This window comes from Macrosteles quadrilineatus, unplaced genomic scaffold (assembly GCF_028750875.1).
Source record: "Macrosteles quadrilineatus isolate MER2022 unplaced genomic scaffold, UCM_ALF_1.0 Scaffold_2__2_contigs__length_208266976, whole genome shotgun sequence".
Lineage (NCBI taxonomy): Eukaryota > Metazoa > Arthropoda > Insecta > Hemiptera > Cicadellidae > Macrosteles > Macrosteles quadrilineatus.
Window position 1 is genome coordinate 4,950,022 of NW_026542595.1, and position 144,179 is coordinate 5,094,200.

Here is a 144,179-nt window from a genome sequence, read left to right on the forward strand (position 1 = left end):
TTGTTTATACAAAATTAAACTCCTGGGTTAGGTTTTATCGGGAATACTCCTAGTAAACCTGGTAAAAGTTGGCCTGTGTGAAATTAATTAACGTTGCTGTCTCGGCAACTAAAAAACTAGTTTTAGCTGAGGGAATACCGCATCCTGTAAAATGGCTCGATACAATACGTGCTGCACTGCGATGTGCTCTGGATGGATAGAGCCATGGGTCAGTATTAAAATGTTAAATACAAGAGGGCTGAACTAACTCAATAGCAAGTATATATACCGTTTCCAACATATCCAGGGACGCCATTACAATTGTTTATTCATTTCTGCATGCAGCGTAAAATTATGTTTAATACTTTCATGGATATCAAATACTTTTAGAAAAAATACGCCATTGATAATTAAATATTAAAGGTTTTTATTATTAAATAAAAAAAGCATCACTTGCAAAAATCAAAAAGCATCAAATTCCTCCTTTAGAATGTGTTTTTGGAATAAGACCGCCCCAAGCGCCCAACTGATCCAAGATATTTGCTCATTCGCCTCCTCTCAAGCGTCCCAACACCATCAAGTGCTAATGTCTTGTCGCAATTAGTAGAATTAACAAGAAATGCAAATCGGACAAAGCTCTTGAACGTGGATCTGGAATAAACACAACTGACAGAGCCAAGGCGTGGGTTGGTGTTTGTTTACCATTTTGTTGTAAAGTTAGCTCTGTAGGCAACCACATACAAAGATATTCATTTCAAATTTTTCTAAGTGCCACAAACAATAATTTTGGTAAATTAAGAAAAAACTGAGTAAAACTGTCAAAAATACAGTTTTTATTTTTCTTACAATTTTAAAAGGTGGTTACAATTAAAAAAAACACTTTGTTTTTGCGTTTTAAACACATTACATAAATACCCCCGCCGCAGCAAACCTGCCGACTAAGCGAATTTCCATTTGTCTTAATTGATTTTCAATTAAATATATTTTAATAACATTAGGTTTAACCAGTACCTAGGTTTGCTGCTACAAGGAAACTTATAAAGTGTGTTTTTTTGTAAAATATTGATAGCTTAGTACAAAATAAATAAGTTTGATCAAAATACAAAATATATCCATAAACAAGCAAACTACAACATTTGACAATATTCTCCATAAGAATAACATGGGAATTTTAAATTTACATTTTTTTTAATTTTCTCCGTTACTATTAACCGAACAAAAATACTTTTATATACTAAATTAATTGTTTTTTTAAGCTGTTTAAAAAGGTCTAAAGAGAAATTGGGAAATTTTGTGTTTTGAGGGTCAAAAGTGAGAAAAACAAATTTTACCCCATAAAACCCCCCGTAAAGCCCCGTTCCCATGGTCCGATCATGCTGGTTCGCGAACTCATTCAAGTTTATCCTGCTTTACACCTTTAAACCAAATTTCATCAAAATCGGACAAAAATTACTCAAGTTATCGCGTTCACGGACGTATATATATATATATATATATATATATATATATAAGTCTATATATATATATATATATATACATATATATATATATACATATATAAAAATTTGAACAAATGGTGTTTTTGGCCTCTGGGAACATCTAAATGAAAAAGTAAATCGGTCCCGGGTCTAGGTCTTACCGTGCCACCTACGGTAATAGCTACTTCCCTATAGGGAAATTCGCTAAAAATACAATTACAAAACCAAAGTTTAGACTATATTTGTGAAAAATTATCTAAGTTAAGTCCTAGATCAAAATGTGCTCAAAATGATCTTAGTCCAGATAACCAAGTGCTTTTCGACCTTTAGATAGTATTGTGTGACCGAGTCGTCACTGCACTTAGATCGCTTTGTACTTCACTGCCTCCTGGACTTACTCTGACATTCTGTAGGACGCAGGGCAAACTACAAAGATATCAGAATGGCACATAGATAACTTTGCCGAATGGTTTTTGGAGTGAAAATTAAAAAAAAAATACAAAAACGTCACTTACATAATTTTGAAATGAATATCTTTATAATTATGTGCTCGAGACGTGAGGTCATATTTTTTTTCAACATCTACATTATTTGCCACAGAAGTTTATCGTTGCGAAACAGTTATAAAACTCAACAAACTCTTTCAAGTGAATAAATATTTTGTTAATGGCAAATCAACATAGTTTTCAATACTATATTTTAACCGTTGTTCTCTTGGAATGGTCAGCCCCAAGAGACAGTATTCCAGATTCCTAGTACCATTGTTATAATCTAATCAATGTGAGCATCGTACGTTGTGTTTTACTATTGTATTGTGGTTTTCTAATTGGTTCTAGTTAGAGCCATTAGAAGCGCTGCAATTGCGTGCGACGCATCAGGGGGAAGTAAAGGCCGGTTACAAGCTAATCGTGTGGTAAGGGTGGCCGAAGAGTATACAGCATACTGTAGTGACCCAGTATGGCTTTGTGGTACTAGTTCCACAAATGGTTATCAAATTTTAGAAACCAATGAGTGAAGAATAATTAGCAAGGCAAAATGTTAGTTTTTCCATCCGTAAAGTAGCTCTAGTTATTTATTTGATGTTTCAAAAGTGACATGTCACATTGCGATAGTTTAGCTACCTAATAAGAACTATTAACTTAACCATTCACGCCTTAAAATATTTCTAAAGCTATCAATGTGTTATCATAAAAACATGCCTTTCCGCATCGTACTAAACTTAAATCTTCATGGTAGATTAGATGCTGTAATATTATTTGTCATGCAGTATGAGTGATGTGTTATTTGGTAAACATGCATGACGTATATGTCATTTATGGAGGCTTTTCCTTAATACTGTATAGGGAGACAACCACAGTATCTTATTAGTTAATTATCAGGATTATGTCTTTAAGAAGTTCTTCACGACAGTTTGTTATTCACTGTCTTTAGTGTCGATGATAGTTTTATAAAGGCGTATTCTAGTAAACATCCTAGAATACGCCGACTATTGAAACATCAATACCTTTAACTATTCATGTGATGTTCTTATCTTGTAGTGCTAGGGTACATCAAAAATGTTAATTTTTTCTGCATGCAAGCTCATTTCCCAAAGATCTCGTTCAAAATCTTTAGTCAACATAATAGGATTCCCGTTACATAAAAACTGTGACTGGAGCCATTTTTATTTTCTGTAAAGAATGTAAACAAACGTAGGTACCAACAAAAGTAGCTTGGATAAAAAATCAACAGTAATAAACTCATTGATAGTGTGTTAGTTTGTGTGCAAATATGTTGAGAGATCGGGGTTTCATGTTTAGTGCAATAGAAATAATTAAACCCAAATTAAATTTTAATTTAATTCCTAATCTGTTTTCAATGAAGGAGATCCCTGTTTTATTGCTAATTTGTAATCTTCTTGTGATTACCAATTTATATTATTTAATTATTTAACTCAACTTTGAAGACTTTTCATTTGTGTTTTAGCCTTTTTTATTACAAAACGATGTGTAATTTCTATTTTAAAAGCTTGTAACACATGTTTGCAGGTTTTAACTTATAAGTATACAGTAATAGTTAGAAGGTACTATATTGTAACTAATAATTTAAATAGAAGCAGAGTCTCAAAAGCAGTTTACCAAATGACCCTCTAGCTCCTTTGAACGTCAATAAAATAAATCAAACTATGCGGATTAAAGCTACATTGGTCTTGTTTAAAGCTTAGAAAATAAACCATAAGTACTTAGTATAGATTTTATTCATCATACTAAGAAATCAGAATGCGATTATATTGTTTTATTATTTTCGGTTCAAACTACAATAGATTACCAGAATCATTGTTAAAACTCATCGGTATTATAACGCTTTCAAAGCATAATGTACAGGAATTGTACACATTACTCATACATTACTAACGCGTAAAATCGCTACAGGAAATTCTTAGTAAATAGGCTTTAAATTGTGATTAAAGTCGAAAAAAGTAGACGATCTTTACTAAATAAAATGTAGAAGTATCAAGGGATGAAAGATATTCAGTTTTATTTTTTATTTTACCATATAACAATGACCAGACAGTTTAGGTTGAACTATGTTTAGCTCGATATCTCTTATACGTAGTACCGTGAACATCTCCACAAACGTCACTAACATAAATGTCAAAGTATGAGGAAGTAATTAAACTTTTGTTGACAATCTTCTTTAGTCCCTGATTTGCATTTTGATCATGTAAAAGTAGAGCAAGAAATCAGCAATGTAAATTCTCTTGTCTCTTGGATTTGTCGGCTTACACTTGTAAATGATAGGACACGCTAAAGGATGACGTTTACCTTGTTATGTAAATAGCTGAATTTAAATATCTAAAATATTTGGTTACGAAATTCTCAGCTCCTTGATTTACAGGTTGTAAGTTGTGACTTGAATATTTCATTGTACATTAATTTATAAAGATTTTTAACTTTTATAAATCTTATACTATGTATCTTTAGCTACATGCTCAATTCAACTACGTAGCCTATGTCTATTTTTAATAAAAAAAATAAAAATAAAATCTATCTATAACTTTAACATGGTTATGGAATCTCTAGTTTTAGTTAATTTCCCTATAGGGAAGTAGCTACTGCCGTAGGTGGCACGGTAAGACATAGTCCCAAGACCATATTTTTTCATTTTGATGTCCATCGCGGCCATAAACAATATCCGTTCCAATTTGTATACATAGCATGTATACAATATGTAGGTCTATATGTATGTGTCCGTAAACGCGATAACTCGAGTAATGTTTTCCTATTTGATTAAATTTGGCTTAGAGGTGTAAGTCGAGATAAACTTGAATGAGTTCGTGAACCAGCATGATCAGACTACAGGGGACAGGGGTTTATGGGGTTTAAAAACCACTTTTACCTTACCATAGCAGCAAACCTAAGCACTCATTAAATCTAATGCTATTTAAATGGGGAATAAATACAACTTACATCTTACATTTTATCTTTGTACAAATTTGATTAAAAATTTAATCAGACAAGTTATAACTCACTTAGTCTGCAGGGTTGGGGATATTATATTAGTCAAAGCTAAAAAAAGTCTATAGTTAAAATGTTATCTAATTCACCTTGGTAATCTGAGCAGAGGTCATGTAAAACATAATCATACACAAAATTTAATTTTTCGGAATGAAAAATCCATATAAAGTCAAAGATATACACACAAATAACAAGCAAGGAATGTCATTACTAGTATACAGACGTATTGTAACTTCTGGAAGCAAAATACATCTTTTATTTCGTCTAATTAGGAATCTTTGTTTGACATCAGACATTTGAAGAAATAGCAAACAACCGACACGGCGCCTGAGGGATATTCTAAGACAAAAACTCTCCTTCAAAAGATGTTTCTGTTAAAGTAAAATATAAGAATACAAAGCTTTATGGGACAAAGTTGTTTAAAAGACGTCGAAACATGAAAATCAAGATTCTTTGTGTGTGACCATGCGATAATAATTTTGCTTAACTTCTCATGTTTGAAAACTGTAATTACGACACAATGTGCTATCTGAAGTCTTATTTACACGATCCAAATCACACTTACACACAAAAAAGTCCTTCCTAAAGTTACAATAACATTGCATGAGTGTTGTTTTTTCCAAACCACCGACTTTAACTCACTACGAGACATTAGTTATAAGCTGAACTCTGTTCACTGGCCGCCGAGATACCGGGAGTTACGAGTCCTATTTGGTCACAATCCATTATGGTCACCATAAAATACTTTGTTTAGTAGTTTCTTCACAATATACTTGACCATTGTGTTTCAATAAATAAGCCCCAAACCTGAGGAAACACAATGAAAGTAAAACTAACTTTACTGATCATATTAGCATCTTCTTTACTCATTTGCCATCCTTGGTCATCATACAACTATAGTTTACGTAAAGTTTTAGGCGAAGTAACACAATGCATTACTTATTTATATTTCTAAAAATAGGTTTATATGTTTTTTTCAATTTGACAAATATTTAGTAAAATTTATCGTGATGCCCCTAATGTATATTACAATCTGGTGAAACAATAAGCTTTCTAGCATAATTCAAACCTCGGATATTTACTGTTATTTGAAATCGGGTTTAACCTCGGGACTTGAGCCATTTTTCTAGCCCAGTGGAACAGTTACACACATTTTGGTGAATATCTCTGGTTAAAACTAACCTAGAGTGCTAATCTTTATACCATATCACAGAAAACATACAACTATAAACGGTTGTTTTCTTTGACCATATTGAGGTATAATTAAGGAGCATCACATTAAAGAAGCGCCCACGGTAAAACAATCCCACTTTGGGGAAAATATAAAACTTCTACAGTTTACATCATTTAGTGACACATGAATCTGGGTTAGAAAAATGGCTAAGTCCCGAGGTTAAACCCGATTTCAAACAACAGTAAATATCTGAGGTTTGAATTATGCTAGAAAGCTAATTGTTTCACCAGATTGTAATATACATTAGGAGCATCACGATAAACAGTTTGTTAGACACATCATAATAAATATGAGTATTAACATAGGTAATAGATCTTTATTAAAAGTAAAGACCTGAAACTTAACATACCATTTTATTAACGACTTAATTTACAATGTAGTGTACTTATTTGTAGTTTAGGAACTAAAGCCACAGAAATATCTTGTTATGTGATGTAGCGTTTAAGCTCATTTTATCTTTATTTTATACAATGAGTTTTTACTTAGATTTCCTGAGCTGATATTTTAGATTTTATTTGCATTTACACTGGATTGTTAAGACATTCTTTTTTTATTTGATGTCTTTTGTGCAATAAAGACAAGGGACTTAAAGACATCAATGGGTATTTGTTGTTAGTTATATTTACTAAACCACCATCAGCAAAATATTTCAAATTAGACGTTGCTCTTCTAGACAATCTATAAACAAAAATTTGTTTATAGATTGTTTACCATTGATGTAAAAAACCAGAGGTAATGAAGTGAGTTGATGGAACAATATATGCACAGACTCATTTTATTTGAACTCATAAAAAAATATATACAGTAAAGTTTAATTTAATTCAATAAGTTTTATAATGCAAGCTCGTAAGAGGTGCTACTCTTAAAAGTCTTTAATACAAATAACTACGGAGAAATCTACTCTTCTGAGCTGAGATGTTTAATCTGCCGACGGACGACATATTTCTTTGAGCAATTAGCACCTTTTGTTCAAAGATGGATGAAGTACAAAGCTGGTTTGTCTAGACTCTGGACACTTTTGTTCTTCATTCAACAATTTCTTTCTTGTTTTTCAACAAACTTTCAAAGAAATACCCTTCATATGTTTGCATGCTTTTGATAAATCCGACTGTTGCTTTACACTATAGTTGATAGGAGTATGAGTTGTTTTTATAATTTACAATTAAAATGTAATAATACCGTATGGCTTAGTTTAGTGAAACCTTCCACTGACTGAGATAATTTTTTTTTTATTGTGCTGTAGCAATGAGGACCAACAGCTTAAAGGTGAGCTTCAGGCCAAAAGAGCTCATCTAGACATTATAACTTAGATAAAAGCCGTTGGTGATGCAAGGATTCGAAGGATTCGAACTCGATTCTCTAGAACCAAAGTTTGCACTCAACTACTAGAACTGCCACATTTGTATGATCTAGTCACCAACTATTCATTTCACAAAGAAACTAATGTGTGAGTATAAATATCAAAATTTGAAAATGAATTTAATTGTACTAATAAATAAATATATGAAAACCAATACCATGCCAATACTAAAATATTAATTAACTTTGTCCTCATGAATCCCCACACTATCTATAACTTACATGCACGAAAAATTGCATGTTTTGAGTAATTTTTATGTCAATCCATGTAAAAATAGTAGTGCCACCATCATACTCATATTATGACCCTCATCGCTAAAGTGTTAAGAATATAAGAAAAGGTTTTTTTTATTGATTGAAAATACTTTGTGTAGTTCCGGTGTGTGACTTTTCCCGGTCCTGATCGAGCTTTACAGCGACATCTGCCTCACAACTCAGACTACGAGTTGCCTGCTGGACCTTTTATTATTGGCCTCTAACATACCAGGATTTACGAGTTCGATTTGGTCACAACCAGTGTATGTGAGCTCCGTAAACTCTCTAGTTTAGTGTTTTTCTTTTTTCCCTTTATCTTACTTTTCTGGTGTACTGCGAGTTCATGCACAATAAAACTATTGTCGTAGGCTGTTTAGGTGTACTTGTCATCCAGGCTTATGTTTTTAAATTTCAGTATTTTTTTGTATTTTAATTGACCAACGGACTCATCACCAAGGCAACTAACTTTACTACTCCACACTCACTGATCCTTCCTCCTTTTAATCCTGACTGACGTAGGAATATCCTGTACAGTCTTTTCCTAACAAGAAGTAGCTATTAGTTTTATTAATTTTCAGAATTTAAACATGTACTTTGAAATCCCCATATAAATAATTATGGGAGTCCAATGTATATTTCGATCAAGAAATCGAAAAAAATGGTTATTCCAGGTCATGTCAATATTATGTACTTTAAAGTGTTCTTAAGATCTTCAGACGAGTAAGCTCCGCCAATAAATAAAATTATTATTACTATAACAAAGAGTGGTAAGATGCTGATGACGGTACAAATGAGACATTCCTATGCGCGCCAGAGACCTCGTAACTTATCCTTTACCTCGTCACTGGAGCTCCTTCTACGTCGGGAAAATCCTTATTTAGCTTGTGTTTGTAATATTTAAATGAGTTTAAAAATAGTAGTAACTGAAACACGCTCACACCTATTGGTGGCTTCTATTTGTTGTTATACGAGTAGGATGATGGGTGAGGGTTAAATGATCAAATTGTATTTATGTTACATAAACAGTGTAATGTTTGAGCCACACGCGTTTATAAAATATAACACGACTGTAATAATATTTATTCACCAAAGTTAAGTCCAAAGCTCATCAACAAGCGTTGATTGACTAGCGTAAATATTACCTGAACTAATGACAATTATTTGAAAATTTTCAAACCGATAAGCTGTGGTGATTGTCATATACAAAAATGTAGCCAATATTTGCGTATTGTAGAAAGTTTGGTGTTTCCTTACATTCAAGTAACATCCCTTCACGAAAGTCCCAAGTGTACCGTTTACTAGTATTAAAACTTTCTAGTAAATTAATTCCCAACTAGTGGAACCCCGTCGAAATCAAGGGTTAATCTTGAGGTTTTATGTAAATTCAGCTAACTGCGATAGATAGAGTGAAGTCATTAAAATCTTAGTCAAATGAAGGGAGGATAAGCATAATAATAAGTATGACGATTGTGTTCCCTAAAAAACTTGATTGTTGAATTCGTTTAACACAATATTTCCTACCTTTTTATCGGCTTTATGTTGCCCAAAAGGTTTTTTAGGAGTCGTTATAATTGTTTGTTCATGAGTTTGTTTCATGTCAAAGCCACTTTCACTATCTGGGAGAATGAGTTCATATAATTAGTCTATCATGTTACGGAAAGAGTCAATATTTATTACTAACAACTAATTCCAACTGCTTTAGAAAAATCATTCAGATTGTATCCAGATTTATAAGTAAATCTTCATCTTTAGTCATAAAAATACAGAATTTTATCATCATTTAAATAAGTTTTTTCTGTATTTGATAAAAATATCTGATTCTCCAGATAGCAGTAACATTCTTACTTCAATCTAAGCAATTTTAATTCCTTCTCTTGCCACATCGACCCATGTATTTAATCATCCTGTTCTTACATGATAATTCATTAACTTAGGGGGTAGTTTTGCCTGGCCATATCGACCACATAAAGCATGTTTTTCGTGGATGGAATGAACCATAATTGTAGGAAATTTGATCACAAATCTTGAACATTTGTGGAACCAAATGCATAACCTAGTCCAGCCTTGGTAACAAATTATGCAAATGCGATGAGATGTGATGACACTGTTGTGTTTCCGAATGTGTTGTATGTAGTGAGGTTCAGATGCGTTGTTCGACCTAGCTACATGTGTACATCAAAGTAAAAACCCTGTAGGCCTGCACATTTTTCAAAAAATACCTGAATTGACATTAGTTCACCTACTTCACCAAAACCATAGATGAAACATACTCCGTAGTTAGTCTATTCCAAAACTTGAACACAGCTCTCATCCTCAATGCAAGTTACTCATCTATGACACAATTTTCCACCCGATTATCGAAAACTTTCATACCAATAAATGAATTTGTGGTGTTCTCTCTTGAATTGAAAAATAAATGGTGATTGAAAGTAGGAAAAAAAGGCAAGTGCCAACCTTACAATACATAAGCTAACCCGATAAGGAATAGCTATATGTTCCTTTGAAAATGATATGTCACACTTATTTCATAATTTAACATTTTCTAAGAGCAATAAAGCATAGATTTTTGAACAAAACATTTAAAACGTATCATAAATTCATCATTTTGTTGAAACTATAAAAAACTTACCATGCAGTGGAGAATCATTTTAAAATCATAAATAATAATGTAAACATTTAATTTTGACAGTTTCAGTAGACCTTTGAATACAATTTTAATATTAACAGCTGGTTCATTAAAAGTAGTGTAAAATTATCCATATGATCATAATGTAAACAAAATTGCAGAGTGAACTTTAAAGGCCTCTGGGGCAGAGCCCCAAGGAAATTTACCTCTTTTCTATTTAGAGGGCTCACCTACAGACCAATACCTGTCTTTAGACACCCCTACCAAGTTTCTACACCCAGCCGTTCTCTCAAATTAGCTGTGACAAAAACTCTGTTTTCCTCCATAAGAATAACATGGGATGGGACTTTAAAGGCCACTGGGGCAGAGCCCCGAGGGAATTTACCACGTTTCTCTTTTGATGGCTCATCTACAGACCAAGACCTTTCTTTAGACACCCCTACCGAGTTTCTACGCCCAGCCGTTCTCTCAAAATAGCTATGACAAAGAAAAACAGTTTCAAATTAATATATAGATATTCAGAGCCCACACAACTAAGATTTGTTGTCTCCTTATCTACTTGTTGTTTTTTTATCAAATGTCCAAGAATTAATAGTTTTTGCCTGTGGATACATTTTGAATCTTCTATTAGAGGAAACACTAGTCAATCATTAGATTCATACTATTTGGCAAACAAAACCTTTTACGAGAGAACATAATATTAACATTACAAATAATTTTACGCACTTTTTCAGTAAGCAAAGGGGAAAAACATAACATATCAGTAAGAAAACATAACAAAATACTGTTATATCTTTGACTTGCGTTTTAGAAACCAAAGATACTCGACCGGACACATTTATTTTGGACCAATTGGAATCCATTATGCAACGTGAACTGAGCACTTCTCTTTAAAACAGTTTCTATGATCCTTAGTTACTCGTAATATAGACGGGCTTAAAGATGTAACCTTCTAGAGGTAGTAATACCTAAAATATCTAAAACCAAATAGCATTTTTACTTAAATTATTATTATCTACCACATTATTTCAACAAAATAAACCTACACAATCTTCAGTAAAAAATCTGTAGACTGTTTTTTTTCTCTCTAATTCCTTTGAAGAAATTATTGTTCTGTCAATGATACGCAAAATTATGACACCTATAGTCAATAAGCATTATCAATATTATATTGGTATACGTCTTTGACCCTCTGAAGACATACTCGTACATCTGCGTTGTGTTTGTCCAATTAGCCACGTTTGTCCCGAGCCAGACACGGTGCATCTGCTGGGGGCGGTGAATCTCTCCCCCTTTCTACCTTTGCTTATAAAACATTTGTTGATAAGTCGTCATTTTCCGTCTTAATAGTAATATGACAATATCGTTTTAAAAACGATCTCGAACTGGCAAAACCTCATTTTCGGCCCTAGGTACGAACGCTATTTTTCACCACACTATACTCTATTACGACAATTCACCACAATAATAATACTCACTGGTAGTTAACACAACTACAACTTTATAGCCCAAGAGCCCATGACTGCCAGACCTTCGTCATTTTATAAAAGCTGAAAATTTCTCAGCAAATGCTCCCGGTTCAGTTAAGAATGATCGGCAACTATGACATTTGGATTTTAGTTACTTTGGCAACAAAAAGGTAACAAAGGTCTGAAATTTGCAAAAAACCATCGTTATAGTATAAAGCTTGGTTCTTTCATATTTTCTTCAGAGGAGTGTTAGAAATCATTTCCCCCATTGCCAGACACTTTGTGCGGTTTAAACCCTCTGCCAGACACCCTTAAAAATTAGGTATGACGAAGATTAATTTTCGTCATTTTATAAAAGCTGAAATTGATATATGTTATTTGGGGAGCTATCAAAAGACGTTTTCTCAAAAGCCAGACACTTTCGTTGGTAACTTCATCTAGCTAGACACTTTAAAGTCTGCCATGATTGTTACCTGCAAACAGTGAATTCAGTTCCAGTTTGGAACAGGTTTCTTTGCCAAATGTAAACGGTTACATTACTAATTTCGTCCTCACAGTCTGTTTTTATAATAAACCATATGTTTGATGTAAACATATGTTTTATTTGCATTTAATTGTTTGTTTATTCCTGCAGTGTTTTGAAAATATGTAATTATGTTCTAAAACCTTTGAACGCCTTTGGTTTATTTATTGTGATAATTTGAAATATGTGTTCTTTAGTAACACATTTAATTATTGCGCTAATTTACATCATAGTATAAAGCTGAATTTGATATATGTTACTTGGGAAGCTATAAAGATACACTTCCTCAACAGCCAGACTGTTTCGTTGGTTATTTAATCTAGCCAGACACTTTAAAAGTCTGCTGTAATATAATAGGTAGTTGTGGGCTTAACTGCTACATACGAACAGTGACTTCTGTTACAGTTTGGAATAGGTTTCTGTGTCAAATGTAAACGGTGAAATCACACCTTTTTTCTAATCGTAATTGCTTTCATTTATATCATAGTATAAAAGCTGAATTTGATATATGTTACTTGAAAAGCTATAAAGATCCATTTCCTCAAGAGCCAGACACTTTCGTTGGTTATTTCATCTAGCCAGACACTTTAAATCCTGCTGTAATATGATAGTTAGTTGTGGGCTTAACTGCTATATACGAACAGTGACTTCTGTTACAGTTTGGAATAGGTTTCTGTGAAAAATGTAAACGGTGAAATCACAACTTATTTTTAATCGTAATTGCGTTAATTTATATCATAGTATAAAATCTGAATTTGATATATGTTACTTGTGAAGCTATGAAGAAACATTTCCTCAAGAGCCAGACACTTTCGTTGGTTATTTCATCTAGCCAGACACTTTAAAAGTCTTCTGTAATATAATAGGTAGTTATGGGCTTAACTGATACATACGAACAGTGACCTTTGTTACATAAGTCCTGTATAATCAGGTTTTATTTGTTAATGTTTTTTTTATTTGCCGAAAATGATCAATGTTATCACTATGGAAGTTTTCAAAAATACTAAAACACGAAACCACTTTTATTCATTTGTTAATAAATAACTTTAACAATTTAATAACTTAATCCAAAGTCTTGAGATACAAGAACTTTGTGGAATTAGGGACATAGGGAAGGGCAATTGAAGGAATCATCATTTTCTTCGTAATCGTCATAGAAACTTTAATTATTTTCGACATCTTCATGGTCTTCATTCCAGTCAAAATTTTCAAAGTCGCTTTCTTCTTCAGTGTCTGTAAATATGTAACCTAATTAATACAATAAATAAAAAAAAATGGCAAGAAGTCCCGAGTAACCTATATCAAATTCAGCTTTTATACTATGATATAAGTTAACGCTATTACAATTAAAAATAAGTTGTGATTTCACCGTTTACATTTGGCACAGAAACCTATTCCAAACTGTAACAGAAGTCACTGTTCGTATGTAGCAGTTAAGCCCAATACTACCTATTATATTACAGCAGACTTTTAAAGTGTCTGGCCAGATGAAATAACCAACGAAAGTGACTGGCTCTTGAGGAAATGTCTCTTCGTAGCTTCCCAAGTAACATATATCAAATTCAGCTTTTATACTATGATATAAACTAACGCAATTACGATAAAAAATAAGTTGTGATTTCACTTTTTACATTTGGCACAGAAACCTATTTCAAACTGTAACAGAAGTCACTGTTCGTATGTAGCAGTTAAGCCCACAACTAACTATTATATTACAGCAGGATTTAAAGTGTCTGGCTAGATGAAATAACCAACGAAAGTGTCTGGCTCTTGAGGAAATGTCTCTTCATAGCTTCACAAGTAACATATATCAAATTCAGATTTTATACTATGATATAAATTAACGCAATTACGATTAAAAATAAGTTGTGATTTCACCGTTTACATTTTGCACAGAAACCTATTCCAAACTGTAACAGAAGTCACTGTTCGTATGTAGCAGTTAAGCCCACAACTAACTATCATATTACAGCAGGATTTAAAGTGTCTGGCTAGATGAAATAACCAACGAAAGTGTCTGGCTCTTGAGGAAATGGATCTTTATAGCTTTTCAAGTAACATATATCAAATTCAGCTTTTATACTATGATATAAATGAAAGCAATTACGATTAGAAAAAAGGTGTGATTTCACCGTTTACATTTGACACAGAAACCTATTCCAAACTGTAACAGAAGTCACTGTTCGTATGTAGCAGTTAAGCCCACAACTACCTATTATATTACAGCAGACTTTTAAAGTGTCTGGCTAGATTAAATAACCAACGAAACAGTCTGGCTGTTGAGGAAGTGTATCTTTATAGCTTCCCAAGTAACATATATCAAATTCAGCTTTATACTATTATGTAAATTAGCGCAATAATTAAATGTGTTACTAAAGAACACATATTTCAAATTATCACAATAAATAAACCAAAGGCGTTCAAAGGTTTTAGAACATAATTACATATTTTCAAAACACTGCAGGAATAAACAAACAATTAAATGCAAATAAAACATATGTTTACATCAAACATATGGTTTATTATAAAAACAGACTGTGAGGACGAAATTAGTAATGTAACCGTTTACATTTGGCAAAGAAACCTGTTCCAAACTGGAACTGAATTCACTGTTTGCAGGTAACAATCATGGCAGACTTTAAAGTGTCTAGCTAGATGAAGTTACCAACGAAAGTGTCTGGCTTTTGAGAAAACGTCTTTTGATAGCTCCCCAAATAACATATATCAATTTCAGCTTTTATAAAATGACGAAAATTAATCTTCGTCATACCTAATTTTTAAGGGTGTCTGGCAGAGGGTTTAAACCGCACAAAGTGTCTGGCAATGGGGGAAATGATTTCTAACACTCCTCTGAAGAAAATATGAAAGAACCAAGCTTTATACTATAACGATGGTTTTTTGCAAATTTCAGACCTTTGTTACCTTTTTGTTGCCAAAGTAACTAAAATCCAAATGTCATAGTTGCCGATCATTCTTAACTGAACCGGGAGCATTTGCTGAGAAATTTTCAGCTTTTATAAAATGACGAAGGTCTGGCAGTCATGGGCTCTTGCTCTATTAAGGTTATGTGAAGAAATAATTTAAAGAATCAGCAAAAACAATAATAAATAGTTGCTAGGCAGCGGTGACAATAAAATAATTCTATTGGAATGCTATGGATTCTGATTGTGTATTTGAAGTAAGCGGGCAGCTCATTTTGCGGCCCTAGGGATGTAAAAACCTGCTCGGTCCCCAAATGACGATGACAGCTAAACGTAACTGTCAGCCACCAATTAATGTATGTAAAACAGCTAAAAACATCATAGTGTGGTGAAAAATCCTTTTAGGCTTGGATACAAAAAATATTCAATAATTAATCTCAGATGAAGTGTCACAACCCCTGCTGAGTAACTAAAGAAGCATGTACATGTTTAAAGTTTCTCTTTCACTATTGGTTTGTTATCGAGCTACCCTCTGGGCTAACTAAGTTACCATCTTAAGCTTTTGAGGAATATTTCACTCATTGGTTGCCATTTATTCAAGAATTAAAAGGTTTTTAAAGATTAGCTTGATTAATTATTAAACTATAATTTTATTACCAATACTTAAAATACTTAAGATTCTTAAAATTGTGAACGTTTTCGACGATAAATAGCAACGTTGCTTAAACTGTAACACCAGCACATTTGTATTGGACTGTTATACAATGATCAATACTTACCATTCTATTGATTCATAATTGAACAAAATAATAGGCTTAAAATAATATAAAAATTGACTTATTGCTATTTGCACTGCATAAAAACAATGTATACCGCATTGAAAACAGTAGTCTCCTGGGAGGCCTCAATGTCGTGTAATTTTGTTGAAAAAATCGTTACGAGTACTTATTTTTCTTCAATGCCGCACACAACAGTTTTAGTAATAAGGTTTTATAGTCAAACTAGGGACTACTATATTCAGTTACCGCATCACAAACAATCTACTTACTAATCATAGTCTGGACTTTATTTATAGTCATCAGAACGTTACGATCAATAATTTAAACTCGTATACTATGTACATTATGTTACTGAATGCAAAATTTTGTTACAATTTGGTGCAAGAAAATACCTGTTTGTTGAATTTATTTCAACTAATCAAACAATGTTTAGGAGAATTTTACTAAACCTACAGTTTGTATTATGTTACGCTAATAATATTCACTAGAAATAGTAAGTGTTAATCTTACCTTCAGTGCTTTACATTCGAGAGTTCTTCCAGTAAATTTAACAATATACCATCCCCTTGCGTAACTATTACAAATTTTAATGAGAACTAGGGAAATTTTTTTAGAAATTCAAAGAATACTGATAATGTGTAAAATCTATCCTTGAATCTGTTTTAGGGTTAATATGGCAATCGTATAAGATGCAAAGATATAGATTACTAGAAGCCTATAATCAACTTTTTCCTTTTTTGTTTCAAGTAAATATTAAAGCGATATTTTGTATGAAAACACCTGTAAGCATAATAATACATCGTTCTGAATAGCATTTTAACAATTTAAAATGCTCCGTTTTACGTTTCAGTATTGGTTTCATAGAGAATGGTACTTTGAAAAACCGCTTGTTTTGAAAACACATTTATAAAGATCCACAAGCGATATGGTTTTTGTAATATTTAATTTCATTTCATTCATTATTTAGTATCAAGTTTTTTTTTAATGTTTACTTCTATTCATACACCTAATAATCACTCCTCAGAAAGACTGCCCTAATATTCATTTTCCTAATTTATATAATTTCATAAATATGTTCAATTAATCAATTCATTCCATAGCCTATATTTTTTTTACAGCCCACAACCTAATTATTTATTAAATATGTAAGAGAATTGCAATACATCAAAATTTCTTATAATATCATTTCAAAATTAGTCCTTAAGGAATCAAAATTTAAGAAGCAGTGAAAGTGATCCCATGTGTTCAACAATGAGTGATGTGAACATTGAGATTGAAAGAGAAGGAAGCCATTGAGAAGTTGAAATCGTTAGAAGAAGGAGTCAAAATTTTACTTAAATCAAATTCATTCATCAAGAAGACCAGTTTCAAGTTATATCACAGTAGCCTAAACCTCAAGAGGACTCAACTCAATAATTATCTTCGAAATTAAGTATAACCTTTTCTTTAAACTCTTTTAAATTTTGTACTAATTGGACTTACCTTTTGGACAACACCAAAATTAAATTTTCCATTGTTGAGATTGTGTAAGTTTAACACTTTAATTAGGCCTATTTGGACACTATTAAATTTATTAATTATTAGCATTCCAGCCAGCACGACACCCTACCCTGAGATATATCACATCTAAATTATTTGAACCTTCAAGTTATTATTCAAATTTATCTTTTATTTCAATTTAATTTCAACCCCATACACCATTGTCAATCCTTTCATTGTAACGTCAAGCCTTTTCTCATTGCATGTTAATTGTTCATTTGTTTAAATAAAACACCTTTTGTAATCCATATCTTTGTTAACTTATTAACTTTAAACATTTATAGAGTAGGCCTAGCCTAAATGAATATTGGAAGGTGAGTTTACAAATTGGCGCACCAACGTGTTGGCTTGAATAGCTCATTAACTTTATTGCAATTCTCACCATAACTAGCCTATAAGTTTGTTAGATTTAAGAATTTGCATTGTTAATTTGTCCCGTAATTGCCCCTGTTTCCCAAAATAATCAAGACAACAACATCGCATATTTAATAACCACGCATGACCTAACACATTTTACATTAAAATGTCGGAAAATAAATATAATTTACGGCCTAATCGAAACTACCCGTCTCTGGTAAGAATGTCGAGTTCAAGTGACGACGCCGACGATGACATAAATGACAGAACACACGGCAGCCATTTTGAGCAACGAGCAGAACAACAACAAACCCGAGAAGAAGCCTCAGGTTTCAACGACCACCAACCGTTCACCGGTTCCATTGACTAATCAGACAGCGTTGATCATTCGACTTTAACCGGTTTTGTTCCACCACCCGAACTGCCTCTAGCCGAAACGCCACCGACCAAAAACACAATCGTGCCGTCGTGCCGAATGCAGCCGGACTTAAACGACGTTCCCCGAACCTCGACAAATGTGATGATAGACGATATTGCAGACAGCCGTCGAACAGCTGATATCATTCAAACACAGTCTCAGTCCGTTCATAATGTGAATCACGAGCTCCTTACACATTCCGACACTTCAACTGATGAATTAAACGTCACAAATCCTCCAGTACAGACACCTACAATCGATATGAACATGTTAGTTAACCTTATGACCAACTTGAGTAATAAGTTTGAACAAACCAGTGCTGGATTAAAGTCAGAAATAACTGCTGAATTAAAGTCAGAAATCCGTGAAACTAAATCAGAAATCCAAGAAATAACTGCTGAATTAAAGTCAGAAATCCGTGAAACTAAATCAGAAATTCAAGAAATAACTGCTGAATTAAAATCAGAAATCCGTGAAACTAAATCAGAAATCCAAGAAATAACAAAACTGCAGATTAATCAAACTGAAGCTTAACTAATCCAAACCTTTAACAATGAAATAAACGAAACCTACCAAGAAACCCAAGCTTGTAGAAACGCATTTGAATCACAAATACGTGAAACTAGCGAAAGTCAAATTGAAATAAAGTCAGAAATAAATGCCATAAAATTAACACAAAGTATTTTAACTGAAGAAACAGCTAAATTAAATGATCGGCTAATGTTAAAAATTGAAGACTCTCAAAATCAGTTGAAGCAATTTGTTGTTCACAGCATATCAAAACAACAATCTGATTCCGAAATAGAGGATAACAAATTCCAAGAACAAATAATCTCAACAGTAAAATCACAGTTAGAAGAACATAAATCTAATTTTGAGCAGAAAATAGAAGAAATCACAGTTAAAACACAACTTGACAATGAGCGTAACTCAATCATAAATTTAACTGCCCTACAAAATAAAGTATTGCCTAAAATCACCCTACAAACTAGATTAATTGAAACACAACAGCTCGAAATTCAGACTCTCAACCAAAATTTAATCAAATGTGAGTCTGAAGTAAACAACTTAAAGCAAGCTAACCCAATAAATGGACAAGCAGGTGCGATTCAAGTAATCTGTAGCGGTAATGAGAACAATGATCGTCAACTGCCGAAATTTAATGGACGAAGCGGTAACCCAATGGAATATCTGCGCAAACTTAAGCGATATTACGAGAGAGGGATCGAAAGGAATATGAACTGCAATCAAACTGAATACCTTAAAGCCTATTGGAAACGTCATTTGAAGGACCCGCATCCCGATGGTTGCAACTAATCAGATCAGACATTCTTGATTGGGACCATTTTGCTAAGGAATTTGAGTGCAAATATTGGAGTCAAGCCGTCCAAAGAGGAATAAAAGCCAAGATTGAATCTGAAAAATATCGAGCTAATGGAACCTTGAGCCGTACGGAATATTTAACAGAACGAGTACTTTTATTGCAATCCATCTCCCCTAGTTTAAGTGAAGAGGAGATCGTATCATTATTGGCAGAGCGATTCGATCCAATCATCCAGGACAGTGTTAATGTGCAAAATATCACCACAATAAGAGCCATGGAACGATTTCTACAGAAGGATGACATTCGAGACGGACCGAAGAAAGTTAAGAGCTACAACAACAGTCATCAGAACAGCAGACCGTCTAGCCCTAACATACAGAACCCGCAACGTTACCATGATCGATCTACTAACCAACAAGCTTACGTGCCTAAGATGAACCGCCAGAACTTCAAACACAGCGATAACTATGCACAGAACAACCAACATCATAGGAATCAACAAAATTACCGATTCAACAGAAACAATGGTAATGAGTCCCAACAGTACCAACGGGTGCACCGAGACTACAAACCATATCAGCGTGACCACTACCCAGACCAAAACTACAAATATAATCAGAATCACCCAACCAAGGAACAGAACCAACTATGTGCGATGTATAGGCAAAATTCCAACTCGCCTAATAACCCGAGTACTCCACCCATGGATCCACAACTAAACAGCCACCATTCAAGTTCTCGTGTTTCACGATCTCCACAGAGGTCGGAAAACCACTCGGCGCTGTAGATTACGGCCGAGAAAGAATTATTTTAACTGATTCTTCATTGAATACAGCGCCAAAATACGAAATCCTCGGTCAATCTAGGAATCATATACTTAACCATATTCAGACAAATAATATATTATGTGATAAAAACTTTCTCTTAGAAGATGAATCCGAAACTAATGTCAACAAAAATTACATTCAAATTAATTGCCCAGAAATTAACATAAAATTAAATAACATCAACACAAATGCCTTAATTGATTCAGGTTCATCAGTTACATGTATAGCCGAATCATGGTTTCAAGAAAATAGAATAAATCTACAACCATTTGAAGAACTCCCTGTAAATAATACCGTTATAAAAACTGCTGTAGGAGAAAAGAGTAAGCGTGTTTCCCGAACAATATATGTCCCAACCACAATTAATAAACATACCGTGCTTACTGAATATTTGATAGTGCCAAACTTAATAAAGCCAGTCATCCTTGGAGTCGATGTACTATCCGCCCTTAAAATGGATTTGAATTTTAATACAAATGAAATCAATATGCAAATCAACAATAATAATGTTACAGTGAAGTTTAATTTGCGTCATCATGAAGGACAAATATGTCAAATAGTAGTTAATAATAATAGCCATAGGCAAAATAATAATATAGATGATAATTTTGATAATATGATGTACGATGTGTACCACAATAACGTAATATATAATGAGTATGATAGCACAACACACAACTTCAATGATCAACAAAGTAATTCATCAAAGGACACCACATTAACATTTGAGGAGATTAGTACATCGTTAGCACCAAACACATGTATTACTCAGGAAGAACAAACAATTCTAAGTCAATTATTAAATAATTACAAACACATTTTCTCTGAACAACCAGGCATATGCAATAAATATTCTCACGATTTGCGAGTAGATAATCCGCAACACTTTAAAAGCGCAACTATCCGGTGCCACAACAATATCAAGATGCAGTACAAAAAGAAATTGATAGGATGGAATCCTTAGGAGTAATTGAAAGGAGTAAAAGTACATTTATTAACCCCATAATTCCAGTCATTAAGAAAACTGGAGAAATCAGATTATGTCTTGATGCCCGAAAAGCAAATGAGATTATTATTCCTGATTTTGAATGCAACAGAAGTGTAAATGAGATTCTTGGGAAATGTAAAAATGCAAAGTTCATAAGTAGTATTGATCTTACCGCATCATATTGGCAAAATTTGCCAATATGAATTTTCAGGATAGGAACTTCAGAATAGGAATTTTCAGTAAGTGGTATTTAATACCACTTACTGAAAATTCCAAACAATATACAGCATTTCAATTCAGAGGCAAAACCTACCAATACACTGTAACACCATTTGGTATCTCTACCTCACAAGCCGCCTTGGTTCGAGCACTAGACAATGTATTTGATTCAGAAGCTGAAGATTTTACTGCAATTTATGTAGATAATATCTGTATTATTTCACCAGATTTTGAGTCGCACATAAAACATCTAGAATAGATATTTAAGAAATTAGAAGAAGCCAACATGACAGTTCCATTCAATAAATCAAAGTTTTGCCAAAATTCTGTACTATTTCTAGGGTACACGTTAACAAATGATGGACTCCAAATGGACCAGAGCAAAGTGGAACCCATATTGAATTTCCCTACCCCTAAAAACAGAACTCAACTTAAAGCTTTCCTTGGTAGTATAAATTATTACAACAAGATCATAGATAAATTTTCCGCAACCACCCAACCCTTGATGCGACTAACTTCAAAGAAAAACAAATTTGTTTGGACCAAAGAAGATGGCGTCACCTTTATGAAGATTAAAGAACTGCTTCTAAAAACATTTATTAACCCGATAATTCCAGTCATTAAGAAAACTGGAGAAATCAGATTATGTCTTGATGCCCGAAAAGCAAATGAGATTATTATTCCTGATTTTGAATGCAACAGAAGTGTAAATGAGATTCTTGGGAAATGTAAAAATGCAAAGGTCATAAGTAGTATTGATCTTACCGCAAAAAAAAACTGGCGGAAGAACTGGAAGAACCTTAACACATCCTGACCCATCTAAAGAGTTCTTCTTACAGACTGATGCTTCCGACTATGCAATAGGTGGACATTTATATCAGTTACGAGAAAATGGAGAGAAAGCTGCCATCATGTTTATATCAAGAACACTTCAACCATTCGAACAGAGGTACACAACAACTGAAAAGGAACTCCTTGCCATAATTTATTGTCTACAGAAGTCTCAATATATTATCCTTGGAACAAAATTAACTATTATCACAGACAACCACGCACTTACTTTCTTAAAATCTTGCCGCCTATTAAATAACCGATTAGCCAGATGGATACCCACTATACAAGAATATAACTTTAAAATTGTTCATTGTAAAGGTATAGATAACATTACTGCTGACACACTAAGTCGCCTTTCAATCGACCAATAACACTCTATCTCATATAACAATCCAAAGGAATTAACGATTCACTACATTGAAAACATCCCCGATCAACAACTGAAGAGTGCATTACGAAATCTACCACAACTGCAGAGAGAAGATATTGAACTACAACCTATAATTGAAATACTTGAAGAACAACCAAATTCAGATTTTGCACAAAAATTATCAAATAATTTCCGCATCTATAAAAATACTCTTTATCAAAAGTTATTGCAAGAAACTTTCATATTTCGTAACATGAATCGAATTATAAGGAAATACCTATCTACATGCGATACTTGTCAGAAATGTAAGATCAGCAACCAACCATTGATGGCTACTTTGAAAGGAGTGCTATGTACAGGAAAGAATGAACAACTTGCCGTTGATATCATCGGACCTCTTCCTACCAGTGTGTCAAACGTTAAATATATTCTTATAGTCATCGATATATTCACAAAATTTGTAAAATTATATCCCATGCAAAAAGCTAATACTAAGACAATATTAAACAAGTTATTTACATTGCACTTCCCAAATTATGGATATCCAAAAAGAATCCAGTCAGATAATGGAACCCAATTTAAGAGCGGAGAATATATTCATAAGATGGAACAAAATAATATTGAATTAAACTTTAATCCAGTGTACCATCCATGTTATAATCTTGCCGAAAGACCAATTCGTGAAATAAAGCGATGTTTGCGCACATATTGCTCCAATCAACACAAGAAGTGGGCAAAATATATCCCCGACATTAATGCAGGTCTCAATGAGCTTTACCATGAATCAACCGGATTCACACCCAATGAATTACAATTTAGTCGGGGGGCAAACTGTATTCCGTGGGATTTTTTGTGAAGGGAATGTGTGACTATGTGGAATATCTTTATTATATGTCACATAACGTTGTAGTACCGGGTGTTTACCCTCAAATTGCGGGGTTTGGTTTTTATGACGTCGTAAATCCAAGATGGCCGCCATGTGTGACATCTATTCATTAAATTAATAATAACTCTTTTCAGAGTAAAATAATCGAATTTTAATTTACACCACTGAATTCAGCTCAAAAAATCAAACAATTTGGTGTTTTAAATAATTGCTCTATGACCATTGGTTACCGAGATATTGAAGGCGGAAAACACAGAACATTGTCCCCATGTTATCCTTATGGGGAAAAAATAAAATTGTATATCTAGCTTATTACTCAGCATATCTTAATAATAATTGGTATGTGGCTTCATTTAGTAGAGATCTACTTGATTATGGCCTAAAATCCCCCATTTTTACATTTCCGTGGCAGCAAACCTGCATACTAACTTCCAATGTTATTCTTATGGACAATTTTTTTACTTTGAGAAATGATGATGTGTGGCTCCATTTTAATTATTTATTGAAGCATTTGTAATTCGTTGAGTATACAGGTCTGCTGCTACGGGTAAGTCTGCTATAAACAAATTACAGGTATTAGAAAATAAAATAAATTAGACTATAGTTGTGAGGCATATGTAATTTTGTAGGATTTTGAATTAAGCAATTGTATGATTGTTGGCGATTGATAGGTAATGACATGTAGAACCGTGTACTACCGAGTATTTTGTCTGAAAGTGTGGCCAAGCTGGTGTTTTTGGCCGCCATCTTGGATCCGCCATATTGGATGTTAATAACTTTTTTATACAATGCTAGTGTTATGATACATCATTATGAACTAAATTTTTACGCTGATTTCAATGCAGAAATATGTTTTTAAATATATTTTTTCGTTTGGAAGATATATTCAAATAAAAACTCTCCCCCATACATTTCTTACGGAGGTTTCGTACTTTGAATATTTTTTAAATTATTTTTCTTATATCTCCAGTTCCTATTAACGCTTGCAGTTCGTTCTAGTCTTAAGATATTCAGTGATGTATGAGCTTTCATTTGAGCTATTGATCTTTAAATTCGGTTGAGTTAGAGCGTTAGAGTCGAGCTACGAACCCTAACACAATATTAAATTTAACTTATTACAAATTTGTTTATTTTATTTTATTTATTTATTTGTTAACGGTTGCACCATTTTTACATGAATAATACAATAATCTTACATACGGAAGAAGCAGAAAAAAATCACAGGCCAGTACAAAAGTAGTGAAAAAAAACTGGAAAACAAGACTTCAATACAAGACATAAAAAGATAAATAACAACTATAAATAACAAACTATGAATAACAAACTATAAGTAACAACTATAAATAACAAACTATCTGAACAAGTTGACAAAACGAGATATTCGAAAAACAAAACCAGTATAGGAACAATAACAATGATGCAATGCAATAGCTGAGTGAAACTTCAGTAAAGAGGCAGAACAAACGAAAAACAGATAAAACTTTCAGAAAAATAACAATATGATAAACTCTGTACAAGAACAAGATATAACAATGCAATAACAACAGGATAGACTATATTAACAAAAATAAATAACACTGCAATAAATAGAAAGTTTGGAAATATGCAAAGATTGATGCAGGAGTTCAGCAAAAAAAGAAAAAAAGTTCTGTTGTTATTAAAAGATGTATATCTCGGGTTATTAGTACGTCACTAAGTTCTTCCTGGTCTCAAATTACTTGGTTAATGTTTGATTTTACATTTTATTAATCACTAAATGAAATCTGACTAAGTTATTTTAAAATGAGTCATGAACCATCATTTAACATTAAATTATTTTTATGTCCAAAACTTTCTTTGGTTAAAGACATACAGGGCTAGTCATCAGTGTTACAATTTTTAGACGTGGAACCTTTTAGTCTTATATGCCTCATCACACATAATTTACTTTGTACTTACACCAAACAAATGTTGTAACCCTGATTAGCCCTGTATGTCTTTAATTGCTTTAACCAAAGAAAAATTTCTAAATAAAAATAATTATTAATGTTAAATAATAATATAATATATTATATAAAAATCTAATGGTGTCTGTCTGTATGTGTATTACTAATAGGTGCAAAAACTACTGAACCAACTGGGCTTAAATTTTACAAAAATATAGTTACCATACCAAGGACCATTATAGGACTATTCACACTTCGATACTGACCATGGGCTTTGCCCCTTTGGCTTTAAAAGTTCTGAGGTGAGGATTTTAAAAGTAAATATTGATTGGTCTCTATGGCTGCAATGAGAATACTCACAATGTTTAAATTTGCTTTGACATTTTAATGTAAATAAGAAGAACTGCCAAATTGCATATTTCACATTTTAAGACAGCTGATCCAATGAAATTTAATATAATATTTCATACAATTATGTGGTTGGTTTATTTAATCTAAAAATTTATCAAAGATCATTTATTCAAAAACTATGTCAATGATTATAGAAATAAAAAAATATTCTAAAAGCATTGCTGCATCAACTCAGGCTCTACTTTCGATTTTTAAGGTGTCTTAAGTGTTATGAAAATAATGTTATTGATATATTTTCATGGAAACAGTAAGAAAATTACAATGTATAGATGTTTTATATGAATTTGGAGTCTACTTTAAATAAATTTGAACTGCTTAACATATGTTAGATTAACTTAACATAACTTTCACATCAATTGGTTTTTTATATGTATATTTAGGTATATTTAGTTATTGTGTTTTGCTAAACCTATGCTTAAATTAAACTAAAGAATATCATCAATAACTAATTAATTTAAATACTCTTATTTTATCTTAACATAGCTTTCAGTTCACATTTACTTTATTTGATAAATTTATTATTTGTGTTTTAAAACTTAAATTAAACCAAGGAAAATATCATAAAACTAAGCAGTAGACAGTGTTCTTTTGTTTCTACAATCTATGAAATATCTGTTACTATGTTTACTTAATGGTAAGTGTGAAAATGTAAAGACAATGGACGATGGAACTGATTAAAAGAACTGGTTTGTACGAGTATTAAGTTGTTTGTTGATATTTTTGTAGAGTAGAATCAGAGATGTAATGAAACATATATGTACTGTATTTGCTATTACATTTTTTTGTCCTCTGTCCTTGATGCTTTGATAATCATATTAGTTTTGTCTGCTGTCTTTAAAATGACTAAATTATTTGTTAAAAAATTTTAATAGTACAGATATAGTTTCTTTAATATTTCAAAAGACTATTGATAAGGCACAACAATATTTCTTAAGTTTATAACAGCTGACTTAGTTTTGCTAATGATTTATTGTGGGTGAATAAACTGAAGATGGAAGGATTTGTGATTTAATATGAAGAAGAGTGAAATAAAAAAAATGTTCATTTAAATTTAATAATTAGTATTTTTGCAACTTCAAAATTGAAATTGAAAATGTCAAAAATAACTTAAAAATATATGTAACTAAGGGAGATGAAGGTAAATCATGTATGTGAAAGTTTTATTCAAAGATTTGGTCAGTTTTTCTCATATCAGCCTACACAAGATTTAAAATTAATCAAACCCAAAATGGTGGTATGTTTCTATACAGTTGAGGCCATAACAGTTGAATTTTGTTTCTAAAAGCGTTGGTGGATGTGTAACTATATTATAAGCAACAGATGTAAAGATTAAAATGTTTCTATTTTGTGTCCTCTATCCGTTGCAAAGCACGGGTACAACAGCTAGTGTTAAATAAAGGCCCATGACTCATTTTCAATTAGTCAGATTTCATTTAGTGATTAATAACATTTTAAACCAGACATTTACTGAGTAATTTAAGACTAGAATGAACCTTTTGCCGTATTAACAAACCGAGATATAAATCTTTTAATAAAACTGATTTGGAAAAAGTTAAATTTAATATTGTGTTGTGGTTCATAGCTCAACTCTAACTCGTCCGATTTTAATGATCTATAGCTTAAATAAAAGCCCTTATATCACTGAATACTTTAAGACTATAACGAATTGCAAGCGATAATAAGTCCACCAATCATAGTTTTTATTTGAATATATTTTCCAAACAAAAAAATATATTTAAAAACATATTTCAGCATTGAAATCAGCGTGAAAATTTAGTTCATAATGATGTGTCATTATGAGCATTGTATAAAAAAGTTGTTAACATCCAATATGGCGGATCCAAGATGGCGGCCGAAAACACCAGCTTGGCCACACTTTCAGACAAAATACTCGTTAGTACACGGTTCTACATGTCATTACCTATCAATCGCCAACAATCATACAATTGCTTAATTCAAAATCCTACAAAATTATATGCCTCACAACTATAGTCTAATTTATTTTATTTTCTAATACCTGTAATTTGTTTATAGCAGACCTACCCGTAGCAGCAGACCTGTATACTCAACGAATTACAAATGCTTCAATAAATAATTAAAATGGAGCCACACATCATCATTTCTCAAAGTATGTTCATGAACAAGCATGCAAAAACTTGTCCATAAGAATAACATTGGAAGTTAGTATGCAGGTTTGCTGCCACGGAAATGTAAAAATGGGGGACTTTAGGCCATAATCAAGTAGATCTCTACTAAATGAAGCCACATACCAATTATTATTAAGATATGCTGAGTAATAAGCTAGATATACAATTTTATTTTTCCCCATAAGGATAACATGGGGACAATGTTCTGTGTTTTCCGCCTTCAATATCTCGGTAACCAATTGTCATAGAGCAATGATTTAAAACACCAAATTGTTTGATTTTTTGAGCTGAATTCAATGGTGTAAATTAAAATTCTATTATTTTACTCTGAAAAGAGTTATTATTAATTTAATGAATAGATGTCACACATGGCGGCCATCTTGGATTTACGACATCATAAAAACCAAACCCCGCAATTTGAGGGTAAACACCCGGTACTACACCTTTATGTGACATATAATAAAGAGATTCCACATAGTCACACATTCCCTTCACAAAAAATCCCACGGAAGCTGGATATGTGCAGTTTGCTCCTGGACTAATTTGGTGTTAGAGATCGCCGATTTTGGGAGAAATATTTATCTGAAAATCCATTCAACACCGAAAACCCTATAGAACAAAAGCTTCTGATTGCTAAGCGTAGGTTGGATACCAAAAGACTCAAGAGATCAGCAAGATTAAATCAAAATCGAAAACCTCAAATATTAAAAGTAAATGACAAAGTATTAATAAAAAACACATCCCCTCTCCAGAGCCATCTATGGAGAAACAGCAAAACTTTTCGAAGTTTATGAAGGACCGTTCTTCATCAAGCAAATATTAGGAAAATCCACGTATCATGTAACAAGAGAGAATGAAGATATTTTACTCGGACCATATCACATATCTGCTTTAAAACGATACATAGAACCAATTATAGAAGAGGAGATGTCAAATGGTGAAGAAGATCTCAGCGACATAAACTCTCAAAACATTGTGTAAATAAAATCCTATTCAATCCATATTAATCAAGTGTCATAAATTATACTAGAGGAGATCGTCATGAACCTTAATCACGAGTGCGTGTACCCTTTTCCCCATTTCCTAAGTGAAAACTGTGAAAACATATCCTTAACATTGCTTCCATTGCTATTCCCCTGTGTCAGGTCATGAACTATCTTAACCCTCACTAATTTCCCCATTTATGTTTGTTCCTGTGTTTATGTAAATTTAGATTAAGAAGTTTCTAATCATCATCATCCAAAAATATCAATCATTTATTGTGACCCATAACTAGCTTTAAATATAATTCATACTAAATGATTCATGAATTCCATTTCATATTCGTTCGAAATTTGTCCTTCATTCCATATCATACAAATTTCTGAGGAGATAAATTGTAATATTTCATTTCATTTCATTCATTATTTAGTATTAAGTTTTTTTTTTATGTTAACTTCTATTCATACACCTAATAATCACTCCTCAGAAAGACTGCCCTAATATTCATTTTCCTAATTTATATAATTCCATTAATATGTTCAATTAATCATTAATAATATTCATTCATAGCCTATATTTTTTTACAAAACCCACAACCTAATCATTTATTAAACATGTAAGAGCAATACATACATCAACAATGCACATACATACATACAATGCAATACATCAACATTTCTTATAATATCATTTCAAAATTAGTCCTTAAGGAATCAAAATTTAAGAAGCAGTGAAAGTGATCCCATGTGTTCAACAATGAGTGATGTGAACATTGAAATTTAGAGAGAAGGAAACCATTGAGAAGTTGAAATTGTTAGAAGAAGGACTCAAAATTTTACTTAAATCGAATTCATTCATCAAGAAGACCAGTTTCAAGTTATATCACAGTAGCCTAAACCTCAAGAGGACATAACTCAATCATTATCTTCAAAATTAAGTATAACCTTTTCTTTAAACTCTTTTAAATTTTGTACTAATTGGACTTACCTTTTGGACAACACCAAAATTAGATTTTCCATTGTTGAGATTGTGTAAGTTTAACACTTTAATTAGGCCTATTTGGACACTATAAAATTTATTAATTATCAGCATTCAAGCCAGCACGACACCCTACCCTGAGATATATCACATCTAAATTATTTGAACCTTCAAGTTATTATTCAAATTTATCTTTTATTTCAATTTAATTTCAACCCTATACACCATTGTCAATCCTTTCATTGTAACGTCAAGCCTTTTCTCATTGCATGTTAATTGTTCATTTGTTTAAATAAAACACCTTTTGTAATCCATATCTTTGTTAACTTATTAACTTTAAACATTTATAGAGTAGGCCTAGCCTAAATGAATATTGTAAGGTGAGTTTACATTTTTATGCAATTACTTTTTATAGCCACCCCAAGTAATGCTACAAAACCTATCACTTATTTTTCAAATATTAATTAATTCTACCTTCTGTTCGGAGTTCTCTAACAATTGATGAAAAATTGCCTTGGCATTGATGGACGTCAAACGCAGGCAGAGGTGTAAGGAATGAACAACTAAGACTAAGTAAACCTCGACAACACTCTACACTTTTACACTCAATTAGATCAGGCTTCTCTTTGAATAATTTAATAAACTGTTGAATTACGATGTATTATTCTAAGTCAACAGCATGAATGGAAAATCTTCAAACAAGCCTTTAAAAAAGTTTAGTAAAAAGTCTTCAAACTGTCTTTATTTTTAGCTGGCGCCCGGCAAACATTCTATTCCTCACATACATAATATTTAGAATGTAAAATTAATCAAATTGCATTTCATTGATCACTATTACAAAATTTAATATTTTGTTGCAAAATTTAAAGTCAAATAACTCCTTCAAAGACATTGTTGATATAAAAAAACTTTTATAAATTATGACAAATTTTCCTTTTTATCCAATAGAATTATAGGTTGACAAAAATAGTTCGATAAAAAACATAGCTACAGATCTTTTACAAATGTTTATTTAACGATGTTAAAGAATGTTAAGAATGTTTAAGAATGCTAAACATTTAACACCAGTGTTTGTTTTAACTAGTCAAATTAAAACTGTATAAAACACTGTGACGTGATTCAACACTGTCATTATGTATTCTCATGCTTTAAAACTTTAACTTCACCTGCGTTTTCCATTCGTGTATTTATTAAATGACTTCGTATTTTAATTATATTTTGGTAACTCTGTTACTATCATAGATATCCCTTGAATAAGAATTCTGTGGTTATTAAATCACATTCATTATATCACCTTAAATTCTTCGGCGAATAAATGCAGAATTTAATTTGTATCAAAACAAAGAGTGTTTACATGTTGGTCGAGTATGTGTAACTAATTGATACAGTAGGTTTAACTAAAGTCATTATTAGTATTACACATATATATATATTCTACTTGAGGGATTAAAATGATCTAAAAATTGTTAGAGACTAAGTTTATCTAATTTTAGAGTAAACAATGAAGACTTCTAGATCATATTTGCATAACATACCCTTTCACTTGTATAAAAAACACAAGCTTGAATTCAAATACTAGCACTGCTGTAAGCTAACACGAATAAAGGTTTTTTTTAAATTATAATTTTGAAATGAAATGAAACTGGGAAATTGAAGGATTTACGTTTGTAGAAGTGTTGTAAATTGTGATAAGCAGTTTTCTCACAAATCACAGGCAAGTCAGCAGATAGACGCTTCTCCAGTTATTAAGTCAACAACAAATTACTGGTGATCTTGATTTATAACTGCTTCAGACAGGGTTGCCGGTGACGATATTGCTTAAAATTACATTTGAATTTTCTTTGGCTCTGTCAGCGCAAAGTTTAATTTATTCCCGTTTATAGCTCATGAATTATAATGCTACAAACGTAAATAGTTTTAGCCCGACACCATTTCTGTGAACTCAGATAGACATTCAAGATTTTATGAACTATTATTTGTGAAATATTTTGTTATTATACAAAAGAATAAGTTAATGCTCAAAGGTGAATAAGTCATCCTTAGTAATTTAGCAGTAGGCTACTAATTGTTATACATTCAAATATACTGTAAATCAAGCTCAGTTAAACTAATATAGTATATGATCTAGGGTTGGATCACTTTGGTTATAAGAGGAAAATAACAAAAATCAATTTGGTAATGTTTACAATATTAATTTATAAATACCCCCGCCGCAGCAAACCTGCCGACTAAGCGAATTTCCATTTGCCTGAATTGATTTTCAATTGAATGTATTTAATTAACATTAGGTTTTATGAGTACCTAGGCTTGGTGCTACAGGGAGGGTAAAAAGTGTATTTTTGGTAAAATATGAATAACTTTGTATGAAAGTTTGATTAAAATATATCCATAAACAAGCAAACTACAACATTTTACAATATTCTCCATAAGAATAACATGGGAATTTTAAAATAACACTTTTTGAATTTTCTCCGTAACCAATCACAGCACACTCAATTAGATCATAACACAAAAACACAACAACAACAAAAACACTTGGATATACTGAATTATTTCTTTTTTTAAGCTCTTTAAAAAGGTCCGGAGAGCAATTGGGAAATTTTGTGTTTAGGGGGTAAAAAATTAGAAAAACCAATTTTTACCCCATAAAACCCCCCGTAAAACCCTGTTCCCATGGTCCGATCATGCTGGTTCGCGAACTCATTTAAGTTTATCCCACCTTACACCTTCAAACCAAATTTCATTAAAATCGGACAAAAATTACTCAAGTTATCGTGTTCACGGACACATATATATATAAATCTATATATATATATATCTATAAATATATATATACATATATAAAAATTTGAACGAATGGTGTTTTTGGCCTCTGGGGACATCAAAATGAAAAAGTAAATCGGTCCCGGGCCTAGGTCTTACCATGCCACCTACGGTAATAGCTACTTCCCTATAGGGAAATTCGCTAAAAGTAACAATTGATAGTGCTGTCCATGTTAAAGACTAATACCACACCTTTTTACCATTGAAACAGCTAATGTGTGTTGTTAGATATTTTCACGATATTAACTCTTTCCCATTAGGCCTATAGTTAGTAAAACAAATCGGACTTATCATATATTACGTGACTTGCCTGTATCTATAATTGATTGTAACATTTTTTTACATGATAGGGATATAAGTAATAGTGACTTGAGATAAACCTTGTTTTAATGTTCTTTGTCAATTAATATTTTGTTTTCCACGCGATCGGCCTCCAGGCTTGTCTTGTATTTACCAAGGCTAGAACGCCCTCAAACTCTGGGGTGTTAATGTCTTGTCGCAATTAGTGGAGTTAACAAGAAATGCAAATGAGGAAAAGCTCTTGGAATAAACACGGTTCTTGTGAATACACTGAGAAGAGAGCTTAAGTGGGAAATCGTCTTTGGATGTTTGTGTGATATGGATACACACAATGTATAAACAGAATAAGCGTATCTAAGCTCAATGTATAGTAAACTAGCTCCTCATTAAAATTGGTAATATATTGATACCTTATGGTTATTATTTATAAAATACTAAAGTCTGGTAAGTTTTTAAATAGACGAGTGACAAGTTTAATGAACAAGTCGGATGAAGAACCAGAGATAAGCAATACTACTGCAAATCACATAAAACGGTTTCTTGAAAAATATATAAAAAACTTAAGAGGCTTTAAAAAAACCAACCCAAATCAGAAATCAAGGTCGCGCAAAGTAATCTTCCATAATTTATTACAATGACGATTGGATGGATGGAATATGAAAATTACTCTTTCGAAATAAAACTAATTTCATATCCTTACACCAATGTAAAATTATCCATCCCAAAAGATTTGTAAGTATTGTGTAAAATGTCTGAAACAAGTTTTGTTAACACTTTCCGTTTCTGTTTGCAGCGTGGCTCACTCATTTCCCCGGGGTCTTGTTTTCTTCCTTATTAACATTTTCATTTCTGTGTACTCAAAGATAAACAGCATCTCAGTTACGTTCTTGTTCATACATGAGATTTCTTGTATTAACATGCGTTCTCTGCCGTAGATAAACAGCATCTCAGTTACGTTCATGTTCATACATGAGATTTCTTGTATTAACATGCGTTCTCTGCCGTAGATAAACAGCATCTCAGTTACGTTCTTGTTCATACATGAGATTTCTTGTATTAACATGCGTTCTCTGCCGTAGATAAACAGCATCTCATCTACGTTCTTGTTCATACATGAGATTTCTTGTATTAAAATGCGTTCTCTGCCGTAGATAAACAGCATATCAGTTACGTTCTTGTTCATACATGAGATTTCTTGTATTAACATGCGTTCTCTGCCGTAGATAAACAGCATATCAGTTACGTTCTTGTTCATACATGGGATTTCTTGTATTAACATGCGTTCTCTGCCGTAGATAAACAGCATATCAGTTACTTTCTTGTTCATACATGGGATTTCTTGTATTAACATGCGTTCTCTGCCGTAGATAAACAGCATTTTAGATACGTTCTTGTTCATACATGAGATTTCTTGTATTAACATGCGTTCTCTGCCGTTGATAAACAGCATCTCAGTTACGTTCTTGTTCATACATGAGATTTCTTGTATTAACATGCGTTCTCTGCCGTTGATAAACAGCATCTCAGATACGTTCTTGTTCATACATGAGATTTCTTGTATTTACATGCGTTCTCTGCCGTAGATAAACAGCATCTCAGTTACGTTCTTGTTCATACATGAGATTTCTTGTATTAACATGCGTTCTCTGCCGTAAAAAACAGCATCTCAGTTACGTTCTTGTTCATACATGATATTTCTTGTATTAACATGCGTTCTCTGCCGTAGATAAACAGGAACTTTATAATTAATCAATGTTATTGGTCTATAATCTACCTATCAAAACACAGAAGATGCTACTTTAAATTAGAAGAATCTAAGTTGTCAATTCAGAAATGAGGGTCTTGAGTATAATATTAATCATGGTAATGAACAGGAGTCTTAAAAATTTCAACATATACACAATGTTTTATTATAATCATAACTCTTATTAATGTTATGTTATTAAATTGAACATAATATGGTCGGTGTGGCTAACCGACATAGCATATAATATCCAGGAAATTCATTTAACGGCAACACTTGATGTTACTTTTCGAACTAGAGTTTATAAAGATTAAAAGGACTATGTAAGTAGCTCAGCACTTTTACAAAGAATAGTTAATTAGTTTAGTCAATCAAGTGGGATCAAAGCTTAATCACTTGACGTAGCTCCGATCACTTTTTACCTTTGATCAAGTCTGGTCTGACAAAAGAGAACTTTTATAACCACCCTTGATATTTTTGAAGACATAACGGACACATTTTCTTATGGAGCTCATATTTTACATATATTTTCGACTATATTGTTAAAGTGACTTCATATATGATAAAAGCAAACTATTATTTTCAGTAGAAAAATGTATTCTTTAAACCCAGTATTCCTACACTATCAGATTTTTTTCAAATGAATATCAGAATGCTTCGGTAAATAATTAATCTCTAGGGTTTGGAGCAATGGTGGACAGACTAACAGATGACAAAGGATATTAATGAGGGTTCCTGTATATCAAGAGGCCTTACAGATGTAAACGTTTATAAACAACGCTCTAGAGACTTTGCTGAAGGGATGTTCACTGGAACAAGATAAGTCGTTTACTTTATCCACAAATAAAACACGTCTAATGACGTCATGTATTTGAGTGGTATTATAGAAAAAATAACATGCTTATTGATTTCCTTTTTTAATTATTCTTAATTTTTGTATTAGTCCTAAGTTATCAGTATGTTTCTAGGTTCAAGTATATTTGACTCACACAACTACTATACGTTCTTTTTTTAAGATTTGGTGAGCTGATTCGTATAGATAGCATATCCACTTTAGTATCCAATATTTAATGGTTAGCTTAAATAGCAGTTCATATCATGTCAATCTTAGTAAAGTAATAATCACATCAAATTTCATTGATCGTAGAATGATGCAACTAATACAACAATTAAACAGGCATCATATTATCGCTAGTATACGATAGTATCCATAGTAATTCTCTATATGTAAATAATCGATTTATACCCATCGATATACTATATACAGTACCTACTAAAACTCATACTAAAACAGTTTTAGTCGACTATTAGGTATAATACGCTCCATTGAAATGGAGGTACTTGTTTGGAAAATTCGTAATCAATACATTGCAAACTACCTGTAGCGCACATCTAGCAGTTCATCTTGGTGTAAAATTTCATACGTTTCTGTAAAACTTGTATTCGTTAAATATAACAAAATAAGCTATTTCAAAACACATAGCTTACGAGTGTCATAACAAGTCTCATTACACGATACAGAAACTGATGAGGGAAAAGGATTGTGAATATACCTGATAAGGGTTCAAGTAACGAGGGGAGTTTTGGAGGGAGAAAAGACGATATTGGCGGGAATGAGGCATTCTCATGCGTATCAGACCTCATCATAACTTGTCCCCACCGTCAACTCTAGGTACCCTGTATATAACTACTATAAACAACAGATGTGTAGAGTGAGGCACGAGGTATACTTTCCCAGTGGAACGTTATTAACTAGACTAGATTTCTTTTATTATGAACAAGTGTATTTGACATTTTTGTTTTAAATAGATATTGCAGGATTTAACAAAGTATTGATGTTGTGTCATACAAGGGCTGCCATACTGTGAAGATAGAGGATATCGCACATTCAGGATTAGTCAGGAATAAGTATATTGTCAGAACCACTCCGTCAATAAGAGTTTGAAATCTAAATCTTAAAGGTGTAAATAAGAATGTTTGTACCTCCAACATAGTAGTTTAAAAGATTAAGTATTTAATATAAAACAGCTGTTGTCTATCGGCCAGTTAGCACCCTTAACAAATATAGTAACTAAATACGTTGCTGAAAGAAAGATAATGGAGGAACTACAACAAAACTACATCACTACAAACTATTACCTTAGATAAAACATACTCCCTTAGATTACTAGTAAATCAGGTAAACCTTAAATAATCTCTTAAAATAAAATACTTAAAAAACGTACGAACAACATTTTGAGGAAAGGTTGATGAACAAAAAGTATTAGAGTAAGGTAAGCTAGATAACTCTCCTTGAAGTTAATTATGGTTGACCTAACAATTATACATTGAATACATCACATTATTAATAATAATAATACGTGTATTTAAGGCGATAAAATACATTCTATTACAAACGTCAGACAGCATAGTATTTGTGAAAAAAAACACAATAAAAGTTAGTTATTATTTATATTTTGTCAGGTTGAAAGTATTTTGATAAAATCAAGAGTCTTTTATTTATTTTATAAAAGAAAATTACACATTAAATTCCACAAATGCACATAGCACATAATGAACCATTTGTCGTATGCATATGTGATGTTTTCTCATGTGGAGATAGCCTCATGCAAGGGGCTGATGCATGGTAAGGTGGGTGTATACATCGGTTTCTGTACGACCCACACCTCCCGTATATTCATCCATGTTCCCACGTCAAATGCTTCAAGTGGCAGATTTGAGGCCCTTGCTGACTTTGAATCATACACTTTATATAGCTTAGCTTCTTGCACCACGCGGTACTGCGACGACCGCCTTTGCTGTCTTAAATATGCTTGATCAGCTAAATGTGAAGCTAACCATCGTATTTTAAAATATTTACACCTACAGCTTTCTTCTAATTTTGCAACATGTTGAGTAACTTAATTAACAAGATATGAATTCATAAACATAAATACTTTCGAAAATACGACGCAGCTTTTTAATAGCTTGATATTTACTTTTAAAATTGTCACATATTTATTTACCATAAATTTTTGTGACATATTTTAGTCAATGCATAATTGATTTTAAAATGAACAGTACGTTTTTATCAACCATTAGGTTCCTTTTACATTTTATTAAGCTTACGTTTTAAGCTTATAGGTTAGAGTCCTAAAAATCATATTATCATTCGGCTGTTGATACGATTTTATGTGATGAAGAGGAATAATGGATAAAGATTTTCTCAAACGTTATGTTTACTAATGAAAATGTTGTGGAAAATGTTGTTTTCAAACGTTTTTCTAGAAGTTATAAATTGAAATGGTAATCTGAAAGTCGCAAAGAATAGACCTTTTCGGTTACAGATAACAGGGCAAAATAGGAAATAATACTAAGAACTTTACTGGATTCAGTAAGGAACTCTTACTACTTGGTATTCTTTATTTTGTTTTATTCAGTTCTGAGCTTTATAACTACACGTTATATGTGATGTATCTAGAGAAATGTATTAACATAAAAAAAATAATTTTCGAATAAAATGTCTCAAACACGCAATTAATTATACAATTTTATTCAAAAGTTAATTCCTTTAAAATTTTGTAAATTCTGACTGGATATTAACTGTGACATGTAATATCCTCTGATCCCTTCAGCAAAGTCTCGAGGGCTCCGTATATTACGGTACAACTGTAAGGCCCTTTGATAAACAGGGACCCTCATTACATTATTTGCTGCTAGTATTGCCAAGACCGTCTCGCCGGCTCGCCCTTTATTTATCCTGCTCATAAACACTGTATTATAAGATAATATAATTTACTAGCTGTGTGCCCGTTCTACGCACGGGGATCTTATAGTAGTCAGTTGAAACCTTCTTATATTAAGATTAAGAACAGCAGTTAGTTTGCATATTTGCAGATATGCTGGCAAAACTATTATATAAAAACCTTCACAAATACAGTATCTGATAGTTCAAGCCAAAATAAATGCTTCGCAATTAAATGTCAACCGGATCGTTATGGTCCATATGTCCAATGATTAAACTAAAAAATGTTTTATAGATCCATGAAGCGTAGCCCTAAAGTAGGCCTATAATTGAAAGTTACTTTCCACATCGGTTAACTTAAACGTATTTAAAGTACTACCTCAACGTCCGTAATTTTATTTACAAAGTAGTGAGGCTATATTTAAATCACTAAAGACACTCTCGCCAATCCAGTGAATACATTAAAATGACTTGGATCTTGATAGGTACTCTGGTTTTCACGGAGAAGATTGCGTAAAATGCCATCTTGAGTGTTACTGACAAAGGGAAAGGCAGACAGACAGACAGACAGAAATAGAGATAAGACTCGTTTCTGCTTCTTTAATGTATAAAACGTAAAAATAACCTAAAAGTATATAATTCTGAGCAAAGTACAACAAAACTCTAATTTTATTTATATAGATTACGTATTCTCTAAACAATGATTGGTATAGGCTATCCATTAACATTAGAAGGGAATGTGATAAAAATCACACAATGTTGGGTTTTTGGACGTTTGTAATTTTATTTCTTAAGTAGCCTAGGTAGGCCGTGTATCTTAGGAAAAAGTACCGGCATCAAGGATCGTCGTCAAAAAGGTTGTTATGAATAATTGGCTAGGCGTACGTACCCAAGAGATGGACTATTTGCCTATTGGCTGTATGGTCAAGCGATTGCATCACACGGTGAGTAGGAACTATTGACTATAGTCAATGGTAGGAACAGAAAGTGACACATTGGAAAATCGAGTTTAGCATCATCCGTAAACCTCTGTTACAATCACCTACTGCAGTTGTGATTTATTTACTTTACACTTTACACAACCTCCATTGAAGCGCCGTCACTGAGTGGAAATCTTGTTTCTAAGCTATTGGCGACGATCATTATTAAATTTAAGTTTCCCACCCGTATACAACACTGATTCAAGGTCTTCTTTCTTGTTATCAAAACTCAAGAACAATTTCTTACACTAAAGAATTTCTGGTTCCTGACCTGGATGATACCTAGTCAATTAATTTCATTTACGGTTACACTATTACACTATATTATTGAACTTGCGATTAATTAAATCCGTTATGTAAGAAAAACGTTTTTAATCTCACTTCGTTGAGATTCGCTTTCAAAGCGTTTGAAAATGGTTGCGGTATTTGTAAACAACATTTGTAAACATATAAGTGACAGCTAGAAAAAATAATCTTGATCCGAACAGCAGTTCGTTATTTCATAGATGATTATGTGATAAAAATTTGACGAAAACTTTAAAAATCGCACAAAACTGCATTTTTGAACGTCCGTAATTTTATTTACAAAGTAGTGAGACCATATTTTAATGGCTAAAGACACTCTCACCAATCCAGTAAATACATTAAAACGACTTGGATCTTGATAGGTACTCTCGTTTTCCTGGAGAAGATTGCGTAAATGCCATCTTGAGTGTTGCAGACAGACAGACAGACAGAAATTTAGATGAGACTTGTTTCGGCTTCTTTAATGTATAAAACGTAAAAATAACCAAAAAGTTTATGATTCTGAGCAATGTACAGACAAAACTCTAATTTTATTTATATAGATAAGCTTACCTTTAGGGAGATTATATTGATTCATTGGCAAAATTGATTGTAATCACACATGTAAATAGGCATATAACCTAAAAGTTAAGTAAATACAAGTTGTAACCAACGTTGTAACTACTCGTACAATCCAGAAATGTTTGCACATTCTTATTTATGTCACTATCTGTGTTTATGTAACCGTCACTTCGCACGCTAGTTACACAAATAACTATTACTAAACACATTCATTTAACCTATTTCTTTCGAAGGTTGAACATGTAGAAAGATTAATTTGCTGTGTTTCATAAAAACCATATGGATCGTTTAAAGAACAGAATCCTAAGAAATCGAAATTAAATAAAGCATGCAATTTTAAAGCCAATATTGAGTTTTCACTGTTATTTTAGTAATAGTTCCTATAAACTGATTTGTTGCTTGTTGTAAGACTTTAGAAGTTTCTATTCTTTCCTCAGAGAATTCATGTTGCAAAACATATATAAATAACAAACTTTCCTTGTGGTTGAGCACCTTATTTGTATAAGAAAGAGTATAGTGTGGTGAGATGCTGATGACGGTAAAAATAAGACATTCCTATGCGCGCCAGAGACCTCGTAACTTCTCTTCTTCGTCACAAGAGTCGCAAAAGTTAGGAGGGAGGGATCTTATATACTGCATCACAAAGTATTGAATATTCACAAAAACTGCCAAAGATAATAACTATTTAGATTGTCTTAAATTATTATATTAAAATAGGTACAGTTAAATAATATTATTATCGTTGTATCTTTTATACACACGTTTATATAAACGTTCCAATTAATTTTGCTTGTAAGATTAAAAATTATACAGTTAATTGATATTGTCATTTTGGATAACCATTAGGCCTGCTTGACGGAGTTTGCTAAGGAGCTTTCTACCATATTCATACTTTTCCTTCCCCACACTTAAGATGGTTGTACTACATGATACAAGATGATTTAAAATTAAATTATAATTAGCTGTGTAGTGTTGTAGCAGGTGTATGGTGTATGTATATGTAACTGCTGGTTTAGTTATGTCTCAAGACACCTCACACTATTATTTATGACTATGGATTCATATGAGGCGAAGACGTACCATAGCCTCAAGTCGTGTGACAACTCCATAGATAACAGTTGTAGCCGTGTAGTGTTGTAGCAGGTGTATATGGTGGTTGTGGCTGCTACTTACTGCTGGTTTATAGTTATGTCTCAAGACACCTCACAATATTATTTATGACTATAGATTCGTATGAGGCGAAGACGTACCATAGCCTCAAGTCATGTAACAACTCCACAGTTAACAGTCAGTAGCCGTGTAGTGTTGTAGCAAGTGTACGTGGTGGTTGTGGCTGCTACTGCTGGTTTATAGTTATGTCTCAAGACACCTCACACAAGTCATGTAACAACTCCACAGCTACCATTCAGTAGCCGTGTAGTGTTGTAGCAGGTGTACGTGGTAGTTGTGGCTGCTACTGCTGGTTTATAGTTATGTCTCAAGACACCTCACACAAGTCATGTAACAACTCCACAGCTACCATTCAGTAGCCGTGTAGTGTTGTAGCAGGTGTACGTGGTGGTTGTGGCTGCTACTGCTGGTTTATAGTTATGTCTCAAGACACCTCACACAAGTCATGTAAGAACTCCACAGCTACCATTCAGTAGCCGTGTAGTGTTGTAGCAGGTGTACGTGGTGGTTGTGGCTGCTACTGCTGGTTTATAGTTATGTCTCAAGACACCTCACACAAGTCATGTAACAACTCCACAGCTACCATTCAGTAGCCGTGTAGTGTTGTAGCAGGTGTACGTGGTAGTTGTGGCTGCTACTGCTGGTTTATAGTTATGTCTCAAGACACCTCACACAAGTCATGTAACAACTCCACAGCTACCATTCAGTAGCCGTGTAGTGTTGTAGCAGGTGTACGTGGTGGTTGTGGCTGCTACTGCTGGTTTATAGTTATGTCTCAAGACACCTCACACAAGTCATGTAACAACTCCACAGCTACCATTCAGTAGCCGTGTAGTGTTGTAGCAGGTGTACGTGGTAGTTATGGCTGCTACTGCTGGTTTATAGTTATGTCTCAAGACACCTCACACAAGTCATGTAACAACTCCACAGCTACCATTCAGTAGCCGTGTAGTGTTGTAGCAGGTGTACGTGGTGGTTGTGGCTGCTACTGCTGGTTTATAGTTATGTCTCAAGACACCTCACACAAGTCATGTAACAACTCCACAGCTACCATTCAGTAGCCGTGTAGTGTTGTAGCAGGTGTACGTGGTAGTTGTGGCTGCTACTGCTGGTTTATAGTTATGTCTCAAGACACCTCACACAAGTCATGTAACAACTCCACAGCTACCATTCAGTAGCCGTGTAGTGTTGTAGCAGGTGTACGTGGTGGTTGTGGCTGCTACTGCTGGTTTATAGTTATGTCTCAAGACACCTGGCACTGATGGTAAAGACTATTGATTTGCACGTAGCTATGATGTACGTACAGTGTGTAGCTAAGTAATGAGTCAATGTGATGGGTAATGTAGTTGTGTAAATAAGAAGTGGATTATGGATAACTATGATTTATTAAGAAATTTGGCAATGGCGACTATGCCTGGATAATAAAATTAATTGGTATAATACAGGGAATATTAAAAAGTTATCTGTACTACTGAACAAGACAAAATCATGCGTTTATATCGGACGTAGTTTCTTTCTTAGAAAAAGTTATTATGAATTTATGTTTTCACAATGTTTGACGTGTTCTTGGTCATTATTAAACCTTCCATTTAAATCCCCTTAAGCTACAATAAGTTCAAACTTCAGCGAAAATATAAAAAACAGTTGATAATCACTGTGGACTGAGCCGCGGTCATGCAAGAAGCACCCTCTCTAACGGTTATTGCAGAAATCATACGGTTTTTAACACGTTTAATGCCGCTTCTTTTTCTCATCAACGACTATTTAACTGTTAATACTCTGTAATCCCTTTGGTAATGGGCTGACGCTGAGTAAGTCTGATTATTTTCATGAAGGCATTTTGCTTACCTCCAAAGTTCAACTTTTATCATGTCTGTATTATCTTGATAAAGCGAGGGATTTAGGTTGGGCCATTACTGGTTATGGTCTCTATGAAACCAGGGACTCTTATGACGTAAAATGCAAACATTTCTTAACACATTTGTATATTTTATTTATTTAAAACCAGATTAAAAATAGTCGAGCATGCAAAACCATATTTATACCAAGTAATGTGCGTCTCATAAACAAGGTTACGTTTGAACCTTACTAAACTATTTGTGGTAGTTTACACGGTCTGTTCCTTCATGCATCTTTTTTATGAGATGGTATAAACTATCTCAACAATCATAAGATTGTCTTGACAAAAATATACTAAATATTTGTTACCAAAGTGCATTGTTTGGAAATATACACCAGGTTTCTTCAGAGTAATGCAAACCCAAATAAAGAATCGAGTACCTGTAAAACATTCAAAATTCCATTAATTCTAAGAGCAATTTCTGTTATTTATATTTTAATTAGAAAACGCAACTCTTTCTTCAAAATTAATCAAATTCACAAGAGTATAATTCAATACCGCTACTTGTGTGTTGCCATAGATCAAACATATAGTCTATGGCGATGCATAGTAATAAGCATAGTAACTACAATACATTGTGCAGCTTAGAATAATAGATTTTACATCGAATTTGAGTTTTCGTAAAGAGTTGCTGGTTATGATCTTTTTCTTACAATACAATGTTAATTAAATAAAAAACTACAAGATCTGGGTGTACGAACGAGGATGTAACTACAGTTGTTTATCTTGGAGCACACAGAAATGAAAGTGTTAATAAGGAAGAAAGCAACGCCCCTGGGAAATGAACAGGCACTGTGTGAACATATTTGGAAGTTTACATTTGAAGGGATGTAAACCATGTCTAAAGTATGATCAAAATTAATTTACAGCATAGCTAACAAAACAGGCTGTGCATAATTAGTTATATAACATTGTAAGAGGCTGGAGAAATTGTATATGTTGTCAATAAAAAAACTTATTATATTATTTAGTAGTATAGTAGTTATGGTAATTAATAAGTTACTTTTAGTTATTTAATAATAAGTAATTTAAAATGTATTTTTAATGCTATATAAAATATACGTCGCTCATACAAGATTTAAGAGTATCGCTCAATTTCTCATAATGATTGATCGACGCCAGTTGGCCTTGCCTCAGATTAGGTTTATCATCTAAGTATACATATAGTTTTCATGAATTTTAGAGTGCTGCAAAAATATTATACGAATGAGAAGTATCATTATAGTTGGAGTCGAGCATATTACAAAGTTTGTTCGCCTTTTACACTAAGATAAAGTCAAGGCGATCAATATCAGGCTTTATGGATTGAATGCCTTCAGCGCGTTTCTTTAAGTAGTATATTCTGACTACTTTTATTCACCTAAAACTTAGAATATACTTGAAATCAGCTTAGTTCAAGCAAATACTAGTTTTTATTCACACCACCCATTTAGATCGATTTATATCAGTGCGATTTATAGTCAGAGGACGTTTATTTTCGAAAATTCGATCAGTGAATGAATCATTGACGATTTACTAAATGAACTACGCAGTTTAAGCTAGGTAAGTAAACAGCCGAAAATTCGCAGCGCACTCCCTAAGACTTGAACGCCTGTGTCTTGATATTCTAGATCCGTGTTTATTCCAGGAGCTTTGTCTGATTAGCATTTCTTGTTAACTTCGCTAATTGCTACAAGACATTACCAGGGTAAGTCGTGAGGCCACTCGGGGTTCGGCAAATAAGTAAACAGGACAGATCCAGCCAATGAATTCACCGCAGTTGTATGAATACCTATACAATAATAACACGTGGAACCTGTTTATAAAAGACTGATTTTCAAGGTGACAATTCATTTGGAATATAATAATTTATTGATTATAGTAGAAAACTTATAACTATTAGTCTGCAGTCCGTATATCCTGTACAGTGTTCATAATCACAATAGGTGTGCAGGGCCGAGCGGGATTTGTACAAGAAGCACGCCTTTTATCGGTTATAACAGAAATCATAGAGTGTTTAACGCGTTGAATTATCTGCACGCATTTTAATTATGGCTTTCAATTCATTTATTTATCTTTTAACGATGCTAAGAATTGAAATTAGCCATTTCATATTGTAGCTTCATGGCATAGTTCTAAAGTAACTTATGGAATTATTCTATATTTAACATAATTAGATTTTTACGAATTTATATAACGTTTTTAATGCCATCCGAAAATCTATATAGTTTTTAATTATTTTTTAGTTATTTATATTGTTGCAAGTAGATATATTGTAATTATTTAAAGTAATAGCCTATAAGAAGATTTTATCCACTATGTTTTGTGGTACTTTCCTGTTAAAGGGAACATTCATTATTATCGATGATTTTTTTCGATATATCGATATTTTTGTTTTACGACCAGATCCATTACAAATTGACAACAACAACTAACTGATCTAGTTTAGACTAAAATAGTCTATATGGATTAAGAAATGAAACTGTTTTAAGCTAACCTAACATAACCAACCGAACCTGCTGTACCATTTAAAACTTCCGTTTGGGTTTGATAATAGAAAAGGCAAGTTAAACACGGAATTTTTAAATTTTACAGCAAGTTTGGTTAGTTATGTTAGGTTTTTTTTTTTTTTGAACAGTTTCATATACTGTACAATATTTATCGTAGTTGTCAGCTGATATGTTTCAATTTGTTAATATCGATATATCGAAAAAAATCATCGATAATAATGAATGTTCCCTTTAACAGGAAAGTTCCGTTTTTGATAAGTACTTAGCATATAAGTGGTGTGAAATACAACTACCGTAAAACTGTTTTACGAACAGGTTTTTAATGCAGAAAACAGTATTAATTTAAGGATCGCATAAGACAACTTTTATAAACAGTGGGCAAAGAAGGGGGAGAAAACGCTTACAACGTTCTGGACAAAGGGGAAACTGGCGTTGATAAGCCTTTACAATCTCCTGGGAGTATAATTCTACATTAAGTTGTCCATTGTAAAAAGAGGTGTTATATTTCACCATGATGATGATAAATATTAAAATTTGTTTATACATATTTAAAAACAATATGAAAAGTTTGAAATTCAAAAAATATTGATGCGGGTACTTAGTAGTTCTTCTTTTAACGGCGTACTGTGCCTTGTATGTAATTAATACTAAATAGAATGGTAAAAAAGCGAATAGTATCAAATTTCCTATACAAAACTTGTTTATGGTAAATCATTCCATAGGCTGAAATTTAACGTAATAAGATATCTATCAGTACATTATAAAATACAATGATCTCTGTTACATTCCTTTTTCAGCCATTCTACTAACCTATTTTTTTATATTGAACTGTCCTTGTAAAGTTTACGATCCATTGGAGTGACTAAACTAAAAAGGTATTTTCCTGTAAGGCTTTGCACCCTTACTGATTAATGTATTTCCAAAGCTCGCTTTCCTACTGATGCTGACCAACTTCCTCGTTATTTAACAACTAACTGATCCTTCAGTTGAGTGTTTGATTTCTCATCGTGTTTATGTGTTAACTTACGACCTTAATTTTAGGAATCCTGAACACAAGATTTTAATCTGAAGGCCTATCACTATAGCCGACACAAATATAACCGGTGAACAGGTAAATTTAACCATTTATGTTCCACAAGTGATCCTTTGCCACCATGGAATTATTATTTGCATAGAAACAATACAAGAAATACTCTATATAAATTTAAAATAATACATAACACACATTGCCTCACGTAGCTGGTGTTATAGTGGAGCTCTGTCATAACTCATGGCATTGGTTCATCATGTAACAACATAGTTAATAGTTTAGCCGTAACTATCAGTACCATGTGTCTTGGAGCTTTAACTATAAACAACCCAACAGCTACTAAGGGCACCTGCTACCTCATACTAAACTGTGGTACTGCCATCACTTTACATCATAACAACATAGATATGAGTAGCCATAACTACGATAATCATGTATGTTTCAGCTTAAACATGGAGTCTTTATCAGAAGAGGTTCACACCTTTTTAATCTATGAAATAACCAAAGTTTAGGTTTGGTTAGGTTAGGCTAGATTGGGTTAGATTATAGCTCGTACGTTTAGCTTTTTTATTTACTGAACAGCAATAATCACAAAAGCTAAAAAATCACTTAACCTACTGTGGTTTTTCCACAGTTTAAATAATTTCGGCCCTTTTATGAAAAAGACCCCAACAGCACCTTCACACTGACGGTGTTTAAATGTTGTACTGCTTTGCCTATAAATTTATTGAAAATACTAGGTAAGTTAAAAAGTATAATTTTTAAATTCATGGCCACGGAGAGTCGATTGTCAAACTTTTTATAGTATCTTGGTATATATGACTATATGACATATGTGATAATAACATTTTCATTTATTTTCATTGTTGACTTTGTCCCTGGCAACCCCTAAGTTTAACTAATCCCGACGCTTAAAGCGGTTGACGCCATTAAAACCGCTTAGCTAAAAGAAATATCTAAAAGACTATCTAAAAAATTGAGTTTAAGAAGTGTGTCAGGGATTGAAACCAACCCTGGAACAAGTGCACAATCTCTAACGAGGACTATTTTGTAGGCGACAACATCAATATAGCCAAAGAAATAAATATGTTATAAAAAAATGTTCTCGTTATTTTTTACAAACCACCTCTTATGTACTCTTATCGGTACTAACATCAGAAAAGTACGAGTCCCATGTGTCCTCTTCGTATATAGCTATAACTAACTCTACAGTTACCACTACGTTAGGCTTATTAAAAATTTAATTGAATTAACAGAAACCCAAAATGGATGGCCCCCATAATACTATATGGCTTTTAAACATTCCTTACCTTTCAAAACTACCTTGCTCCCAATAGAAAAATCATGAAAATCCTGTAAGTACCATAGTTGATACTGAATCTTAGGATAAGATTGGGCTATTCATTCAATCGTTCGATGTCTTCTTTTAGTTTTAGAGATTTTAACATTTATATCTATTTAACGTATGTTGATTTTTAAAGTTTTACAACAATCCATTGGCCTAGCTTTATTGAAGCATTACAAAACACCACTAATAACTAGTATGAAATATAGACTGAAGTGAAGCCAAGTTCTCTCCCCGCCAAGCTTGTCGTATTTCATGGAAAGTTGGAATCTAGTTCCATGAATACCAGATATTAGTCATAACAACTTATGAGCTATGTCATAACAGTTAAACGGTATAGGAAAAAATTCAAATCTAGTAATAACCAAAACGGCCATTCATTGGTTATACACAAAGTTGTGATACAGTAAATCAAAACCACAGACCTGGCTGTTTGTTTATATAACTGCTGACTGAGACTTTGATCATAAATTGAGTACAAAATTGCAGTGTTTATTGTGAATTGCATATTATATATTGCAAATCCATCAATGATCGAAGAAACATGACAAATACAACCAACCTGAATTGTACAAGACGCTATAGTGGAAAGCTTGAAAAAAAACTAGTTGGAATGGTTAATATTTGTGCGTTACAAAAGTATGATTAACATTTTTTTTTATTTAAGATAGGGTATTCTAATCAGGCTATATTAGTTAGTTTTAAGACCGTTCGTGATAGTCTAGACAACACAAAAAGCGTAATATTACGTTTTTACGACAAGTCACTCATAGGTGGACTGATCTTCAGTATCCATTAGTCAATTTACTCATTCTACTGTTCAGTTATGAATAAATAAACATTTTTTTGACAGCTAGGATCGACCCATCCTGCAATGAGGTTCAAGGTATCTTGGCGTATACTTACAATCTATCTGTACTTGCATACTGATATAATATTGAAATCAAGAGGAAGCTTGAGCCTAAAAAAAATCTAGATAATGATTCATTTATCAATAATTGTATTATGTGATGATTCTATTGGTAGTCCACATAGATTTTAAGAGGTTATTTTGTGTTCTGATAAATAACTGGTTTACACTACATCATATGAAACTCAATCAAAGATGTCTACAAAAATATACCCTTATGGCCAGCTTTGTTTATGTTTAACATATTTTTTGAGACCTGCAGTGAACATCCACTAATTCAAGTGTTAATGATCTTATCTAAAGCCACATGCCACACTATACAGTAGATCCCTCGGGGATATTAGCAGTAACCACAGACCTGGTCCGCTCATAACCAGGGTGTCCAGTAAGGAGTAACCTGGTTAAACTGGTGTTATGCTCTTGTGGTGGTTAGTGGAATCAGGAATTCGTATCATTGTATGGTAACCACAACAGTATTACGTGGCACGCAGATGGAGTTATAATGATAATATGGACGTTCGGACAAATAACTGACGTTTAAGCAATTCTTTAGTTTATCAATGATTAAATACAACAAGTAACCACGACCTACTGAAGGTTGCACAAATTATTTTTGAAGAACTATTCCGAACTCAGCAAATCATTACAAATTCCTTAAAGATTTTATAAATTTGACATACGAACATACAAAACTACGATAACCGCCTGGATTCACAATTCTAAATAATGGTGGCTCTAAGCCCGTCAATAAACTAAGTAGGCTATCTTAAGATAGTTTCTACATCTATCTTAGCTTCATGCCTATAACACCGCCATATTTATCAATTTTCTTATTGTTCGAAATGGAACATGTAATAACACGATGTTTAAATTTGCTAACTGCATATTCTCGCCATCTCATACTATCTAAGTTAAAAACAAACTGTGTGTTTGTTTATTTGTGAATATTTTAAAGTATTTTTGTTTTTTTAGTATTTTTGTAACAAAACTGTGAGTATTTTTATTTGTTTTTGTTATTTTATCCAAGCTATTCTCAGCATGATCTTTTGACTCTAGGTATGAATACGGTGTGAAATTGTTTTAGTCTGTAAACTAATACATTTTCAGAAATCTTTTTGTAAAATATAGGTACATTTTATGCATATAGGGTAACAGTTGATGTGAGGAAGAAACAATTTATTAGGATTAATTTTGCTAACATCGCGGCATGTGATAAGCAGTTATCTCACAAATCTTATGCTTGTCATCTGATATACGCTTCTCCAGTTATTAAGTCAACAACACATTACTGGTGATCATGATTTATAACTAATCCAGACAGGTGCGTTAGTGACGACGTTGCTTTAAACTACGTTTACATTGAAATTCACTCTGCGATTTCTTTTCAGTACAATTGCGTGATCCTTGTAGCCGTTTTAATTGTTCAAAGCTTGCTAACTAAAAACCATGGAATGTATAAAAAGGTTATAGGTTACAAAAAGAATATGCATTTAATTCCCTTTGCAGAAATGTACAATTTGTATAGGGTCATAACACAAATAACGAAGAAAATTTCATTTTTATAAAGGTAACATATCATGAACCTGATAACCTATTGAGGTAACCTGCTAATTTATTGAATTTTCCCAGATCTTTTGTTTTAACTCCAGACAATTTTATATTTCTCCCTTATTAGTGTTACTACCCTATACAAATTGTATTTTTCTGTAAGGTTAATAACATTTCCATTCTTTTTGTAATTTGGAAAACTACATACACACTGAAAGACGGAAAACGAAGCGAGATAGGGCATATTTTTATATGATTTATTTGCTTGTTTTGACCTAAGGAAAATGGCCACGGAGTTTCGGGAGTGAGTTTCAAAACACCCTGTATAATAGCCAAAATCAATAATTAATTTAAACTTTTATAGGTTGAACTGAGTTACTAAAATATTTAAATTAAATTTTTTTTTTAGTATCACAAAAATTAACTTGTTTAACACATATTAATAATACCCTAAACTGTCTTCACCATCTTTATCCGTTTCACTAGTGATAAAAGTGTATAAAAACAAGGTAAATGCACCCTTAACAATAACCAAAGGTGCTGATCAGCTGATCCCTTGGTTCATTACCAACACGTAACTGCTCACAGGGGTTAACATCTAAAGGTGAAAGTAAGCGGGATTTAACAAGTTAAATGCGAGATAATTCCAGCCATAGTCATTATGAACTCTCCTTTATGTGACCTTTTCATTTCATTACGGTTATAATATAAAACAGTACGTTAATTTTTGTGTGGAAAACGCGTTTTTTGTTATGGAAACCTACGCAATGCTTGAGTATAAACACTTTAGTGCATGTAGTCTTTTAGTTCCTAAGCGTCACATATATACAATGTCGTATATAAATTATCCACATTTTAAGACAAGACAATGGTTTCCTGGAATAGGAGAGACTGAATGTAAACTAATTGTTATCATTGTCCTTGGACAATCGAACACAACGAATGCTTAGTAATGTAATATATACTAGTGGATTTATTTAGAAAATAAATTAGCTTGTGTATGGTTTTTAGCAAATTTCCCATATAGGGAATAAGCTATTACCGTAGGTCTCATGGTAAGACCTAGACCCGGGACCAATTTACTTTTTCGTTTTGAGGTCCCCAGAGGCCAAAAACACCATCCGTTCAAATTCATATATATATATATATATATTTATATATATATATTTATATATATATATATATATTTATATATGTGTCCGTTAGCGCGATAACTCGAGCAAAATTGATCCGATTTTGATGAAATTTGGTACAAACGTGTAAACCTACATTTATTTGAAGGAGTTCGCGAACCAGCATAATCGGACCATGGGATCAGGGGTTTATGGGGGGTTTTATGGGGTAAAAATGGGTTTTTCTCATTTTTGACCCTAAAAACTTAAAATTTCTAAATTTCTCTCTAGACCATTTTGAAAAGCTTAAAAAAACAAATAATTTAGTATATTGAAGTGTTTTTGAATGTTCATTGACTACGGAGAAAATTTTAAAAATTGTAAATTTAAAATTCCCATGTTATTCTTATGGAGAATAAATAAACTGTTCTAGTTTGCTTATTTATGGATATATTTTAATCAAATTTGGCAATTTGGTTCATTTCATACTAAGCTATCAATATTTCAATTGAAAAATACATCTCAACATCTTCCCCGTAGCAGCAAACCTAACTACTCACTAAAATTAATGTTATTTAAATAGGAAATAAATCTGAAAATTTATAGGGAATATTTTAGTAGAAATCAAGCCGGGTAAATGGAAATTCGCTTAGTATGCAGGTTTGCTGCGACGGGGGTATTTATTAAATACAACATTTTACTAGTATCGCCGTTTGTATGGATGTGCCGTAAACAATTTAAATAAACTTAATTTGTATTTTTATAGTTTTAAAGGGATACCTTGTTAACGCCTTGTTGTTGGGATGCCTTGTTGTTGTTAGTTGTTGGTCTTTGTTATAAGAAATATTATTAATTTCAAGGTTGAATGAATCACATTACTGTTTTTTTTGTATTTATTTTCGTAACCATGCATCAGGTAAGTTAAAAGTTTTTAATTTTTTGTCATTTGCCGCAACTCAACCAAAATACATGTGGCAGTACATATTCATTCTTAGCTGTGTATGTGATTGATTTAACTTTAAAGAAGTGGGTATTGAATTCTAGCAGATGAAAAAGCAGCGTGTCCGTTAAAGTTATAAGCGTATTACTAGATTTATCCTACAGTTTAAAAGATTTTGGTGATGATTTGAAGTGAAAAGAGGTTGAGGTGAAACGGTTCAACGGAGCGTCTATACTGCATTCATTACTGCTCAGCCTGTGTTTGACGTCTTCATCATGGCCAGGGCAATTTTTCTTCCCTCCTCGGTGAAAAGAATGAAGAGGTTGGATCAATTAGTTTATCAAGAATAAGTGATTGATGTACCAGAGCGGAGTGTTTGCCAGAACAAAGAGGCATGAAAAACATAATTTATTTTCAATATAAATTACTTAACTTTACATTTTTAAGACTGCAACGTCAATGCGTACTTGTATAGCTTGTACTGTCATAACGAAATTATTACGGTACAATATAATACAGCACACAGTAGAATTATGGTAAAATTGCAAGACGTATTTTGTCCAAAAGGTAAGACTGACAATGTTACAAGTCATAATGTAGATTATAATATTATATCCACGAATCTGTCGACACAGGCTCCACCATAACATATAATACCAAATGTTTTGTTAACTTTGATAGTTAAAGACATGATTACAATATCAATAAATTAATCTTTTCTCTAAATATACAACGGTAAGGTGCAATTACTCGACAACATTGGCTGAGAATATGAGATTGTATAAACACAAAGTGTAGCTCCCACTTTATGAAGTTCACATCCCTGTACATGTATGTAACTAACACACGGCGACACGACCTCGAGAAGGGGAGATTGGCCGTGACAGGACGCTGGTGCTTGAGTTTTGAACGGTTATTGAATAAAACGCACGTCTTCTCTGATGCGACTCTAAAGATAACACAGTCATGCGTTTATGTACACATTATTTAGGGTTTTTGACCAGTACAGTGAAAGATTCTACGTTTTCCGAGTTAGTTATTCTCAGTGGAGGAAAAATGTCTAATTTTAGAAATCATCCTGAACATTATCTTGTTTTATTCATTTATCTATTAATTACTTTATTCATTATAGAAAAATTAATGATTATTATCTTTTGAATCATAACTAAAAACTCAAGGATAAGACAAATTAAAATCTTTACTAAGAAAAAAAAGAGAGTAATAAATAGTAGTATAGTTTTTTTGTCCTAGGACGCTAGGCACGAGCCCGGAATTGTTTTGCAAATTACTTCGGGCTAGACCTAGGGGTTGCGGCACTATCACTTGGATAAAATCCATTGGTGACTTGGCAGAATTTGAAGCCGGGACTTCAGAAACCGAAGCTTCACGCTCTAACCACTAGACCACCTCGCGCCCCATAGTTTTTTTTTTTTTTTTTTTTTTATGGGGAGGAGGTGAAAATGCATTTACGCACACTGAGGTGCTCAATGGCCACTCAGTAGTGCCGGACTCCCGCGGGCTCATTGTCCCCGGACTACCGGCTAAAAAACCCCCTCGTCTCCTAGGACACTAGCCTGGAACTGTTTCGCACATTACTTCGGGCTAGGCCTTTTATACTACGCCCCTAGGGCTTTCCTTCTGGTTTCCTCAGAAAACTAAGGCCGATCGAGGTCGACCTTCTTATCCCGAAGTATGGCTTCAACGAACTGCTTTACACAGTTCCAGTTTCCTTCCCCCTGTATCATAGCTCCAACGATGTTGTCGGGAGTAATGTCGACGCCGATCTCGGAGATCAAGGAGGCTCGGCGGACATGCCACCTGTCACAGAAGAAGGTATGCTCAGCCGTGTCTGCAATGCCTGGACAGTACATACAGTCTGAGCTGGCAGCCTTCCCCATTCTGTGCAAAAAGGCCCGAAAGTACCCGTGACCCGAAAAAAATTGAGTCAAGTAGTACCCAACCTCACCATGCTCCCGTTCCACCCATGGTCGGATGCCAGGAATGAGCCTGGCGGTCCAACGTCCCCGAGACTCGGCTTCCCATTCACGCTGCCAGCGGTCGAAACTGCGGTTGCGTTCTTCTCTGGCAGCAGTCTCTCTATCTACTTCAGGTCTCCTGCGGTAGATCGCCTGTCGCTCCCTCGCGAGATGAAAGACGGGGATGACACTGGCAATCACCATGACTGCAGGCTCGGAAACCGTGCGGTAAGCGGAAGCAACTCGCAAGGCACCTCGACGCTGAACACGGGAGAGCCTGTCACGGAAGACACGCCTCTCCAGCACGTGGGCCCAGATTTCAGCGCCGTACAAGAGTACTGATTGGACGGCAGACATCAGTAGGCGGCGTTTGCAGGAGCGGGGGCCGCCGACGTTTGGCATAAGCCTACTAAGGGCAACAACTCCCTTAGCGGCTTTGTCAACAGTTCGCTTTATCTGCTCGCCGAAAGACATTTTGCTGTCAATCATAACACCAAGGTATTTGGCATACGGCTTGGTCTCCAATTGGGCATGGCCTACTTGAAAAGGAAGGACGGTGGGAATTCTTTTCTTGGTTAGGATCACGATCTCTGTTTTTTCAACCGCCAACGATAAGCCGTGGTCCCGCATCCACTCGTTGACACGGAGCATCACTATACCAAGTTTAAGCTCTGCTTCTTCAACGGTTCTGCCTGCAACCAGAGCAGCGACGTCGTCGGCGTAGCCAACGAGGCGGGTCTCGTCTGGCATTTCGAGTCTAAGCAGACTGTCGTAAGACACGTTCCAGAGATCAGGTCCAAGGATCGATCCCTGTGCAGCCCCAGAAGTGACAGAGATCCGACGCTGACCTTCGCTGGTGTCAAAGAGCAGGACGCGGTCTGAAAGGTAGGACTCAATCATTCGCAATATGTAAGGAGGGACGCGGAATGTGTGCTCGAGCGCCTGTAGCATGTCACTCCACCTGGCGGAGTTGAACGCATTCTTCACGTCAAGAGTGACGAGGAGAACTAAGCGGCGCGACCAATGACTGTGGTTCTCCGCACTCCGCACTGCCCCAACTACCTCTTGGATGGCGTCAATGGTCGAGTGACCAGAACGAAAACCATGCTGCTGCGGGGACAAATCACCCGCAGAGACGATAGCCTCGGTCAGTCTGACACGAATTAACTTCTCCATCACTTTGCCAACAGTGTCAAGCATACACAGTGGGCGGTAAGAGGAGGGGGTTCCCGGTGCACTCTTCGCCTTGGGGATCAGGACAAGGCGAGCCACCTTCCACGCCGTCGGGAAAACACCGTCCGCCAAGCAGGAGTTGAACATATCCAACATAAGCTTTGGATTGTACTCAACGACGAGCTTGAGGATTTCCGCAGGAATGCCATCAGGACCGGGTGCTCTTCGATTCCTGAGGGATCGGACAGCGGAGGTAAGTTCCTCTTCGCGAAAGGGTGGGAACGTGCCAAGATTCCTAAATTCTCTAGTTGGTCGCACTGGGTGCTTTGGAAACAACGAGTCAACGACAGCAGCCATGGCAGTAGGATCCATGACCACAGGTGGTGAACGAGTCCCTAGCTTTTGGGTTACTATCTTGTAACCCGTCCCCCAGGGGTTGTTGTCGACGTCCTGACACAGTTGCTTCCAGCACCTGACCTTACTCCGGTTGATTGCACCACGAAGATCTCGCCTGGCAGCCTTGTGCTCTGCCGATCTGGCATTGGCTTCAGGCCGGTTTCTGGCACGCTGCGCTGCTCGTCGGAGGCTAAGGCATCTTCACCGGAGTTCCGCAATCTCGGGTGTCCACCAGTAAACTGGCTTCTTCCCACGACGGGCAGAAATCCTGGGCATGGAACAGTCGCACGCCAATGAAATGAGTCGCATTGTCGACGTGGCACGGAATTCGGCACTTCCGATGTCCCCAACAGTTTGATCCCCGATACATCCCCGAAAGGTGTCTCGGCAAAGACGACCGAGGTTCCAACGTCGAGGCGGGTTGGCCGAGTTGGCATATGGACGCCTACGCTCGGGAAGCACCCCGAAGACAATTGCCTGGTGATCACTTGCAGAGTAGTCCTCGGAGACACGCCAGTCAGAAATCCGATTGGCTAGGCCTTCAGATGCCAGTGAGATGTCAGGGATGGTCTCTCCATATCCAGGGCGACGGAAAGTGGAGACATTGCCCACGTTCAGAACATGAAGACCCAGCCTGGCTGCCATCTCTAAAACATATCGTCCCCTTGTGTTTGTTTGGGGTGAACCCCATTCCACCACCCTAGCGTTGAAATCTCCGCAAACAATCACCCCACCATCGACGTTCAGGATCCCGTCCTCTAGATCTGCTATGGGCTGGTTAGGTGTAAGGTAGCAGGAGAAGAAAGTTAAACCTCTGCTTCGCACCCACACGAAACCGTTTCCCGCACCGGAATCTAAGATAGGTACCTTCCCGGGGTCAAGGACCCAGATGGCCGCCGTCCCAGAAACATCAGGAAACCACTGAGGAGAGCGTCGGTTCTGATATTGCTCACTCAGCAGCAAAATATCGGCTCCTTGCTCGGTTGCGAATTGGTACAGCAGACCGTCAGCTGTCCTGCTCCTTTGCATGTTAAGCTGAAGGGCACTTATCATTTCTGGGTGGATTGGCGGATCTTGTGCAGTGCTTGCTTATAAGCAGCACAACGGCTTGATCCCGCAGCGTGCTGTATGGCATCGTTCTTCAAGCCGGCCTCTGTGCACAGGACGCAAGATTCAGCGGAACTGCATACATTGGCCCTGTGATTTTGGCCGCCGCACTTGTAGCACATATTGCTTCTGTCGGGACCTTTGCAGCGATTAGCTATGTGGTTAAACCCCATGCATTTATAACACCTTGGGGCTACGAGCTTCTCGCGGACCCGGCATCTCACCCATCCGACCTTTATGAGCCCTTCAGCTAGGAGTTTTCTCCCATCTCTAGCTCCCAACGTCAATATCGCAATCTTCTGCCCTCGAGAGTTGGCCTTTGAGACAAAGATCTTTATCTCACTGGGTTCCCCGAGAACAGACTTAACTGCAGTGGAGACCTCTTCCTCAGTCGTGAGTTCGTCGAGATCCCTCACTTCCAATGTCGACTTAGGCTCAAGAATTCGCACCGAGGCGTTTGCACCAAGGATGGATTGCAAAAAGGCCCCGAATTCTGCCTTCGTCCCGGAGGAATCCCCAAGCTCTACGAGGAGATCACCAGCTCTAGTTTTTCTCCTTTATTTGATAACAGCTCCTTTCTCTTCGGGCTTCACCTTTTGACGTATCTCACCAAGCACGTCAGCGTATGTCTTTCCGCTTGTCGGCTTGATTAGAAGAGCGTCAGGGCGTTGCTTAGAGGCTCTCTTTTTCTTGGGCTTCTTTGTCGTTTCGTCACCAGGCTGGACAACAGACTGCTGAGGAGGGTTCTTCTGCTTGCCCTTCCGTTTCGCAACCGTCACCCACTCTCCTGGTTTGTTTCCGTCGACCTTCTTTTTCTTCTCGGTCACAGGCTCAGCTGGGCTTGAGGCGGCTCGCTTAGAGCTGGCCGCAGTTGAGGACTGAGACGTCTGTTGTCGTGGCGAGGTCTGCGTTGACGAAGAGACGAGGGTCTTTTCACACGACTTCCAAGACTTGCGGAGATGAAGGATGTGGTTAAGATAGGACTCCAGCTTGGTAATCCCAGTCTTAACGTCTTGGTTCACATTCCTCTGTCTGCGTGTCGCTGACTTCATCTGACTGAGAGTGTCAAAACACTTTGTCAGGAGGTCCTCCTCTTCCTGCCTGGCCAGTGCGATAACGGCCTCGTATGGCGAGGTCGTTTTCTCACTTCCCTGCTCTGGCAGAGTTTCCGAGAGCGGCGATGGGTCGGAACTCGGAGTGAAAGGACGGGCGCGAACAGGGGAGCGACTCAAACGTGAGCTCCTCCTGAACGGGTCGAAATCCACTTCAGGTGTCGTTTCTGCCTCTTTTTTTTGGGTTAGGGAACCCGAAGTTTTTTCTTGCACAATTGTAACGTTTTCTTTTTGCTTGTCTGCCATTTTTAAAAAGTTTCCCCCCCTATGCTGTGCCCTCGTGAGAATGTCACCCTGGTTCACCCCATGCACGGCTGTACTCCATGTCCTGCGCCCCCCGAAACCCAGAACGCTCCAGAAAAGGCAGTGGCCTCGGCAGAGCCCCCCCAAAACCGCAGCAGGGCCCTATCCGGTCGCCATCCGGCACTACTACGGCCAAAGAGATTTTCGCCGGATGATAGGGCAGCCAGGTTATTGCCGGCTAAGCTGACCCGGGCCCATGTACTATCCGGCAGCCTGGGGTGTGCAAGAAAGACCCAGTTTTTAAGCTGTACCCTCTACCTGAACGGACGTCCAACGCATCGGGGGACCGCAGGACCTGGAGCCATACACAGCAATAGACCAGGGTGATTTGGAAAAAAAATTGGTTTATTGATTTTAAGCGGGAAATGTTGGTTTGCAGAGGAGACGCTAAAAGAATTGGTGCACTCCCCCCCCCTTTTAGTCGACTCTTAGGCCCCGGCCACACGAGGCGGTTTAACCGCGCGAAGTTAAGCCGCGCGAAGTTAAGGGGTTCGACAACACATTGAATCAAATGAGAGTGGCCACACGAGGCGAAGTTTAGCCGCATGTGCGGTTGAGCCGCAACATGTCGTCCCCCGACCGCGCGAAGTTAAGCCGCGTTGGAGGGGATGACACACGTAGTCTTATGAGAGTGGCCACACGATACGGTTCGACCGCGCGGCAGCCGCGCTTATTGGAGATATTCTTCGGACATTTCCAGTGGTTTTTTGAGTTTGTTTTGTGTATTTTTTACCGGTTGTGTGGTGTTCAAACAATGTTTGATACATATGAACTCCGAACTATGGTTTGGAACACAAAAAACTGTTTTTCCGTTATGAAGGGATGGACCCAATGATTTATGTTAACGTTCCAGATCACCACACGCTTTTAATGCACAAACTAACATAAGTGTTTCACCCATGACTAAAAAGAGTGAACTTAACTATGTTTTAATAGAGTACTGATACTGGGAAAACCCAACAGGAAGCGGTTCATCCGCCCCGTGTGGCCAGGCACTTCGCGCGGCTTAAATTCGCCTCGTGTGGCCGGGGCCTTACGACGAGCAGGGGATACTGCGGTCTATTCTAATGCCGGAGCCGCACAGCGACGCGCCCCCATAGTAGAGTAGTAGTATAGTGGAGTAGTAAAATTTAAATGCCTTTAACAAACAACCCGTCAATTTAGTTCATGTTTTGAAAGAATAAAAGATAAATATTGATCTCGTGTGTATTGAGTTAAACTGTTCGAATTTTCGAAATTTCATATCATTATTATTAATTGTTATTATGGATTTTTCAAAACCTTGCCTAGTTCACAAAGGATACAAGCGAAAGACATATGAGGTGTATTATAATTCGAATACTGTACCTGAAGAAAAACAAATTGATAAAAGTATACTGATAGACTATCCTACGAATCTACCTATCATAACCACCACCACTTAAGTTGGTGGCTTAGTCTTCCATTATTTTTCCATCAACTATAGTAATGATTCGCATCTAAAAGTTACGAAAACAATACTAACAATATTCAGTGTAACAAATCCCCCACCATACATTTTATATAAAGTTATTATTGTGTGTTATTTGCTATGTAAACTTTCTGTTATTTAAAAAAAGCTTATTATTTGCAACATTTATTCAGCTGCTTCTCAAAACAGAAATTCTAATTGCACAAAGACAAGGTGGAAGTTTTTATCCTAAGGGGTCTTTAGAGCCAACAACCTTCAGTATCTGAGTGCAAGTCTTAATTAGAGAAAGGAGTACTGTAATGGGTTGTATGAAAAAAGATAAACCTGCCACAGAGCTCTAAAATCATTACTAATTCTATAAATAATAATGTAATCATATTGCACTTTAGTTGTTGCACTTTGACCGTTTATAGTGGCCTAAATAAGAGTTGTTGGTTGCGTACAGACTGTTGGCTGGTTGATTGCCAAAATATACAGTAGTCAGTCACTGGGCCTTTCTTACATTGGTTATAGACCTTATTCGTATTTTGTAGCCTTTGTAATAATTAGGAAATACATTGCTTTTTAAGAATAAACTTACATTCAATTGTGTAAACTATGAATATTTTCAGTTGTATTAAAAGTATTAGCTTCAGTCCTAACTCAAAGTTGGGTGGATGAATCACGCACTTATGATTATCGATTTACGGTCTAACATTGGTTAAAGGACCAATAAAAAGTGCAGGTAATAAACAAACAACAATTAGGATTTTAGAACACATTAATTTGGCTACTTTTAGTGAATTTCCCCTATAGGGAATAAGCTATTACCGTAGTACTCATGGTAAGACCTGGACCCGGGACCAATTTACTTTTTCGTTTTGAGGTCCCTAGAGACCAAAAACACCATCCGTTCAAATTCATATATATATATTATTTATTTATTTATATATGTGTCCGTTAGCGCGATAACTCGAGCAAAAATCATCCGATTTTGATGAAATTTGGTACAAACGTGTAAACCTACGTTTATTCGAACGAGTTCGCGAACCAGCATGATCGGACTTTGGGAAGAGGGGTTTATGGGGGGTTTTATGGGGTAAAAATTGGTTTTTCCCATTTTTGACCCTAAAAACTTAAAATGTAGCAATTTCTTTCCAACCTATTTTGTAGAGCTTTACATTTTACAAAAAAATACCTTTTTACCCTCCCTGTTGCAGCAAACCTAACTCGTTAAAATAATGTTATTTAAATAGGGAATAAATGTGATATTTTTAAGGAGACACTTTAGTGGAAATCCAGTCAGGCAAATGGAAATTCGCTTAGTCTGCAGGTTTGCTGCGGCGGGGGTTTTTTAACTTGGTTGTTTAGACGTCACTTGTTTAATAATTGGCAAGCAGTTGGATTGCACCCATTCCAGTTGAGATAAATACGTTTCAGATTTACTTAAAATTAAAATTAAAACATTGTGTGATCTGATCTCCATGAACTTATAATTGATGCACTGTAGACTCTATTATTATATATTTTAACCAAAGCATTTTCTTGTATATGACATATTCATTTATATGTTGTTAACTTGTAAAAATAAAGACTTGTTTAAAAATAAAGTTAAATGCTGTTGCATTACTACACTTATACAAAACCCCTATGTAATAAAGTGACTGTAAATGTGTATGTCAGCATGATTATGACTTCGAATATCATTATCAGTATGGAAAACAGACCTCTGAGGACATTTCTCCAACCTGATCATGTTTTACAGCGACATCTGCCTCACAACTCAGGCTGCAAGTTGCCTGCTGGACCTTTTATTATTGGCCTCTAACATACCAGGATTTACGAGTTCGATTTGGTCACAACCAGTGTATGTGAGCTCCGTAAACTTCTTTGTTTATGGAATCTCCATGTTTATATCTTACTTAGGTTCTACTATCCTTGACGTAACGTCGACCTCCATACTTTTGTTGTTTCTTTCTTATAAAACCATATTAAATCAAACACTGCATTAAGTTATTTTAGTACGTCAACGAATCTAAGATTGCGGATGAGAAGGTATTGAAATATGACAATTGCGCTTCTAAAATACCTACGAGGAGTTTTACTACTGTTTTAAATATACTTTGTATATATGCAAATGAAAACCGTATGTCTTAGCTTTAAATATTGACTTGACTTTAAATTCCATCCCCATTTTAAGTTTTCACCAGTTTTTACACCAAAAATGGACGTAGTCCAATGTAGACTCCAACAGAGTGAGCTAATGCATAATATGCATTAGCTCACTCTGTTGGAGTCTACATCTAATAATATTATTATTAGATTTTGTCAAACTTGCTCAAATGTTATACAAGTCAAACCGCTACGTCGACTAGCTGTACGCTATATAATATTTTATGTCACTAAAATACCTCAGTTACAAAATACCCTCGCCTCAGCAAACCTGCAGACTAAGCGATTTCTATTTGCCTGATTGGATTTACATTTAAATAACATTAGGTTATTTAAATAGACTCAAATACTGAAAACAATATGCTCCAGGACTTACGGTAGTAAATTGTTCCCTACATTGGAAATTCATTAAAATGCAGGTTCAATTAAGATTTTATACTGTGTTTCAACCTGTAAGTGGTTCATGTAACTCATTTATATTTTTATCGATAATTTGAAGATTGAAGATCTTTAAAAAGGGTACCTTAGTAATATACTAATTGTTATTAACTTCAATTTGACCATAACATTTTATTTTTAGTTCCAATTTATTTGAACTTAAATCTCTTTGTTGGAAGTGAACACAATGCAACTATCTTTCTCTTGTATTCAAACGACAGAAGTCATTTTGGTAAGTCAGTAAACCCCTTTACAAACACCAGAGCAGGGGTAGCTCTTACATGGTAGGGTCTGGACAATGGGACACGGCGGATGATAAGCCGGTCCTCACACACACACTGGCACGGTTCATTCTCATCATACCTATTAATGATTATATTTATCCTGGACTAGTGTACAAAAAACATCTTGTATATGGTATACATGTTTGAAATTATTCAAGTTTATACCTTTTATTCACAATAATTTCAAATGTGGTTAAAACAAAACAAAACTAAATTTAAACTATTTCCCATAATGAATATTAAAATGGCACGGTACTTGTTAATATATTATTTTCAATCTAGATAAACGCAAACAGTACAAAAGAAAAGGTGTGCATAAAATTGAAAAAACTAAAATTCAATAAAAACATTGTTCAAGGGTTTTGTATAAAAAATTTTTAGCGACGTTCAAAAAGTGTGTGTGGCGTTCAAATTAAGCCAAAAGGAAGAGATAAAAAATAATGACAGTGATAATGGTCAAGTCATAATGAGTGCCCATCTAATTGCATTGAAGTCAAGTTGTCTATAAACAGTAAACAAATTTTAAATACAGCTTTTGATTGCAACTGATGGTGATATAAATGGTTAATTGTATACAACAAATTTCATACACGCTTAAAAGATAACATGAATTGATAGTAAATAATTTCTACAATCATTACCCCAAACAACAGGTATAGGACTATCATGAACCACTATGTACAGATTATCCTACCTTTTGTTTCCTAGTGCCTGCAATGGTGAGTAAGATCACTGGCTAGTGGCCAAATCAAAGACATAACTCCAGATTTGTCGGGACCAACGAGACAGACTCACCTGGTAACTTATGTGCCTCTCTTGGGAGGAAGCGGAGGCAATATTGTACGACACGGTCAGTATTGAAACTAATAGAAGTCGTAGCTTTCGATTTCTTTAAGGCAGCGACTTCGTCTGAACAAAAGTTATCGGTTTCCCTTGTTGGTGCTCTTATTCCTGGTTGATTCAAGGGAATCGTGACCCAAGCAATGTAATTCCTGTAAATATTTTGATAATGACGAATTGAAGTTTTCCTGTAGTTCTAACGAAAACTGTACAAATTGTTTCGTTTAGAAAACTAAAACAACATGTTACTAATACTATGATTTAAACCTTTTTAAACTTTGTATCAAACTGTTAAGAGGTGAATAATCATCTTACAATTTTAGGTTGATTCAATAAGATTCCCTATCGTTTCAACTATAACTAAAACTCTTTTAAAAAAAATTATAAATATTTGGAATTCATCTTACCAATGATTGGACAAAATACACGATCAGGAACTATTATTTTTTTACAACCTTAAAGATATATCAGCCGTTCTTGATACTTTAAATCAAACCTTTTTACTCTTTCCTTCCACTGAAGCCTAGAGGCACCCTTTAATCACTAGTTGATCATTATTCATCATCTGTGAGCTTTGAGATGGAAAGACGAGCTTGAATGATTAGTCAGCTTCAAAGAGCTTGTCATGATTCTTTGCTGTCTAGAGTTTGTAACAAAATACATGCGATTAAAATGTCTATTTAGAAAAATTTTACACTCATAGAGTAGGGAATGTTACTAATTATTCACTTATATTATCAAATAACTCGTAACTGAACTCTACTCAGCAGTTTTGTATTATTCTTACATTTGTTTAGCCTAATAGGAATTTTGGAGCATTTTCTACAATCAGGCGGTGTTTTATAAAAAGCCTAGATTTTTATCAAAATGGCAAATTTTACAATTGTACTGCGATGCAGCATCATTAGCTCATTTAAAAAGTTATCAACATTTGCACCATCCTAAATTCTATTATAATTAATGATTTGGCTTAAACTATTGCTGTTAAATATATTAGTTCACTAAATAAATACAGGGTTATTACAAATGATGTTCCTGATTTTGATTATAAATATTACTGGGTTAATTTGTTTCAAGACTATTTTAGTTGGTACCATTGGAAAGAAAAACTCATAAAGTATCATTTACATTGGTTTGGGTGCATATCAGCTGTTTGTCAAGTCAATTGTTGTAAGTTTTGTGTAATGGCTGAATTTGAAGGCAGGAAAGCTTTTTGCCAGTTGGAATATTACATTAACCAATCTGTTATTAGTGTGCAACGACACTTTAGAACCAGGTGTAACGCTGATCCTCCTAGTAACCACTATATTGGCAAGTGGCACTTTAAATTTAAGAGAAATGGCTGCATTTGAATGTTACTTGTAGTAGAGCTGAACTTAACAATGTGCTGCCTGAGATATGGAACGAGCTCGGTGGTCCAAATAATGACACACCCCTGAACAAGCCTACAAGATCTTGGGACAACACCCCATGTACTTTTTTCTTTTGGGGATACATCAAAGATAATTTGTACACACCACCATTATCAGATAGCATACTTGAGATCCAGCAACGGATTACCAATGCTATTGAAACAATAGATCAAGACACACTTTTCATAGTCTAGCAAGAGCTTGACTACGTTATTGACATCTGTCGTACCACAAGGGGTTCCCGTATCGAGCATTTACAGTATCTGTATCGAAACTTTTTGAGTTTTTCAAAAGTTGTAACCATTTTATTTCTTTGTATAACAGATAAAACGATATTTTGTGTATGATTGAAATCATGAACATCATTTGTAATAACCCTGTATAACTAACTGTTATCAACGTCAAGAATAAGAAAAAAAATCGATAGTTGAGAGGACTTTATAGGGAACCAGATATTGAGGAGTGGTAAAGAGTAGAAGGTCGAGATGGCTGGATCACATTCAACGCATAATGACAGAGATATGGTAAAACAGGTCTTAAGAGATACTCTGAAGGGCAGGATACCATTGGGAAGGGAAGACCAAAAATCGAATGGGCTGGCACGGTTATTAAGTACCTAAAAATAATGGGAGGAGACAAAGCTGATAGAAGACAGAGGATCCTAGAGGCACATGCTTGGTGAGGCTAACGACCTCATAGGTTTTCAATAGCCACAGGAAGAAGAAAAAAAATTCATCCCCGTTATTGCATTTTTTTTTTCAAAGAAATAAATTATGGAGTCTTTTTATCTCATAAATAAAAAAGGTATATACATGGTGAATCATACCATTCTTGCACATACTTTATCAGGATATACAGCCGCTTGTTTAACTCAGTGACCCACTGATCAGGTATAATAATGTTTACCCACTTCTAGAATAGCTTGGGATCTGAACTTTTTTGAGGGTCCGTTTCGGTCCCAAACCACCCAGAAAATTTAACAGCTATAGCTCGAAAATATTAAGAGCTAGAAAATATTTTAAAGAATTTTCAAGGTCAGCAATTTTATGTTCTACAAGACTCTTATAGGTGTTTTTCAAAAATCGCACTCCTTCACCTTCAAAAAACGCCCTACTTTCTAAAATTTGTAAAATGTCTTTTTTACGTGATTTTAATTTTTGAAATTATTTTTCGGACATATATTTGTACTTTTAATGATCCCAACATTGAAAAAAGTGCCTAAAATGACATTTTAAAATTGGCACCCACTAAAAAATAATTAATGGTAGATTTTCTATAAAAAATGTCGTTTTTTAACGCTTTGTGGGCCAAATCGTTGTGCACGGGTGGTCTGATTCACCCTGTACTTGTAATTCACTCAAGTTTAGTCAAGTAAAGAAATATCGTTCGACTAATTTAAATTGCCTTGAGGATTCTCATTGTCATTACACATACGCATATAAAAAATATGACTAAATCAATTGAATTTTTTTTTATATAGATGAATAAATTTTGTTGTAAAAAATTTGTGGTGTATAATAATTTTTTTACAATAATATGAATTAGGCAACAACTAATTATGAAAAACTTGACAACTAGAGAAACAGATGGAATGAAAAACAAAGTACTGTAATTACTTAAAAGTACAGTTCTCCTATTAAGGTTTAAAACTTTATGCCTTTTTCGATCCTTAGGGTCTATGAAAGTATTCAAGCTAATTAAATTTAAATCACTATCATTCACCTACTGTTTTTGACAAAAGACTGCCCAAAATCTAACAGCAGAAAAATTATTTAATAAATTTGGCGACGTAAAGAGTAAAATACTACACAAGGAGAGACAAGATAGAATGGAGCTAAGAAACAATGTCCACTCTGGCAACAAAGTAGTAGATAAAGTGCAACTGGCCTCCCTTGATACAAAATGTAGAGGCCACGTCACCACAAAATCTCTAGTTTATTGTGATATAAGGTTGACAATGATGCTGCTTCCCCAGGGAAGGCATACTGGCCTCTGCAGCCGTTACTCGGTCTCTACTGCTTGAGACCGATATTAATAAGCAAACTACTTACCTACTTCCTTCTGAACTTCAGAATTTATTGTTATGGTTACTAGAATAATCAAAGGAACTATCGTGCAAGTGTCAAGATTTCGATCTTGTAATAGGGTCTTTGAATTTGTTGCATAAAATTGTTGATCTAGACCACAAAGCACACTGACCATAACAGAAAATTAAGTTTTTACCTGTAATTTTCATCAATAAATTTTCAGGGATATTTCGTGCCTTACAATATAGTCGGTAGTTTACCGTTACGTGTATTGTTTGTTGACCACATTATTACACTGTTAATAATACCAATTATAACATTTAGTATGACATTTTTCAATTTGTGTTTTAAAAATTAAACACTATTGTACTTATACCTATTATACAGGCTTTTCAAGGTACAATGCAACTTGCATTCTTTATCTCTACCTTTATTTCAATTAATTATAATAATACACATCAGTAATATTACGAAGACTTAGCATGGTGCCTAAAGACTTAAAAAACCCAATGCTCTTGGTAACGTTTACTTAGAAATAGTAATAAGTTTTAATTACGAAAATGCTCTTATAATATGTTCAACCAATTAGTTTCTTCACAAAGACATATCACACAACCATCCAAGTACAATATTCATGTGCCTAATCTGTATCCATGTAAAGTCTGCGATGATATTTTACTCGTGTTCTTGCTACACAGGTGCAGACTACAAGTTCTGAAGAACCCTTGTCTAATTATGACCATTGTCTTGACGACACAGAGACAGCTGGCCGCGGGCCTTGTATGTGTCACATAGCCTTGTTTCTTTTGTTATCCCTGTTTCTATTTGTTTTCCTTGTATGAGCGTCTTTAAAAAAGGTTTTCAGATGTTTCTTCTTTCTTTTATTTTCTTTTAAGAAAATATAAGTCCAAATAAATAGTTAATATTTTTATGCTTTTCACACCTTTTTATTTCCTGTCTTAAAATAATTTATATTTTGTACTTTTAAATAACTCTTTTTTAACTTCTATCAAATGCTTAATAACATTTATAACTTAGATTCTCAGTTCTTTTTCACTTAAAATTGTTAATCACCTTTGCCATTTTCTTCTTTCTTATTTGTAATTTAGAGTGTTTTTTTTTCGGAACTGTTGAGCTAACTGTTAAATTACCCTTTAATTTGTTAAAATTATATAAGTGGTTGAAGTAAAATATACAGGGTGAACAACTTAACTGTGCCAACATTGGTATCTCAGAAACTGTTAGGGAGAACTTTAAACGGGGAACTTCAACTAATCTTTAATTACATTAAAAAATATGAATTCCAATGTTTAAAAAATGGCCACCATTTTCAAATATAGCGGATAACTTTAAAATTTCTTATGGGACACTCAGTATTTTATGACTGTATTAGATTATGGATGCAATTTTAAGACTTTTTTATGATGGCATTTGCTCTCTAAACCTACTCGTTTAGGAGCTACAGCGTGTTAATCTTTGAAAAATTATCTTTTTGTGTGGTTATAGTCATTATGGCATTAGCATTTTTCAAGAAATTGTAAAGGTAGCCGCCATATTGGAAAATGGTAGCCATTTTTGAAACACTGGAATTCATATTTTTGTATGTCATATTATTATTATTCGTATTATTTTTTTCATTAGTTGAAACTCTCCATTTAATGTTCTATCTAAATCTAATCGTTTCTGAGATACCAATGGTGGCACAGTTAAAAATTTAGGAGTTCACATAATAATTGTATTAAGTAAATCTTTTATAAAAACACTATATGATAAAAAAAGTAAAATGTGGTAAGTGAAATTTCTTTTAAACATTATAACTAAGGTTTTACGTAATTTTAAATAAAAAAAAGTTTCGTTATTTTGCATTATTACCTAGCTAACTGTTACCAGTTATGTTTTTCTAACATTACTTTACTGGTAGGAGTAAGGACTGAAACAAAAATAATGAAATAATGAATTTATTTTATCTTTTTTAAACAAAGATCTTAAAATATGCACAATCAGTTACAGAAAATCAAGACTGTATTAGATCAAGACAAACGTTGATTAGTTTATCCATACTAGGTATTATAAAGATAGGCCTAATTTATACAACACCATTTAGAGCAAATTAGTGATTTTATGCTGTATTAGATACAAAAGAGAAAATATAGGGCCTCCAAGGCTATGCCTGTATGGAGGTTCCATTTTAGTTTTTTAAATAACAAACAAATTCAGCGTTTAACAATGATAAATAAGTAAATAAAAATCTATGTTTAATATTTTCTCTTTTTGAAGCTAACGTGTTTCCTTGTGCTCGATACTGTTTATGATTATAGTAACAAGACATGATAACGAAACATATGAGAACAGGATTAACTTTGACACTTTAACTTTGAATTAAAAAGCGTCTATTTTTTATATTAATCTTTTTATAATTTAAAATTCAGGTTTTATAGTAAACTTTTAAAATATTTTGCTGCGACCAAAATCTTATATATTTAAACAGAGAACACAGATTATATTGAACTAAGAAAATTTTTATTTTATAATGTTTCACAATGTTACACAAAGTCTTGTATTTCCTATCAATTGTATCAATAAGATATTCGGCTGTATCTTTGATAACCCGGATGTATACTGTATACAAACATAAACATTGCTACGATATAAGTCATATTATTGTGTTCTCAGCTTTCAGTCCCGGCAATCACAATTAATTTGTGATAGTAGATTCTCATTCTTAGATATTTTCCGAGAGCATTTTTACTTTTCAGAAAATATCTCTGGACCTTAAACAAGAGGGAATAAACTAAAACTGACCACCCCATGATACACAATGTAGGGACCACGTCGCACAAAATCCCTATTTTACTGTGATATAAGGTTGACGACGAAACTGGTCCCTAGAGGCAGACGAAGCTTCTGACCACACTGGCTATTGCTAGGGATGCCACGCTATCTTATTATATCCATAACTATGTTTGCAGCCAATTCATACCATAGTAGCTTTCGGTACAGGAATACTTTGGAAATGAGGTTGGACAATGAACTTTGCATGCAATGAAACCCGACTAATCCTTAAATGTTTAAAAATGATCATGAAAGTATCTCAATTAATTACGACGATATCAGTTCACATTCCCACTATAAAACATGTTTACCTTTTACACATTCCAACACTATTAAACCGACATTGCACCTTTTAACATGCTTCAACATCAGCTGTGCTTAAAACATCAATTAAACTATGCCATTTTAGTAAATATTATGCCTGAGGCTATTAACACTGAGATTTTGATGTGGAAACCTATTTATAAAATAGTGGTTCTTGTGCAAAAACCCAGAGATTGTTTGGACCGTATTCCATCCTTGGTCAACATGGCGCTGTTCCAGATTGGAAAACAATGTTGAACTGGGTAAAATTATTTAGGATAATCGCTTAAACAAAAAAAAAAAATACTTGGTGGGTGCCGCAAAACTCTTTGTACACCAGAAAATGTTAAAAGATTATGAGTCCCAGTAACTCAAAGTCCGAAGAGATTTGCCAGGAAGCTTTTTGTTGTTGAAAGCTTTACGTTGGCTAATTTTTTTGGGAGGGGGGGGGGTTGTTCTAATAAGCTACTTGACGTTCTAGGTTTTTCAAAGTCACCCCACAGATTTGCTTGAACCGAGGCTAAGGATAGTCCAAAAACTAATGTGATTCCTGAAGAAGTGCTGGAGGAGTATTTGATGGAGTTTCAAGTGGCTAAAAAGGAATGTCAAGTAGGACAATGAAGTCACTTGTAGGATTTTGTTCTCAAGAAATGGAAAAATGACTTTGTTAAGTTAAAATTGCAAAAGATAAGATGTGTTTTGGTGTGCTATTTATATCCATAGGGTGAATATTATTGAGTTTGTACTGTTTATAAATTGGAGCGCTTTCATTGCCCCACCGTGTATGTTAAGTGTTTAAATCATGGACTTTATACTCATGTCTTTAGTTACTATACAGGTACCATTTTTAATAAAAGTTTAAGTGATCAGTTTAAGGAGATATTAGTTGGTTGAAATTACGTAAACAAATCAAACTAAACATTTGCAAACAAGATGAGTTCATAGGTTTTATCATTGTACAGATTCATTAAAAAAGTGGCCACTTTGTAACACTATGGTTCTAATGTTAAAACATAAATAATGTACAAACGAATGCATGTAAATCAAGTAAATATTGGTCGAACGTATTTACAGCTCGTGGTTTTTGTGTCCAGGTTTAGTGGACAACTAACAATAATACGGCCAAGGGTATCATAAAATATCAGGCAAAATTAACTCATTTCGCATTAAACAAAATCAGTTTCACTAAAATCGCTTCCCAATGTGGTGATTTTGGGAGCGCAATCCTAATAATTCACTCATTGGCTCATTTAATGCACCTGGTATTTTAATTATTTCATGTGATTTGTACACAGTTACTGGCTCAACAGATTTCGGTTCTTTGTTATGGTTTAATCTATTCACTGTTATAATATTATAAGTTATGAAATGCTTTATCACATTTTAAGGCGTTTTATTCGCCAAAAATTGTTATTTTCAATTTGAGTGTTTCAAATACATTGTTATGAAAAATTTTTCAAGAAAACGTGAGTGTATCACTTTTAAAATGTTAAGCTTCACACACAATTTTATATTCATATTCATATTCATATTCATATTCTTTATTCATATTTTTGTACAAAGGTGGTACAATGAATAGCGTCAATAAAAAGAAATACAACTACAATGATATTAGTAAATATTAACAAGTAAAATAATAACAACAAGTCTTTAGCTAGTCAAGAATGAAATACAAAATTAAAATAACTTAATGCTACCTATGCCAGGGAGGTGGAGAACTCTTCCATAGAATAAATAGCTAAATTTAATATATAATCTTTGAGTAATTTTTTAAACTTATTAAAATCTGTTTCTTTTTTTATATTTTTGGGGATAAATTTTAAAAATCTTTGGCCTGCATTGGACGGTTTTTTTCATAAAACTTGAGCCTATGAGGTTCAACAACCCCACTTTTTTTCCTAAGCTTATAGTTGTGGCTTGTAATCGGGTTTTCACTCAAATCTTGTTTTCTAGCAATAAGAATAACTTCATATATATATTGTTAATAAACTGTAAAGACTTTTAGATGTGTAAAGTGTTGTTTGCATGAATCATCCCCCTTAAGCTCGAGCATTATCCTGATAGCTTTTTTTTTGCTGTTTTAAAATAGAGTCCATATTTCTTTGTTTTGTTGAACCGTATAATGCTATGCCGAATTGGATATGGGAATGTACATGAGCAAAATATATATTCCTTAAAGTGTTTATATTGCAATAAAAAGACATTTTTGATAGAGCATAAACTCCAGAATTAATCTTTAGCAGGATCTTTTTAACATGCTCATACCAATTTAGGTGCTCATCTATTGTTAAACCTAGAAAATTTATACTACTTTCCCTGTTGATGTTTTGTGATTTATATTCTAGTGTTGGATCTGAAGATTTTCGGTTTTGTTGTGTTTTAAACGTTATGAACTTAGTTTTTTCAGAATTTAAAATAAGGTTATGATCATGTAAGTAGTCCCCAATGTTATTAAGTTCATTAGAAGAAAAAATTTCTATCTCCTCCAATGAGTCAGCTGATAAAATTAAATTTGAGTCATCAGCGTAGAGACATAATTTTGAATTTTGTTTATGAATTATCATATTTTCCATGCCCCTCAAGTAACACAAAAAGAGCAAGGGCCCAAGAATAGAACCTTGAGGCACCCCAAATTTGACTGGTCTATAAGCTGAGTTCGATTTCATTACTTTATTTTTATCCGTTAGATGAGATATTTCTACATATTGAGACCTATTTGTTAAATATGAAGTGAACCAATTAAGAGATCTTCTTGATACTCCCAGAATTTTAAGCTTTTCTAGAAGTTTAGAGTGTTTGACACTATCAAAAGCTTTTGAAAGGTCCATGAATATACCTGTTGTAAACTTACCGTGGTCAACTGAGTTGATCACGGTTTCAACAAAAGATACAGCTGCACTGACAACAGATCTCCCCCTTCGGAAGCCATGTTGATTTTCATCCAGCATTTTAAAACTCTCCAAATATTCATAAAATTGTAGATACACAGCTTTTTCATATATTTTGGAAATGGACGGAAGTATAGATAACGGTCGATAATTTGATGCATTTGATGTGTCGTTCTTTTTATGTAATGGAATTAATTTTGCTTGCTTTAATTTTTCTGGGAATATTCCTGATACAAATGAAGAATTTATCAAATGGCACAGAATTTTATTAATGTTATTTTTAACACCCTTAATCACTGTGACTGGGATTTCGTCATGGCCACAAGAATACTTGTTTTTTAACGAATTAATGATTCCTTCCACCTCCCTCTCACTTATTGGTTTAAGTTCAAATTTTTGCTTAATGTACAAGTCATCGCTAAAACTATATGTGGGTACATCACAATTCACAGAATTATTATTACTAGTCAGATCAGTTACAATATTACTGAAATGCTCAATGAACATGTTTGCAATTATATTTGGATCAGACACAATGCCAGAATCTTGCTTTAAAGTTATATTTTGTGATTGTCTCTCATTTTGACCAACTTCAGAGTTAATTATGGACCAAACTGTTCTTTGAATATTAGTGGAATTTTTAATCTTTTTCTGAAAATAATTATGTTTTGCTTGATTTAGTTCAGTTTTATATAATTTTTTTCTTTGTCTAGATAACATTTTAAACCCCTACTCTTTTTACTCCGATACTCCTTAGTTGTTTCTATTATCTGCTTTTGTTTATCCTTCAGCTCTTTAGATATCCAGGTACATTTCTTCTTTCTTTTTGTAACCAGTAATTTTGGAAAAGCCTGATCAAAATAGAAGGCAAATAATTTGTAAAATACATCATATTTATTTTCAACCTTAGCATAGTACACGTCAGCCCATGTTTCCTGGGAAAGTAGCTTTGAGAAAAGATTTATATTTTCTGATGAGAATTTACGTATTTCTTGTTTTATTGGTAAATTTAAATTTTTTATGTAATTTTGACATTTTATTTTTAGTAACTGGCCATCGTGATCAGATAAAAAAGTAATCAGACCCTCTACCTCTACCCTGGATAAGTTGATATTTTTTATCAAAAAATTGTCTATTGCGGTTTCAGAATTTTCCGTAACTCTTGTTGGGAAACTGACCAGGTACCTCATGTTCTCTGATTTTAGCATATCTTTCAATAGCATATGTTTGCGATCATTTTTTAATACATCAATATTTAGATCACCTGCAATGATTAGCTTATCACATTTTTTACTTAAATACTTAATTAATATACCTAGTCTATCTACAAAAATATTTACATTTGAGTTGGGTGATCTGTAAATACCAACTACAATAAACTTTTCCTTATTTACATTCCATGAACATGCACAAAACTCAAACTGCTTCTCCTCAAGAATCAAACCAGTTAAGGAAACTGGCAAATTAACTCTCCTCAAATCAAAGCCCTCCCTTGTCAAAATAATAACCCCCCCTTTACTTTTATTTTTTTCTGGAAAAGTAAGTCCTCGATAAGTAGGATTCAATATTTAGTCGTTTTATTTCCTCCTCTCTCATATCGTGCTCAGTTAGCACAACTATGTGAGGAGTTATCTCACTTAAAATTGCTTGTAAAGAATTTATTCTAGAAGCTAAATGTTGTATATTTTGATGGAAAATAGTTATTGTATTTTTTAAAGACTTAATTCTTTTGCAATTTGTTGTTTTACATTTGTTAAGGTCTAGGTTTGTTTTTTTGCCAGTTTCCCCACCAATTCCACACATCCCAGAATTAGCAATTGAATTATTTATAAAAAACTAGTTTGAGTATGAAAGGTAAAAGATTTATTTCTGGATGGAGACTCACTTAAAGATACTGCATTGAACACATCACTATCACAATTGCTCTGCTTTTGGGTATCACTATTACTCACAACACATAAGCCCTCCTTAACTGCTTCATTATACTGTAGCTCTCCAGGAGCCAAGATGGGATGAAGGGCTGGTGTAGATTGGGGTGTTCCTTGAATAGCACATGTTGGAGCTGTCACGCTGTTATTTATCTCAACTCTCTTGTTGTTTCCATCTAAGGTAGATGTTGAAGAAGTACCAGAGTGTGTTGACTTGTTGTGAGGTTGAGCAACTGCAGGCGATAAGTTTTGAGCTGCTGGCGGTTGAGGCTTGTCTCCACAGGCATTCAGAGAGGGCGGAGAATCACAAGTTTTAGATTTGTTGTGCAACATACATTGTATTTGCCTTGTAAATTCTTCATGCGATAATCCATTTCTTAACCGTCGGAAAGATTTTTGGTAATATGAGACAACCGTGACTGAGGCATTAGTTTCTTGTTGAAATTGTAATAAATTGGACACAAAATGACTCAAATTTACATTATCTCTGACACATCCAATCGGAGAGCATATGAGGTGTTTCAGGCCTGTTTTTTTAAAGTGTTGAGTTAGGTCTTGAAAAGCAGCATCGTAATCTTGTTGAGTTGGTTTGCCAAAGTATCTTTCCTTGGTGATCAAACTGTATACTGAAGCACCATTTTCCTTGTTCTGTATTGCCAGGTGGTTGGTAATGCATTGTGAAACTGTTGGTTTACCAAACTGTGATTTAAATACTACTGCCACCCCTGCAGACATATGGCGTGGATCATTGAAATCACTAGAAATACTGTGTGCAAATCCAACACTGCTATCGTTCTTGTGTTGCTTGATCACCCTTTCCATGTGAGTTTCTATTACATTTATTGTATTATTTGAGTTAGGTAACAAAAATTCTTGCTTTTCATCATGTGGTATTAACTTTCCATCAACAGTGCTTTGAGCAAAATCAATGATCATGTAAGCCAGCCTTTTTTTACCTCTGTAGTTTAAATGCATTCCATGCCGTGAAAAATCATCTCTTTGGAAACATTCAAAATCAATGAGTTTAACATTAACCAGTCTTGCAGAAATTTCTCTGATATAGTTATTTGCCAATGCTATATCATAATGAATGTTGTCATTGGGCTGCAGATCGAATCTGGGAGGGATAGTTGTTATACAAACTGGTCTTGAATCACATAAAAGTTTAATTTTACTTTCCATTTCTCTGTAAATTACTTCTGAGGACTTTTTCATATCATTTGTCCCTGCTATCAAAATAAGGGGTTTTTGGCTGGATTTTTCCGCTTGACTGTAAATATGTTTAATGTCAGCTCCAGACTTGACCAAACCACTTACATAAACTTTGTTTCCACTGCACAAGCCAACAATCTCGGGGACTCCTTTTCCTTGACTATCTGCATATAGTTCAACTCTGACTGGATTTTCGAGTGGGGAAACCTTCATACCCAGGTTTACTTTTTTCTTCTTTTTTAACCTATTTTTGATGGAGTGTGTATTTTTATGTTCCACAGCTTGCATTTTGTGATCCTCCTCTGAAAGTAAACTGAAACTGTTTTTCAAAGGTAGATTAAAACATTGATTTTCCATAGGTAATTTGCCCTTAACTTTTTTTTGAATTTCCCATTTTTCATCTGTTGTTTGGCACTGTTTGTCATGATACGTATATAGCTCATTTGCCCGAGAAAATTTGGTGTTGCTTTTCAATGAATCTGGTTCCGGCAAAGGCAGCCGAAACATAATGTCGAAGATGTCTTCAGGTGATATTTGGTGAAAAGTTTTCCACATGGCTGCTAACTGAGCTCTCTTTGTTACAATGCTAGCCTGTTTGATTAAAAAGGGAATTTCACTGTTTGCTGTTTCTAACATATCTAGAGTATTATGTTTTATCATCTGAACAACAATATCAGTAAATATCGTAAGATAAACGCCACAGTCAAAAGTGTTTGACTGTTGTGGAACTGTTACAGTTTGGAAAGAGATCTCTGCATTTGTTTTAAAGTAATTGTTTACTTTGTTGGCAACTTTTTGTGCATGAACCAAATTATAAGTTCCACATGAGTCAAAGTAAAAAAACTTGTTAAGGTGTTTTACAAATAACAGCAAGCTCCAGTGTGAACCATTGTTTTTGTATTTGTTTTGAGTATCATCAGGATCATTCACATTTGTTTCATATTCAACATCATTAATGGGGAAAAAAATATGTGTCTTACTACTAAACTCCAACGGAGTAATGAGTTCATCTGCATCTTTATCCTGTAGGCATTTAATTGCTTGTGTTACTACTGCATTCATGAACAGAACATTCTCTGCCATGTTGGAAACAGAAAGTGCCAGATTTTCATAGTACAGTAAAATCGTGTCATCTGTAATCCATTCATTGTTTAGTAATGATAAACTAATCTGAGATTTTTTGTCATTAATCGTATTTTGTTGGTTGGGTTCATGTTTTCTGGTTCCGGTGGTTTTGTCATTATTAGTCGGCAGGTCATTGGTAGAAGTAGCAGAGTCGGTTTTTAAAGGTGGCTCACATTGTACACTCTTATCTGTCATTTGGGGTGCATTTTTGGGGAGGTAATTAGGAACAGGAAAAATTTCATCTGTAAATTCCATAAGACGTGTGTCTGATTCAATGGAATGGTCAAGGATACATTTGAGCTGTTTTTCAAGATTCTCATTTGTCTCCTTGAGCTGTCTGTATTCCTCTTGGAGCTCAAGTAATGTGAGGGATGTTATTGTTTCTTGTTGATCTTGATTAGGTACTATAGGAGTATCAGGTGTAAAACCAGATAACTGTGGTGTGGATGCTTGAAAAGGACTCTCAACCTTTTTAATCGATACACTAGGTGAAACTAAAACTGTGGCTTTAGGTGATATCAGCGACCTCATAGTCACTGGGTGAGGTCCAGAGTGTTTGGGGTTGGTTGCAGTTATAGTTGATATATCAGAGTCAGTCTTAATTGCTGCATTGCAGTTCCTTCCAAGGCAACGCCATGTGATTTCACCACTTTTAGCTATGTAGTTTTGCCTATATTTATAATTATCAAAAATTATATTAGGCTTTCCATTCTTAGTTTCTTCAATTTGGAACCCCATGATGTAAATATTCTCAATATTTCAAATAGAGTAGCAATAAAATATAAACAAAGTTGCATTTGATCCTTTATTTTTGATTTTTTAAGCCATAAGTATTGGATGAACAAATCCAGGTATATTATTAAACAGAACGATGGTAAGTATCTAACTTATCTTCTCACAGTGCTTAGCAAAGGTCAATTATATTAAAATAAATAAGTAAATGTATTAAAAATAAAAGTCCTCTTCTTAAACGATTTGTAAATAAAAATAACTCTAGATAATGAATCTCTTCACAAATATTATCCCAAATGCAGATGTAATCTAGGTTTATTCTCAGATTGTTGTTGTTACAATTGTTGTTGCTCCAAAGGTCAGGCCCTAGTGATCTGTTAATATGTATTATATAATTGTTATTGTTGTTGTTGTATGTTGTTGTTGTTATATAATGTTGTTAATATAATTAAGTATGTGTTATATTTTCCAACTATGCAATATTAATCTTCTTGATTTAATTTGTAACATACAGTATATGATTTTCTATTCTAGCTTTTATCAAGATGCAAAGCAAAAACCTTTTTAAATGAATTGAATTAATTTTCAACGTAGGCTCAGACGAACGTGAAAATAAACTATAGGTTCGGAGAGTTGTTTTATTTCAGAACATTAATAGAGCAACTTATGGCTGGGGTTGCTTTAGAAGATCGTTAACAACGTTATCGCTCTGAACCAACGTTTTACCCAGTATTCTTTAGTATCTCTAATAAACAAGACCACAGTTACACCCGCTGGGCGCCACGTCTTTAACACATTAAACAGTGTTTAGTTAACCAATAATGTTCGCCATCCCTGTCATTTTAACAGTTACTTGGTGTTTATTGGTATGTAATATATATCATAATGTGATAGGGAAGTCCAGATAATGTTAAACACGCGTATGTCAGTTTACGAAGTGCATAGTTGGGGCTTTACATAATTTAAATTATTAGAGTTATTACATGTAAAAGTTATTTTACATGGACCTATTCATCGAGTTAACACCCAACCTATAATGTGTATGGTGGTAATATCGTGCTGCTTTTTCAAGTCTCCGCACAAATGAGTCACAAATGAGGTCTTTGTGATTTCTTGATATTGTGAAACCATCTAAATTAATGTTCTCTTTTAGTTTCGAAACGCATGATTTCGAAACTATACGTAAATACAATTTACAATTTTATGTAAATATAATTTTGGGTATACATGTATGGTGGTTTTGTTAAACTATACATTTTCAAATTTAAAAGTAGCTTCCATGCGCAGGAATGTATTTAAAAGGCTTACATGACCTCAACCATCTAAAAAGGTTGATAGTCATGGATGGCATGTTTTGAAGTGGATAAATTCTTAGTGGGCTCTTTCCTCAAATGACGTGCTTTTGCAAAGATCAACAAGTTTGAATAAATAAGTTTCCACCAATCAGTCTCACGGTCCTATTTAGCTGAACGCATACACATATACCTCTCGATAAAGATTACACGTAAACCAAGAAAACGACCGCATATGTGTAGTAAGTGTAAATATGTCCGCGAGGCAAACCTGCATACTTTCGTCATTTGTCTCATTTAATTGTCGCAAAAATATTTCTTTAAAATATCACATTTTATTCCTGATTTGAAATATTAGGTATATTCAGTACTTCGGTTTGCTGCTACCGGGACGATACTAAACAGATTTTAGTAAATTAATATGAAAAGCTCAGATTGCAATTGATAGAAGGATGGCAAGTTTAATCAAAGCACACTCAAAAACAAGAGCAGTTTACTTATTCTCCGAATATCATAAGAATTTTAAATGTGCAGTCTTTTATTTTATTTTTTGTATAGTTATCTATGAGTTTTGGGGTTTTGAATTTTTTTGTTATAATGTTCAACCCAGGAGGGTTATTAATAAAGTTTTTTTTTGCAGATAGGCCTACTACAGTGAATACTTGGTAAAATCCGTTGTTCTAAATGATACTGGAAATGATTCGTTTTAATTGAATGAAGTTAAAATATATATATTGGCAATTCCAGAATAACTTTTGTTATCTTTACAATTTTGTTTTATCAAGGAAAGACTTTGAAATAAGATTGTAATTTATTATTATTTTCTAGCCTTGCCAAGGATAACAATAAAACATGTTTTCAGTTACTATTTTCAGTATTCCTCGTCACTTAAAGTTCAAAACAATGCCAAAGACAATGAAAAGCGATTGCTCCTTTGAAAAAATAAACAAAACATGGTTCTACAGAGACCGCACGAAAAGCCATTTCATAAGCCATAAAATCCACCAACTGGTGAGATCGTCGATAAAACACGCTAGTAAAATGACATAGTTTCGTCTTAACCGCTACATTACGGTCAATAAAAAGGAAATAAAACCGGAGCTGATGTTTGACGTAGTTCACAGCTTCTCAGAGGGATGGCAGCACTAGTACCTCTCTGTAGACACCGCCGTTGCCATGGAGACCCTCCCATTCATAAATCGCGCGTCGAGACGTACTACTATCGAGCGGGCCTACGCCACTACGAGAAAAACTAGCCATTCTTGTAAACTGGGGCACCGCGAGCGGAACTGGGTTGCTGGTTCGGCGCCTCCCTCCTTCCTCTACATGCTCTTGTACTGCTCATCATTTATTATAAATGGCTAACGGCTGTATGGAGTGGGATCTGAGTTTAGTTTAAATGTGTTTTATGACAGTTTGATTTTGTTAACTTGATTGAATAAGACCGATCTATATAAATAATGATATTGAAAATAAACTTTAGAAGTAGATCCTTGCGAACTATTCGTACGATAACAAATATCCATCGGTTCTTGCACATGGGTTTTTTCTTCAAAATTCGTTTGCCGGCTCAACTAATTGAAATGAAAATTCTGTTGGCTTAGGATAGTTGTTTAATTTTTCTTTATGTAAAAAATAGATTTTATAAATAAAATACTTATATTATATTAGTAAACTATTCTAACCTAACCTTATATGCATCCAATGGAGTTAACGGGAGGTTAACAAATGTTTTACCGTATTATTTAAAAAAGCGAATTTTAATTTTCAAACCAGCATCATTCTTCAGTAGGCTTATTCTTGCAGTTTGAAGAATAACAATTGCTCAACTTTGAGTTTCTTATAAAATACTTCCAACACATTACTTTGATTCAAAGTCATACATAATTGTTAGGTTATAAATAAAATGTGACTATTTTACAAATTATTGGTTTTCTAAATAGTTGTGCAGCATTTTCTTTTTACTGCAGCATTTTCAAAGTAAAAGATATTGTCAGTTATATTTCAAAACACCTTTTCCCTCATATATTTGAAACAATCGCATGTAAACTAAAAGTGTTCAAATGTTTGTCCAGCGTTGCCAATTGCGGCCTGATCAAAGTAAAATTAAAAAAGTTGTACAACCACTCACATTCAACGTAGATAATCGAAAGTGATGCAACCTCCGACAGTGATTTCCATGAATGGATCACTTCAGGATTCATGAATGGAGCAGTTGGAGGTGACTCGCCCATGACTGGTCCACACAATAGGAGTGACTCTGACGAATCGTAGCGTTACGGCGGAGAGATCACATTGCGTCAAATCTACGAAACACAATCGATTAATGCGTGAAGTGACTGGTGTGTCCATCAGCTGGTTCCTTCTACCTAGGAATAACAGTAGTCGGTGCTTCGTATGGAAACATTTGGTTTATGAGGGTTCCTTAACAAATAATCTTATAGTCAACAGATTATTAGAAGAATGGTTTATACTAATCGAATTACAGAAAGCACACTTAACAATCAGGCAGCGGGTAAAACATTATAGTTTACGATAAACTACACTTTACTTTGGAAAAACATGAAAATAAAAATTAATACCAGCATAGTCAACAGCTTCGCCACATCAACTACTAGGGGCAGATGGCCCCTAGAAAATAAAGTGTGTACTTCCTAAAAAAAAAACTTATGCAAAAAACATGCATAAATAGAAAATCTCCAACACTACTACAGTTTACTAGTATTTAAATGTATTTAAGTAGTGTTGATCGTTCCCCGGCGAGATCCAATATCAACAGCAGTGATAAACAATCAGTAATTGATGCAGCTTTTAATTTATTTATCGTAGCTCAATGAATATAGTACAGAAATACAAATTTATATAATTAATAGTTGTGTAACTGTAAATAAAGACGGCAGTAATTTAAATGTTAACATCGTAACTTAGAACACACAACTTAAGTAAGTTAGGATGACTTCATACGGTTTTTTATAAAATAATTACGCTGAAGAAAAGTAGTGAGGTTTTCATCCAAGGGTAAACAGGTTCTTATAATTATTCAACCACATCACATTAATAGATACTTACGATCGAACGTTTCCAGTTTTTTTTATTTAAGGTATGTAGGGATCAAGGGTTAAGAAATTGATGTGCAAATAATAGACATCTACAATATTGTTTAGAATTGTGTGTCTTGACTAGGCCTAGTAACAGCTAGCTCATAATCTACAGCACCGAAACATCTACAAACATTGAATTTTCCTGCCTTAGTTAAAATGTATCGTTTTGGAAAATAAGTCCACAAAATTCCTTTTAATGAACACCTTTCCTTGATATCTGACTTAAACACAAATTTAAACAAGCCAACAACAAAACGAATAGATTCAATAGTTACGACATTTATACAAAGAGTTGGTGATGAGTATAGGAGTAGACGTCTTAATTGTTGATCTATTCATATATTTTTCAAATACTGTACAATGACATTGAAGGAGTGTAAAAGTTATACTTAAATAATTAATCCCACAATACCGATAATTATAAGGATTCCAATACATCTTATAAGACTTGGGTCTACGTCCAAGCACTAGTCATAAACTTTCCGTTTGCAATTCTGAAAGTTAATTTTTACTTATAATTTTGCAGGCTGCGTCGCAGGCTGCTGGTTAAACCCAGAGTTAATATTCCGGGACCGTAAACTCTTCAAGAGATTCTCTTTTTTTATCCTCAGTTGTTTAATTTTACCCATGTTCATTTGTGTCACAGACTTGGACAACCTACCGCTTTAAACTTCCTTTGTTATGTTTTTTTTTTACTCTGCTAAAGTAATTTGCTGCATTTACCAAAATAGAGAATAAAATATTATGTTAAACAATTTTAATGTGTAAAGTAAAAATATTATCCTTTGCCACAATTAAACGTAATTTTAAATCTACACATTTGTAGCTAAATTTTATAGCGTGTTGATTTATGTGTGCATTGATGTTCTAACATTACTATTAGTTCATGTATGCCTTAAATTTAAAGTTACTTCAATGACACATCTTCAGATTTTGTAGATAAATTATTTAATTAATAATATAATAGTATGCTTTAGTACATTAATAGCGGCCAATAACTAAGTTTTTCCCTCATGAAGACAAAGAAGGAAGCCGTCTGCTGTTTCATGTGGTATCAGACCGTCAATGCGATGATGAATTTGTATATCCCATTTACTAATATTTCAAGCCTTGGACAAAACATACGACTCGTCGAATATAACTATAGAGATCGAATACTATGGAGAAAGTTGAAGAAGCTATTGTAATAATGGGGATAAATACCGATTCAATGCAGCATCTGCGTATAGGATTTTGATTACATAATATTTTAATGAGATTATTCGACATTTGTTGTTTTTGCTCTAAGATATTGTAATGTTTCATGTTTATATTGTATTAACATATTACAGTTTACGTATCGTATTGTTGGTAGATTCGTTTATAGCTTAATTTCTAGCTGTACACTCTATGGGTGAGTCACTACTGAATGCATTAATTTTAACAGCTTATTCTACTCATCAAAAGGAACTAAAAAATGTATATAAACCCTGGTCTGACCTTTACCGTTTATATGTTATGGCGTCATTCATGATTTTCTTTTAATAACAGGACTTTTCACTGTTAATTTGACGTCATAAGCCAAACTCACGTTTGAAAGATATTAAAACTGGTATCATTTGAAAGAGGGTTAAATTTACTGCAAATTAAACACAATACCAAAGTAACAACTTTTCATACAATGGTTTGCAAATAGCTTTAAATGTAAAATTTATTTTTATTAAAATTTCCGTTTAAATTTTATAGCCAAAGAAAGTCAGTAAAATGTTTGATATTCTAATATTCAATTAACTAAAAAACTTCCTAATTTATCTATCTTTAAAATAATGTATTAACATTAGGGGGTTATGTAGGGAAAAAATGCAGCTATTCGTTAAAAACGTGATGGAGGCGCAGCATTTGGATTCATGGCGTTAATGCTAAAATACCAAACAAATAACTGTTAACCTTTTATTTCATTACTAAATAAATCAGGTTACCTAATCTGCTGATTGAGAATTGAAAATGTAGCAATTATTATAAACTAATCCCTAGCTAAAACAAACAAAATATTCAAATGGGTTCTATTTTAACATATTAATAAAATCAGAAAACCCCTCATTAGGTACATTAAGAAAAATAATAATTAAAAAATATGGTAACATGGCTCTTAGTCGTCCTTATCTTTCAAAATATTTTCCAAATGCCCACCATTTGCCCTAATACACATCATTGATATGATTTCGGACCACGACATTGTAGTGTGGGGAGTGCGTTGAAGACGGTACGGTGACGCAACTGCAACGGCAAGCCTTCAAGGAGCAATGGTAACAAGTCTGTCAGGAATCCCAAGTACTGGATGCCATTTAAGGAATTGTAGGTTAAGATAATGTCCAATAAGCCTGTTTCTAACAAGACTACAAGATCGCGCCACTCATCCTACGCTCATCTCCATTGATACTTGGCTTAAAATACCTACTTTGTATGGTCGCCATTTAATTAAAAAGTGTTTTTAAAAAGCATTCCTAATGAGTCCAATGCAGAAATTCACCTTAAATCCTACTTGACATAAAGAATCGTGGGCATAGTAGAGATTTTCGGAAGCATAGTAATGCTTGTTGTGAATGTTGGAAACTCTCCTTTGGGTAGATGTTGACTGATCAGTCCCTAAAGGTAGTATTTCTCTCCAACATCGAGTGGAGGAAATCATGGTGAAATTGAATGGTTAAATTTAAATCTTTGAGGAGGCTATTTAGTTCTAGAGCCTGCACTCAAAAAAATGGTAAGGATGTATACTACTGACGTATGATTGGGACACCCCTAACGGAAGCCTTCTGTTTGAATATCGGCGACTGCATTCAAGGCGATTCTCCGTAGCATTATAATTGAAAAATCCGTAAACCACTTCCGTTCGCTAGTAAACAACAAGGTAAATTAAAACAATTAATCGAATTAACAGCATAATTTAAGTTATGCGGATTGTTTACAAAGTGAGTAAACAAGCTCACAATTCAACAATCAAACATGATTTATTTGGTAATGAAATTAGAGGTATACAGTTATTTGTTTGGTATTTTATTATTATTATTATCTGGTATTCATGGCATTAACGCCATGAATCCAAATGCTGCACCTCCATAACGTTTTTAACGAATAGCTGCATTTTCCCTACATAACCACCAAATGTTATTACATCATTTTAAAGATAGATAAATAAGGAAGTTTTTTAGTTAATTGAATATTAGAAAATCAAACATTTTACTGACTTTCTTTAGCTATAAAATTTAAACGGAAATTTTAATAAAAATAAATTTTACATTTAAAGCTATTTGCAAACCATTGTATGAAGAGTTGTTACTTTGGTATTGTGTTTAATTTGCAGTAAATTTAACCCTATTTCAAATGATACCAGTTTTAATATCTTTCAAACGTGGGTTTGGCTTATAACGTCAAATTAACAGTGAAAAGTCCTGTTATTTAAAAAAATCACAAATGACGCCATTACAGCTAAACGGTAAAGGTCAGACCAGAGTTTATATACATTTTTTAGTTCATTTTGATGAGTAGAATAAGCTGTTAAAATTAATGCATTCATTAGTGACTCACCCTGTATATTTAGTATAATTTGATATTCCGAAAAAGCGTATCCTAATTAAATTAAGAATTTATTGAAGTATTGAATTTATTGATTTTTTTTTGTAAAATTTGTATAAAACCAGTCAATCTAGGGTTTAAAACTTTGGGATTAAAGAAGCAATCATGGATCAAAACATTACATCCGCACTACTAGTTCATTACTAGGTAAAATAGCTCTAATAATGAGCTATAAAGTAACAAACTGACAAAGCTTATAAATCATTATAAAACATATAATCCCTTCAAGTGGTTCAAGATTCAATGTGAATTAAATAACTAAATAACAATGAGGGTTTTCAAGATTTAATAAGGTTTCAGTGGTTTATATATCATCACTCACTCCTTCATTGATTGTATTATCAGCTAGTGTCATGTCATGTTAACAAAATGTGCCATGTTGCCATGTATTTGCATCGCCAACTCAAATGCAGTTTGCAAATTGAGGTAGACGAAATAAAACACACCACCTTGGATTGTTTTAAGTAATTTTAAGTAGCTTATTTTACTCTAACTTTTATCATTATTCTATAGAGTTAGATTCACAAAGACTCTGTAATTGTTTGGTTTTGTCATTTAATATAAAAGTTTTCATAACTATTTCATGGATGAAAATATAGTTTTAATTATGTGTAAGAAAATATTCTTTAATGTTGCTTTTGCAAGAAGCTGTCTCAACACAATGATGGACCGCCCATATAACCTGACGACTGACTCGCAATGGCCCTGCAGAGCCCTCTATATCACTTTTATTACACCCGTCTTCATTTTCATATTTATTACTTTTGTTTTTGTATTTACTTAATATTACTAATAGTTAACACTAATTATTTCGTTCTTTTGTTATCGATATTTTTTAGGAGTCAATCAATTTCTAAACTAACAACTGAAAGTATAACATTTCAATAAAAACTTGTGAATCTTCCGTGTTCATTTCTAAGCTTCGATCTGATAAACAGTGCATACATTTATTTTATTTTTAAATTTCAACCCATCGGTCTACCATAGCAAACCTTTTCTATCAATTTTTGCCTTATGCAAACTGCTTAGGAGCTTTAGCTAAGCATTCTAAAGTTAAATCATAGCATAGGGTAATTTATAATAGTATATTTGGAATGTCTTTTTAATTGATTAAACACATCGAGCGAGACAGCTGTTTTGCTAATATAGGACCTGGTAACATATTCTACGTCAAACGAAACACAAAACCATTATAAATTTACTCGAAATCTATAAATATTAACAATTTATTCCCGAAACATTTATTCAATTTATTCCGGAATGCTTAAAAAATTATGTGACGTGTGTCATATTAACTTACTTGTAAATAGTACAGTATTTCAGAATGTCAGGTCAGAAATAAACTAGTTTCATAACACACGGTTTAGAACGATAGCTTTTTATCCCTAAATAGATCACTCTGCTTTAAGCACTTCCAGTTTTGACTCTGCTAGATGCTACACGTGCGGTTTGAAGCAGGATGATGAAATGCTAGAGTTGTGTCAATTTTACTACACCCTGACGTGCATTTGTGCAGCATTCCATCACTCCAGAACATTACGTGGTGCTCATCCCTCATTATGACCTTCATCATCATTACATGACCAACACTGAGTCGTATTTTGCTGCTAATATGACAGTCCCCGATTACACAAGCAACGCAAAGTCTACATTCCATCTCATTCCATTCTTTCGATTGTCATTTTAGATATACATAACAGTAATGTTTTTGTTATATGGCATGACGACTCTATAGCAATGATTATACTCTACTTGTTTACACTCAAACGTATCCCATATATGAACTACTTTTATGGCGTTGACACGATTGAGTTAGAATGAATACTTCTTACAGTACGAACGGTGGGCGAATAAATCATCCGAGGCGTTGAACAGTAAAGAGACTCTTAAAAAAAAACTGTGATCGTAATAAACACGTAGTTATTTCTAGGCTACTAATCGATTACAGTTCTTTACTCAAATTTTCACTGCTTAACGAATATTCATAAAAAATAGCCTTAGAGTAAACCAGTGCTTTTAAATAATGGTCTTATAATTAAGTAGATAGGCCTAAAGTCAACATGAAAAAGTGACAGAAAAATTATCAAATACCTCATCAATGATAAGGAGGTATAAAGTTTTCCTCGTACATCAACAATCGTAAAACATATGTTTCCACTTCCTGTTTACTATTGATAGAGGGATTTAAAGTCATATTACCAACTAAATCAAAATATTCAGTTTAATTATAACAAAACAACATATAACTGCTTAAAACCTCTCAAATGAAGTTCATGCTTTACTCTATTTGCAAAACAAACTCCTTAGCTCACCCTAATCATAATTCACGCAGGTCCCCTTCCCTAGTGATATCTTCCCTTGGACGGACATAAATATGTCGGACGTATAAGCTTTTCTCCTTGTCCCTTGAGACGTGCATTGAGATAACAAAGTAGCAAAAATATTTTGCAGCTACAAATTTGTATTTAACGCTGACTTTTCATTATACACTATCGTAGAAAACATCATTTAGAGGGTAAATTGGTTGCAATGATTAATTTAATACGTTACAAAGTTAATGATTGGGGTTTGTAAACAAATACAACTATTAAATACAGTAATAGACAGGCTTGATAATCAATGTATTTAATATTTTCAAGTTGCATTGGTCGGTTGAAACTATTTTGTGTTTAAATTAATATGTTTGGATTTTAATAAGTAATTTCATATAATAACTAACCGTATAGTGGTATGTAAAAATGTGTAAAGGTGTCCCTATGTTTTCAATATTTGTATTTTAACAATTAAATTGGTTACCGTTGTTTAGAACCCTAAAACTGTTCCGAATACAACAATTTTTCTATGATTTTACTCAAATAAAATGGGAGCAAAATGTTTCATCAACACAAAAAGACTATGATGAAATTTAAAGTAATAATAGTCAGTCTGGTCAATATTATATTTTATATGATACAATTTACTGTTTTCTTTCTTCATCTTAGTCTTTATCTTCGTCTTAGGAAAATGTTTTAAAGAAAATACTAGCTGGTGTTTTTTCGATTCTTTGAGCTTGAAATTTAAAATTCAATTGAGGATTACATTTCCTAGAGTACTACACAAGCTATGCAGCATTAGTACAGAAGCCGTATATTCTCCCGAGACATTGTTTTGCAAGGAGCTGTCTCAACACAATGATGGACTGCCCATATAACCTGACGACTGACTCGCAATGGCCCTGCAGAGACCTCTATATCACTTTTATTACAGCCGTCTTCATTTTCATATTTGCATTTTTGAGTGGTTTAATCACATAGTTTTTTATACTAATCACGGCTTTGTGGTACTTTTATTTTAATGCGATATAGTTTTCAAAAGATGTGACATCTTTGGTTGGAATCCAAGTTGATAACATTTTCACGGATTTGTTTTTAATAGTATTTATATTGGTAATAAAAATTGAAGACAAAGGTGTTTGTTTACATTTTACACAGTAACAACTACCGTAAATAATTAAAACCTTGGTAAAAAAATCACTGAAGCATCAACCTAACTAAGTGAAAACACAGTTAGCCCTGTAATTTCCGATTATATAGTACATATTTACATCGATTAGTTATATAAAGGTGTAATTTTTACGTAATTATTCAAAAATGAATTGTATATTTTTAAATATACTTATTCCAGCATATTTCAGTGTTAATTGTATAAAGTAGACTAGGTGTTTTAGCTAGTTTAATAAGATTTGAAAATGACACCCACTTCACAATACTGTACTAAGAGTATTTTTTTTATAATTTATAAGAGTATAATCTTTTATAACATCCCCAATAAAAACTAACTTATACAATAACGAAATTTAAACCTAATAGTTAGCTGTAAACCAATTTCATAGGGATTGATTTATATAAAATGTTGTTTCCGGAAACAAAATGTAATGATTTTATTAGTTTATTCATGATATTGTTTTATAAGTGTAATTGAATCGATAACTGTGATAACAATGATTTTAAAACTAGGTTTAGTTGGAAACCTTGGTGCAACTTTGGTTATAATCAGAGTATTAGGATTAGATATTTGTAAATCTGGTCAGCTCCCAGCTGCAATAAACTATTATTCTTTAAGACATTTTTTTAGGATGGTATACTTTACTGCCCTGAAAGAATATGCTCTTTATAAGTTTACAATATAAATCCCTAAATAAGTATAACTTTTTAAATATAAAATAATGTGTTAAATACAATGTATCTTAGGTGGAACTTGTAGCTAAAATATGACCTATAAAAATCAAATTACAGTAGTATATTTGATTCCAAAATCCTACATGCCATGTTTTACACAATAATCTTGACTTTCTTCCAGCATAATTTGCAGTGAAGCATGGACCTATCCTGAATTTTGTCATGAGTTTTTCAATTTATAGTTTGGAGTTTAACGGCTGTTATGTTTCCAGTTTGAATCTTTTCTCATATTTAAAAGGTACTCGTAGCATAAATCAATCTGAATCAGAAAATCGACTAAAACGTCTTTTGTTGCCTATGTTCTATACTGTCGGTGATTTAATGAACAACTACATAACTATAATATATCTACCTATAATCATCAAAATTTTTGGAAACATTACGAAAGAATTATTTAGACCACAAAAAAGAAAGTACGTGTTAAAAAAAATTGTTAATTGTACCAATAAGATACTGTAACATGCGTTTGAAAAAATGTGTAACAAACTGTCAAATGGATTGTATTTTCAATATGTACTATGTAATTGATCAGTGATATGCAACTTGGTTTTCAAAATTCAAACGGAAAGAAATAAATGAAAGTTTTATCTTGCCAAGATTGTTTTTATTTTGAGTTTACAGAAGCCGCTGACTAACTGCTGAGAGCCTAATAACTGGGAAGAACTGGTACCTTAATACACAATTTATTCCTCTATTTTGTACAAGGCCGAGGGAAAAAAAACAGCTGATGTACTAATTTATAATGAAAAGTATAGGAAATGTTTATGTTTACACTTTTGTTATGTAATTATCATGGCAATGATAGGCATGACGTTGCGACGTTGCCACATAGTCCAGGAGGGTTGAGCATGCATGAAAGTAGTACGCAATGTTATTGCTGATTATTGTAATATGGACTGTGGTGATCAAAATTACGTATGTCGCCTATTTCAAAAGTGGTCGATAAGGTGGGGGGGAGGGGGCAAACATGGCGGTTTGCGCTATGCGTTAAAACGCTGATAGTTCGAAAACGGTAATAGATAGAACATCGGTGTAAACGTCGTTGTAATCCTAAAAATGTGAACAACAATAATGGTTATTGGGTCCGAGGTCGTATCTCTATAAATAAACAAGTTATTGTATAAAATATGTAAAAATGGACTTTCCGTGTAGTTTTTTTTTACCGAAAGTAGAATTAATTTGTGAGTGTCGCAAAGAAATAATATCAAATATCTTTGCTGATAGTTGTAATATGGACTGTGGTGATACAAAATACGCATGTCGCCTACTTTTCAGGTGGTCGAGAACTTGGGGGGAGGGGGGCAAAGATGGCGGAACGCGCTATACATCGAAACGACTGTAGCTCGAGAACGGTACGAGATAGGACATCGGTTAAAATGTAGTTTTAATCCAAAAATATTACCAATAGAAAAGTTCATTGGGTAAAAAGTTGTATCTTAACTAATAAAAAAGTTATAACAATAATAAGTTTAACAAAATCTACATCGTACAGCTATTTTTTTCGAAAATCGTATGGATTGTTGATAAATAATAGTGTAATTACTTAATTACTCGGCTAAATATTAACTAGATGCATTTTCTTATAAGAAAAAATATATTATTACGAATACATATGGTTTAAAATGTAAAACACGGCCTCCAAACGCCTTGGGGTTCGTCCGTTAGGTTGCGCCATAATTGCTGCGCAGTGCTGCTGGTTCACATTGTTTCTGGACAAATTTAAATGTTTTTAAAATAATGATTGCTTGTATTTTGTATTTCATTATACAATGAGTATATAAATGAAATAATGATAAATAAATAATCAAACAAATAAGATAATAATTAAGTATGAAATATAATAGGTAGTAGTTTAATTCCATTGTAAATATAAACAACATAAACTTTAAATTTCTTGACCGCTCTCATGCATTAATTATATATAGATGTATATACATTTGTATCAAAGAAAATATTTACATTTTTTAAATTTGAATTACAGGTGCTAAGAGAAATTAAAAAGGTACCTATTTAAATTCAACAAATAATATGAACAACCAATGATATTATTTGTAGAATGAAGAATAGAATGAAAAGACATAGAATTAAGAGATTTGCCGTATTTTTTATTATAAGGTATTTACTTTTGTAGTAATGTTTTTTATTTCATATAACTGTATTGAATAAGAATCTATTACATAATCATATTGTAATAACCTACAACATTAGGTGGTAGTCTGTATTATGCATTTGATTGCGGCGAAACCCCAAGTTAGTATTATATGTAGTTTGGAGGCCGTGTTTTACATTTTAAACCATATGTATTCGTAATAATATATTTTTTTCTTATAAGAAAATGCATCTAGTTTATATTTAGCCGAGTAATTAAGTAATTACACTATTATTTATCAACAATCCATACGATTTTCGAAAAAAAAGCTGTGCGATGTAGATTTTGTTAAACTTATTATTGTTATAACTTTTTTATTAGTTAAGATACAACTTTTTACCCAATGAACTTTTCTATTGGTAATATTTTTGGATTAAAACTACGTTTTAACCGATGTCCTATCTCGTACCGTTCTCGAGCTACAGTCGTTTCGATGTATAGCGCGTTCCGCCATCTTTGCCCCCCTCCCCCCAAGTTCTCGACCACCTGAAAAGTAGGCGACATGCGTATTTTGTATCACCACAGTCCATATTACAACTATCAGCAAAGATATTTAATATTACTTCTTTGCGACACTCGCAAATTAATTCTACTTTCGGTAAAAAAAACTACACGAAAAGTCCATTTTTACATATTTTATACAATAACTTGTTTATTTATAGAGATACAACCTCGGACCCAATAGCCATTATTGTTGTCCACATTTTTAGGATTACAACGACGTTTTAACCGATGTTCTATCTTTTACCGTTTTCGAACTATCAGCGTTTTAACGCATAGCGCAAACCGCCATGTTTGCCCCCTCCCCCCCCCACCTTATCGACCACTTTTGAAACAGGCGACATACGTAATTTTGATCACCACAGTCCATATTACAATAATCAGCAATAACATTGCGTACTACTTTCATGCATGCTCAACCCCCCTCAGCTCCTGGACTAACACACCAACGCCGCGGCCTTGTGTTAGAGGAGCCTATGATAATCCTCATAGAAATAGTTAGCATTGTCATCTTTAGTCCAAGAAGAGGAATTACAAAAATGTTTGTCGTCAATCAGGAACCTGTATCTGTGTAATTTTTATTTAGCAATAAACTAATAAGCTGCATTTTATAATATGACATATTTACCGTTTCTACATAAACTAATCAGTTTAGTCAACACACACTAATTCTGTCAAATAACATGAACAAAAACGGTTGATCCATTGAATGATCAATCGCTACTTTACAACGACAGTGCTCTAAGGTGTAATTCGCCGCAATAAACTGTCAATGTCGCTCATTGTATCTGAATATTCATGCGACATCGTCCGAGGGAATACCTTCCACTTCAGTGTTTATTGTTGATACCTATGGAAAGCTTGAAATGTTACCAATTAACTGTGTGACTACGATACGACCCACCCTCAATGACAGTGATTACAGCACCAAGTGACTATTACTTAACAGATCTTGTTTACCAATGCTTGACAGTGCTGATGAGTTAACAATACATATATATTAGTAGTGACAGTGTCTGTAATACATTACTTTACGGAATTTTCATACCAATATTCGGTTACGATGTTCAGTGTTTGAGGGCTATGTTTTAATTTCGACTTTACTTGGGGATAGATGGTTTATATTTAAGCCATTTGTAACGTATATTCTCAATTTATATACGCTACAGGCAATGGACATAATGCAGTATATAATTTTTCTGTCTGATATAAATTATGTCCTTGTACCACAAGGCATTTTCTTGTGGTATTCTATGAATAATTCAATGTATCAAAATATATTTGTATTGCAATACTGTATGCTTATTTATCGTCAACCTTTAAGTAGTAGTAATTTAAAACACTTTTATTATTTGCGTAAAATTTCATCATTTTTACTGTTATTCAGGTATGTTTTACGGCTTAACTTATCGCTAATTGTTTTTCTATGTGAATTTGATTACACATTTTTTAACGTTTTTGTAAGGGGTCAAAGTTTAGTCACGTTACTCGATTTTTTTTAAAAGGCCCCGTTACATCAAATACGCAATTCTCTAAACAATGCTGTGACGTTTATGTAATACTAATTTATCTACCTGCGCTTCACAACGGCGGGCGTGGGGATATTGAATAAAATGTTGTGGGTTTGTTATATTCTACTTAAATAGCGACAATTTACCGTTGATAACACATTAGGCCTAAACAACTACAACGTTTACGTAGAACGGAGGGATTTCACAGACTTAGAAAAAACTATCTTAGCCGAGTTCATGTTCTTGATTTATGATTTATAACGGGTATCATGTTTCAGCTTGATCTCTGTTCAGTAGTGTTAGCGTCTACAGGTAGCCGGATCAAACACCGACATTCAGAAAACTACAAGATTTATGATTATCCAAGACTTAATGGTAAGCATGGAATGATATGTTGTCTAATGTGATAATCTAAGAGAAATATGATGTATAATATTTTAAGACAATATGAAAACAATTCAGATTTTTAGACCTCATAATAATATTACACCAAGGGTGGACCTGATAAGCCTGGGTAATGGCACTGAGGCCTAATTAGCCATAAACTTTGTGATTTATAGCGGCACAGAAAATGCAAATATGAAATATGAAAATGAAGACGGGTGTAATAAAAGTGATATAGAGGGCTCTGCAGGGCCATTGCGAGTCAGTCGTCAGGTTATATGGGCGGTCCATCATTGTGTTGAGACAGCTCCTTGCAAAACACCGTTAAACATTGAAAAGAATCCTAAGAAAATTTAACCTAGAAAAATGTCGAAGGAAAATTAGCTTGGTTTGGTAGTTTAACTTTAGCTGCGTGACATATTCTGAACAACGTGGGTCCTTTCAAGCTATCGTCTAGGTATAGTTTATTTAATGTTTCAAATTATTGTTTATATTAATATGGTTTATCATTGATATATAACAATCACACAGCAAAACCTTGTTTACATACGAACTCAAGTTACACTTGCTTCTTTGTTGGTTACTAAAGTAGTGTTTAGGTGTTTGGAACACTTATTGTGTAAGAAATACCAGAACATCCATACGGTGTTTAATTTAGACTAAATCATAAGGTATATATTATTTTTACGATGTTTTATGTTTTAAATAATAAAATAACTTCTCGTTTCAGACTCATAACAATGACAATATAATGCCATCCATCAGGCTCAATCAATATAAGTTATAATGTCTGTTGTCCGTGTTCCGATTGTAATGTTCGCGGACCTCGTCAATCACCCAACAAGCGGTGAAATGTCTGTATCTGTTGAATAAATCGCTGGATGTTGATTAAACCTGACGAACTCTGGATTAACTCACCAGTTATAGTTTAACTTACTTTTCACCTAGTGTAGGACACGCTACTACACTTCTTCGTGGATATGGAAGAATTAAGATATAATATATACATTGAATTAAGTTTCATAGACCCACACATAAGAATATAACGCACCTTTTACATTGTGATATTAAACTAAATAAAACCAAGCCAGCCTCGTTTATACATACAACCTATTTTAACGCTGTTGCTGACTATTTAAGACAATGATGAAAATTGCTATTGTTACACAGATTAGAGAAATGGTTTTACATGGAATTTATCCATTCAAACTGTAGAGCGTAAAATGTTGCACTTATTTTAAAGATAACTTGGGGGAAATAAAAACTGATTACACTTGTATTGGTATTTATTTATTTTATTAGTGGACATGACAATCAAAAGTCAAAACTTCTATACTCGTACATTTTCTTCGTTAAGTTCCCTTGGTTCTTCTCGTTTAGAACAATTGCTACTGCTTCTAACTATGAGACAATAAGAGCTCGGTGAATTTTAAAGTATTTTTAAGAAATACTTCTGATTTGTTTTTATTTAGTCTTCCTCCTGCTCTTGACCTTCAACAATAAACAAGCACTAGGATAAGGTATCATACTATGTTATGTAATTCAATGACTATCTAATCTGTTTAAATACTGCACGACTCATAAATCTTCTTGTCTACCAACTCCTTTACATTACACCAAAGTGGAAGGTATTCCCTTCGATGCTTTGTATGAATATTCAGGTACAACGGAGACATCGACAGTTTATTGCGCCACATTACACCTTGGAGAACTGTCATTGCGACGAAACACTCGATCATCACTTCATCTTTACAACTATTGTATCTGAGAACCAAAAACTAACTCAACCTAATCTCTAGTTCATCATGAACTAAATGTGATCACTTGCTAATCGTAAAAAAAATTAAAACCAATTCAAATTATTTACGACTAGCAATAAATTGGGTACGAATAATTTTACTACATCCTAATAGGATTTGCAAAAAATGTTAAGCATACAACTGGGGTCATCCCATGACGTTTAAAGCTTGGGTCTTCTGGATAGTGCTCATAGATAAGAGGTTCGCGTTTGGTCTAGTTTGTGTCTTCTTGAGGTCAATGGACATGTTTTCTCGTGAAGGGAATTCTTTAGTAAAATGGGTTAAAATTTTTAAAATTAACACTTTGCTTATTAAATTTCTTTAAGATTGGGTCTTCTTTTGTGCAAAAATTATGATTAAGTCGTAACTAAGTATTATCTTCTATGAAAAATACAATTATTTGTGTTATTGCACCCTTTCGAAATTTTAAGTTCACTGAGGTAGATTAAACGTAACAAAGGTATAAAACATGCATACTTAAAGATTTTTTTAAAATTTTACTGTTAAGTTGAAGCTGGTTAATATTTACTAATTTATTATTATTACAAGATATTGCAATAGTAGAACAAGTTTCTTAGCCCCATTCATAACTTTTTCCCCCTTATTTCATTAATACAGTACCTGTTCACTTTCACATGCTGTTTTCCGCAACTTGAGATTCCTTGTTTTTGCAAGAAAGAAAATTGATATACCTAAAGACCTATTAGGGGACCATACAATTTTTACCATTAGGCAAATATTTAGGTGGATACAGGCCACTAAGTTTATTATAAAAAGTACACGTTAGGGTTCTTTATTTTTACAGATTTTTCATGTGATATAAGTTATTGAATATGTAGACGCACAAAAAGTTTTGAGATATAACCATGAATCTAAATAATAGTTTTAGACATTTTAATTTTTAATAATCAAAGATATTAAAATAAATCAAGTACTTTTATCGGAATATCAATTTTTGAAAACCTTTTTTAATTGTGCAAAAACGTTTATTTAATCTAAATTTTTACCTTTCTTAAAAATTTGGAACAAAAAATATTTTAACTTTTAAACTTTATCCCCAGTAGCGATGTTTGTTTTACCACTTTATAAAGTTTACAAAAATCAAACATATTTAAGAACCTCGTGAAATCAAGATTTTAATCTTTTAATAATCAAATAATGGAAAGTATTAAAAATGTGTTCAAAGTATGTAGCAGTGTTTAATAAGAATGTATCAAGTTACATTTGAAAATTAAATCGTGAGAATAGTGCAGATAGAAATGTTTTTTTTTATATTTTCAAAGGAAACTACGACTTAACAAATGAATATCCAAATGTAATAACTCTTTACATTAGCTGGTTTTTCGTGCTCTTTTACGTACTCTTTATTAAACCACAAAGCGTAAGGAATGTTTAAGAGTATGTTAAATGATTCATGGTAATGGCAAAACTGCCAGAAAGAACCATAAAGAGCTTTAATATGAATTGAATCTTTGACTTTTATAAGTAGTGTGTTGTGTGTAACGTTTAAGTTATGTTAGAAACGAGTAAAATGTTCCAGTTAAGTTTTATAAAACATTTATATAAACATTTATTGTAATTTAGATTGAGCTACTACGTATACTGTTTACATATACGTTGAAAGTTTATGGCAATTAAAATAGAACATACATAAACTATTGCGTGGTAATATTACAATTATCTATTAAGTAATATTATATCGTGGTCATTGTAAGACAATATTTTTAGAAAACTTCACCGGTTTGAGGGTGTTGAAACAAGGAACCTGTGGAGGACGTTTTGTTTGTGTATTTATACATTCTTGTGTGGATGGATCTATTTTAGCTGGATGAATGACGTTTCTTTAAAGTCTCCGATTTTGTTACAAATTTTATCATACATGTAAAGAAATACTAGCTTTGTTCTTGACTAAGGATAATTAAGAGTGTGTGAAATTTATATTAAAAACTTTTTATTTATTATAAAAACAGTTTTTTGTATAAAATATGAATTGTATTTAATGACTGGTCAATTTTGTTGAGCATTATTTTAATATTAATTAACATCAGTAAGGATTTACTTGGTTCAGTAACAGACAAAAACTATTCATTTCACTCCGTTAAATATCTGGCTGAGACTTGTTTGACACTAAGAATTATTCTGGTGTAAATCAAAGCCAAGAGTAACAAACGCGGCTTTTTCGTGCGGAAAGTAGAAGTGAATCACCTGCAGTTGACAAACGCGCTTATCTGGTTTGTATAATCTCTTATTCAGAGTTTTATGTTTAATCCTTATTGATTAAATTCAAAAACGTAATACCAAAAACAACATTATCATTGTAATAATTTGTAATACAAAAATAACCATGCCCAAAACAAAACTATAAGTTATTAAAATATGAACAAATGTTATAAAAGTAGTTTCTGTTTCTATTAAAACCTCTTTCAGAATCATAATATACAGAATTGATGTAGCTATAAACTTTACGATGGCATCGATTAACATGAATCAATCGAGTTACATGTTAACTATGAAACATACTCATAATCATGTAAACGTTCATATTTTATTGTTTTTGATACTAAATAAGTTATTTGTGACGTAAAGCAAATTTTAACGGAAATTAAAAAGTTTTTTTTGACAATAAGCACGTAGCACACTTCAAAAGCACAAACTCTAACAATAGCATGATTATACTTGAAATGGTTTTGCTACAATAATTGCTTGGATTTCTTTGAAAAAAATGTCTTTCGAAGTACCTTTCTTAAACATACTAAAATAATTACAGTATTTACACGAAACACCATTGGACGATTGATTAAAATTCCCAACAATCGAAAATATAAGTACTCTTGATGATTTACCAAAATAGGTTATGAGTAAATAGTTAAAATGTATATAAAAATATTTAATCGTTTGAAATGGTTTTTGATAAGCTGTCTCAACACAATGATGGACCGCCCATATAACCTGACGACTGACTCGCAATGGCCCTGCAGAGTCGTCTATATATTTTCGATTACAAATGTCTTTATTTTTATATATCATATTTCTGAGTGATTATATACTGTATAACTGATGTCTAGTGAAATACATTTTATGATTAATTTAGAACCATTGAGTATATATTTATACAAAACAAGTGAGGGTCATAAATATGCTAAACATTGTTTAAGTAGGGTACATGAAACATAAGTCTTGTTTTCATACTTTTGTGGCAATAATTGGATCAAAATTGCAAAAAAGTTTTAAATTTAATTTTAAATAAAAAAAAAAAATACGTATCTGATTTGACTACAAATAAAATGTGACGTAATTCTGTTTCACCCAGAAATCGGAAAAATCTAAAATTGTTAAACAATATTGTAAGGACATGAATGATTATGTCGATATAAAGGTATATATTCTGTGGTGGGAGATAAAGCATGTGTTTTAACTACTTTAACTGTTGTAGATTGGTGTTTTTATGTACATGATTACACTAGATTACTGCCCGGTCGTTTCAGAATTGCAACAAATCTTGAAGAAATATAAGATTATATAAGTGAGTTGATCATATAAGTGAGTAATAATGCATTGTACATTAGGTACTGTACCTTGAATTCATGGATTTAATAAGAAACATACTACATTTAACACCTATCTAGGTATACAATCCAGAGTGAAATAAGGATTTAGACTAAATTCAAATAATATTTAATTGTGGTTTATGTTTAGTTGAGTTTATTTATAATAAATACAAATTATTTTCTCATTTATACTCAACAAATTACTTTTTGGTACACACAGTTTCCATTTTTATCTCGTGACGTATACTTAATTAAAATAGTGTTCCGTGAAATACTTTACCTTACATGACAATAAATCACTATTGGACCCTACTCAAGTCATATCTTGTCCCGGGTGGACATAAATATGTCTAACGTGTGCTCTTGTCACCCTCTCTTGAGGTTCAACAATAAGTTTTAGGAATTACTAACTCTGCTTAGTATTTAAAAGAGAAAAAAAATTATTTAGTATTAAACAAAATAATTTAAGAATTATTTAATTTAATTTTCCCCTTAGCACCAATTTATTTGGTTCTAATTTAAAATTAAAAAACAAACACCATTATTACCCGTATACATACAGATATGAACTGATGAGCTGCTTTTAATGGCTTAGCAAGACGCCGTCCATCACTTTTATTACGCCATCTTCATTTTCATATTTCATGTTTGCATTTTCAGTGTCCTTATAAATCAGGGGTTTATGACTAAATAGTCCTTGTGTCTTCTACCTTTGTTATTAAATAAACCTGAGGTACATTGCTGTTTATTTCTTTGAAGCGCAAGTGTAATTAATTGCGTATATTTTCAATATAATATTACATTCACAATTATTGTGTGTGTGAAATATTTGAACATACTAAACTATTTTAAATGAAATAAAAAATATCTCAATAAAATATTGAATAAGTGTTAAATTATTTTTTTATTGAATAAATTATTTGTAGGCTTATGAAGTTAATTGGTTACGTGGGTTTCCTTTTTGTAAAAAAACATTAATCAACCCTCTGGTCTTTATTATTACCCAACGTTAAATTCTAATAGAAAGCATAAATGACTAATAGCCCGATGACAAATTATTGTAATAAGCAAACCTTTCCTAGTACCAAATCAGCCACCTTCAGATTTGAAGGCAGACACTATTACTGAACGATGCTCATTTATGATTCCCAACTTAAACAGTGGAAAAATAACAAATAAATTAAGATTTGCTTTTTAAAATATTTGAATTTTTATGTTAAGATTTGTAGTACTAAGGTGAAATAACAATTATAGTTTATTTTAGGGTCGTTTTTATATCTTCATTGCCATGGAAAGAGTTCGGCTAAAGTTTTAAGTATTATTAAAAAATTAAATAAATTTCAAAATTAATTATGTATAACTGCCATAAATAATAAAAATACATGTATCGTGTTGAAGATAAAACCTGTAGGACTTAATCAGGTATTGTAAAGAACTTTGGATTAAGTCTTTTTAAAGTGCTGATATTAAGTTTTTTTCTTATTCATTGGTACAATGATGGTACTAAGATTGACAAAGTATTAAACTAGCCTTTTTTACTTCTAGTTTTATTAAAAAAATTTATTAATTTTAAAAAGTACATCGATACTAAACTATGAACCACCCATTAGTAACTTAACATATTTTTGAAGCTATGGTGAAACTCCCTTCTGGGTTCGTAGTTATAGGGAGTTCATAGAAGCGTCCTCTCGCCCTACTCTTTGGGGTAAAAATATATAAAAATAAGAGCAATTGTCATTTACTACTTTATGTATTTTCTACTGGGCCATACTAGATTCAGTTGCAAACTGTCTATTGATAGTACTTACTGTACTAGTTTTATCGTCCACTGTTTGAAGCATATTTTCGAAAGATTCAAAATCATGCGCTGAAACTACTTGTTTCTACTTCCTATCAACTAATATGGTTCATAGCAAATTATGGTGAACTCTAGTAAACGAATGAAATCTGGGGATGTTACGGCCAGGATTTTCTGCTCTGTTCTGTTTGAGCACCTTCACACAAACCATGCGCAAAATACATTTAGATTTAACTGATATCCTTTAATAATTTAATTTAATGTAATATTATAAGACATAGTTGGCGGAATACTGAACTTTTTTTAACTGACCTTCTGTATTGGTGTTATAAAAGACAAGGCTTTGCTGTATTAGCTAAACTATCGTTATTATTGGAATATCAGAATATATTGAATTCGTGTATTTTCCTAATATGATCCTAAGAGTTTGTTATAATCATATAATGTAGACAAAATTGTAACAAAAAAACGTGTAAAATGTGTCAAAGAAAACCCCCAACAGTGTTTTCGTTCTTAAATTAACGATAGGCCTAAGAGTTATTTCAACGTAGTTATACTTAGGGTTTTGTTTTCATAATGACTACCAATATTTAAAACAAGATTACTTATTTTTATCTTCTTAATGTTAAAGTTGGGAATATAAATGAGGCATAACTGAATTATTATTATTTATTTTGGCCCATAATTTTATTGAATTTTATGACCAGACACCCGTATATACGGGAAACGGAGAACCGGCCACCTCTGGCCCTAATCCACATATAGAAGCTTGGTTAGGATAGGTTAGGTTAGATTATATAAATATGGCGTGGGCCCCCGCTATCTCCGCGTTCCGCCACCTCCGAATTCTTGAGTGACCCTTATTATCCCGTCACTGCCTGCGTTGGTAGCTGTCATTGCATCCACGGCTGCGAAGCCTAGTGGATGGGAGATTTCATGAAAATTTAACCCGTGGATTAGGCTAGGTTGGGTTGGGTTAGGTTAGGTCGGAAAGTCTTAACGCAGGTAGTAACCGAGGATTATAGGGGTCCCTCTGAAATTCGGAGATGGCGGGACACGGAGGTGGCGGGACGCGGAGATAGCGGGGGGTAACCAAATATGGCCCCCGAATTTACAACCAGTGTCCAAGACCCCTACACTCCGTAGGCCAATGCTAATGTGCAAACCACCTGTTGGGTTAAATATTAACTTTTTACAATATACCTCCCCTTAATCTGGATACAGTACAACGCTTCGCTCTAATAGGTTTTATGGTTCAGTTATATTAGTGTGTTAAGACTTTTTTGAGTGCACTAGCCCTTATTTATTTTACTAAAGGTGGTTGTATTTTATTATTCAAAACATGTTACAGATAATTACTTAACTTTGAACCAAGACTTCCATTAATGAAAAAAATTAAGTTTCAGTCCTCCTATTCTTTTTAATGATCTTCCCTTATCAAGAATTAAAACAAAGCTATCAAATTTCCTTATTTTGCTACTACTTCATTTTAAGAGCTTCTTAAGACTAATCGTTGACAGGTATTTATTTGGTCTTAAAAGATCATTACTGTTACCAACTAAGATTTAAGGTTTAACCAATTACCAACTATTTACAATTATTTTGGGATCCCTTTGAACAGGTATAAGCTTCCCTCAAAGACATGGGCTAGACTTTAGATTGCCACTGGAAACAAAGGTTAAATCTATTTCAGGAAACATTAACGAAAGTGAAGAAAGGAGAGTAAAGAGTGAGGATTGAGGAGAAGTGCACAGTTCATTTACACGCACAAATTATTCTAGCTCGTGTCAGATTCATGCGCCGGGGGCTGAAATATACGCTCGTAGCTCGTCTATAAATTCTCAGCCTGGGCGTCCCCTTATCCGTCCTTTATTGCTTTTATGGGCAAGAGCTGTCGAGCAGGAGAAGGACGGGGGATGCTTTAAATTTCATCAGCGTAGGAAAAACACAAAACCCCCGCGCCACCCCCGCCGACCCGCCTTATCTTAACAATACACCGATCTAGCGTCCTGTCCCGGTAATTTATAGAAGTGCGTATGACTGAATTAACGACGTTCATTAAGGCCGATCGCTACTTGCCCCCTATCCCACCCCCTCCACTGGCACCCGACCACCCCCAACCCGTCAAGTCGCAAGGCCATTTTTGTTGTTTATGGTAATGGAAGTCGCATCACCGGAGATGGAGGCAGGGTGGCATCTGGGGGTTGAGAGGTAGTGGGAGAGGGGGTTGGACACTTCTTGTCTTCAGCTTTGTTACGTGTTGGCAAAATATGTGTACATTTGTTTTGCTATTGTAGTGGCTGACGTTAAAGACGCGACTCTTAAAAGTTTAAAAGTCAGATCAGAAGTGGTAAGTTACTTGATAAAAGCTTAAGGGCTTAATCCGTCATAATTAATTTTGATAATAATTAAATTGAACAGCTCTAAACTGTGTAAACAAATTTCAACTGACGAAAATGTAGAGCCTTATAATGTAGCGACAGTTAAAACTAAATTGGCATTGAGTGTAAAAAGGATTATCAAATTAAAACATGACCACCCCATCAGCATATCAATCAGGATTACACCACATCAGTTATTGCTCTTGTTTGGAAGTGCGAGAGTTGTCATTTGACCAACATCCCATGAATCTTGCATTGCATTAGATTGGTTTTGTTATTACTCAGTTCAACTGTGTATTATGAGGGTTTCCACATTAAAGGCTAATTTATTTCAAAAAATATGAAATAAAATAAAATAATATATGTATAATAAAGAATAGTATAAACACCGTTTTAATTTTCATTGTCACATATTTTCAACAAATAATAAACAAATAGTTTTATTAAATCCATACAAATTCTTCATGGATAGGCTTACACGGTCGTCACTTATATATATACAATCTTGGTCTTCGGGGTTCGACCGCGTCTTTAGGCTATGTACACTATGTACAGAAACTACCGACGTTTCGGCCACATAACAGTCAGCCATCTTCAGGGTGAGCGAGCACTATCACCGTAGTCACAGAACTCAACTGGCACAGGTGGGCCGGGTTCGTAGGTTATATACCCTCTTGATGGTGGTGGGGGTGTTCTGGAACTTTCCACTCCGTTCTAGCTCCACTGGACCAAGATGTATCGAGTAAAAGAGGTGGGCCAGACGGAGCGGACTGTGCGCGATGACGTCACTGCAGTCCCGGCCGCGGTTGCCTCGCCGCTAGATACATGCTAAACGCACAAACCTTATTTTTTCAGACACGATTTAAATTGGTTTGGAGGAAGTATTTCCCGTTATGACACAAATATCATTGTGTACTAAATAATGATTTTTATGATTTTGAACTAACATGAATTGTGAACAGTTTGACAATAGTAAATAACCAATTAGGCCTGTATGTTGCATAGAAAGCGATGAAATGCAAGAGTCTACCGATTCAGTTGAAATAATAAATACACTTTAGAATAGTTTTAGAATAAGATATAACACTCCAGGTTAGTTAATAAAATATATGTTTAGCACTATGTAAAAAATTTGCCTGTTAAAAAATAACTTCAACTGCTTTTTGGTATTAGTTATAAATGAAACGCCATCCTTTTTCATTTTTAATTTCTTCTTTTTCTATTTAATGTTAAACTTATTTGGGTTTGTTGATACAAATAAAACAACAACCAATTATATAATATTTTATATGAGAATCATAAAAGTTGCTTACAAATCAAAGTCAACTACGATACTGCATTTTACAGGAATTAAATAGACAAAAAAATCTGTTTGGATAATGGTATTTACCAAAGAATACTCTCAGAGAATACTAATGATTTTACCCGAGGAAAGTTTGGTTCACAGGTACTTTTAAAGAAAAAATATTAATTACTTTTGTAGGCCTATATACATATATTTCATTTTAGACTTTATTATTTTCGTGTTAAGATGATTTTATCTTTTATGTAAGTGCACGTTTGTTCGGTGTTTTTATACGAGTTTACTTTCTGAAAACTCTACTTTACTATCTGAGATAAAAAATGCTAGGTATGCGGTTTGCTGTAGCTATATATAATGAATCAAACCCTGAATCATGCCCTGAATCAAACTTGTGTCCTCTGAAAACAGTATTATCGCAGTGATGCGGAGGAATGCTCGACAAAACGAAAATTCAGAAAACTTTACCAGGGAAACAAAAAAATTGTGCAATCTGAGTTGTAATAATAAAACACCGTAATGTAGGCTAAATGAAAATTGAGAGTTTGGAAAAGGAATTTTTAAAATTGAAAATTAAATATTTAAAATGCTTTGATATGAATAAATGACGAAAGAAAAGACATTATGCCATACGCCATAAAGTTAATTGTTTACCTCTAGACCGTCATGAGCTATTTGCTCAAAGAAGAATAGTAGAGTCTTAGACTAATGATATTGAAGTTTTTAAACAGGCAAAAACAAATGAACGGCAACGAAAAATCAAAAATAATCAACTAAGAAACGTCATCGTCGCAGGACTAAATTTAAGAGTAAGTAAAAGATTTCAAGAACACTAATAACGAAATTTGTTTATATCTGATTGCATGTCCAATGGTTAGAGATACACCTTGTAAATAAAGTGTTTTTATTTAAAATGTGTTTTCTTTCCATTCATAAAAATATAAATCTCCATTCCTAATTACACTAATCTAATGATGATTGTACATTACCAAAAGCTACTTTAATTTTTTATATCTGTATAGTGAAAAATGTTTGTTTGATTTAATTAATAATTTGAAAAATCCGAAGGATACCTATCTAATTTAGTTACTAATATATTCATGAACCAGTTAAGTAGGCTATCCTAAAAATATATACATCATAAAATTAGATGCTATTTACCGGATCAGAGTAGATCCTTAGTGATATAACAACAATTGCAGAAACGGACATCAATTTAATCAACAATTGCTCTAATTTTTTATTAGTAATGTAATAAGGAATAACATATTAATATATTGAAACCCAAGCAAAATCAATTTTAACAATTGTGTAGTACAAACTGGCGTAAACAACGCAATATAACATCTAAAAGTGTTGTGTACGGGCTATGAGTAAATGCTAGAGGACTGCAGTGACGTCACTGCCTCAGTCCGATTGGCGAGGGGGGGAGAGGGGCGCGCTCTGTCTGGCCCACCTCTTTTACTCCATGCATCTTGCCACTGGACTCCGGCCGCTTCTAGAACACTCTCTGCTTTCTCTGGCGTGCGGGGAATGTTGAATATCCGTTTTGCACTTTTTTTATTTTACTTAAAATCGGATTTCATGTATTACTTAAATCTATTCCGTTATCTTTGTTGAAATTGTCAGCATGTTTCCTAATTTCTATAGCTTCTAGAACCTTTCTTTCAAAATACTTATCGGAATGTGCCAAAACTTTTACATTATCAAACTCTATTGCATGTTTAGTTTGGAAGGAATGGTCAGCAATTGCCGAATGTTCTACATCCAGAAGTTTTGTGCATCTTATAAGTTCTTTTAATCTAGTCAAGACCAATCTGCCAGTTTCACCTACATAACATCTGCCGCAGCTACATTTAATTTGTTTTTACATTTTATTTCACGGAATGTGCCAAAACTTTTACATTATCAAACTCTATTGCATGTTTAGTTTGGAAGGAATGGTCAGCAATTGCCGAATTTTCTACATCCAGAAGTTTTGTGCATCTTATATGTTCTTTTAATCTAGTCAAGACCAATCTGCCAGTTTCACCTACATAACATCTGCCGCAGCTACATTTTATATTGTTTTTACATTTTATTTCATTTGCATTCTGATTTATGTTCATCCCTTGCTTCTGAAGATTTCAATTTTATTGACAAACTTTCATTTCTTAACTCAGAGCATATTTTTGAACTTGTTTCAACGAAACACATAAACAAATTTAACAAGTTACACAGACCTCCAAAATGGTGCTATGGCAAAATTTAGTCCCTTCTTTAGTGCAGTAACTGTAGGTTGGTCCAACTCCTTTTTCGTTAGATTAATAATGACTTTATCAGTGTCCATCTCTTCCTTTTTTGGAGGTCTGTGTAACTTGTTAAATTTGTTTATGTGTTTCGTTGAAACAAGTTCAAAAATATGCTCTGAGTTAAGAAATGAAAGTTTGTCAATAAAATTGAAATCTTAAGAAGCAAGGGATGAACATAAGTCAGAATGCAAATGAAATAAAATGTAAAAACAATATAAAATGTAGCTGCGGCAGATATTATGTAGGTGAAACTGGCAGATTGGTCTTGACTAGATTAAATGAACTTATAAGATGCACAAAACTTCTGGATGTAGAACATTCGGCAATTGCTGACCATTCCTTCCAAACTAAACATGCAATAGAGTTTGATAATGTAAAAGTTTTGGCACATTCCGATAAGTATTTTGAAAGAAAGGTTCTAGAAGCTATAGAAATTAGGACACATGCTCAACAAACAACAAAAATAACAACAAAGACAATAGGACAATTTCAACAAAGATAACGGAATAGATTTAAGTAATACATGAAATCCGATTTTAAGTAAACTAAAAATACAGTGCAAAACGGATATTCAACATTCCCCGCACGCCAGAGAAAGCAGAGAGTGTTCTAGAAGCGGCCGGAGTCCAGTAGAGCTAGAACGGAGTGGAAAGTTCCAGAACACCCCCACCACCATCAAGAGGGTATATAACCTACGAACCCGGCCCACCTGTGCCAGTTGAGTTCTGTGACTACGGTGATAGTGCTCGCTCACCCTGAAGATGGCTGACTGTTATGTGGCCGAAACGTCGGTAGTTTCTGTACATAGTGTACATAGCCTAAGGACGCGGTCGAACCCCGAAGACCAAGATTGTATCCATACAATTTTTTTTTCATTTTATGTAAATATACTTCTCTGACGTAATTATGTTTTTCGAATTAGTATATCAATTTGCGTATTTAGGTAATTTATTGAGACACCTTTCAACACTGTTATGTAATTACCGGCAATTAAAAATTTTGAACTTCTCGAACACATTTATGTAATGTACAACTTTTTAACTTTTTATGGTTATAATAGTCATAGAATATAAGATATGCTCTAGGTTATAGGATTTTATAACGTAAACCATAGGACTGCCATAATCGGTAGGAATAATCTAGAAACTTGAAAAATAAAATAACCGTGTTCGATTCCAAAAATTTGAGCTGATTATCTGTAAGTGATATTGTTTCATTGTCCACCACTCATTGGCTAAGCATGCAGTTTAAAAGAATTGTTGTTAAAACGATTGATTTTCTATGCAATGTTATGACGAAGAGTCAAGTGCGTACGGACTATCAACCCTATATCCAATGTCAGTAAAACAGAGAGTGATTAATGCAAACTAGAACAAACAAGCTATAAATTATCAAAAGTTTGATTTGTTCGTGAGGGACTATTTGTGGGTGTCGAATCATTCTGTGATGGACACGCCGTTATTCTTGGTTTCTAGATTTATTACTGACACGAAACCAACTTTTGACACGAATATTAATGAGATATTTGGTACCTATGTTTTGAATATCCTATACAACAAAATTCTGTCCAACACAGGGCATTGGATAGTGGCAATATGACGAATATTTATCAGGAAAGATTAAATGTAATTATTCGTAAGGGGTTTGTAATATTTTGAAGCATTTTCTGATCTTTTCCAAACAGAAGTAAATACGTAATTTATTTACAGGTTTAAAAAGCTTATACTAGTAACTAACTCAATTTCCCGTATCACTTTCTATATATTTTTTCACGATTGTACAAGCCTCTCTCAATACTTAAAGCGTTTTTAAAGCTGTTATAATAGATTAAATTCGTAGTGTATTTTCAAGTCAAGTATAAAACAACCAATTACAATTATCCAAATGTACTTATTTACAAAATGGGATGAACTTTATTTCCATTTAAGTACAAATATTTTTCAAGTACACGTGTATATCTTACAAACACCCTTTTATTTATTACAATTTATTTATATGGAAATAATGTTAAAATCTTCATAACAGTCATTTGTATTAAGAACAACATAACAACGATACAAAATACACATTTTTAATTTGTTTAATAGGAAAAAAAATTTTATATTTTCCTACAAATCGTTATAAATAATATATAATGAATAATAATTGTTCAAATATAATATATCTCTACTTTTCAATCTTAAAAAAAAATAAATTATGTCCAAATGAATATCACCCAGGGTTATGGAAAATGTTTTCTAGCTTGTAGAAAATAAATTAGGACAATAAGTTATTCTTTAGTTATACACATATTTGGTCACATATTAGTTACAAAGTTTAATTTCAATCCTTGATTTGAATACTAATTTATATCATGGTTATTGATCTATCTATATATTAATAGGCAAGCATGTTTCTTTAAAACCTTTTTTCTCAGCGCGTGTGTATCGTAGGGAAAATCTACGCATACCGTTAGAAAGCTATTTTCCTGTAGGTGTGCAGAATCCCTTTATACATTTAAATAGGCTCAAAGATAAGCGCAAAAAATGAGTTTAAAAATTTGAAAAAATTTACATGGATCTTATGCGTTGCCATGCTGGTGACGAAATAACAACGAAATATAAACAGAAAATCAAAACAAATGGAAGAAACTCCAATCACATGTTTTATTTACAGTGTGGGGTGAAACATTAACATAAGTGAGTACATTACATATTTTTGGTCGAGTTTCGACCACTGGACATTACTCGTATTTATAAAAACAAACAACAAAACTATTACCGACTCATAGCATTTTATACTTGCAGACAAGCCGTTCTTACCCTTGTGATGATATTACACCAAGGGTGGACCTGATAAGCCTGGGTAACGGCACTGAGGCCTAATTAGCCATAAACTTTGTGATTTATAGCGGCACAGAAAATGCAAATATGAAATATGAAAATGAAGACGGGTGTAATAAAAGTGATATAGAGGGCTCTGCAGGGCCATTGCGAGTCAGTCGTCAGGTTATATGGGCGGTCCATCATTCCAAGAAGACAGCTCCACGGAAAACAACCAACGCCTGGGGACTGTTTTTCTTTCTACTTAAGAAAGTATGTGCATTCAATATTCCACAGTGAAAAATAATCCTACAGTTAATAAACATTTTTTACTTTAAATTTTTGTATTAACAGTATATTTATGAGTTTAAGCTTGTGTTACACTCGTTCAGCTAACGTTTGATTTTAGGACTTTCTGGGTTGAAAATTGTAATCGAGATAGGCCTGATACAAAAGTAACGTGAGGGTGGTAAATTTTGTTACTGATATGGCCATTACACCCAGAAATCTGAGCGCATTCTCAATACTTGCATACATATGGAGTTTTATAGTGATCCCTATATTACTTTAGGTTATACCTTGGAGAAATCATGCTGGATTATTTAAAATACAGAATCTAATAAAAATGATAATAGGTGAAAAATTACAATATAAATTTGGCTCCGTGTATTTCATAGAGTCCATACTTTTAAAATTTGATGTGACATCATATCACAAAATAGAAGGACTTGTGTCCTTTTTACTAATTATTGACAACTATCAATATCACACAAACCATAGAGTAAAAATGCCTCAAAATGTATGTTACATTAATTGTGTTGGATTAAGTCCTGATAGTAAGCCCTTTTGTTAAACAAAATTAATCACAAAACGTATCCCATACAGTAGCAAGACAACTACAGCACGTGGATCTTAAGGAAAAGTATTATTAAAAATGATGATAGTGAGTAAAAACGTGGTAGTGTTTTCGAACTGTTGCTGGACAACCAACATTACAACGACCCAACGCGGCCATCCGTCAGGCTCAATCAACATAAGTTATGGCGACTGTTTGTCCGTGTTCTGATTGTCATTTACCCGATATCTCATCAATCTAATGATTAGGTTTCGATACTCTGACTTAAAGCTCACATGTTCCAGAATAAAACACTGCAGAGTTGTGTAATTTGTTTGAATAAGCCTTCATTTTATAGTAAATTCATTTCCTAGAGTTACGTAACACTCATTAAACGTTGAAAATAAGTTCATTGATACAATATATCACCGGAACAACTTAATAAATAAGAAATAATACACATGTACACTGGATATGTACGGACCCTGAGTATAATTAACTAATTGATCGAGATAAGAAGTATGGAATACACTAGAAGTCAATTTTAAATGTCTCCTCAATAAACATACATTGTTCGTATCCAACTTTTTAAGCAATCAATTTCAATTGCCTGTGTGGTGTGTAAGTATGTAGCTTACATATTTACATATTAACCTAAAGCTTTTGTATGTATTTATAGGATTTTGACCGACATTACATTAGCAATAGTATCCAACTTGCTGTTAGCCAATGATGATGTAGATCAATATTTGGATTATGAATTATTTCGTTTATATTTTCAAATAGTCTAAATTAATATTAGATCCCTTACCTGCTATTTCAGTATGTACTTGTATCATATCAGAGCCCAAATAAGTTTCACCATAAGTCGTTTTATAAAGTTGGCGAATTAAACAAAATAATTATTAGCTCTCATTTTTGCTGTTGTTTCACTAAATGCGATCAATATTATACATTTTACAACTAAAATAGTGTATCTCTAATGTAGTAGAGTGGGCAATGATTGTCTAAAATCACTAACACGAAATCTTGGGGTCTTAATACAACAGCCGTCAATGTTCAACATTTAAATCCCTTTAATACTTTTTTAGTGGTTTGCCTCATCAGTTACTAAACTTACTAATACTTAGCAATTCGCTAATATACCAGTTGCGAAATATTCATTTACTATAATACGAAATGAATGAATGATACAGGTACTTACATTAAACTCTCCTGTTACACTTCACAATAAAAACAACATGAAGGTCAACTAATTTAATAAAAGCTCCGTGTTCTTCATATAATGTTTAACCTAAAGAACGGTTCCTGAATCAGTAATTAGAAAAATAAATAAATGAATGAGAATTACATGTGAAACTTAAAATACTTCAAATTAAAAACAAATAAATAGAACAAATTTAATATGAAATATCCAAAATTAATAGAATAAAAACGAAAACTTGTATACAACTCGTTTCAAATTAAATGGAGGACAAAACAACTGTTCTACGGTATTTTCAAGGATCCGAAATTGTCTCTTCTGCATCTTGACCCCGTTACAAGGCACAGGTATAGCGGCTATATAATATATATAGAGAGAGATATAGTTCTCTATCTTACACTCAGCAAATTACTCCCAATACTTACACAACACTTACAATATTTAAAATGTAACGATTCTGTAAACTTAATAACTTCTAACTCTTAATATTCTTATTATTTGACTTAGATTTACGATTCTGTGAAATACTGTGATTAAAAATGTATACCGTTATTTAAGTTCGTGTTGTGTTGTGCCCATTAATATTTTAACTTTTTTCAAATATAAATATGGCAACAACACTACGGCTATCAGACTGCAGTATTGGAAAACTTGGGCAACGAAGTAAGCTCAAACGTAAAATTTTTAGCAACAAATTACAGAACCATGCTGTGTGTGCTATACATGGATATTTATCTCTAACTCAGTTCAGCAAAAGATCCCGTCAATGTTGAACATAAATTATGTACTGCGTAAACATAATTCTTTGAAAACCTAGTTCACTAAATACAAGATATAACACTGCTTCTCCAATAGTTATCGACAGTATGTCTTGAGGTAAATAATTAAATAGTTACTAGCATTTTCTTGTAGTGTATAATAAAATCTTGCAGAAAAATTATGTAATGGCTTAAAGTATTCTTCTGATTTGCAGCTATCTTAATTCAAATATAATGAAAAGCAAACATGAAATATGAAAATGAAGACAGGTGCAATAAAAGTGATATAACGGACTCTGCAGGGCCATTCCGAGTCAGTCTTCGGGTTGTATGAGTGATGTGTTATGTAAGTATATAGGTTATGTACATTCATATAAATGTTTTATAACTAGTATGTTTATCATTTGTCAGCTTTATTTTATACTTTTACAAGATTAGTTATACAACTAATTAAGTTAATTTATCACAAGGTCAAAATTTATGGTCGAAAACTAAGATGATTCAAACTGTCTCTCGAACTACGTTTTGTACACTTTAATGTTCATATTAAAAAGTTTTGGCGTTGTGGGCACTTAACAGATTTTGACCCCAACACACTTATACTTTGACAAATACAAATAAAACATAGAAACAGATAGTGTAATAGTAAAATGAAAACCATAAACAACTACACTTTTCCTGAATGTTTATTGGCGGATGATCTATTAACTGCTTCGTTTACTTGAACAGGGGGTAATCTGTGCAAATGTTTAGAATATTAATAAAATGGTTCTCAATCTAGCATTGTGTAGAATCTCACCAAGTCAGTTTAGAACTTTTCTGAGCATACGGAACAAAATATTGAGAGAAACAAACTCGATAATGCTTTATCTTCATATATCTTACTACTATAGTATGATATGTGAATGTTTGTGACTCAATCAAGTGATCAAACTGCTGGAAAAAATTAAGCTGAACTTTAGCAGTATAGAGTCAGTATACCATATACTGACACCATACCATACCATATAACATATAATGGTTATGGTACATTTTTATTTTGAGTCTCTCCTAGGATTCCTACTGGCTTCCAAATGTGTATTTGTTTATTATAAATACACTTATTTATTAGAGTTGCCATATTACAAGAGCTAATTTTTTGAAATCAAGATGTTTGAAAATGTATTTGTTAGAGCTTTATTTACATTCTAAAATGTGTATGTGATTTTTAATAAGAGGGCTATGTTTCACATGAGAAAAGTAGTGAAAGCTTTTTTTTTTTAAATTTCGCTTATCGGTTTCTGTGTAATTAGTTTAACATCCTGCACGTAAGAGGCTTGATCAAAATGAATAATTTGGGTAAAATAACTTATGTGACATATACATCAAGCAATGGATTGTATTGCTAAACATCAGTATAGTGTTGGATTTCTTTTGATTTATTTAACTGAAAAATAAACCAAGGAGTTTAAAGGTAAGCAATCACACTCTTAAGGAAGAATGTGTTTTCAAATTGAACCATACAGTAATTTTAAACCCACATATCAGTAACACACGTTAATAGGTATCATGGGAAATTTAAACCCCTAAACTGAATGTAAAAATGATATCGAACTAGGTGGTTGAATCAGGTTTTGGTACCAAAGACAATGATCGGTGTGTGATAATTATTTGATGCATCAGGTCTAAAGAACCACAGTATTCTCTTCTGTATCCTCTTTACGTTGCGAAGCACGGGTGAGCAGCTAGTAAGTAAAACTTTGAAGAACTATTTTTTATTAAATATAATTCACTTTATAATCCTCACTTAGATGTAAAAAATACTGGATTAAATAAAAGTAGATTCATCGTATATCATTCTGTTTGCATCTCTTTTAAATAAAACCACATTTATGTAGTGTTTGAACATTTCTGATCAAAACGATTATTCCAAAATTCTTTATTTACTAGGTTTGCTTTCATATCAGTGAAAGCCAGCTAAATGGAGCGATCAGGTGTTATGGTTTTTAATAAAAACAATGTTTATAGATATAATATAACTATTTCATCAATTTAACTTATCATTTGTCTCAGAACTATCATTATATATATAACAATTTTCATAAGTAAAGATATGAACATTACATACATCTTTTGTATCAGTATTTTTCCTGTGTTTGCTTGCTAATATCATCTGGCTGAACCAAGCCTTGAATCGAACGAATCGACATTTTCTTAATCTTGGCCAGGTTTTGCAATTCAGGCAGATATGATCCTGCATGGATCCATACAATTAGCAGATGTAACCTTTTAAACACTTGCCTGTTTGAGAGAATTACACAACTATTCTCACCATAACATGTAATGTTTCTTTTCTTAAATTTTGTTCATTTGACATAATTAAGAAAAGCATTGTTTACAAGCAAGTGTTCTGCATTCAACTATCTCAAAACATTACCAGAAGTAATTGTTTGCGCGTTTCGGGCGTTTATTGCTCGTCTTCATTTTCTAAAAATTGAAATGAAAAAAATGAACACGATCTTCAGATACCTTTGCTAACTTGTACTTACCAAATAACTACTCTCTCAATTGTGGATTGGCCAGATTGCAGCGTCTTGGAAACGAAGTCGGATCACTAGTTGACTTCTTCAACGAACAGTTGTCTTCCTTCAGAAGGAAATCCTCCAACATTATCTTTGTCATACCTGTTTTGTAGGTGATGTATGTTTGTTTTGTTCCAAAAACTCTTTCATTCTTGTTATTCATTCATAGATTTATTGCTGATTGTTGTTTATTTTTCACGTAGAACGTATTGTCATAATAATATTTATAGTGTTAAATCTTGAGGACAAGATTTAACACCTAATCTAACATCTCATTTGTTGTTGTTGTACTTTTAAAATCTATATGCTTTTTCTGAAGTCCAAATTGATATTAAATATTTTTTGTTACTATCTGCACAATACTTTGTTAATGTTATTATCTGTTATTGTTGTTACGTTGTTGTCTTGTTATTATTTTTTGTTACAATGCTGCTTTGTTCAATGGTCATGATGTAACTTCTCTTGTTATTTTTATCTTTTGATTCTGCTCAAATTATTTTGTAAATTGTGTATCCGTTGATATGAATAAATAAAAAAATAAGTAAATAAAGGAATAAATCAATAAATAAATAAATAAATAAATAAATAAATAAATAAATAAATAAATAAATAAATAAATAAATAAATAAATAAATAAATTAATTAATAAATAAATAAATAAATAATAGAATAAGCAGTTTACTTGCACCGTTTAAAGTTAATAAAAAGAAAGCATGTTCATAATAGCCTAAATAAAAATATTAATTTCAGAATACCTAGTTTTTTAAAACTGCAGATTCGTGTTGCTGTTTAGATTTCAATCACAAAGGAAAAAATGTGATTTGTTATAATCTTATTTAGCTACAACAATAAAATCTGCAAAACTCAGTAGGCCTACCTATTCTATCATTGGTCGTGTCCAAATTGCGACGTAAATGTAAACTTATTACTTTCTCTGTATTATTTTATCAGTAATCATCGTCCGATTTTTTTTTTTGCATTTGTACTGTGATTAAGTCGTTGCTTGATTTTAACATGTGATACGATTCTTAGTTTATCATTGACTATTGGATACTGAAGGTTTTATTTAAATTTACGTATTTATTTTGTAACCACCATGGCAACCCATAATGCCAATATTAAAATTTAAAAACTTTGAGTTACTTTTAAATTATATGGTCATTATCAAAAATTGAAATTGGTTTTGTCTAAACCATCCAAAAAATTGTCAAAACAACCTGTTTCACTAAAATATGTTTAGCCGGTATTGAATTTTAGTGATAGAAAATTTGAATTAAAGTCGATCCCAAAGAGCTTCGATTCGCTTCGCTCAATAATAGTTTTTTGTATTTTTTTATTTTTAGGACACACACTTTTTAATTCTTTGAGAAGTTTTTGCACTTTAATCTACTATTTATAAATAGTAGTATCTATAAAGATGACCTGCACGGTTCTATTGCTATGTGTTACTCACTTTACATAGTATTAAGTGTTGTTGTGTGGCAGTCCTGGCTAACGTAAGCGAGTCATCACATCACACAAAACACTCGGTAAACGTAGTATTTAGTGTTGTTGTGTGGCAGTCCTGGCTAATGTAAGCGAGTCATCACATCACACCAAACGCTCAGTAAACGTAGTATTTAGTGTTGTTGTATGGCAGTCTTGGCTAATGTAAGCGAGTCACCACATCACACCAAACACTCAGTAAACGTAGTATTTAGTGTTGTTGTATGGCAGTCCTGGCTAACGTAAGCGAGTCATCACATCACACAAAACACTCGGTAAACGTAGTATTTAGTGTTGTTGTGTGGCAGTCCTGGCTAATGTAAACAAGTCATAACATCACACCAAACGCTCAGTAAACGTAGTATTTAGTGTTGCTGTGTGGCAGTCCTGGCTAACGTAAGCGAGTCGTCACATCACACCAAACGCTCAGTAAACGTAGTATTTAGTGTTGCTGTGTGGCAGTCCTGGCTAATGTAAGCGAGTCATCACATCACACCAAACGCTCAGTAAACGTAGTATTTAGTGTTGTTGTATGGCAGTCTTGGCTAATGTAAGCGAGTCACCACATCACACCAAACACTCAGTAGCCTAAACGTAGTATTTAGTGTTGTTGTGTGGCAGTCCTGACTAATGTAAGCGAGTCATCACATCACACCAAACGCTCAGTAAACGTAGTATTTAGTGTTGTTGTGTGGCAGTCCTGGCTAATGTAAGCGAGTCATCACATCACACCAAACGCTCAGTAAACGTAGTATTTAGTGTTGTTGTGTGGCAGTCCTGGCTAATGTAAGCGAGTCATCACATCACACCAAACGCTCAGTAAACGTAGTATTTAGTGTTGTTGTGTGGCAGTCCTGGCTAATGTAAGCGAGTCATCACATCACACCAAACGCTCAGTAAACGTAGTATTTAGTGTTGTTGTATGGCAGTCTTGGCTAATGTAAGCGAGTCACCACATCACACCAAACACTCAGTAAACGTAGTATTTAGTGTTGTTGTATGGCAGTCTTGGCTAATGTAAGCGAGTCACCACATCACACCAAACACTCAGTAAACGTAGTATTTAGTGTTGTTGTATGGCAGTCTTGGCTAATGTAAGCGAGTCACCACATCACACCAAACACTCAGTAAACGTAGTATTTAGTGTTGTTGTATGGCCGTCTTGGCTAATGTAAGCGAGTCACCACATCACACAAAACACTCGGTAAACGTAGTATTTAGTGTTGTTGTGTGGCAGTCCTGGCTAATGTAAGCGAGTCATCACATCACACCAAACGCTCAGTAAACGTAGTATTTAGTGTTGTTGTATGGCAGTCTTGGCTAATGTAAGCGAGTCACCACATCACACCAAACACTCAGTAAACGTAGTATTTAGTGTTGTTGTGTGGCAGTCCTGGCTAATGTAAGCGAGTCATCACATCACACCAAACGCTCAGTAAACGTAGTATTTAGTGTTGTTGTGTGGCAGTCTTGGCTAATGTAAGCGAGTCATCACATCACACCAAACACTCAGTAAAGGTAGTATTTAGTGCTGTTGTGTGGCAGTCCTGACTAATGTAAGCGAGTCATCACATCACACCAAACACTCAGTAAAGGTAGTATTTAGTGCTGTTGTGTGGCAGTCCTGACTAATGTAAGCGAGTCATCACATCACACCAAACACTCAGTAAAGGTAGTATTTAGTGCTGTTGTGTGGCAGTCCTGGCTAACGTAAGCGAGTCATCACATCACACCAAACACTCAGTAAAGGTAGTATTTAGTGCTGTTGTGTGGCAGTCCTGACTAATGTAAGCGAGTCATCACATCACACCAAACGCTCAGTAAACGTAGTATTTAGTGTTGTTGTGTGGCAGTCCTGGCTAATGTAAGCGAGTCATCACATCACACCAAACACTCAGTAAAGGTAGTATTTAGTGCTGTTGTGTGGCAGTCCTGACTAATGTAAGCGAGACATCACATCACACCAAACACTCAGTAAACGTAGTATTTAGTGTTGATGTGTGGCAGTCCTGGCTAATGTAAGCGACTCATCACCTCACCCCAAAAACTCAGTAAAGGTAGTATTTAGTGCTGCTGTGTGGCAGTCCTGGCTAATGTAATCGAGTCATCACATCACACCAAACACTCAGTAAAGGTAGTATTTAGTGCTGCTGTGTGGCAGTCCTGGCTAATGTAAGCGAGTCATCACATCACACCAAACCCTCAGTAAAGGTAGTATTTAGTGTTGCTGTGTGGCAATCCTGGCTAATGTAAACGAGTCATCACATCACACCAAACACTCAGTAAAGGTAGTATTTAGTTCTGCTGTGTGGCAGTCCTGGCTAATGTAAACGAGTCATCACATCACACCAAGGTAGTATTTAGTGCTGCTGTGTGGCAGTCCTGGCTAATGTAAGCGAGTCATCACATCACACCAAACAAGCGATAAATTAGCAAAGTTTTGATTTAATGGCGAGTGATGGGACGAGTTATTTGGTAATGTCGCATCATTGTTTGATGGAAGTGCTATTCTTTGTCCTTAGATTTATGGCCATAGTTTAATACTCTGTTTTAACCGCTAATTTTGCCGTTGAGCTGAATCCCTGGATTTTAGAGACACGTAATGACGTACGATATTTTAGTATAAGTTTCTTTACAAAATAACAATTTATAATATTGTTTTAGGCAAACTTATAGTTATTAGCATTTAATACCTAACGTAAATTTGATCACATCGTGTTGTGTAAATATAGCTTGCATAAACAACAACGAAATTATTGATCCAAGTAGGCCTATGGTTGTTGTAAATGTTTTATTATGTATATTAGGCCTATATTAAATATAATAATAATAATACCTATTCTTTTAGTTTGTTCAATGTGTGTGCGGCTATTTGTTACTAAAAGAGTTTCTTTTATAACACTAAAACATTTTCTAACACTGACTAGCTTCTGCAACAATGAGTTTTGGTGATACAGTTTTCGTAATTATCCTACAATGCTCATAGTGTCCCATTGTGTCTTATATATATATATTGGTGGGATATTTAAACTTACAATTCGGCCGATTATTTCTCAGAAAAAATACAACATAGTAATATAGTTTGCTACCAATAGTCCATTTGTAACGATTAGTTGTATTTCTCTTGAAATGTATACTGGTGCCTTGGTATGTATGTAACCCTACCATTGTTGAAATAGCATGCACTCAAATACTACCAAAGTAGTCAAATTCAAAATAGTTTAGTTTTAAACAGTTCGTAATATAAACATCAATTAATTTTACAACATAACAAATTATTATCATAACATAACAAATCAAATAGGTTTTCGTACCTTACGTCGTTAATCCTTTTTGTAGTTTCGAAACAGATGTTTCATAATCGAGCCCTTGTCGTCACACATAAATTAATTAAACACAATGTTGTCGTCAATGAACACAAATTTAACATTTATGGCACACGAAGAACCCAGATACAATAGATTGTGTCCAAGGTAAGTAAACCTATTTAATTTGTCATTAATCAATACTGGAGGCAATGTTGAGTAAATTTCATAACATATATGAATCAATGTTATTGAATGTGTTTCTATCCAATATGGATATGCAATATGTCACATGTCACTTGTCCTCTCTCTCTTATTTTCTTTGATCATATGTTAATAGGGATTCAGGTAAAATGGGATGCAGTGTCATTCTTAACATTACTTTAAGCAACCACTTTTGATAAACCTTTAAAACACTCTTTTTGTAAACATACAATACACTAGAGTCCCTAGATTCTCTTGATGTTACAAACGAAAGTCCTCTCTGCACAGTTAATAGTGTATTGTTATAATGTTTAATAATTGGTATGCACAACCAAAACCTGATCGGCATTCTATTAGTCATTTAAAACGTAATACGATACGATAATCCTTCTTACACTTAAACATCTACAAACAAGAATACATCTTAAGTTGTAGCTATAAGGTGTTTGATGTACAGGGCCTAACTCACCTATCAAAAGTCGCTATCTTTGAGAGACTGCTTCATACATATACGTAGGACATATTTATGCCTGCTGGAGAAGAGATATGACTTGAGAAGGGTCCGGTAGTGATTTATACAAAGATGAGAACATTTTATGCTTATTAAGTTCTGTGCCATGAGAAGTAATGTTTTAATTCGTACAATCTCGGTAAACAGATATAGATTTAATCAATGATGTAGCCTAAAAACAATTTTACCTAATACCTTGTTTTAGAAACGCATTATTAAGAAATCACAAATAACTACAGGCCTACTCAATGCGTATTAGATGTTGGGGGGCGTGTTGATAAAAACTACACAGATAACAACAATTAATATTGTGTTTTTCATTATCCTTAGTGTGCAGTATCCTTTAATATTTATTTTCAGTGATGTTCTTTTGTACTTATACTACGCAACTTTTGCTATTATTTTCTGAGATACGTAAAATTGAGCTAAAAAAACAAAAATTACTACGTGTACCTAGCCACGCTAACCATACAACAATACTAAACGTTTACATAAATATCCCGCCACAGAAGTGAATTCCCACCCCTAATGGAATTTAGCTTAATTTTGATGTCTGATACTTTGTTCAAAGCTGAGTCTATCTGTTGATGCTTAAAGTATTAAGTTTGGAGTCAATTGTCTCAGAGATTAAGTTAATGATGCATTTTCAAAAACTACATCTGAGCAAACAGACAGAAAACCAGGCATTTTAGACTTGGCCAAGGTTCACTGTCACCACGTCACCTAACGTATAAGTATAGTAAGTAACGAAAACTAAAAAAAAAAAAAATAAATAATAAAAACCAAACCCCACTTCATGTTTTAATTGAATATCGTTTAATTTTCTAAAATAACTATGCTTCCAAAATTTATTTGGATTATTCATAATTGTTTCAAAAACTGTCTCGTACGAACAAAATTTGTATATCAGTCCGAAACTTAACTTTGTTAATTAAAACCAGTTGTTATACGGACTTTATAAAAAAAAAAACTGATGAAAACCATTGAGGATAAACTTAAAACTTTAAAAGTTTCTTAAAAATCAGGAATGGATTATTATTTACGCAATTTTGATAGGTGAGAAGAATTTCAGCTCCTAAAATAATTAACGTGGTTATAATAAGAATAATATTTGCAGGGTAAATTTTTATTTTACCATTATTTTTTATAATAACTTAGACGCACATGTTTATTTTTTAAAGCAATCTGGTCTGGTCTTTAGAAAGAAAACAGTGGTTGATTTAACAGATCTCTGTATAAAGAAAAAATATTGAAACATCATATTAGTTTTTTCCCTGTATACAATGCTGATATTGTTTGGCGTATATGTAGAGCGCATAATTTACATACGTATTTGCAAAACAGTTTCAACACTAAAAGCCGTATGATATTACCGGTGAAATATGACACATCATTGTTGGTGTGTGGGGTAATGATGCAAATCATAATGAGCGATGGCCACCGCGTTATGTCCTGGTGTGATGGAATGCTGGAAAAACAAGTCATGGATCTGTACAACAATCGCCAATGAGGGCGTTAGCTACGAACCTCCGCTTGCCAAGCTACTGTATTAACGGATTCGTTGATAATTAAATATAGTTATCGTTGATACCTGTATAGGGAATATATTTCCAACTGACATCAGTATTAAAAATATATTTTAAACTAAATATAATTACTAATAGAAATTAATGGCAAATGTAAGGTACGCTCGGTACTAAAGTGAGTTATTACCGTTTTCCGTCATACCAATCCACCGATTTAAAATATTCCATCAATTAAATCAAGAAAAAATTATTAGTTCGAAAGAAAAAAAATGTGTAAATTGTAAGAAGGTATGTATGACTAATCATATTGTAACCGCATACAGAAGAGTGCACTTTCCACCTTATGCAATTAACCCTTATTTAACTGCTGAAAACCCCTCAAATAAATCTTTATGTCCACTAATGCTTAAGTTGTTGTCTCATGTGTTTTGAGGGATTATATAAACTGTTATTTATTAATTTGTGTTGTTGCGTGTAATTTAAAATGTTTTGAAAATTGCAACATCACTGCTTTGTTCACAATGATTACATCAATGGTTCAGGGAACTTCCCTGAAGGGAAGAATTTGCTTTGGGAGAACAAGTTTTTTTTTTCTGATGGCCAATGATCTTGAACGTCTACCTTTTCCTCGGATATCGTGTATTGTCTGCTCGCAGACATCATTTTATTCCCACCTCGCAAGTGTAATGAGTTGCTAGTTATAGTTATTGTTTTATTTCCATAGTATATATGTATAAATACTGGCCTGTTAGCATATATTACCACCATTGGATGCAATTAGGCCTATGTATTTATGTAAAATTCAAGGAGCCTTTTTCCGTTGAATGAAATTCTTAGACATTTGAGAGGATTAAGTCTCCCTTTGGTTTTTACAATTATAATGTACAATATAAAAAAATAAAGTTCGATACATTTTACTGAATATTAATAAAGAATCAGGTGTTACAGAAAAAAATACAGATGATATTACAATTTAATCCATTATTGTTAAAATATCAAGAGCCTTAACTCATTCCACGTCAACAAAAACGAAAATAATCATTCGTATATTTCTAAAACTCCTTTTTTGCAATCAGATGCCGATTCGCCGTCGTGTCTGAGGCTGACAAGTGAAAGTGGCAGCGGTCTGGCACAGCTTATCTCTGCAGTTTCCACCGACAGCGACAGACAACCATTAAAAAGGTTCAGAGACTCACTCATTATCGGTACATGTGTCATTCACGTAATTGACGTCCTCTGTATCAATCAGCTTACCTGCGAATATCTGCCCAAACCTGCGTAGAAATATCGGAATTAGATACACAATATACACCTCCTTCGTTGATTCGGTGTTTCAACTATTACTATTGGAATTAAGGTAAACACTTGGTGAACATGTTTATTTCGTAAAGGTTTAATTTATTTGGCAGATTTGTATAACTTTGTTTGTATAATGTATTTTTCATACACTACTGTTAAATTACCTGTTTTCGTTACATATTTATCACCTGCAAAAATTAATCATTACATTGTTTACTACACAAAAAGAATGTTTACTATGCGAAGGTAATGTTTACTATATTTTTTGGATTTTGCTTTTTGATTCAACTGTTTTAATTCTTAACAACCAATATTGTACAAGCAAAGTAAATATTGACTTTAAAATTAAGGCATAGCCTAAATAATGCTATGCTTTTTCTAATGTTCCTAAGTGTAAAAAGGGAATACCCCATACATATTCTAGACCATATTTTAAGTGCTCGATAAATCTCGCACTTTAAACGTATGGTCTGAAATATGTAATGACTCACTGTCTACTCTTATTATGAAATATACTATTACAATGCACAATTATTAATGTTAACTATTTTTTTCGGATTTCGCCGACATAAAGAAACTAATAGGCCTACTTTTTATTGTTTGATCATCTATTTCCATTTGATTTGCAACAAATTAAACTATACAATTAATGTAAATTTGAACTGTAAATAGAAGGCCCAACCTAAAAAATTCTATTCGTTTTTAAATATTCCTAACTTTGATAATACATACTCCAGTGTCTATTTAAATTTAAAAATAGTTAGCCTTTACTAGTCTAGTTAAAGTAGCGAAAAACAACATTCCAAATACGAGTGAAAGTGGATCATTTCATATTCTTGACCATGTTTAAAGTGCTTGATCTCGCACTTTAAACATAAAATGGCCCCAAATATTATATGACTTACTTTCTACTCTTGTTATGAAATATACTACATATAATCCAACAGTAAATGTCGCTATGTAAGAATCTAAAAACATTTAGAAGTGTTTCTAACATTCTGATCTTAAAACTATTTCTTGCCAACAACACATTTTATATACGTGCGGCTTCCAAAAGACCTGTAACGTAGTCTCAAACATTTTGCTGATGGATGGCTTATAGTAGAACATTTTATACAAGAACGAATCAATTACTCGAAAAAGGCTACAAGTTTTAGTTAAATCGACAAGCAAGTCTGATTAGCGTCATACTTGTGATTACAAATCAACATCAACTGATGTCTCTGCTCATCGTGTGTCACACGAGTTGTTGCCAGCTGGTAACGTCCAACAACAATACAACTGGAGTCGTTACTAAGCAATATCTACCTTTATGGTTGCGTCAGTTGTAGTTTTCACCTTGAATACGCATTTCTTCTATGGTTCATTTACTGTCCAGAAAATTAGTCTTAGTAGTGTTAAGGAAAGACCATGAAGATGCCACACCACGCGGTGAAAAAAGTACTGGTCGCACATTACATCTAGGAACTAACGCGACTATAAAGGTATGTATTATTTACTATTTTTATATTGTGTTGGTCCACAAATATTTCAGTTACTAAACGGTGTACGTATAGTATAAGTTGAACAGTATGTTAGGAATGCATCTAAACTCATAGTCTATTTGTGTAATAATCGCCTTTAGGTTTCCTGTATGAACACTGAACAGTATATTTGTGTGTCATTGATCGCATAAATATTTCGTTTATAAGTTTCCTGTATGAAATCCGCGAGGCAATACTTTTGCATGTACAAATTACATATGTTGCACACAAAATTGCATTATTAGTAGTCATTTATTTAAATCACATTAGAACGTTAGAACGGACATTCAGTTTTTATTGTACATAATAAACTTAATAGGTTCGTCTAAAAGCTCAACATTCTTCACAGTGAGAACTTTCAAATGTATAGGTTAACGTCAAGTTGGCAGCTATACGTCTTTTTAAATGTTTATATTTTTCCAGTTTTAAAATTAGCATTTTGAAGAGGTTTACAATCGATTGTCAAAATCTCTGCCAAGCATTTACTAAATCACTAGCTACAATAATATTTTTCAAACAATGCAATTATTTAGCTATACGGATGGCGAAATCTTTCATCAACCAATAATGACTGGTTCTGTTAGTAAGATATTGTACCGATATCGTTTTGTTTTGAAGCACTTTAGGATTACCTTTAGCTCTATTACAAAAGCAAACTATAAAACTTTTCATTCTTTCATTCTTCTCTCAAACTTTTCAGGGACTAGTATGCCTTTGAAATCAAACTTTGTTATAATAGACATAAACGAGAACGCGATCTATATTGACTATGTTGATCTATATTGACGATCTATATTGACTATGCCAATGTTGAACTTGTTTTGCATCATAACAAATTGAGTTTTAAGTATGAGCTTCGACTACAATATCCAATAGTCAATGGTATGAGGTACCAAGAAAAATCTAATGAATATTATTATTCATATTGTATCGAAATTCACAATGGTGTCATGCAATGAGAATAAATCCATGACGAGAAAAGAGTAAATTACTGGTATATTTGGATGTTTTCCAGTGGATCGCTGGACTTACAGAACCACTAAGCTTAGCCAATTAGATACAGTAACATAAATAACGTCCGCAATATCAATATTCAGACAAAGGATAATGGACAAAAATTACGATGTAGTTTTTCTGAGGATTCATATTTTTTATGCTATAATATCTTACTAGCTAAACTTGAAATATTGTTGTTCTCGGCAGTAAGTTTTACGGATGCATGAAAGATTTAATGCACTTTTTGAAGCTTCATTGTGCTACCTTTATCCTAACCATGCAACGATTAGTATGTATTTTTAATACAGCGTTATATAAATCCCAATGAGTTTAACAATATTTATGGGCAGCGCTTGGTTTAAACTCAGTACTCTGTTGAGTATAGGATATAACGTCAGTAGTGACAATAGGAGAAAGAGTCGGCACTTGGGGCACGTTTTCGCATAAGAAATAACATGGGATCATTTTTTGGCCACTAAAACCAAAAAATCCTGATCCCATGTTATTCTTATGGGAAAAAACATGGGGATCATTTTTTGGCCACTAAAACCAAAAATCCTGATCTTTGCCTAAATATCCCTATATAATTGTCAAACCTTATTTCTTACTTATTCCCTATAAATATATTCTATATTAAGCTAAAAAAGCTATTTCTTATATTTATTGACCCTTACAAGTGTAAATGTAGAGTAGTGACAATAGGAGAAAGAGTCGGCACTTGGGGCACGTTTTTCCCATGTTATTCTTATGGGGATTATTTTTGGCCACTTTTTTTAAGACCCTGATCTTTGCCTATACAAGCCTATATAAATGTTCAATACCATTGTACAACTCTATTACTATTTCAAATCCACATCCATTCACAAAATCATCAACTTGACAGTGCGAGGTTTGTACGCGAACTCGGGCGCGCTCCCGGCTCATGGCGTGGGCATGCTCCCAACTCACGGCGCGCTCCTGCTTCTTGCCTCTAGTGGTGGGGCTGTGAAATGCCGCTCCTATGGGTCTTGCTTCTTGTCTCTAGTGGTAGCTCTTGATCAAGTCCTGGTTTTGTTGAAGTAGTTTCTAAAATTTTATAAATTAAAAAAAAATTGAAAATTTCCAAAAGTCTATATATAGAGGTGGCATCAGCCCGAGACCTCATTCCTAAACATGAAGCCGTCATGTCAACACTGCTCCGTGTCGCTCTCCAACAAAAGCAACCTGATTCGCCACTATAAGGTAATGCATCAAATGAAGGTGAAACTGTGTGAAGTTTGTGATTTTATATGTGATAGCCACATGGCTCTAAAATCACATATATTACAAAATCACAAGAGTTGTAGTTTTTGTAAGAAAAATGTTGTTGGTCATTTTAGAAGACATAGAAATTTTTGCAATAATTGTCCATACACAATGATTAAATTTATTGGTGAGTCGATTAGAGCTGACCTTGAAAATACTCTTAAGTCTTGTTCTCTCCCAATAAAATGGACTTTAGTAAGGAGAATTAAATTTATAAAATATTCAATGGATCAAAATGGAAAATTAGTTAATGAAAAAGAATGTATAGCGGATTTTAGAAGCCTTACTACCTTAACTATTGAGAAGCGAGATTTAAAATCTCAAATTGAAAATGCACTTTTAAAGATTGACACATCGATTCATAAATATCAAGCCCAAGGCAGTGGATGGATATATGACCATACTAAATATTGGCAGTTGCATGTTTACAAGTATAAGCCCTTAACTCCAAAGTCATATATCCCCACACCAAAAAGTATTAAGTTGACAAAAGCAGTTCTAAATATAAAAAACACAGATAATAAATGCTTCCTTTGGTCAGTTTTAGCAGCTTTATATCCAAGGAACTTTAACGAACATGCTGAACGAGTATCTAACTATACACCCTATGAAACACAGTTAAATATGACAAATATAAAATATCCCGTAAAAATATCTGACATAGATAAATTCGAAAGACAGAATAATATAAGTGTCAATGTATTTGGAGTTGAAGACCAGAAATGTATATATCCATTAAAAACAACCAAGCTAGATAGTAGTAATACTCATATAGATTTATTATTATTACAAGAAGGTCCTAAATCACATTATTGTTTAATTCATGATTTTAATATGTTAATGTCCACTCTATAAAATATGAACATGAATACTCTTGCTCTTGGTCATTATAAAATTGATGTTCAAAATGTGTAGATATAAATTAAATGCAAATGTTAAAAAAAGTCTTTTATTTATTTACCCTTACCATCCTCTTGATAGAATTGGTCAAACATAAATCTATATTTGCCATTATTCTTTGACCTTTCTTTGTCTATTACGAAAAAGCCATATTTAGTTTTATCCCAACATTGATGACAGAGATTTCTAAATTGGTTAAATGAAAAGTCATTACCAACATGATTGTTATATACATGTTTTAAATTTAAATCATCTTGTTTAAATAATATTATGAAATTTACATTATCACGTAAATGTTTATGTACTTTGCTGTAAGATTGACACAAGTAAAAACAGTTAATATTTTTATGTCGACCCATTGAGAAAAATTGTGTAATATTTGGACTATTTATGTCATCAAATACAACAACTGACTGTGATTTTACATCATTTGGTGTGATTTCACAGTCAGTAAACGTGTGTAATTTCACTTCGTCACACAAATTAAATATTTCAATTATTTTTTTATATTTTTCTTGTTCTAACGATTTGGATATTAAATATAAGTTTGTAAATTTTAATCCTTCCCTTCTTACAATTAAATTGTAAATTACAACCGTCTTCCCACTTCCACTTGGACCACAAATAACACATCGAATATTGGTAGGAAATAGACCCAACTTCATTGGTATATTTTCCTTACTATGTACTATTTTAAATTTATGTTTTTGTTGAATAAAAGACATTTTTTATATAATAAAAATGGTTAAAAATGATAATAAGAAAACATGTAAAAAGGGCAACGGTTTATTCCTAAAGCCTTACAGGGGTCGAGGGTTATTGAATACTCTTATAAATAACCTTCCATTTAATTTGAAAATACCCACATATCAATACTGTGGACCTGGAACGAATATTCGTGAGAATTTAGCTAAAAATGTACCTCCAAAAAATAAACTAGACTCTTACTGTAAAGAGCATGACATATTCTACATGAATAATCCCGATACCACTGCTCGGAACAAAGCAGACATGAGATTAGCAGACTTAGCTTGGACTAGAGTAACTGCCAAGGACGCAAGTCTTGCTGAAAGAGCTGCAGCTTATGCGGTGACAAATTTGATGAAGGCAAAAGCAAAAATGGGAATGGGATTAAAATTTAATAAAAAAGATGGACAACTACCAGCTGTTAGAGGCCGCAAAAGACGTGCCTCACTTCCGGGGGGGTGTACCTAAAAAACGAGCTAAAAAATCTAACACCAAGAGTAAAAGAGTGCGGAATAGTTAATTTAGACAGTTCATCTGGCACACATTGGACAGCATATCGTAAAAATAAAGATATTGTAATTTATTTTGACCCATTTGGAATCCAACCTCCAAAAGTAGTAATTAAATATTTTGAAGGATATAAAATATTCTATACAACCGATCAAATACAAGATTTAAATAGTTCTATTTGTGGAATTTTATGTTTATCATTCATAAAAAATTTTTGTTTATAAAAATGGATTCATTTACTATAACATTTTCGGGTACAGAGCCAGAGCTAAAGTCAGTGTTCTTTCCTCCCATACAATTAAATGATGATTATGTAATTGGATTAGTAGATTTTTAAAGTTATAATTCTATATTTAATGTTAAAAAACCACTAAATACTTTAACATATTACAAAGTAGAGAAAAAAACATTACCAAAGGGAGAGATCTTAGTTGATGATTTAAACCAGTTATTAGATGGTAAACTTAAAGTTATAATACATAAAAATGGAGAAGCATTAATTAATACTAAAGTTAAACTTTTATTCAAAGGGCTTATTCCAAAATTAAATCAAGTTAAAGGCAATAAATTAACCATTGGAGAAGGTGATGATGTTTTCTATTATGACCACAAAGCTCCAGTTACAATAGAAATTTCTGAAGGGACATATGAGGTGGTTGAGCTTGCAAAGGAAATTCAAAAGCAAGTCCCAGACTTTTTCCTTACAGCTAATAATAAAACTATGAAAGCAACATTACTTTCTAGTCTTGTATTTGATTTTACAAAACCATGTTTAGGATCTGTTTTATTGGGATTTAAAGGTGTTTCTACTCCTGGTGTTCAGTTTGAATCTACAAATAAAATAAACATTAATAATGTAAATGTGATTAGAGTAAAATGTAATATTGCAAACGGGTCCTATTTAAATGGCAATAATCACACACCATTTAGTACAAGTAATAATTGTAAAAAATATTTACAAGATGATTAACATAGTAAAATGTAAATAGCTTTTATCCAGAAGCTCCTCCTGGCTACAAAATTATTGAAGTTCCAAGAAATATTATATATTTTCCTGTAAATAAGAGAAGTTTAGATGTTGTCAGTATTACATTTGCCGATCAACACGACAAGGCAATTGACTTTAACGGAGAAGAAACTACAATTACTTGTCATATAAAAAAGATATGAGAATTTATAAGAATTTATCTATAAGTGTACAAAATGCTAGGTTCCTAAAATCAATGGGACTAAAGTTAAAATTTTCTATTAATAAAAATGGAAGATTTTCTAGACGTTACAGGGAAATCCCAATTCGACGATAGTGTGGTTAAAATTACAAATCACTCCTATGTTCCCCACAACACTTTGGCAATAAATAATTCTGATGAAATTCGAATATGTATTAATAATCAAGATTTGCTAACCCTCCCATGTAGGAGTTATCTGTATATTAAGGGAGAAATTGAAAATCATGATAAAGGTCATTTTATAAATAATGCATTTGCGTTCTTATTTGATGAAATTAGATACGAAGTCGCAGGTAAAGAAATAGACATTGTAAGAAACCCAGGAATTTCTAGTCTTATGAAAATATTGAGCTCTTACAATAAAACTACTAAATTGTCAAATGTAGCATTTGATTCTGACACGAATTTAAAAGAGTTCCATAAAGGTGGCAAGTTTAGTACATGTTTACCATTAGAGCTGTTAATGGGTGTATTTGAGGATTTTAATAAGGTATTAGTAAATGTCAAACAAGAATTGGTGTTGAAAAGATCGAAAAATGATTTGAATTGTATATTAACAACCACTAGTGCTCCAGCCAGTGGCACTGCTGATACGATTCCCAAAATTACACTTAACTCTATTCAATGGGTCATGCCACATGTGATACCATCAGATAGAGAGAAGTTACAATTACAAAAGATGTTATTGCAAAATAAAAATTTGCAAATTGCATTTAGAAGCTTAGAGCTGCACGAACTTCCATCATATCCTAATACCACAAGACATACATGGTCAGTAAAGACGTCTTCAAGTTTGGAGAAGCCTAGGTATATTATATTTGGTTTCCAAACAGCTAGGGATAATAGTGCACGAAAAAGAACTGATGAATTTGATCACTGTAAATTAAAAAATCTCAAAGTATTTCTAAACTCTGAATATTATCCTTACAGTGATTTAAATCTCGACTTTGAAAATGGAGATGTCTCTAAAGCTTATGAGATGTTTATGAGGTTTAGAGAGACTTACTATAATACTATCCCAGATCCTATGATTAGTAGGGCAGAGTTTATGAAGAAATATCCACTAATCGTAATAGATTGTTCTAGACAGAACGAAACAGTGAAGGAAGGAATTGTTGATATTAAATTAGAGATTGAAACTGCAGAAAATGTACCAGCAAATACATCTGCATATTGTTTGATAATACATGATAAAGTGTTTGAGTACAATCCTTTGTCAAATGAGATAAATAAAATGTAAATAAAAGATGAAAAACATTCAACAAGAATTGGTTGACTCTGCAAATCAAATACGAGAGAAATATAGAGCTTTAAAACGTGGCAAGTTTCTAGAGGCTGAAGAGAGGTTCCAAACATTCCAACCTTTAATAGAGACATTACAAGAATTAAAGAAAATCACATCAGAGAGGCCTCGAATGGAGATACTCCCAATGACTCCATCTAGAATATCAATGATACCAAGATTACAACCATTACAACCATTACAACCATCCACCCCACAGAAATTAGATTTTGGTCTTTTAGCATCAGACTATTTAGGAAATTACCTCAGTAAAAGTAGTATGACAGACACTACATATGGTATTAGACGAGAAGCAAATAAATTTTTTATTGGAAATAAGGAAGTTGATATTGCCAATGATGATGTTACAGTTGCAAATAAAACCTACAAGGGGACAAAAGGTTTATGGGAATTGTTAACGTTAAAAGAACCTGAGAACTATACTCAGGCTGATTTGCAAAATTATAAAGAGATTTTGGAAGCTACAAATGGACATTTAAAGAGTTACAAAGATGGTGCACCAATTTCAAATAATAGACATACTAAATATCTTAATATAATTAAACCTCTATTTAAATCTGTTGGTGAAGGTTTGAGACAAGTGACTGGTAATAAAATAGACTATATTTATTGGGATGATCCTAATGAGCTTGTAGATAGGTTAAGACTTCTTTGGCTAAGTCGCCAAGCCGGTAACTCAGGAGTGGATAATGAAATAGATTCCATTATTGAGGAATTGAGAGAAAGTGGAATTATTTATTAAATAAAAATATGTTTATAGATAAATTTTATCGTTTAAATAATCCATATAATAAGCCTGCAGAACCCAGGGCTAGTAGTGAACCTACTTTAAATTTACAAGATGATAGTTGGAATTGTTTAAACCGTAAAATTGGTAATGTTAAAGATGGGGAGTTTGTAGATGATGTATCAACTTTGGGACAGACATTAACTAGAAAAGGTGATGTCTTTTTACAAGATAAAACTAAATATGAGTTTTTAGAATCTAAGAATAAAAATTGGAATGCTAAAAAACAGAAAATTACTAATGTGGAAAAGGGTGAAAGTTTAGATGATGTGCCCACTTTACAACAGACTTTAATACGAACAGATGGTGGTACATTTGTACAAGACAATAATAATTATGAATTTTTAGAATCAGAGAATGGTGTTTGGAATGCTAAGAAACGGAAAATTACTAATGTAGAAAAGGGTGAAAGTTTAGATGATGTGCCCACTTTACGACAGACTTTAATACGAAAAGAAGATGGTAAATTTATACAAGATGATAATAATTATGAATTTTTAGAATCAGAGAATGGTGTTTGGAATGCTAAGAAACAGAAACTTAGCAATTTGATGGAAGGTACAGATAGTAAAGATGCTGTGAATGTTTCACAAGTTCCAAAAATGGAAGCAGGCTATTGGAGTTTTTATAATAAAAGGTTAGTACGTGTTAAACCTGCCATTGATGAAACTGACTGTGTTATAAAAGAACAGACTATAACTTTTGATAAAAAAGAAAAATGTTGGGATGCCAAAAAACAATTTATAAGGAATCTACCAGAGGGGGAACATTCAGATGATATTTGTCTAATGTCACAAGCTATGCATTACGATGGATCAAAATTTGTATATGGAGAAAAAATTTTAAATTTGATGGAATATAATCCTGATTTATTAGTTGCTGACCCCACATCTTTGAGTGGATTTAAGTATATAGATAATAGACCATATATACCAGAAAACTATGTATTTAAAAGAATGGAAGATAATCTATTGATTGGGGCTAATGGTGATGTATTTAGAGTTACAGGAAAGGATGATGTTATAAAAAATGAATGAAATTGCATACGAACTTCATAAGCCTGCAAGAAAGAATTTCATTAGAAGGTCTTTTAAAGTATTGGGTATAAACGAAACCATACAAATAGATTTAATTGATATGCAAAACTATGCTAGAGAAAATTCTGGCAATAAATATATTTTAACTTTAATAGATACATTTTCTAAAAAAGCTTATGCTGCTCCACTAAAGAATAAGACAGGGTTAGTGGTTACAGAAGCCATTAAAACCATTCTACCAAAGGGGGTTAAAAACATTCAATCTGACAATGGAAAAGAATTTTTTAATCAATATTTTAGCAAACTAATGAACAACTTAAATATTAATCACTGTCACACTTTTTCTACAACTAAGGCTGCAATTGTGGAGAGGTTCCAGAGAACTTTAAAGAATTGGCTATATAGGGAATTTAGTGCTCAGGGAAGTTATAAATGGTTAGATTTACTTCCAAAGTTAATTCGAAAATATAATAATAAAGTGCATAGATCTATAGGAATGAAGCCTAACCAAGTGAATATTAAGAATAGTAAATATGTGCATGAAAGGTTGACTTCTAAAGTAGTGCAAGTTAAAAAGCCAAGATATAAGGTAGGTGATAGTGTGAGGATTTCCAAGTATAAACATGTTTTTAGTAAAGGTTATACTCCAAATTGGACAGGGGAACTATTTACAATAGCAGAAGTTAAGACAGATTACCCTGACTGCTTTCTTCTGTAGCAACAGAATCTTCTGAGCCTGGGGGGAGTGGCCCCATAGCCTGGTTCCATAAACAACATGAGCCTGAAAGAAAGCAAAAAAGGCAAGTCTTACAAAATCAAAGGGCATCTCATATGAGAGCTTACGAAGCAGACACGTTACTCTATTCAACTTGGTGCACAGTGCTTCAATGTGGTCACTCCACCCAAGCTCAGAGTCAAGGGTGAAACCCAACAATTTTTTTGTAGACTGTAGACTATTGTAAATGTAAATAATATGTATAGTTTGATATCACCATTCTCTATAGGGAAGTGTAGAAGATCTAGTAGTATTAATTTGGTTATAATAATTCGCCTGATGGTAAAATATAAAATATAATAAGAATGGCTTAGGTCTACCGTGCTACCTACGTTAATAGCTACTTCCCTATAGGGAAATTTGCTAAACGTTGCTTAAGTTATTTAAACTAAGTACATCGCGTAAATGATTTTGTGAGGATTTAATTTTCATCCGACATTAAACTTTTATTTATAGGTTTTGTTCAACACAATATGTCTATACCAAACCAATCACTGATGCGTTTGGTTATATAAAAGTATCAACTATGCCAGTGGTACGGTAGATATTAAAAGAAGAACAATGTCGTATTAGTCAAACTTTCGTTCCCGAACTCAAGTTTTGACTGCAACGGTGAAAAAGGGTGACTTAGAATGAGCTGCCTTTGATTTAAGGGCGCAATATGAAGCCAATCAGGAGCGCCGTTTAGTGCCTTATTTATGGCATGGATTATACACGAGTTGATACGGACAGTTATTGTTTGGATTTATGTATCGTTGTAATTTAGTTTTAGGAGTTGGAACATCAGGTCATATTGCTATTGCAAGAGTAATATCATGCTTAAGTCTAAGTGTAAAATAATTAGCTTCTGTTATTGTCACCACACTATTTTTGGTTTATTTGCAACGATATCAAACTGCAGTAATTTTATGTTTCATGATATAGTTGAAACACTTATTCCCACATATTTTATATTTCTAACTACAACAGCCAGTGAGAAAAGGAATAATGATTGGTAAAAAAAACACCCTACTCCCCTTCCTGCTAACCTAATTTAACATGGTTAACTTCCACCACTGTAACAATAACCACACAGCTGGGCCAGTCTCCGCAGGCCTATAGCTATACACCACAGATAATAGTTTTGATTGGTTCATTTTCACATGAATATTCCATCAGTCCAGCCCACTACACTACAAGACCCCTCCATCATCGACCGCAGTTGCCCATAGTGCCTTATGACCGCAGCGGCATCGCTCACACTACGCCCGGTTAACCAAGTACATGTCGCGGTCACTCTATTTCATACACCGGAGTTATTTTCGACCACTGTATTATGGTCAGTGCCAATTAATTATTTTACGTTTGAATGCATGCGAGAGGCGTGCTGGTAAATCAGTAACGTACAACAAACAAAACTACTTTATTTACTAACCCAATAACCACTTGTATTTATCGGTAATAGAAAATAATCTTGGCCATATTATTATAGGTAAGAATTTCCCGTATCTCCTTCAGTACGATGATAACTATTTATAAATGATCAAATTATCCCCACAAAATATTATAAAGTTCACGAGCCCCCTCCCCCCCCCTTCGCACCAACACAAGACAAGTGAGGCATCGCTGTCACTCAGGTCTGCAGATCCATCACTCTGTTATCATCACTTATCACTCACTTTGTCTCTCATCCATCACCTATCCTAGATAGCTTTAAACATTTAAAGGTGTTACGTCGTGGTCGATAGAGTCATGCTACTGTAATAATACTTCACACATTATGACTGTTATCAACGTTTATATTTTTCAGTGTCTCATGGCCATTAAAGAATCAGAAAACACACTTGCTCGAAATTCAGATTTACACCAGTATAACACTAGATTCTGTAACAATATTCACATAAGTTATAATAGACTTAGTAAAACCCAACAATGCTTCCCTGTTACAGGTATCAATCTCTTCAACTCTCTACCAGATCAAGTGAAATCACTTCCAAATTCAAAATTTAAAATTATTCTGAAGAAGTGGCTATTGGCAAACCCTTTGTATAAGTTAGAAGAATTTTTTGTTGCAATGAAGCATGGCCCATTTATTGTACCTTAGAATAGGAATCTGAAAGGTATACTATATTTATTTATTTTGCTTGCTTGCGCACCTGCATGGTTTTTGCTGATTTTGTAGTTTTTAGTTTATTGCAGCTTTCTGTATTGTTTATTTTGGCTGTTTTTGACAATGCCTATTGTATTATTGTACATACTGAATGGCTAAATAAATCATTTATCATTTATCATTTACAACATAATTTCAACTTCTGCATATGTTATATAGGTAGCTAAAACGCGAAACTTATAATTTTTTGTTCTTTATTGTAAGGACAACAAAGTTAAACAAAGTTTTCGACAAAAGGTAAAGTAAGGTATCCGGTATTGACGTGTGGACAGTGGATAATGGTCAAAAGTGGAAAGGGAATATCGTAAGGGGTTGTTTGAGTGGCGGGAGGGTGGGGGTCAGAACGTGGTAGGTGGGAAGGGGGGCCTCAAGCAAAGACTGACGTTGACGAGTGTCCGTCAGAAAAGACAACGATCGATACATTTACAGTTGTATGACGTCACAAACTACTGGAGTTCTCACTGGAAGATATTGAATAAAGACGTTGTTGCGTGAACTAGTTAGATGTCCCAGGCAATAAACTATAAACGGGTTGTCTGTGAATAAAGTTTAAACTAAGAGTTATTTTGTCATAAGCCTTTAAAGTATTTTGGTTCTAAACTGAAATAATCCTTGTTTAACAGTTTTTTCTTACTTTTACTCGTTAAAAGGGATATTATTTGTAAGCATTACATTTAAGGTTTGTGGAAATTATCAAATCATTTTTTGCATTTGTATTAAATTCGTTTGTGCATTTGGGAAACCAAGTATATACAGTGTGGCTGAAAAAGAAATTGTACTCCCTCTTGACTTTTTAACAATTTGAGATATTTTTCTTGAAATTGTTTTGCGGCAACATTTGTAGAGCTACAAAAATAAGGGCCGAATTTGAACATTATGACCTTAGGGGTAGTGGGGGTAGGGGTTAGCTCAACATTTTCAAATAGGTGGTATAGTCATGTTTGGTATTAGTTTGCAAATCTTGATGAAACAAACAATTTATAATACAAAAAAATTACCAATAATAACAAACATAGACAAATGACTTCACTTGCCTGAATGTTAATGTCTTGTAACCATACAAGACATTGATATTGACAATATGGCTACTGGAATGGGTTCTATACTAACATCCATGACAGCTAATTTAAGCGTTTTTTAACAGTTCCATTTAAATAAAACCTGTTTACTTTCAAGCCAGTTACATCATTTTGTAAGTTTATGGTCCACACCATTTCTTTTCTAGTATCGGTGATAAAGGATTATGCTCTTGAGCGTACAAATATTAACACACATTTAGATACACTTTTCAAGTAACTGAAGTAACAGTTAATGTATTAGAAACTAAAACTGAACCATTCTATATAAAACATGACTTTATTAAAGATTGCCGCTACGCATGTACTAAACTTAAAATAATTCCACATTTTAAAGCCAAATTCTTATAATTAAGCTCCTATGACCTCATAAGTCTAAACATAATAAAAAAGCTTAACACGTTGGGTGCTGATGACGGGAATTCCCGCAATTGCTTAACATTGAAATAAATGCAACTTTTATGTTCAAACATGTCGACCGCACGAATAGTGTTAAAAGAAATTAAAGTATTACAATATTTTTGTTTGGATTTTTGAAAAGATGTATTCTAATTCCTCTGAAAGTAGTATATGAAACGGAAGAGAGAAGCTTAATAAATAGGACATTAACAATAAACATTAGAAAGCAGCTATTAACACCTGCATTATTTTTTCACACCCAGTTTTTACCACTTTTAATGACTAAAAAATATCATCTCTTTCAAAATAGTATAGTTAGGAGAGCAGTTGTCAAACAATTTCACATTGGGTGTAATATAAGAAAAACAACAATTTCCTTATTCCAACAGATTAAATTAAATTAATTTATATAAGTTTTAGGGTGAATTATAGTAGCCACGGTTTTTTTATGTATGTATTGTTGTGCATAGCATCAAACGTGTGCGGTCTAAAGGTGGTGTGGTGGGTGGAAGACATTTAAGGGGTGTTGTTATGACGAGGGGGGTGATGGGGGGAGCCTCAAGCCGGGACTGACGTTGACGAGTGTCCGTCAGACAAGACGTGGATCGATACATTTGCAGTTGTCCATCTGACGTCACATCTCCCCTCCTCCCTCTTTTCCTTTTGTCTTAAAACAATGTACACTTGAATGTACGGACGTTTACCTCTGCGAAACAACTTTTACATAGATCATCGTTGAGATTCAGATAAAAATATGATTGCAACTTCATTTCAAATTTTACTTAAGAACTCAAACATTGTAAAGTACAAAATGCATTGATACTAACTACAGTTAGTTGGGTTTGACTTTTTTGTGAGTAGTTTTTGTTTTATTAAGTGCAGTCGATCACCTGTTTTGGTATAGGTAAACAATTTAGAAAAAAAACCTTGTAAACCTGGTTAACTGTTTTTTTGTTGTCTGCTCAGACATGTACTTCAAAGTACTGAACAAAAATAAACCTTTTTCACATTAAAAAATTAAACTCTTCTGTAAGTAGCAAATATCTAGCTTAATATAATTAGAATTCGGAATAACCCTGCAGGTAACAAAATCCTTGCTTTACTTTTATATCTTTAATTGGTCCCATCATTAAACTTATAACAACTTATAAGTAAGTTCATATAAGTTATGACCAATGACAATGATGTTTAAAGTCTGTCCAGGTTTTTGACTATATAGTCAATGGTCACATCTACAACGGATGAAACATATCGTAATAGATAAATGGATAATGAAATCGATTCTAACAGTATATGTGTTGGAGACAATCACTAGCTGTGTAAAATCACAATAACACATGTTTAACTTTATCAAACAAGCTAACCACAAACTTTGGGCTTTTGTAAAATACGTTAAGGCAAGCCGGTTGTTTTTTTCTCGATTAGTAAAGGTAATCATCGACTTTTTATACATTGAACATTTTTAAGCGACATTTCATGCATATTAATTGTGTGGATCATCCAAATCATGCGTATTTGCTGCTTGCATGATGAAATAGAAGTCAGAGGCTCGTGGAGACCACGTCTTGGACAAGGGATGATGGAACGGGACAAGGAATGATGGACTGTCCTGGATGAGGAACGATGGACCTGGCCACGATGTCAATTTTTCATGACGGATTGACTGACAAAATGAGTTATCCTTCTCGTAGTTATTCACACTCAATTTGTTTGTTTGTTAATTCATTCTACTGTTAATAAACATGCAACCGCTTTAGACTGCTTTGTAATTTTGAACCGAATATAAAAAAAAAACCAACTAAGCCTTGTTGGAGTATTTTTAAAGTCAATTGAAAGAGGGCCATACATTGGAAATCTTTAATAAATTTAAATGTTTTTCAAACAAAATTTACAATACAATAAACACATTTCACTATCATCATGTATTAACTTTAATTTACAAAACCACCAACCAATCACTCTATAGTATTAAATCAGTAAATGTTATAAATATTGTTGTTCCTATACATGGTACATTAATAAGTCCTTATAATTGTTACTTTATGCGATGACATAATCAACGACGAAAAAACTATTCAATAATTAGATTTAAGTTCACTTTATTTTCAAAACTTTATTTGGATTAGTATTATGAGTATTATTAGTATTATGAGTCGGAAGAATGTCTTCATTAATTTACCAAACATTTGGTGTATTTGAAACATTAAAATAAATTCAAAAACAAAACAACTTTGAAATGAAAGGTAAAATTACTTTGAACTAAAATAATATTTCTTGCTGCTAAATCGCTCAGTATATCGAAGGAAGTCATCCAGTCAAACCTAGATGTGTATTTATTGCTCAGGGATGAGGCAAGAATTTGATTTAACGTTGTAAGATGAAGCGGATCGGACAAGTTGTCTTTCGGGGCCAAATTTATGGTTGGGATTACGTGCGAGTCGAATACGACCCGTTGTTAAACAGATTTATGAGCTATAGCTACCGAATAATTATCAAGAAACCCGAGATCTATGGAACAGAGTTCTAATCAATATAATGCTTTCAACACACTCTCAATACAATCGTACAAGTTACCTTCTCAAACTTGATATAGATTTTACTCTAATTCTTTTACAAAGAGATGACCAAAATATGTTGAAACAACGATTCAATACTTATTGTTTTGTAAATAGAGATAGTGTTAATTAAATGTAATCACACCAAATAGATATTATTTCAATTCTTTCAAACGAGAGGAATTAAGTAGAAATAAATATGTTTAAACTTTATATAAAACTTTTCAAAAACTTGTTGGTATCTGCAATAAAGCTGAAGTATCGCATGGTCAGTTTCATCGTTAACGATTACTATTCAACGGTTTAAGGTATAACCAAAATTTTGGTTTGTAATTCTAGCATGCATATTAGTAGATTATGCCACAAGGCCGGCAAGTAGGTGTTTACGGTACAAACACGAGGTCTTCATGCGCGTTTGAGAATTTCCCCCATTCAACTATGAACAAATATATAGTTAGTAAAACACAACCCATACATACAACTACAACAATGTTTAAGATACACTATACTGTACTGACAAAATTTTATCTGAATATTCAAACCTTTTCCAGCATTTGTTGTAAAAATACGATGCAGATGATTGTTGGTAATGTTTATATCTTTAAAGCTACTTTGTTGAGTTCAATCTCGTGATACTCAAATGCATTTTTTAATAAGTCCACATAATATGCTCAGTAAATCTACCAAGCTCCAGCTATTTTCACAAAGCCCATTTTGTAAACAATGATTATAACCCTACAAAAGACTAGAAACGAGCTACTTACTGTTTAAAGTGGCCAAAAGATATTTAGTATTTCGAAAGGGATTGTATACATGAAAAAAATCAACTCATACATGGGCAAAATCCATTAGAGGAGCGTTAAATATAAACAATTTCCTCCACAAAGTTGCATACAAATGAATTGTAATCGACGGAGTTTAAAACGTCACATACGTCAGATGAATCAGTGGTCTGACGAGTTTGTCATCGTCGCTTGTCCATCATCACTCATCACTCATCACTCATCACTCGCCAATTGTCGTCTGTCACTCACAATCGTCAGCCCATGACGATTGAAAACTAATTTCAGCGAATCCATGTCCATTTATTTATTTCAATAAATATATATACAACAAAATATATATATATCTAAAGGTATTTCTTTTTTAGCAATCAAATAAACTTACAGCAAATAGTGTATTACATACATTGTGACAAGAAGGTAGTTAATTATCTAAATATAATCGAAACTTTTCTGGGTTTTGTGCATGACAGTTGACAAGGAAAAATATAATGCCAACATACAGGAATGAAAAATTACCTTTTGTAAAATTATAGGAATTCAAAATATATTTGGAAATTTAATTATAATTGTTCTTGCTGAGAAAAATATTTGGATATATGTTTCCCCAAAACCCATTGCACAGTATGCTGTACAAAAGATATATATTGAGTCGTACAAAAGATATTCTCATTGTCATTTTGTAACACAGTAGGAGGTATTGAAAAGTGTACTTTGGGTCAGATGGACAAATGCTGAGATATCGATCCACGTCTTGAAATGACAACTGCTCATCAACGTCAGTCTTGGATCTACCACCCCCTCCTGCCACACAATGCCACGTGAAATCACTTTATTCGTTCTTCTTTATTCTAACTTC